This window comes from Homarus americanus, unplaced genomic scaffold (genome assembly GCF_018991925.1).
Source record: "Homarus americanus isolate GMGI-L3 unplaced genomic scaffold, GMGI_Hamer_2.0 scaffold54443, whole genome shotgun sequence".
NCBI lineage: Eukaryota > Metazoa > Arthropoda > Malacostraca > Decapoda > Nephropidae > Homarus > Homarus americanus.
Genome location: NW_024750852.1, coordinates 862,106 through 1,006,284, shown reverse-complemented (window position 1 = coordinate 1,006,284; position 144,179 = coordinate 862,106). Strand labels below are relative to the sequence as shown.

Genomic DNA, 144,179 nt, shown 5'->3' with positions numbered 1-144,179 from the left:
TTGGGGAGAAGGAAGAGGAGGCAGAAGAAGAGGAAGAAGGAAGGAAGGAAGAGGGCATGTCAGAGTTACACAACAAAGAGACACACACACACACACACACACACACACACACACACACACACACACACACACACACACACACACACACACACACACACACACACACACACACACACACACACACACACACACACACACACACACACACACACACACACACACTCACCACTCACCCACCCTAACACACACAGACACACACAGACACACACTCTTCTCTCTATGGAAACAATAACTTTACAACCACCTCACGTATGTCAAACTTACTGTCACGTCTCCCACAGTGCCCCACCCCCACCTCCCCAGTAGTGGTGGTGGTGGTAGTGAAGGTAGTAGTGGCGGTAGTGGTAGAATGGATAGTGATTGTGATGGTAAGTTGCAGTAAACGCCAAATCCACCATCGTCAAATCCACCATCGTCAACGCCAACCACCATCGTCACCGCCAAAATCCACCATCGGAAACAAATCACGCATCTTAAACGCCAAATCCACCATCGTTAACGCCAACCACCATCGTCACTCCAAATCCACCATCGGAAACAAATCACGCATCTTAAACGCCAAATCCACCATCGTAAACGCCAACCACCATCGTCAACGCCAAATCCACCATCGTCATCGCCAAATCCACCATCGTCACCTCCAAATCCACCATCGGAAACAAATCACGCATCTTAAACGCCAAATCCACCATCGTTAACGCCAAATCCACCATCGTCATCGCCAAATCCACCATCGTCACCACACATGTACCAGGAATTTAATCGTACTCGTAATGGGCGGAGGTTCAAGCAATCTCGGCCGACTGTAATCTCTCGGTCGAGCATCAAGTCGGCCAAACACTGGAGTAAATCGGATCTCTGTCGGCCACATCCAGCGCCTCTACTGTGTGTGTGTGTGTGTGTGTGTGTGTGTGTGTGTGTGGCGATTCCTCTGTTGGGGAAGTAAGGGTGCACGAATGGGGGAAGGGTGTGGGAGGAACGGGAGGGAAGAGGGTTAATGGGAGGAGTGAGGGGGAGGGCTTCAGGTAGGGCAAAGGTGAGGGAATGGAGGAGGAATGATGGGGTGATAGGGATGGGGAGGAGGACGGGATGACAGTGAAGGGGAAGAAGGAGGGAAGAGGTGAAGGGGAGGAGAGTGGGATGGGAGATGAAGGTGGAGGGGGAGGGGATGAGGTGGATGGGGAGGGGGGAAGATAGAAGGGGTGAAGGGAGAGGGGACCAATCAGCTCCGCGTACCATCAGTCAACAACAAAAACAAAAGAGAATCACACGCGCTTAAAACTTATAAATATTAAAACGTGAAAAAACAAACTGAGACACCAGGAAAAACACAGCAACAACACACCAAGGTTGGCAGCCCCAGATGACTGTTGGCAGCCCTGTGGTGATTGTTGGATGCCCCAGATGACTGTTGGCAGCCCTGTGATGACTGTTGGATGCCCTGTGATGACTGTTGCAGCCCCATGATTGTTGGCAGCCCTGTGGTGACTGTTGCAGCCCTGTAGTGACTGTTGGTAGCCCTGTAGTGACTTATGGTAGCCCTGTGGTGACTTTGGTAGCCTGTGGTGACTTGCAGCCCTGTGGTGACTTGGTAGCCCTGTGGTGACTGTTGGTAACTGTGGTGACTGTTGGAAGCCCTGTGCTGACTGATGGTAGCCCTGTGATGACTGTTGGCAGCCCCTGTAGACTGTTGGTAGCCCTGTAGTGACTGTTGGTAGCCCTGTGGTGACTTGGTAGCCCTGTGGTGACTTAGTAGCCCTGTGGTGACTTTGGTAGCCCTGTGGTGACTTGTAGCCCTGTGGTGACTGTTGGTAACTGTGGTGACTGTTGGTAGCCCTGTTGACTGTAGCCCTGTGGTGACTTTGGTAGCCCTGTGGTGACGGCAGCCCTGTGGTGACTTGGTAGCCCTGTGGTGACTGTTGTAACTGTGGTGACTGTTGGCAGCCCTGTGACTTGGTAGCCTGTGGTGACTGGTAACTGTGGTGACTGCAGCCCTGTGGTGACTGTTGGTAGCCTGTGGTGATTTGGTAGCCTGTGACTGAGCCCTGTGGTGACTTGGTGGCTCAGTCGGTGACTTGGAGTAGCCTGTGGTGACTGTTGGTGGCCCTCTAGTGACTATCATGCACAGCAGACCGACCAGCAGAGACAACGGATAAGGGGATGGGGTGGTAGAGGCAGTGGTAGAGGCTAAAGAGCAGCATCAGCAACAACAGCAGAAATAGCTGCTAAAGGCATCATCGAAGCCAATAACAGCCGCCTGAGACCGAAAACAGCCAATAGCAACAGCAATAACATCGACGCACTATAGCCAATAAGACCGTCATTATTTCATCGCCATCGTCATCAGAATATAAAACAAGACACCACCCCCACCCTCCTCCTCTCTCTCCTCCTCCCAGGTTCCAGTAGAGCTTCTGCCGAGCAACATGCTAATACTTTTAGTCCATTCTGTTGAGAGAGAGAGAGAGAGAGAGAGAGAGAGAGAGAGAGAGAAGAGAGAGAGAGAGATTAAATTTAGCTATGGATTAGATTAAATATAATTAAGATGAGATTAGGTTAAGCTTTGGCTAGTTGAGTTAAGCGTTGTTATTTCTAAATTAGGTTAGGTTAGGTTAGGTTAGGTTAGGTTTGATTAGGTTTAGTTTATGTTGCTATTAGGATTGGATTAGGTTAAATTGGTTTAGATTGAGGATTGATATCAGCTATGTAACTCTTATTAACAGGTGTGTAAGGAGGATATGTGATTAGTAGTGACAGGTGTGTGAGGAGGATATGTGATTAGTAGTGACAGGTGTGTGAGGAGGATATGTGATTAGTAGTGACAGGTGTGTGAGGAGGATATGTGATTAGTAGTGACAGGTGTGTGAGGAGGATATGTGATTAGTAGTGACAGGTGTGTGAGGAGGATATGTGATTAGTAGTGACAGGTGTGTGAGGAGGATATGTGATTAGTAGTGACAGGTGTGTGAGGAGGATATGTGATTAGTAGTGACAAGGGAGATGTGACAAGTGACAACAGTTGTGTAGGTCAAAGGTTAATCTGCTAGCAGGTGTAAGGGACGGAAGTTTTAGCCTCTCACCAGTAAGAGAGAGAGAGAGAGAGGGAGAGAGAGAGAGAGAGAGAGAGAGAGAGCCTGGCATTAACATTTAATTCAAACTCTTTTTGTGCTTGTGTGTGTGTGTGTGTGTGTGTGTTTATTTATGTAGGTTATGGGTGTTTGAGGAGGTCTTAGGTAACAGCTGATTTAATCCCCTTGGAGAAAGAGGTGAGACAGGAGGCAGTACGGAGGGAGGGAGAGAAAAACAAGACGTTAGAGACACCATCATTGACGACCCTCCCTCCCTCCCTCCCTCCCTCCCTCCCTTCCTTCCTTCCTTCCTCCACACACACCACCTCGAGGGCAACCTACATCCTCCTCCTCCTCCTCCTCCTCACATCTATACTTCAAAAGCCGCCAACACATTCTGAAAGGTGTCCTCATCAACACACTGCCTCAGGAGGGAGGGACACACACACACAGAGACCACTACTGAGGGAGGTGTTTGAGGGGACGTCTCTCCTGCACTGAAGCTCACCTATGAATAAGCTATCAGGCTCCACATTGCTTCTGATAGGACGCTTATGCCGACTTCCTACTCTCACTGCTGGAGCCATGTGTGTGTGAGGTGTGGGTGCGTGATGGGTAACTGGATGTACGTAACACGGGCCCGTAACGTGGTCATACAGCTCAAGGGTGACTGGTAACACCGGCCCGTGACTGGTAAGACGGACCCGAAACTTACATGTGAGGCGCCTCTCTCCTCCTCGACTGTATCATGGAGCGATGTTTCACAAAATCCTCGAGTGTTGTGCTTGTAGTCCAACAAAAGTGGTGTTGACAGAAGCGACGGAAAAAAGCTCTTTGGTGTAGCGGGGTAAGTGATGTTGACTATCTCCTGACAGCCGTGACAGGGGGGTGGAGACTCGTTCCTGACACCCATGACAGGGGGAAGACTAATTCCTGACAGCTATGACACGGGGACGACTCTCTCCCGACAGCTATGACATTGGGACGACTTAGCCACGGGAAAAATCATCACAAATCCTCCAAAGAATCACACAACACACATAAACCTCCCACGTATATTTAAACCATAATAATATACAATGACATTTTTCTTGGTCATGTCACCGCTTGAAAGACAGAGAGAGACAGAGGCGGTGTGTGGAGCAGGCAATTGTTCCCTCCTCACCTTGTATTTGCCGCCTTGTTAGACATTAGCCCAGGTGGCGCTTTTTGGGGGGAGACGCTGGAATGGGATAAACAATTGGTGAGTTTTGGCGATCATAAAAGGGAGGAGAGAGAGAGAGAGAGAGGAGAAGAAGGAGGGAGAATAGGATGAGGAGAAAGAAAAGGATAGGGAGAAAAGGGAACAGGACGAAGATGGAGGAGTAGAAGGAGAAAGAGGAGGACGAGCAGAAGGAGGTTGGGGATAGGATGAGGAGGAAGAATGGGATAGGGAGGCGTAGGAGGAGAAAGAAGATAGGGGAGAAGGAGGGGGAGGTGAGGGAAGGTATCCTAATTGAAAGTATATCATCACTGGGTCACCACCTTCGTCTTCATATCCAAAGTTCTACACTATAAAAGAAATAATCCCAAACACGTAGAGAGAGAGAGAGAGAGAGAGAGAGAGAGAGAGAGAGAGAGAGAGAGAGAGAGAGAGAGAGAGAGCTCACATCATCACGAACACACTTCACTTTCTACCTCCTTCTTGACATCTCCTACGACGTCTCCATAAACCTTTAACCTCCAAATGACTTCATCTATAATCCTCGTAGGTAAATAACAATCTACAGGACAGGTCAGGAGAGAATTACCTTTCATATAGTCTCACCTAACCTAACCTAACCTAACCTAACCTAACCTAACCTTTCACCTTGTAACCAGGGTAGGTGATAATGTTTGGTTAGGCTTCTGTAGCAGTTCTCACTTCCCGGGTCTATGGTGTAGGACCGTTCTCGCTCCCGTGTCCCGCATATGAGATGATCTTCATTTACATACTGGGTGTATCAGCAGCGCTTTGTTGTGTTGCTCTTGTGTTGTCTGGATAGTTTGTGTTGTTGTGTTGCATCACTAGAGGCTGTTGTGCTGTTTCGCCAGCTGTTGTGTTGATGGTGTGTTATAATCACTAGGTGTGTTATACTAGTGTTGCTATACCATCTGTGTTACTTTTGTGTTGTGTCACTGATGCTTTATACAGTGTTTCACCTCCCCTGGCACTGCTAGCCTCTAGTCTACAGTACCTAACCTCCCCTGATAATGTTGATCTCTACAGTGCCCGACCTCCCCTGGCCTCTCTACCTCCACACCAGCTTATATGAGGTAATTGAAAGCCACTTAAAACATTAACCTGGTATCTCGTATTGTCCATTAAAGTACCGTCACAGGTAATTATAGCTCCTGCAGGTGTGTTGAATACTTATACAATGTGTGAGTATAAATGTGTGTATGTATGATGGCGAGTAGTGTACACCGTGTATAGATATAACGTTAGTTGATGTAAGGACTGTTTGAGGTGAGGTGAGGTGAGGCAACCAGCAGGTGAGGTGAGGTGAGACAGGGCCCAGCAGGTGAGGTGAGGCAGGGGCCGGCAGGTGAGGTGAGGCAGGACCTAGCAGGTGTGGTGAGGTGAGACAGGCCCAGCAGGTGAGGTGAGGCAGGACCCAGCAGGTGAGGTGAGGTGAGACAGGCCCAGCAGGTGAGGTGGAGGCAGGACCCAGCAGGTGAGGGGTGAGGTGAGACAGGCCCAGCAGGTGAGGTGAGGTGAGACAGGCCCAGCAGGTGAGGTGAGGCAGGACCCAGCAGGTGAGGAGGGTGGAGACAGGCCCAGCAGGTGAGGTGAGGCAGGACCCAGCAGGTGAGGTGGGAGGTGAGGCAGGACCCAGCAGGTGAGGTGAGGTGAGGCAGGACCTAGCAGGTGGGTGGGTGAGGTGAGACAGGCCCAGCAGGTGAGGGGTGAGGCAGGACCCAGCAGGTGAGGTGAGGTGAGGCAGGACCTAGCAGGTGAGGTGAGGTGAGACAGGCCCAGCAGGTGAGGTGAGGGCAGGGGCTGGCAGGTGAGGTGAGGTGAGGCAGGACCTAGCAGGTGAGGTGAGGTGAGGCAGGGTCCAGCAGGTGAGGTGAGGTGAGGTGAGGCAAGTGAGGTGTTGGCTGAGAACACTGTTGACGGAACGTGAGCACCACAGCACACTATCAAATTGGGTATATCGTAAAACAACAGCGCTGTGTCCCCTATAACAGTAAATGGCCAGTGTTGTGTCCCCTATAACAGTAAATGCACAGCGCTGTGTCCCCTATAACAGTAAATGGCCAGCGCTGTGTCCCCTATAACAGTAAATGGCCAGCGCTGTGTCCCCTATAACAGTAAATGGCCAGCGCTGTGTCCCCTATAACAGTAAATGGCCAGCGCTGTGTCCCCTATAACAGTAAATGGCCAGTGTTATGTCCCCTATAACAGTAAATGGCCAGAGGTCCCCTATAACAGTAAATGGCCAGGTAGTATCCCGCCAGCCTCCGTTTATCCCCCAGCCACCATCTATCCTCCCACCCCATCTATCCCCTCAGCCCACATCTATCCTCCCAGCCCCCGTCCATTCTCCTCCGCCCCTGTCACTCCCAGCCCCCGTCTATCCTCCTCCTCCCAACCTTGCCCATCCCCAGCCCTGTCTATCCTCCACCCCTGTCTATCCTCCCAGCCCCTGTCTACCCCATCCCCATCCATCCTCCAGCCCCGTCTACCCCCAAACCCCCTCGTTCCTCCTCCAGCCCTGTCTACCCCTCATCCCCATCTATCCTCCTCCAGTCCCCGTCTACCCCCAAAACCCCCTGGTTTTCCTCCACCCCTGTCTATCCTCCCAGCCCCAGTCTACCCCCATCCCCGTCTATCCTCAGCCCCTTCTATCCCCCAGCCCCCGTGACTGACTAAGAGCAGTTCAGCAGAGACAGTGAAACAAGGACGTAAATACTCTATCCACTGTGTGTTTGTTTCTTCCTATCCCTTGCGAGTTGACAGTACTACAGTCTCATGGTCAGCACACACTCACTGTTAATATTTCAACACTAACACTCGCTTAATGTTTCCTCCGCTAACATTACGACACAGCAGTTGGCCACGTACAGCTTGAAGCAGTAATTGGTCAGATATAGCTTAAAGCAGCCCTTGGCCAGGTACAGCTTGAAACAGCAGTTGGCCAGGTACAGCTTGAAGCAGTAGTTGGCCAGGTACAGCTTGAAACGGCAGTTGGCCAGGTACAGCTTTAAGCAACAACATGGCCAGGTACAAGCGGCTGTTAATTACGTGTTATGTTGGTGGCGGATTTATTACAGTGGAAATTGTCTGTTGGCCAGAGTTTCATTTTCTCCGGCGAGAGTTTAGTCTGGTGCGTATGGTGCGTAGGGGCGTGTGGCAGCGGCTGTAGGCAGGAGGCGTGTGAGGGGTGTGGCAGCGGCTGTCGGCAGGAGGCATGTGAGGGCGTGTGGCAGCGGCTGTCGGCAGGAGGCGTGTGGGCGTGGAGCGGCTGTCGGCAGGAGGCATGTGGGGCGTGTGGCAGCGGCTGTCGGCAGGAGGCGTGGTGGGGCGTGTGGCAGCTGCTGTGGCAGGAGGCATGTGGGGCGTGTGGCAGCGGCTGTAGGCAGGAGGCATGTGGGGCGTGGCAGCTGCTGTAGGAGGAGGCATGTGGGGGCGTGTGGCAGCGGCTGTAGGCAGGAGGCGTGTGGGGGCGTGGCAGCGGCTGTAGCGTGTGGGGGGCGTGTGGCAGCGGCTGTGGAGGCGTGTGGGGGCGTGTGTGGCAGTGGTGGGGGAGGTGGCAGGTAGGAGTGTGTGTGTGTGTGGGGGTAGATGGACACTCAGGGTCTTTAGTGTTAAGGTGGTGCTGGAGGACCTACTTACAGCACTGCCATAAACACAGGTAAGGGCAGTAATGGAGGGCTGGTACCCTAGCCCCACACACCCACACACCCCTACACACCACCCCACACCCCACCTCTCCCACACCCCACCCACCCCCACACCCTCACACACACACCACCACCCTGCACCTGGTAACCCCACACCTCACACTACCACCCCACACTCCCACACCTCACTCCACCTCCACACGCCCACACTCACCCACACCACACACACACACACACACACACACACACACACACACACACACACACACACACACACACACACCCATTCTACCCTGCACCTGGTAACCCCTACACCCCTCACTCCAGCCTCCACCTCACCATACCCCTACACCCCCCCTACACCCCCTCTACACCACCATACACTTGACAGGCCTACATACACGTTCACCAAACATCAACAGTATAAATCACTTTAAAAAAATTCAGTCTCATTATCAATCCCAGTATGACTAAGGCCTCAGACGGTATTAATAGCGCCTTTATCTACACTGGGAAAAACAACCAGCTGGGAGCATTTTTTTTCCCAGGATAACCAGCGTCTCAGGCAGTATCAGAGAGATATGGTTTGTGGCGAATTGTTTATAACCCGTTCTTATACATCCTGGGAAAAACAACCAGCTGGGTCCTGTATTGTTCCTCCAGGATTAACTATAACAAAATAAAACACAAAAGGCCTTAAGAAACCCTCCCCCTCCTGCTGGTGAGATATGGGTTTATTTTATCTTTTTCTGAGGTTTTGTGTTGGTGGTGACGTGGTTTTTTTGGGGTTTTGTTTATGTCGGGTTTAACTTTAGGATATTTGGTTTATATGTTGTTCCTTTTTTGTTACTTCATGTGTGTGTGTGTGTGTGTGTGTGTGTGTGTGTGTGTGTGTGTGTGTGTTACTCATACACACTCTCTCTCTCTCTCTCTCTCACACACACACACACACACACACACACAGCCACCCTTTGCGCCACCATATATACTGTAAGGGAAAGTTATCGTCCATTACTTCCTCTGGTGGTGGCTGAGTACATGGGCCCACCAGTCGGCGTCTTGTGTTGGGTGTAAGTCGGGTCCCCTTACGTTGTCGGGATGTCGGTGGTGTTTGGAATTTGGTCGGGATATTGATATTTATTTTAGGTTTAAGTTGGTTTAGGTTTGATAGAGAGAGAAGTTTTATTTGTATATTTTTTTTCTTACGTAATCTGATCGTGTTTCTTTTTTTTTTCATGCCAAAGTGAATCAATTGTATCTTGAATCTAATCCTGCAGCTCTTTGGACGACTCAATTTCATTCGGTTGTTGATGATTGGAGAGTTTGCCTAACCCCCGTTCCGCCCCGTTCTGCCCCGTTCCGCCCCGTTCTGCCCCGTCAGCCATACCCCGTCCTCACGTCCCAGCCATGCCCCGGGTTAGGGAGACAAGAAATGCCTCAGTCACCCGCTTCCTCGCCCGGCAAACATACACTAGTGAGGGACGGAAACACACTCACTAGATACCCAACTGTCATGTTACGGATGAGGTGCGTTTTTCCAGGGTGATACTCTCTCTCTCTCTCTCTCCCTACTCATCCAAGACCCTCACCGTTGCTTTGAACCTTTACCATAGCTCCAAGACCCTCCTACATTGCTCCCAAGACCCTCGTTCATTAGACCCTCGCCATTCCTGCTCCCGGCCTTAGAAGCCTTCAAGGGGTAGCTGTTGCAGACGGGAGACTGTACATTCGACCAGTAATAGACGGCTTGGGTCTTTGGCGCCCACACCACGACAACAGTGCCACCATGCCGCTTCTGTCACACCGCACACACACACACACACACACACACACACACACACACACACACACACACACACACACACACACAGCCACAGTAGTGTATGGTTATTGTTCAGTGTGGCTCCAGCATGAATATTATTGTATACGATTAGTGTTTCTTGTTGCACGGTGTTGCAGGCCGGGGTTGCATGCAAAGTGCCGATATCTGGTGAGTTAAGGAGGGTGATAACGTCTCAGTGAGTTTACGCTTCAGATATATACTTTTTCTTGATGTCTTCCCTTTGTTGTCTTTAAGGGTAAGAGTTACATCTTGGTGATATTTCAGTCAGGAAACATTTTTGGTTCTTGCGTGAACCACCCGGGGGTCCCATGTGTGGAGGTTCACGTCTCTAACTGCTCCTGTCTTAGAGCTATGGTTGGAACAGACAGACAGACACACTCAAAGATAGACAAGTCCTTTTATCATCATAGATAAAAGATATAATAAATAGAATTAGGATATTAATTTCCGTAAGTGTAAATGGAAATTGTAACTTATTAATAAGATTTTTTTTTTTCAAATGATTTTATTAAACAGGCGTCACTGTTCTTAACAATGCCCAATGTAAAACTCGGCCACACACCACACCTATAATCTTGGTCGTCTGTATTAGGCTAATCCTAGAGCCCTGGGTCGCCTCACTAGTTACTCCGGTGAACATCCCTCGTGTGTGAAGGTCTATTAGTTACACCTGGCTGGCGGACTATAACTAAAACACCAAAATAACTTCAGAATAATACCGTCATTTGGCACTGTACTTGATCCCTATCACTTCCTCATCTGTAAACTAAGTGAGGTGTGGGTGATGTAGGCTCAAACCAACGACCTTAAAGACTGGAAGGGAGCGCTGTATCCACACGACCACCGCACCCCTTGGCTACAGTAAATGTACAGTTTAAGTGTAGGTGTGGTGGCCGCCATCCTACTTCACTTTAGTATTTTTTCCACAAAGATTGGCGACTTTGTCCTTTTATTTTACAAAGTTTCAGGAAGAAAGCTTGAGTCATTCATATTGCTTGTTTGTATCATCAGGTAGAGCAGAAATTATAAGAGTACTAATGACCACCTGGCTCTACCCGTAAAGTATATAACAAAGTATAAAATAAAAAAACAAAATAAAAGAATTAAAAGCCTAAAAAGATATAATCATTAACTTTAAAAAAAAAAGATATCCCTCACGCACAAAACACCTTACCAGTTAAGTGAAGACAGACGGTAAAAAAACCCCAGACGAGTTGGACTTATTACCTGGGCACACCTGTCTACTCCCTCCACACGTCATGGCAGAGGCACTCCTTATAGTCCCCCTCTGTCTGTCTGTATCTGTCTTCTGTCTATTTTTCTCTATCTGTGTCTGGTTGTCTGTCTGTCGCTGTCTGTCTGTCTGTCTGTGTGTATGTCATGGTGTGATCATGGTAATGGGTGAGGTGAGTTAGGGTGACAGACTGACCCTCTGTCCCTCACTGTGTCGGGATGGTCCAGTTTATGATGCTGTAGGTCTGGAGGCTGCCGGCAGTGACTTCCTGGTGCAGCCGAGTGTAGGTCACAGGTTACAGGTCGCAGGTTCCAGGTCACAGGTTACAGGCTGCAGATCACAGGTCGCAGGTCACCAATTTATATTAAAGAGCAATCATTCATTAAGTATTCCTGTAGTCGACTATCCATCACATATGACGTCACACCTGGCGGACCAATAGGGAGAATTGTTTATTGTTTTGTTGTTGTCTTTAAGGATGAGTTTAACTCCAATACTTTCCTGAGACATAAATGACTCGAGTTTCTGTACATATTGTTAGAGTATTACTGAACAGAAAACTGGTTCACCTACACCTGAACACCTGACAGCCACGCCCTACCTCCTCACCCTCCCTGTCATACTATGCTCCCTGTGACACTGTACTCCCTGTGACACTGTACTCTCTGTGACACTGTACTCTCTGTGACACTGTACTCTCTGTGATACTATGCTCCCTGTGACACTGTACTTCCTGTGACACTGTACTCCCTGTGACACTACGCTCCCTGTGTACTATGTTCCTTGTGACACTGTACTCCCTGTGATAATATGCTCCCTGTAACACTACCTCTCTCTCTCTCTCTCTCTCTCTCTCTCTCTCTCTCTTTTCCGTAATTTTTCTTTGGTTTACCCCATATTTAGTTATTAATTTGATCTATTTCCCTCTTTCTCTTACTCTTCTCCTTCTCTCTCTTCCTATTTTCTCCCTCTTCTCCTCTTCCTCTTCTCTTCATTTTCCATTTGTTTCTTCGTCGTTTCCTCACTTGCTATTTTCGTGTCCTCCTCTCTCTTATTTTTTCTTTCCTTTCTTCTAATTGTATTTTTCCCCGTTCCTTGTCCTTCATCTCTCTAATTAATTCATCCCGTCTCTTTCCACCCTGTGCTTCACCCCTCCCTGTGCTCCACCCCTCCCTGTGCTCCACCCCTCCCTGTGCTCCACCCCTCCCTGTGCTCCACCCCTCCCTGTGCTCCACCCCTCCCTGTGCTCCACCCCTCCCCTTCCCTCCCTGTGCTCCACCCTCCCTGTGCTCCACCTCCCTGTGCTCCTCATCAATAATACGTCCTGTGGTTCTTGAATTTTCCGTCTGTGGGAGACATTGTGAGGCGACCACAGTAGTCCTGAAGGTTACCCTTGAGGCACCACTTAGGGCTACCACTGAGCAGGGCTACCACTGAGTAAGGCTGCCACTCAGCAGGGCTACCGCTGAGCAGGCTACCACTGACAGGGCTACCACTCAGGGGTTACCACTGAGCAAGGCTACCACTCAGCAGGGTTACCACTGAGCATGGCTACCACTAACGAGGATACCACTCAGCAAGGTTTCCACTGAGCAGGGGCTACCACTGAGCTGGGCTACCACTGAGCAGGACTACCACTCAGCAGGGTTACCACGACCAGGGCTACCACTGAGCAAGGCTATCACTCAGCAGGGCTACCACTCAGCAGGGTTACCAATCAGCAGGGCTACCACTCAGCAGGGCTACCACTGAACAGGGATACCACTCCCCTTCAGGGCTTACCACTCAACAGGGGTTACCACTCATTAGGGTTGCCACTCAGCAGGGGCTACCATTTAGCAGGGCTACCACTCCAAGGCTACCACTGTCAGGGCTACCACTGAGCAGGGCTACCACTCAGCAGGGCTAATTGAGCAGGGCTACCACTGAGCAGGGCTCCCACTGAGCAGGACTATCACTCGGCAGGGCTACCACTCAGCAGGGCTACCACTCAGCAGGGCTACCACTCAGCAGGGCTACCACTCAGCAGGGCTACCACTCAGCAGGGCTACCACTCAGCAGGGCTAGTACTCTAAACGTTTCGGTCTACAGTGGCACAACCTAGAAGTACCGTTTTACAGGTATAGGGTACCCCCCTCTCCTCCACCCTCCTTCCATCTCCATATTCCTCCTCCTTCACTAACCCTCCTTCCTCTCCCTCATCCTTTCTCCCTCCTCTCTTCTCTTTTCTTGCTCTTTCCTCCTCTCTCGCCCTTGTAACGTCCTCCTTCCTCCCTTCCTCACCCATCCTTCTCCCTCACATTCTACTCTCCCTTCTCCTTCCCTCCCTTCACGTGTCCCTTCCCACATCTCTACCTTCTTCTTATTCCCTCCTACTCACCTTCCCTACTCCCTCACTCCCCCCCCAAAAAAATCTCTATCATCCAACCTAACCCTACCTCACCTCCCTCCTTCCTTTCCATCCCCTTCCCCTCCCTTCCCCTCCCTTCCCCTCCCCATACGGCCCCTCACCATCAACACACCCAGAACATGATCGGACCCCAAAAAACAGTTCTTCCTTCTCCACTATTCGGTCACAAATGAATATAATCTTTGGGGGTATTTTCGGGGGATCTCAGGGGTGGGGGTATTTTTCAAGGGTCTCTGGGGAGGTATTTGTGGGGTCTCGGGTGGGGGGAGGGGGAGGTTCTGACTTGATTCATTATGCATGTAAAGTGCAGTCGTCATGAAATCTAGGATGAGGGATTTCCAAAATGTGAGAATTTCTGGGAGAGAGAGAGAGAGAGAGAGAGAGAGAGAGAGAGAGAGAGAGTCGGTTGATTTTTGTTATCGTAAATTAACCATTACTATTATATTATCACCACCGCCATTACTACCATCACTACCACTGTATTATTACCACAGTCACCACCATCACAGTTACCACCACTATTACCACCACCACCTTTCACCACCACCACCACTATTACCACCACCACCTTTCACCACCATTATCACCACCACGATCACCACTAAGACGGTCTTCCGGAGTATTTCGTCGTCTGTTCAACAATTCCTTCCCTGTCGGTAACGATATAATGCTCCCGTAAAAGTCTCAGGGAGTACGTGGGCTTCCAGGTGTGGGGTGAAGCCTTAGGGAGTAGTTGGGCCTTCCAGGTGTGGGGTGAAGCCTCAGGAAGTAGGTGGGCTTCGAGGTGTGGGGTGAAGCCTCGGGGAGTAGGTGGGCTTCCAGGTGTAGGGTGAAGCCTCAGGGAGTAGGTGGGCCTTCCAGGTGTGGGGTGAAGCCTTAGGAGTAGTTGGGCCTTCCAGGTGTGGGGTGAAGCCTCAGGAAGTAGGTGGGCTTCAGTGTGGGGTGAAGCCTCGGGGAGTAGGTGGGCTTCAGGTGTGGAGCCTCCAGGAGTAGGTGGGCCTTCAGGTGTGAAGTCTCACGGGTGGCTTCCAGGTCAGTAGGTGGGCTTCCAGGTGTGGGATGAAGCCTCAAGGAGTAGGTGGGCTTCCAGGTGTGGGGTGAAGCCTCAAGGAGTAGGTGGGCTTCCAGGTGTGGGGTGAAGCCTCAGGGAGTAGGTGAGCTTTCAGGTGTGGGATGAAGCCTCAAGGAGTAGGTGGGCTTCCAGGTGTGGGGTGAAGCCTCGGGGAGTTTTGAATCCTCGGGATATTAAAGTCTTTGGTGTTGAAGTCGTGTTTGATGAAGTATTGGGGTGTTTGAAGCCTTGAGTGTTGTAAGCTTTGGCGTGGTGAAGCTTCAGGGTGTTGAAGCCTCGGGTTGGGTAGTGGATCTTTCAGTTTGATGAAGCCTCAGGGTGTTGACGTCTCATATTAAGTGATAAAAGCTATGGCTACTGAAGCTTAAGAGAAATGATAAAGTCTTCTTGATGAAACCTCCTGAAGATGGGATATAAAAAAACCCTCCTGAAGACGATAAATCCCCACGGTGACGATGAAGCCCTCAGGTGGCGGAGAAGAGAGAGGGTGTGTGTGGATTATAACCGTCTGGTAGCGCAGTTTGTTTACAGTTTGAGACAAGCGAGCCATACGGTACGACAGTGTGGGTAGTGAACCGTGCTTGTAGGAGAGAGACAGAGAGAGAGAGAGAGAGAGAGAGAGAGAGAGAGAGAGAGAGAGCTTACCTCCAGAAATTTGGCCATAAAAGGTGTTGACGCTTATAATATTTATTTTTATTCTCTCCTACTGTGTTAAGGCGTCCCCAAGGGCAATTTACCCCGGGAGATTATAATCCTGGGGCTCGTGGATAAACTAGGATACGAAGGATTCCTATTCGTCAGTGTTTAATCAACTGTGAGGCCCCTAATTGGTCGTTTACCCAGACTGTGTTCACGAATATTTCTCTTTACTAAACACTTGTTGGAAATCACAGGTGAATTAATAGGAGTATAGAAACTGTATTTGTAAAACATGAAACAAAAACATAAGTAAAAACAAAATTAAATAAATAAAAGTTTGTTAATAAAGATATATAAATTTAACTAAAAATAAAAAAAATATCAATGTAAAAACATGATGAAGTTTAACAAAAATTCATCAGTAAAATAATAATAAATTCTTCCTTAGCAAAACAATAGATTGAAAAGAAAAATAATAAGAATAAAAAAAAGTGTTTAGATAAAATACTTAACAGAAAGACGTAATTTTTCACCTTTTTTTTTCATTTCCTGTTTAAGAGCAAAAAAAAAAGTGGAGTGTTGAAAAAAAATTTTTAGTTGTAATGTTACTAAAAATGTTATGTGTAAATGTCTTAAGTGGGCTAAGAAAGGTTAGATACTTTCTCTTGTTCTTTCTTTATATTTCTTTCTTTATTTTACTTCTCTTTCTTCTTTTTTTGCTATTATTTCTTTCTTGCTTTCTTTTATTTCCTGTTTCTTTCTTTCATTTCCATTTTCTTTCTTTCATTTCCTTTTTTCTTTCTTTCTTTCATTTCCTTTTTTCTTTCATTCATTTTCTTTCTCCTTTCATTTCCTTGTTTTTCTTCTTTCTTTCTCTTCTTGTTGTCTCTTCCTTTTCTTCATCATTCTTAATTTTTCATTCTTTATATTTCTTGTTTAACTTTCTTCTTTCCTTGTCTCTCTATTCTTTCCCTCTCTCTCTCTTCTTTCCCTCTCTCTCTCTTCTTTCCCTCTCTCTCTCTTCTTTCCCTCTCTCTTCTTTCCTGTTGCTATGACCAGTTGAGCGTTGCTAGGGAGTAACGTCATCACCTGAGATTGAAAGACCACACCTGGGATTATTTTAAAGGAGATTGTCTTGTTATTGTTGGGCAGGTGATTGTGGAGGTGATTGATGGTGCAGGTGATTGTGGAGGTGATTGATGGTGCAGGTGATGGTGTTCAGCTAAAACCCTTCGTGGAGTAGTGGTGATGGTGGTAGTTGTAGTAGTTATTGATAGTTGTAGTGGTGGTGATAGTATTATTAATAGTAGTAGTAGTAGTAGTTGTTGTTATATTTGCTAATGATAACGTCTTGTGTCTGTTGCAGAGTGTCTTAAGAGGTGAGTATACTGATGCCTCCTAATACAAGGTTAGGTTAGGTTAATTTAAGTTAGGTTAGGTTAGATTAGATTAATTTGGGTAAGGTAAGGTTAGGTCAGGTTAGGTTAGATTAGATTAATTTGGGTAAAGTAAGGTTAGGTTAGGTCAGGTTAGGTCAGGTTAGATTAGATTAATTTGGGTAAAGTAAGGTTAGGTTAGGTCAGGTTAGATAAGGTTAGATTAGATTAATTTGGGTAAGGTAAGGTTAGGTTAGGTCAGGTTAGATAAGGTTAGATTAGATTAATTTAGGTTAGGTTAGGTTAAATTCTCAAAACTCCTTGACGATAAACTTTTCTCTTAGCTGTAGATAAAATAAGAATATTATTGATAGTCTCAGTGCAATATTGACGCCATCTTTGTTTACTTAGTATTAAATTTATTCTCTTGCATTATTAGTTAAGTGGCAGTATTGTACCTGTTGGTAACGAGTACTTGACGACCTCAAGGTACCTCCCTCCTCCTGCTCCTCCCTCCTCCTCCTCCTCCTCCTCCTTCTGTTCCTCTTCTTCCTTTTTTGTTTCCTTATCGGAGTGCCCTTTTGGCTGCTTCCCTATTCTGAGTGTGTGTACTTAGTGGGTTAATTAAGTGTGTGTCTGTGTGTATGTATTGTTTACATTCTGACGCTCTCTCCCATGACACTCGTGTTTGTTGTCTTTTGTGTGTTGCACATTTTTTTCTATTTTTACTCAGTTCGTTTTCTGTGGAGCTTGACATGCATATACCCAAAATAAAAACACACACACACACTGAGAGACGACATAACTCGCCCCAAAAGGTATCCTTACAGACGGATCCGATGAGTTTCAGAGTGAACACTGCGACTCCTGTTGTCTCGGTAGGGCTGTCAAAAGTCTTCGTCCGTTGTGTCATATTGTGTCACACGAAATCGTAAAGATAATTTTTGGAGTGGGTGCCTGTGTTTAGTTGTGTGTGTGTGTGTGTGTGTGTGTGTGTGTGTGTGTCTGTGTGTGTGTGTGTTGACATACAGTATATTATAAATTTTATATATGTTTTTTCAAGCACTTCAAATTTTTGCTTCATAACGAGTCTTCCTCTGAAGTACCCTCCATTATAACTCTCCCTCCTCCCCCTCCACTCCTCCTTCCTCTCTCTCCACTCTCCCTCCTCTCCCTCCTCTCCCTCCCTCCAAACACTCGTTTCCACATCCCTCCCCTCTCATCTCCCTCCTCTTGTAGCTCTTGACCCCATCATTCTTTCTCCCCCACCCCCAAAATTCGCCTCCCCTTCTCCCTCTGCCTTCCCTTTTCCCTCCCCGTCCCTTTCTCCCCCTCCTTTCTCTGCCTACCCCTTAGCAACTTTGTAGTAAGTGCTGGAACGCTGGAAAGTTTCAAAAGGAGGCTGGATAGATCCATGGACGATAGAGCGTGGTTGTAACTCTCGACAGGAGCTGCCATGCACAGGCCAACCGGCCTATTGCAGACTCCTTATTTTCTTATGTTCTTTTGTTCTTATTTTATTCCTCTAGTACCTACACCACCTACACTACCAGATCATTTCATCCCTCTCGTGGTGGTGGTGGTGGCGGTGGTGGTGGTGGTGGTGGTGACCCCTAGACTGTAGTGCACTTACACGTCCTCGCCATACCACACTCCTCGTCACCACTTCTCTCTCTCTCATGCACCCTCCTCCCCCATCCTCCTCCTCCTCCTCTTATTCCTCTTCCTCCTCCAACCCGACCTGACCTGATTTTACGTAACCTAACCTAATTTAACCTAACCTAAATGTCTATTAGATGTCTCTCCTAAAATGTCCATCTGTATATATATATATATATATATATATATATATATATATATATATATATATATATATATATATATATATATATATATAGAGAGAGAGAGAGAGAGAGAGAGAGAGAGAGAGAGAGAGAGAGAGAGTATATATATATATAAATGACGCAGAGTTGAGTGTATGAGGAGGTGGGTTATACCTTTACACAGGAAAGTTAATTAAAGGTGTGGCCTGGAGCAGAGGGGGTCACCTGGGAGCTATTACAGCAGTCTGAAGTGTCTTATATATATATATATATATATATATATATATATATATATATATATATATATATATATATATATATATATATATATATATAAATTAACAGGATGCAACTGGTTAGTGACATCTCAAAAAAGAAAACAGATTAACGAATTGCTTTTTTATAATCCCGACGGACACATTTACATATCGCCTGAACACTTATGAGCTTCTCACATCATCGACATGTTCACCTTTAAAGTGTTTATACAGCTTCCAGGTACAGCATAATCCTTACCTCATTATTATATTCTTATTTCTGGGCGTGTGTGTGGGGGGCTGTACTGTATATTGTCGTGTTATTATTTGTAAGTAGTTTTCTCTAGGCTTTTAATTATGTTGGCCGACAGTATTATTAACCTTAATTTTGAAAGCTTAATTAACCATACTATAGTTATTATTTTTTGAAGCGAGTCCGTTCATTGTCATGGTATTTCTAATTTACTTTTAAATTTCTCGCCGCCATCTTGAAATACTCATTCTTACTTCACATCTACGGAGAAATACAACAGTTCCTGCTATACCTAGAGTGTCATAGTCTCCACCATTGTCTTATCATTAAAAACAAAAAGAAACCGAATATTTTTACCCTCAAAAACAAATCCCTACTCGAACATATTTTAGTTACCCCTCCTAACTATATCATTTTCTATATTGGAAGGTAAACTATGGTAGTGTGGGAGGAGAGCTTCCAGTGCTCCACTTCACAACACGAGTTTAATATTCTACAGTCATTTTTAATCTTCCATATTCACCTCTTCACCATTTATCTCCATTTCCACTTTTATTAAACATTTTCCTTACTCCGCCTTACAAGTTTCTGGACATGATATTGAGTTAGAAGCATTTTAACGCAGAGATTATTCCTACAGTCTCCAGGCAGCCATTCGCTAAACACATTCTTCTGTACTTAAGTGAGTTTTTTTTTCATTGGACTTTCCACAGTAATATGGACTTTCTGTTGGAATTTTCCTTATAATGCGTATATTCTTTTTTTTTTTTTTCTTTTTTACGGGGAATAGCCCACTCGGGCACAGGTCATCGACCCACAACGGGGCCTAGGGGGCGAAAAAATAAGAATAAAAAGAAATTAAAAATAGGAAAGGGAAAGACTATATTAATCTACACAAGGAAGATGCCGGAAAACCCGCTTTTTAAAGTGAGACATTGTAAGAGTATGGAAACACAGAAGAAGGCAGAGCATTCCACAGTTTGGCTGTGTTGAGGAAAGAAGGATGTACTAACGGGTTATTCTAGTGTGACCGACTGTTCTACTTAGACATGCCGTTTATCATCTCTCTCTCTCTCTCTCCACAGTTCTTGATCATATTTTTTCCCTGTCTTTTTCTGTGTCTATGTCTGTCTGTCTTCTGTTGATGGAAGTTATGGCACAGAAGAATTTTGAATTGAGTGTGTGTGTGTGTGTGTGTGCGTCTGCGTAGCGGCGGGTTCACAATATTCATAGACACTCCGGGTTGTTAATACTCTGTTGTATATTGTAGTGAACATATGACTCTCCATGGACCCTCACCAACCAATTTTGTTTTTGTCGACAAATTCCCACGCTCACCTGATTTTTCCCACGCTCAGCTGATTTTCCCCACGCTCACTGGAGGCCGATGATCCCAACCATTATCAGGTAACATCACAGGTATTTTGGAGAAACATATATGTATTAGAAGGGGGGGGGGAGGATCACATATGATCAGAGAATTAACGTGTAGGTTGGAAAAAATATGTGATTAAAAAGGAATATGTATTTTGGGATTGGAGCTGTGTGATGGGTGACTTAGGTGCTCATTTGATCTAATTGACATATGTTTATGTTCGTAGATGTGTACTGGACCTTAATTGGTCATTACACACTACGTTACGGTGGCAGTAGAGGGGGAAGGGGGAGGGGAATGGGATTGAGGAGTGGGGATAGGTGAGGGGTATTGGGAAAGACAGAGAAAGGGGAGGGCGAGATATAGGGGAAGAAATGGGGAGGTTAAAACAAGTAGAGGGAATGGGTTGGGGGTGGGGGATAGGGAGGGGGGAAGTGGAGTGGGGAGGGGGGAGGGTTGAAACGGGAGTAGATAAGCGTGACCCAATCATCGATCAGGGTAAATGATTATTTCCCAATCAGGAAACATGATGATAGCTGACGAGGCACATGTCAGGCAAACAGGGCGGCAGGCAGTCAGTCAGATTGGCAGGTAGGGTGGCAGGCAAACAAGCAGGATAATCCTACTGACGTGGCAGTGTGCAGACACTGAAGCACACACACACACACACACACACACACACACACACACAACACACACACACACACACACACACACACACACACACACACACACACACACACACACACACCTTATCACCATTATGACACACTGTACGTAAACTTGTGCCAGGTTTTCCGGGCAGCAACACACTGAGGGGAAAGTTTGACGCAAAAACTGAGGGAAACTGTGAAGGTGAGGCTCGTTTTCCCCTCTTTTACTGTCTCTTAATTAATTATGTGCCAGGTGACTTTTTACCTCCTCTCCAGGTAATTGATATTTAATTAATTATTCACGCACCGGAGACCAGAACTTTTTCATAATATCATAAACACTGAGGTTAGGTTAGGTTAGGTTAGGTTAGGCTAGGTTAGGTTAGGTTAGGTTAGGTTAGGTTAGGTTAGGTTAGGTTAGGTTAGGTTATGTTATGTTAGGTTAGGTTAGTGAGGAGCTGGTTGTACGTCCGGCACCGAAGTTAGAGAGATAAAAAAATAAAAATAGAAAAAAATAAATAAATAAAACTCGTATGGAAAACAACAAACATCCTCAGTAAAGTCAGTCAGGAAAGGCAAATTAACTTAACCCAAATAAAGTATAATTTTTCTCACTAGAATTTGGTGGTTACTTTATGGGCTGTATAGTAAGTTGTAAGTAGACACTAAGTAATAAAAAAGTACCGACCTTACAAACCAACTAATGAGCTTCCCGTTTTCTCTCTCAAATACTTTCCCAGAATAATAATAAAAAAATGTATTACGTAATTAAATATAAACACACAGAAACTCGTCGTTATGTACACGGTGTATGTTAAAGCACCTGCAGCCATCTTTGTTTTATTCTGGTAACTCAAACATTTGTTACACCCTGAGGCGCCTCGACTAAGAACCCGAGGCCCTGTAGTAATGATGACTCTTACTACCTGTGTGGGGTTTTTTTGTATTGTATCTACTTTACCTGTACTAAACTAACTTAATCTAGCTGTAACTACCTAACCTAACCTAACCTAACGTAACCTAACCTAACCTAACCTAAATTATCCTGTACTAACCTGACCTTTCTGTAACTAACCTAACCTAAATTATCCTAAGTTAACCTAACCTAACCTAACCTAGCTGTAACTACCGAACCCAACCTAACCTAACCTACCACGTCAGCAAGTGTCTCAGACAAGCATGAGCCTTACAACAGGTGCCTTCGTCCTGAGACCTTCTACAGGTGTGATAGACAGCTGTGATGGTTCCTATGACGACCAGGGCAGCTAGGCAGGTGTACAGGGACAGCTAGCCAGGTGTACAGGGCAGCTAGGCAGGTGTACATAGGCAGCTAGGCAGGTGTACATATGCAGCTAGGCAGGTGTACAGGTGTAGGGAAACGTTCAACAGGTGTATCGAACGTTTTTTTGGTGGTGTAAGGAATGTGTATATGTGAGAAACGTTTAGAAACCATTTTTGTTTCCAGTATAATTATAGAAAACGTTTTAAGTCCTTATGAGATGTTTTCCCGGGCTTAACACTGTGTAAACAAGGGTACGGTGTATCCCGCTTGTTCACCCCTGTCACTTGGGATGTATGTATGTATGTATGTGTGTATGTATTTATGTATGTATGTATGTAGTACGTACGTATGTATGTATGTATGTATGTATGTATGTATGTATGTATGTATGTATGTATGTATGTATGTCTCCCACTCTCTTTGTGAACATTTCCTAAGTGTTGTCGACTGTTTATCTACACTTGACGACCACTCACGTAAACACACCCACAGCTGACAGTCAAAGGCACACACAGGTATGCTAGCCTGGGGACCTGTGTTGACAGGTAATGAGTGTTTTTACCTGAGGAGATATGGATTAAATGATTTTATTACGACAGTAGTTAAGTTTATGCGTACATTAAGTAAGTGTATCACCGTAAAATTAGGCATCTCAGTTTATTTTTTCCTGTTGATTAAATTCCTGCACGCTAACCTAACCTGACCTAACCTAACCTAACCTAACCTAACCTAACCCCCGCCCCCTAGGTAGCGTTAGGGTGCCTATTCTTAAGGTAAAATAAACTGGGGGGCTAAAATTCAGGTGATCCTTCTCTCTGGTTTCATAAAAATGTCCTAAGTTTTAGTCTTCCTCTTTGAGACCGAGAGAGAGAGAGAGAGAGAGAGAGGTCATTGTTTGCACTAAGACTATTACCTGATGAAACTAACAAGGTAAGTCAGGTATTATAACGACCTGGCTCGTTAACATGTAGACTGTAACAATCCCACCACCACTACCACCACCACAACCACTACCACCACTACTACTACCACCACCACAACCACTACCACTACTACAACCACCACCAAGACGACCACCACCACCACTACCATCACCACAACCACTACACCACTACTACCACCACCACCACCACCACCATCACCATCACCACCACCACCACCACCATACCACCATCACCACCATCACCACCACCACCACTACCACTACCACCACCACCACCACCACCACCACCACCACATCATACACACACAAAATCATTAATACTTTTCTCACAATACAAGGAGTTAAACTTTTAGCCATCACTATACATTGTGCTCCAGTTCTCGTCCTCTAGTGAAGTTTTCCGATAAAAATGACGTTTCTCTGGAACTTTTTGTTTTCTTAATACACAAAGTCTATGAAGCTTTCCTTTTCACAACACCAATTATTTTGAACTTTTCTTTTAATTTAATTCTGTTGATCTTTTCTCCTGTGTATTAAACATAACTCATGATAATTGATTTTTTGGGGCATTATCTTTCTTAGCACAAGTAATGTATGTATGTATGTATGTATGTATGTATGTATGTATGTATGTATGTATGTATGTATGTGTGTATGTATGTAGATTACGAAGAATATGCTTTAAAAAATCCCAGTAAATGTATATAGACAGAACAGTAAAACAAAGAAACAGACAGACAGACAGACAGACAGACAGACAGACAGACAGACAGACAGACAGACATATATCCTGTAGGTCAAATCAGGTCACGTGGCGATGATTGTACTACCCGCGTGAGAATTTATATAAACTACAGCACATAAGATGGCAGCAATTAGCGGCAACCATTTGATAGTTTTAGTTGTTATATAGGTTAATTAGCAGCAGGTGTACGCAATAGCCTTTAATGGCAGGTGTGTCCCTCTCTCTCACCTGTGTGTTAAGGTGGAAAGATTTTTTTTAGCTCAGTGGATATGTGAAGGAGATAGGAGGAGGTGAGGAGGAGGAGGAGAGGGTGAGAGGAGGATGAGAGGGTGAGAGGAGGACAGGGTGAGAGGAGGAGGAGGGTGAGAGGGAGGAGGAAGAGAGAGAGAGGAGGAGGAGGGAGAGGGTGAGAGGAGGATGAGGAGGGTGAGAGGAGGACAGGGTGAGAGGAGGAGAACAGGGGAAGGTTGAGAGGAGGGAGGACAGAGAGGAGGAGGACAGGGTGAGAGGAGGGGGGCAGGGTGAGAGGAGGAGAACAGGGTGAGAGGAGGAAAACAGGGTGAGAGGAGGAGAACAGGGTGAGAGGAGGAGAACAGGGTGAGAGGAGGAGGACAGGGTAAGGAGAGGGGGAGAGGGGAAGGAAGGAAGAGGAGAGGAAATGAAGATGGAAGAAAATGAGAAAAGAGAGGAGAGGGAAGAAGACATAAAAGAGAGAGAGAGAGAGGCAATTAGCTCACTGGTGTGTTTCGCCTCGTTATGTGTTAGACAATTGTGCCACCAAGCCGTTAATACTTCACATAAACGCCATCTGGCAACTTCACCTGCCATGATGCCTACATATGGCAACTTCACCTACCATGATGCCTACATATGGCAACTTCACCTGCCATGATGCCTACATATGGCAACTTTACCTACCATGATGCCTACATATGGCAATTTCACCTGCCATGATGCCAACATATGGCAACTTCACCTGCCATGATGCCTACATATGGCAACTTTACCTACCATGATGCCTACATATGGCAATTTCACCTGCCATGATGCCTACATATGTCAACTTCACCTGCCATGATGCCTACATATGGCAACTTCACCTACCATGATGCCTACATATGGCAACTTCACCTGCCATGATGCCTACATATGACAACTTCACCTACCATGATGCCTACATATGGCAACTTCACCTGCCATGATGCCTACATATGGCAACTTCACCTACCATGATGCCTACATATGGCAACTTCACCTGCCATGATGCCTACATATGGCAACTTCACCTACCATGATGCCTACATATGGCAAGTTCACCTGCCATGATGCCTACATATGGCAACTTCACCTGTCATGATGCCTACATATGGCAACTTCACCTACCATGCTGCCTACATATGACAACTTCACCTGCCATGATGCCTACATATGGTAACTTCACCTGCCATGATGCCTACATATGGCAACTTCACCTGCCATGATGCCTACGTATGGCAATTTCACCTGCCATGATGCCTATGTATGACAACTTCACCTACCATGATGCCTACATATGGCAACTTCACCTGCCATGATGCCTACATATGGCAACTTCACCTACCATGATGCTTACATCTGGCAACTTCATCTGCCATGATGCCTACATATGGCAACTTCACCTGCCATGATGCCTACATATGGCAACTTCACCTACCATGATGCTTACATCTGGCAACTTCACTTACCATGATGTCTAGAGATGTGGCAACCTTACTTACCATGGCACTCTTACACAACATGATATGGTAAATCCACCTGCCACGTTGCCATAGAATATTGACTGGTTATCCGCTCGGCACCACTTCAAGGTACATAAGCCGAGCGTTGATTGGTGGACGCCGTGTTTACTGTGTGTCATTAAGGATCCTGTAATTAGCTCAAGTTCTCTGATTGGATGATGAAAGTCGATTAAGAACACCATTAAGCTACGCCAATCAGAATATTTTAGTGTCCATTGGTAGTTTAAGAATCAGAACACTTTAGTTTAATGTCAAGTGGTGACGTAAGTCAATCAGAACACCTTTTACTAGTTGGTAAGGCAAGACACTCAGAATGTACTCGAATATCTGTAGTTCCTGAAGAAGAGATCCCGTCTTTGAGCTCTTAATTGGCATCACTGCCTTGTGTATCCTGCCAGCCAATGATTGATGTGTTGTTGCTTAGACTGCGTCAGGTGCACTGTCTCTCTCTCTCTCTCTCTCTCTCTCTCTCTCTCTCTCTCTCTCTCTCTCTCTCTCTCTCTCTCTCTCTCTCTCTCTCTCTCTCTCTCTCTCTCTCTCTCTTTAACCACATCTTACATCAGAGTCTAACAAGGCCTCGGGTCCTGGACGAGCGTTAGGGCCGCCTTGCTCTACCGTGTTGTCAAAGGTTTGCAACAATAAACAAAACACAACCTTGTAAGCAACTCCTGACGATGATGTGAGTGGGGTCGTTTACAGCGAGTCCTCAGATCACGTCAAAAGAGTTTTCATGTAAGTGACACAACAATTTAAATGGCTAAGTGTCACCCCAGAAAGCTAAGTGTGTCTGATGCCTTAGACATGAATTACTGCAACTTATATGTCTGTTTTCATTACTAATTTACCCTGAATATTAATTAATTAAATATGAATACGTTTCTAAGCTCTATATTAGTGACTGAAATGAAGGCAATGTCTCCTTGTCTATGTGAACTGAGAGATATAGAGTTGAATGGCGCAGCGGCAGGAACAGACAGTGACTTAAAATCCATTTCACATTACAACATGAATAGCAGACCTGACAGTGGTGCATAGTCAATCAATTAGTCAATCAAGGTGTAAGTCTCTATGGTCTGAGGGTTGGCGACTACAGCCCACCCCACTCGAAATATTTTCATACTTTCTCTTCATTAATACTCCTAGATTTTTTTGCACCCAATTTTGTACTTCCCTCATATATAATAATAACAACCATTCCCATATCAAACAACGAAATGTAATCGCGAGAGTTATATATTATTTACATACGATCAGATCCCCCACCCCCAAAAAAAAAAACAAAATTTTAATCACAAAAGTTATTCACACCAAAGTCTGGCCAAGAAAACTGCATTAATGTGAGAGTCTGCAAAAAAAAATGAGGAAAAGTATGATGTTGTAATTGGATGACGCTGGAGAGCTTTTGAGCCTGATCGGCGCTCACACCTGGGCTGGAGAAGGTGTTGGGGGGTCCGGACACTAATTACTTCCTCAAAGGTAATATTGTTTAGGTTACCTGTGCAGTCGGCCTCACGCGGACGATATATGACCCGTGGAAGATGATGATGATGATGATGATATTAAAAGCTATCTTGATAAGCGGTTTCATTGGTTCAGCTAGGTGTCGGTAATGGGAGGTTAGGTTGGGTTAGGTTAGCTTAGCTTAGCTTAGCGTAGCTTAGCTTAGCTTAGGTTAGGTTAGGTTAGGTTAAGATACTGCACGATATACTTAAATTAACTATTTTATCCAATAACAAAATAAGATTGCTGTCGTGAGGGTAAGATAGGAATACATTCTTTCCGTCCGTCCGTCCGTCCGTCCGTCCGTCCGTCCGTCCAAGCATTGTCAACACGATAAGTGGACCCAATAATGATGCAATGGAACCAAACTTCGTGTAAATGTGTGTGTGTGTGTGTGTGTGTGTGTGTGTGTGTGTGTGTGTGTGTGTGTGTGTGTGTGTGTGTGTGTGTGTGTGTGTGTGTGTGTGTGTGTGTGCGCGCGTGCTTGTTTGTCACACACACACACACACACACACACGCACACACGAGTTCAATAATCACCATCTTTTGGGAGAGTTTTGTCGCCCGTCCCCCAGAAGTTACGGCTACGGGGACCTGGTGGCGGCTCAGCGGGGCGCACCACCTCCCGTAACTGCCAATCTTGGGGTTTTATTTCCTTATATTGTTTAGGTTCTGTTTCTCTTGTTAGAGTTTTGTCCAGACTATTCTTAGTTTTGTCCAGACTATTCTTAAGAGTTTTGTCCAGACTTTTCTTAGAAGCTCTCGGAAAACAACATTGCTTTTGTCTCTTCTAATAAGTTTATCTTGACCTCTTCTCTCTCTCTCTCTCTCTCTCTCTCTCTCTCTCTCTCTCTCTCTCTCTCTCTCTCTCTCTCAGGTTAGGTTAGGTTAGGTTGTTGCTTCACATTCTTGTTCAAAGATTTGGATATGACGTAACATAAGTATAATCCATACTTCCTTTATATGACAGTAACCACGAGTCAACCTAACCTAACCCAACCTAACCTAACCCCTTCTCTCTCTTTTTATCATAATTTCTGTCTTTCTGTTGTCAAGTCCAGGATAACACACACACACACACACACACACACACACACACACTGTGCTCAGCTGCCTCTCAATTCTGCCAAAACTCTCATCCTCCTTATTGGATTTCACGCAGGCCGGAAGTTTTATAAGCTGTCGAACTGTTCAAGACGTCGGTTCATAATAGTTTTATAGAATGGCTGGCTGAAGTATAAGGGAGAGATGCATTTTCGTCTGGAGGCTGGAATGAATTTGTGCTTGGACTTGTTCTTGGACTTACTGGGGTCTTGTTTGGCCTTGTTCTTGGACTGACTGGGGACTTGTTTGGTCTTGTTCTTGGACTTATTGGGGACTTGTTTGGCCTTATTCTTGGACTGACTGGGGTCTTGCTTGGCCTTGTTCTTGGACTGACTGGGGACTTGTTTGGCCTTGTTCTTGGACTGACTGGATCTTGCCTGATCTTCCCATGTCCATAGAACCTTTCCACCACCTCCACTCCCTTCCACCTTATCCATCCCCCTTTCACCCCTCCACATACCAACCCCTACCTCCTCCCCGTACCCTTCCACCCCTCCCCCCTTTCCACCCCCACCCCCTCCCCTCCTTCTACCCCTACCCCCTCCCCTCCACCCCCTCCACTACATACCGAGATAAAGGCAGGATACTAGCAGGAGCACCGAGGCGTCCCACACACACAGGTCCGGGACTGATGGGCAGCAAGGGCGGGGGACTCTGGTAAATTGTAATCTGGAAAACTTAGATTAAATTAGGTTCGTTTATGGATTTTTCCCCTCTTTTTTTTCTTCTTCCTGTTTTTTTTTGGATGTTCGAGGGGAGTGAGAGGGGGGAGGAGAGGGGAATGGAGTGGTGGTTGTATGGAGAGGAGAAGAGTGTGAGAGGGGAGGAGTGAAAGGGAGAGGAGAGTGGTGAGATTGAAAGGGGGAGTGGAGTGAGGGGAGAGAAGAGTAGTGTGAGGGAGAGGGGAAGAGGTGAAAGGGAGAGAGAGAGAGGGAATGGGTGTGGAACAGACTCGGGAGAGGGGAGTGGTGTGAGAGGCCACCACCACCACCACCACCCACCACCACCACCCACCACCATCACCACCACCCACTCCCTTACTCACTCTCTGACCAATTTTCTCCACCATCGCCCTCCCACTCCTCCTCTCCACCACAATAAAACTCTCCTTTGCCCCGAGTGAGAGAGAGAGGGGCCGCCAGGCAGACCAGGAAGAGGATGTGTAGGAGGATTTACAAGAGGAATAGGAGGAGATCAACTAGGAGACCAGGAGGAGGGGGAAGAGATCAACTAGGAGAGGAGGAATAGGAGATCGACTCGGAGACCAGGAATAGGAGATCAACTCGGAAACCAGAAGGAGGAAGAGGAGGATATCAACTAGGAGACCAGCAGGAGGAGGAGACCAACTAGGAGACCAGCAGGGGGAGGTCGAGATTGGATCGAACAGAGGTACCCAAAATATCTTGTTAGGCAGGAGACAGACAGCCACACATTACCTCCGCGTTGAGTCCAATTTACCGAGTTGTGTTGAGTTACTGTTCTTGTTAACCTACTCCTTGGCGGACACACACACACACGCACACACCACACACACACACACACACACACACAGATAGGTAGACTGGTAGACCTGAGAGAGAGAGAGAGAGAGAGAGAGAGAGAGAGAGAGAGAGTTTCGAACCCCAGTAGACCTGAACCCCAGTAGATCCGAACCCCAGTAGATCCGAACCCCAGTAGTCGAACCCCAGTAGACCCGAACCCCAGTAGATTCGGACCACAGTAGAATCGAACCCCAGTAGACTCGGACCCCAGTAGAATCGAACCCCAGTGAACCCCAGAATCGAACCCCAGTAGACTCGGACCCCAGTAGAATCGAACCCCAGTAGAATCGAACCCCAGTAGACCCTGAACCCCAGTAGACGGACCACAGTAGAATCGAACCCCAGTAGACTCGAACCCCAGAATAGAATCGAACCCCAGTAGAATCGAACCCCAGTAGACTCGGACCCCAGTAGAATCGAACCCCAGTAGAATCGAACCCCAGTAGACTCGGACCCCAGTAGAATCGAACCCCAGTAGAGACTACAGTAGAATCGAACCCCAGTAGACTCAGAATCTCAGAAGAAAGCAGAATGAAAGTACATAGTGCGGTGAGTAAGAGGAAAGCAGAGGGAAAGTTCTTACTAGAGAAAGCGTGTAGAGTCCCCAGAATGATGAGGCAGGGAGGAGGAGGAGGAGGAGGAGGAGATAATGATGGAACTCAATAGTCTAGACGGATGGAGAGTGAAAGTGGAGAAAATGACAGGAAGAAAGTATTTATGAGGGGAAAGAGAGGGAGAGGGTAGGAGGAGGACTAGTGAGAGAGAGAGAGAGAGAGGGGGGAGGAAGTTCAGAGAGAAAGGGTATAAGAGAGGAGGGTATAGTGAGAGAGAGAGAGAGAGAGAGAGAGAGAGAGAGAGAGAGAGAGAGAGAGAGCACCATCTCACTCAAGTAATAGAATCTAGACTCTCTTTCCAGGGAGTTTGATCACCGCCTATATAGCAGAGGCCCCAAGACCCCCTCCTCCTCCTCCTCCTCCTCCTCCTCCTCCTCCTCCTCCGGGGTCTTTATCGAGGTAAGCGCCGCGGATTCTATTACAAACTTTCGTCTGATTTTCGGAATCAAAGTTTGGCGCAGGTGTGTTCATAATAAGACCGATCACCTGGAAGTAACCCACACCTCACCCACCTGAAGCTCTCCCTCCCTGGACCTGACCTCCCTAACCCACCCTCCCTCACCCTTCCATACACATATACATTAATATCTAACTCACAGTACCACCTGGCTCTCTCACAGCACCACCTGGCACACCACCTGGCTCTCACAGCACCACCTGGCTCCCCACAGCACCACCTGGCTCCACCACAGCACCACACCTGGCTCATCTGGCCTCACAGCACCACCTGGCTCCCCCACAGCACCATCTGGCTCTCACAGCACCACCTGGCTCCCCACAGCATCACCTGGCTCCCCACAGCACCACCTGGCTCCCCACAGCACCACCTGGCTCTTCACAGCACCATCTGGCTCCCCACAGCACCATCTGGCTCACAGCACCATCTGGCTCCCCACAGCATCACCTGGCTCCCCACAGCACCATCTGGCTCTCTCACAGCACCATCTGGCTCCCCACAGCACCACCTGGCTCCCCACCACCACCTGGCTCCCCATAGTGCCATATGTTTACACTTTCATACCTTAATCACTCCGTCCATCACCTTCCAACAACACTCTTGATTGAGAGAGAGAGAGAGAGAGAGAGAGAGAGAGAGGTGGTGTGTGGGTGTTACGTTAGGCTCTTATATCTCTGGGGCGTGGTGACGGGGCAGCCCTAGGGTCCAGAATTTCAATTATCGAGACTTGGCGGGGTCATGAAGCAGAGTTTATCGAGGGGTATAAGAAGCCATCAGGAGGTCGAGGGAGGTCATCAGAGGCGATTGTCATAATATTGGAGGCCTAGTGGACCATTCTTTACCGTAACGCGTGTTGAGGGGCGTTGATGGGGGCCATTTTGAAGGGAGGGTTATGGGGTCTCCCTCCCTCCCTCCCTCCCTCCCTCCGAGCGAGCTGGTGGCGTACAAAAGACGTATAAGGTTTTAAAGACAAGTTGACCTGATTATTCTTGGCCCAGATGTGCTATAACTGGGCCTAAAAATTCTCTCAGTGACAATGCCCAGCAGACATTACCTTGCACGTCGTTAAGTCTGCAACAAGAGGTAACAAGAGGAGAGTTAAGTCCTTCTTGATCTTGCTGTTGCCAGGACTCCGCTTTGGGACGGCTATATACTGGGTCGTGGTAAATAAGACAACATTAACACTACATCCTGGGTCGTGGTAAATAAAACAACATTAACGCTACATCCTGGGTCGTGGTAAATAAGTCAACATTAACGCTACATCCTGGGTCGTGGTGAATAAAAACAACATTAACGCTACATCTGGGTCGTGGTAAATAAATAACATTAACGCTACATGGTATTATTTCATTGAACTAATCGTAACCTAATTATATGAACTAATATCTTCTGATTTACAGATTGTAACTTGATGAAGAATTAATTTAACCGATTTGTGTGACCTCTGGCTACCTCCCCCCCTCTGCCCCCCCTCCACCACCCCCCCTCCACCCCCGCCCCCCCCCCCTCCTGCCCCCCTCACCGCCCCCCCCTCACCGCCCCCCCTCACCGCCACTCCCACCACACCACCCCCCCCTCACCGCCTCCCCTCACCGCCCCCCCTCCACCCCCGCCCCCCTCACACCGCCCCCCTCTGCCCCCCTCACACACCACCCCCCCCTCCACACCGCCCCCCCTCACACCGCCCCTCTCCCCTCACCGCCCCTCTCCCCTCACCCCAGAATAAGAGTGTTAGTATCGCCTCCCCGACAATACAGGTGTCCGGTATAGAGAGGGGACACGTAGTTTATTGAGTCCATCGTCCACTCCTCATACACACTAGGGTCCGTTCCCTCTCCTCTCCTCATTAACCTGCGTCCCATAACCTAACCTAACCCAGCCTAACCTGCGTCCCATAACCAAACCTAACCCAGCCTAACCTGCGTCCCAAAACCTAACCTAACCCAGCCTAACCTGCGTCCCATAACCTAACCTAACTAACCCCAGCCCTAACCTGCGTCCCATAACCTAATCTAGCCCTTCCTTCTGCGTCCCATAACTAACTAACGCCCAGCTAACCTGCGTCCCTGCGCCTAGCTTAGCCCCTAACTTACCCGTCCCATAACCTAACCCAGCCTAACCTGCGTCCCATAACCTAACCTAACCTGCGTCCCATAACCTAACCTAACCTGCGTCCCATAACCTAACCTGTATCATACACGCTGGGGGTTGCTGGCTCTGTTCTAGATTATGTAGATGATAATTAACATATCTTGTCGTTGGGATCGTACCTGTAGACTGTATGGTGTTAGTTACAGGTTGTATTCAGGTGTGTATAGTAGGTGTTGATGTTTGTTTTTACAGTTTGTGTTATAGATTAGTTGTGTTATGGATGTTTTTTGTAGTTTTTTTTTAATATCTTCTTGTAGGTATTTTGTAGTTTGGTTTTATTTTTCAGGTCAGTTTTATTTTTTTTTTATCAGTGTTTTTTTTATCATTATGAGTTATTTTTAAATCTTAGAATTTGTGTCTCACCCTCACACCTCCCTCTCATTCTTCCCTCCCACCCCTCCCTCACCCCTTTCCCTCACCCTCACCCTTCCACCTCAACCCTCACACTCACCTCACCCTCCCTCTCATTCTTCCTCCACCCCTCCCTCACCCTCATCCTCTCCTTCACCCTTCCATCTCGCCTCCTCTCACCCCTCAGTTCCCTCCCTCTCATTCTTCCCTCTCACCCCTCCCTCACCCCTCCCCTCTCATTGCTTCACCTCAACCCCTCACCCCTCCCTCTCATTCTTCCCTCTCACCCCACCTCTCTAATCCCCTCACCCCTCCCTCACCATTCCCCTCACCCCTCTCCCTCACCCTTCCACCTCAACCCTCATCCTTCACCTCTCACCCTCACCCTTCTCTCTCATCCTTCCCTCTTATCTCACCCCTCACCTCTCACTTCGGTACATTAACTCTCCCTCTCTCTCTCACAGGACTGCAGCCCGAGGCATCCAGGTAAGGTAAGCTTATATTTCCGATATATTTTTCCTATATAAAAATGTACAGGTAGGAAGAGAGGGGAGATGGGCAGGTAGGGAAGGCAGGTAATGGCTGGGAAAGAGCTCATATGTGTTTGGTTGTCTGTATGTATGTATGTATGTATGTATGTACTTACTGTATGTATGTATGCATGTATGTACTTACTGTATGTATGTATGTATGTATGTATGTATGTATGTATGTATGTATGTATGTCTGTATGTATGTATGTATGTACTGTATGTATGTATGTATGTGTGTATGTATATTTCCTCTATTTCGAGTATAAACAACAGATACATATACAGTATACTTAACTGTGATTGGTTTGTGTGTGTGTGTGTGTGTGTAGTGGTATAAATCAGGTGTTTTATATACAGGTGTTGCAGGTGCCGACAGGTGTTTTAATTTACAGGTGAGAAGGGTATTAGGGGAAACTGAGTCATGTATAGGAGTAATCACACACACACACACACACACACACACACACACACACACACACACACGGTTGATTGTTGCAGGGTTGCAGATGATGTTGTTTAATACTGCAGACACACGGTAGAGGCGGCCTCCCTAATGTTACATATATATTGCACACCGCTGGAAAAACTTTGTATTGGGACGTATACTACAGTCATTGATAGATAGATAGATAGATAGATAGATAGACGGACGGACGGACGGCCTGACAGACAGACAGACAGACAGACAGACAGACAGCCAGCCAGCCAGCCAGACAGCACTATATGTCCTTTTTTATGATGATGAAGTGGTGAAAATGTGTCCTTTCTCATCAGCGACTACCTCCTCCTCCCATCAGCTCTGGCCCGGATCACTGGTTACGTTTCTTATTGTCAAGCAGGAAATTACGCGTTGCTCTCTCTCTCTCTCTCTCTCTCTCTCTCTCTCTCTCTCTCTCTCTCTCTCTCTCTCTCTCTTCTGATAATATAATCAATATTTAAACTACATACTTCACGTGATTGGTCAATTACTTGTGTTACAGGATTGTGTCGGAAGGTAGGAGGTGGGGTGGGGGGAGGAGGGAGAATGTGAGGGAGAGAGGAGGTGTGGGGAGGGGGAGATGTGAGGGGGAGGAGATGTGTGGTGGGGGAGGGAGATGTGAGGGGAGGGAGATGTGAGGGAGGAGATGTGAGGGAGATGTGAGGGGAGGGATGTGAGGGGGATATGTGAGGGAGAGATGTGGAGGGAGATGTGAGGGGAGGGGGAGATGTGAGGGGGGATTAACAGGACTTCTCTTATCGGATGGAAAATATTGCTTGTTATACTGACCTGTGGGAGAGGGGGGTGAGGTGTGGGAGGGATGTGGGTGAGGGGTGTGGGGGGATGTGGGTGTGGGAGTGGGGGGATGTGGGTGAGGAGTGTGGGATGTGGGTGAGGGAGTGTGGGAGGATGTGGGTGAGGGAGGCGTGTGGGGGGATGTGGGAGAGGGGGTGTGGGAGGATGTGGGTGAGGGTGTGGGGGGGATGTAGGTGAGGGAGTGTGGGAGGATGTGTTTGAGAGTGTGGGGAGGATGTGGGTGAGGGTGTGGGGATGTGGGTGAGGGAGTGTGAGAGTGAGGAGGGACGGGGAATATGAAAACACAAATGGCAGGTGAGTGTCAGGTATCGTTTGTGATTTACCATTGTATAGAAGCCCTGAGAGAACCATTACATATAGGAATCATACACAAAATATTCCATACAAGATTCACCAGTGTCTCCAACGAAAGGACGAAACGATGTAAACAGCCGAAGACGAAAGATTTCATTGTGGCGAGAATGGACGAAACGTTTACTGCAAGATGACCAATGTTGGAGAGAAGGTACAACGTTTTTCTACAAGATTACTTCCTCACGGTGCCTCCCATCAAGGCTTGGTGAGGGCCCACTCGAGGGTCTTACCGTGGCTATCACACAGAGACAGTCAAACAGTAACCCAATTGATGGTGAATAAATGTAACACTGATGGTTGTTTTCTGGGTCACCTGTACACTTGCTGCCCAGGTAATACGTCACCAGCTTCACCAGGTAATACGTCACCAGCTTCACCAGGTAACACGTCACCAGCTTCACCAGGTAATACGTCACCAGCTTCGCCAGGTAATACGTCAACAGCTTCGCCAGGTAATACGTCACCAACTTCACCAGGTAACACGTCATCAACTTCACCATGTAACACGTCATCACCGCTGGGCCAGAACATCACCAAATTTCTTTTAGGTGAGAGACGCGATTCCATCATAGACTCACTGGAGACGATCGTAGCCTCATGATGGGTTGGTGAAGCAGCGAGAGTCTCAAAGGCTCGTGTGTGAAATGGTTTCTTCTTCTTCTTCTTCTTCCCACCTCCACACTCTCCTTCCCTCTCTTCGTCCCCCCTCCCCCCCCCTTCAACCTCCTACTTCTCCCAGCAGGCCCAAGAGGCAGCAGGCAAGTCGGCGCTCATCACGGAACACCATAAATATACCGTCGGACCATAAAGAAGAAAACGTCGAAAATTATCAGGGGGTAACTTAGGAATATCGCATCATCCGCTCCAGTTATCTCTTTATGGATCTAAAAACCCCAGAACTGGAAGTGATGGAGTATCTTTTATTACTTTTGTTAGGCTGTCAATGGCTTCTTTTTTTTTGTTTAGCTTTTTTTTTCAATAGGTGAGAGAGAATCCTTCTTTTTGATAAGCTGAGATAATAGATAAGTGATTTGTAAATACTCGGAGACAAAAACAAAAACTGTATCATGATAAAAAAAAATGTCTCCACTTTGTTTTTCATAATATAATCATCCTTCCTTCATCATCCTGGCTCTTACCCCCTACCCTACCCCCCTTCCCTACCCCTCTTCCCTACCCCCACCTCCCTACTCCCTTCTCTACCCCCTTTCCTTCCCCTCTTCCCTACCCCCCCTGCTTACCCCACCCTTAGTGTCCTTCAAGGTCAGAGGAGGAGGAGGAGTGGCACTGATGATGGCACAACTCTTGACCCTCCTCCCTGGTTCACTCGTCAGCAGGGCAGGTCAAGTTATCACCACACCTCTCTTAAAAACAGTGTGTGAGGTAGTGTATCATCATTATATTATTATTATTATCATCATCATTATCATCATTATAATCAACGTTACTATCATCATCATCATCATTCTTATCATCACTATCATTATCAGGTGAAATAAGTGGAGGTGTTTAATCTTTAGGTGACCCGAATACACACACACACACACACACACACACACACACACACACACACATTCAGATGCACCACTGAACACAAACGAGAATTCTACCTTTCTTGTTTGTTTATTTATATATTGCAAACAGGTGTGTGAGGTGGACAAATGGTGGTGCATGGTCCATTTGTGTGAGTATTTGGGTGGCCACTGTTTCTGCCGTGTATTGAATATTGGGCAGCACAGAGGGGAGGAGGAGGAGCAGGAAGAAGAGAGGGAGATGAGGAGGAGGAGGAGCAGGAAGAAGAGAGGGAGATGAGGAGGAGGAGGAGCAGGAAGAAGAGGATAGGAGGAGGAGGAGCAGGAAGAGAGAAAGAGAGGAATGAGGAGGGAGGAGGAGGAGCAGGAAGAGGGAGATGAGGAAGGTAGAGGGGGAGATCAAGAGGAGGAGGAAGGGGGAGAGGGAGATGAGGAAGGGAGAGGGGGAGATGAAGGAATACCAGGATGAGTGATGTGTGTCAAGGTGCTGGTAGTTTAACTCTGCTTTAAGACACCAACCCCGCCTCTAGTCACTCGGGGTCTAGTTGTCAACATGTCCAAGCGGTTGAGAGAGGTTGTTAGACGTGAGGTAACAGTTATGACCTCACATGACATCTGTTACCGCTACTGACACCAGGTAATAAGGGTGGGGGGGCGGGGAGGGGGGGGAACTGGTAATTAACACGTCTGGGGTGATTAATTGGTGTTAGGAATATATTAATAGGTAAAAATAATAATTGTGTCAGGATATTATTTTCACGTAATCAAATTAATTGGTAATTCGCGTAAGCATTTTGGTGATCAGTTTTATAGAGTTTTATAATATTGTTGTGAATGAACGACCTGCGGCTGTGTTGTCGTCTGTCTGTCTGTCTGTCTGTCTGTCTGTCTGTCTGTCTGTCTGTCAGCTTCTTATACTTTTAAAAATCACCAAAGTTACTGATTTCATTTTGCGGAAACTTTTTAGAAATGTTCACTGGAATTTTTTTTTTCTTCTCTTCTTTCTAAAGTGAATGTGACGTCAGCATTTATTCTCCATTCCAGGTGTGTCTTAAGCCCTTGTGGTTCTCGTTAAGTTACTAATGACCTCTACACCTTATGTCCAATTAAAGACTCCCCCCATGTTCTTCTAAAAAAAATGGTTTTATACGAATATAATCCCTCATTTTTTTTTCTTTTTCTTTTTTAATTTTATTCCCAAAAGTTTCACCAAAAAATAAAATTGGATTAGGAATTTTCTTGAATTATAGATCACAGACAGACTTCGAAATTCCCACACTACCTCCCAAATTCCCACGCCTCATACTTCCCACATTGGCCGCTTGGTTCCCACACGTAGTACCCCATAGTTCCCACACCTAGTACCCCATAGTTCCCACACCTAGTCCCTCATAATTCCTACACCTAGTACCCCATAGTTCCCACACCTAGTACCCCATAGTTCCCACACCTAGTACTTTAATTGTGGTGATGATGTAGTTATGTGGCTGACCCAGGGCGTGAGTGAGGCCTCGTACACTATTTATGTTTTTGGTGTGTGTGTGTGTGTGTGTGTGTGTGTGTGTGTGTGTGTGTGTGTGTGTGTGTGTGTGTGTGTGTGTGTGTGTGTGTGTGTGTGTGTGTGTGTTTTCCTCCTCCCTCCAGGGCGAGAATTGGTTCAGGTAACTCTCTGATAATGTTCATACGCCTTGGGTACTGGATGCCTCGCGTGTACAGAACAGCAGAGACAGATTAAGTAGATAGGTTAGGTGATAGGTAAGGAGACAGACACGCAAAATGGCAGACAGACAGGGAGAGAGACAGATTAAGTAGATAGGTTAGGTGATAGGTAAGGAGACAGACAGAGAAGCAAGTTGGTAGACAGGTATTGAAGCAGTTTTACAGGCAGACATTGAAACAGGTTCACAGAGTGGCAGGTTAGCACAGTATCAGGCTGGCAGAGTATCAGGCTGGCAGAGTATCAGGCTAGGACAGTATCAGGTTGGCAGAGTGGCAGGTTAGTAGAGTGGCAGGTTAACAGAGTGGCGGAGTTAACAGAGTGGCAGGTTAGAGTGGCAGGTTAACAGGGAGTGGCAGGTTAACAGAGTGGCAGGTTAGCAGAGTGGCAGGTTAACAGGTGGCGGAGTTAGCAGAGTGGCAGGTTAACAGAGTGGCAGGTTAGCAGAGTGGCGGTTGGCAGGTGGCAGGTTAGCAGAGTGGCAGGTTAGCAGAGTGCTTGAGTTAGCAGAGTGGCAGGTTAGCAGAGTGGCAGGTTAACAGAGTGGCAGGTTAGCAGGTGGCAGTTGGCAGAGTGGCAGGTTAGCAGGTGGCAGGTTAGGTGGCAGGTTAACAAGTGTGGCAGGTTAGCAGAGTGTGGGTTTGTGAGTGGCAGGTTAGCAGGTGGCAGGTTAGCAGGTGGCAAAGTTAACAGAGTGGCAGGTTATGAGAGTAGCAGGTTAGCAGAGGCACTTGGAGTTAGCAGAGTAGTTGAGTTAGCAGAGTGGCAGGTTAACAAGTGGCAGGTTAGCAGGTGGCAGGTTAGCAGGTGGCAGGTTAACAGAGGTGCTTGGAGGTTAGCAGAGTGGCAGGTTAACAGAGTGGCAGGTTAGCAGGTGGCAGGTTAGCAGAGTGGCAGGTTGCAGAGGTGGCAGGTTAGCAGGTGGCAGGTTAACAGGTGGCAGGTTAGCAGGTGGCAGGATTACAGCAGGTGGCAGGTTAACAGGTGGCAGGTTAGCAGAGTGCTTGGAGTTAGCAGGTGGCAGGTTAACAGAGGTGGCAGGCTAGCAGAGGTGTGGAGTTAGCAGGTGTGAGTTAACAGGTGTGAGTTAGCAGGTGGCAGGTTAACAGAGTGGCAGGTCAGCAGAGTGGCAGGTTAACAGAGTAGCAGGTTAGCAGAGTGGCAGGTTAACAGAGGTGGCAGGTTAACAGAGTGGCAGGTTAACAGAGTGGCAGGTTAACAGAGTGGCAGGTTAACAGAGTGGCAGGTTGGCAGAGTGGCAATTTGGCAGGCACGGCAGGAGGCAGATGTCTTCACTTGGAGTTATTGAGGAAGAAGATGCAATACCACAGTGCCGACAGGTGACATAGTCCTGTGAGTTATTTAGATGCTAATTCAGTAGAGAGACGGGTGTATATCTTCCTCCTGACGGTGCTCCGCCTCCGTCTTTATGCTGAAAGTGCTGTGGGCGGGGAGGCAGAAGGAGGTGGTCTAGCTGTAGGAGGAGGTGGGGAGGTAGAAAGAGGTGGTGTAGCTGTAGGGGTGACGCAGAAAGAGGTGATTTAGCTGTAGGTGGGGAGGTAGAAAGAGGTGATTTAGCTGTAGAAGGAGAGGTAGAAAGAGGTGGTCTGGCTGTAGGGGTGATGACGCAGAAGGAGGTGGTCTAGCTGTAGGAGGAGGTGGGGAGGTAGAAAGAGGTGGTGTAGCTGTAGGGGTGACGCAGAAAGAGGTGATTTAGCTGTAGGTGGGGAGGTAGAAAGAGGTGATTTAGCTGTAGAAGGAGAGGTAGAAAGAGGTGGGAGAGAGATAGAGAGAGTGGGGTTGACGTAGCAGCACCAGCAGAAGGAGCAGGAGGAATACCCCCCCCCTCCCTCCCCCCATCCAATATAATTTACCTCACCTTCAATAATTTCATCCTCTAATATTTCTATGGCATTATCTCCCTCTGGCCCGAGACAAACCAAGACTCGTAAATCCATCGCCGAGGATTTATTATCGTCTCTTCTGCTCATAAATTACGCGAAAACTTATTTAAAAGAGAAGGTTTGTTGGGGAGCCTTGAGGGGGGGCAGGGGGGAGGCCGGGGGGAGGGGGGGAGGCACACCTTGACATGAGGGAGTTGACGTCCAGGTGTGTGTGTGTGTGTGTGTGTGTGTGTGTGTGTGTGTGTGTGTGTGTGTTTGTGTGTGTTTGTTTTCTTGTCTTTGTTGTGTTCTTGTTGTTGATATTGTTTTTTGTTTGTTCTTGTTTGTTTTGTTGTTCTCTTTGTTTTTGTCCTCGTCTGTTGTTGTTTTTTTTCTCTTGTTGTCTTTGTTTGTTTTCTTTGTTCCTTGTTCTTGTTTGTTTTATATATAGTTAATTTTGGGGGGGTTTGTTTTTGTTACTTATTCTTGTTTTCCTTTTATGTTTTTGCTTGTTTTATTTTTCTTAGTCTATTCTTGTTTACATTTGTTTGATGTCCTTTGCACGCCCTCTTGTGTTGACCCAGGAAGTCAAATCTAAATTTATGAGCTGTTGACTGAAAAGAGGAACTTAATAACTCAGACGAACGGACGCATACACACACAGACGACTGAACGGACGCACGAACAGACAAACTAAGGACGATACAGACATAGAGATGATTACAGATGTACAATACGGGACTCATTCATACCTGGTTCCCTTCTTCAATTTCACACGAGAGAGAGAGAGAGAGAGAGAGAGAGAGAGAGAGAGAGAGAGAGAGAGAGAGTACGTACACGTTCGGGTATACCACACACACACGAACCCTGGGGGCCACCGCAAACTTTGTCTTCTAACCCCGTCACTACGACTAAGTGTTTGCAATTCACACACACACACACACGTGCCATCCGTCCAGTTTAAATTAATTTACTCTTAAGGGAACAGTTGCTTCACCTGTTGTCACCTGTCTTACCTGCCCACACCTGTCTATCTTGTCACCTGTCTTACCTGCCAACATCTGTCTCTCTTTTCACCTGTCATACCTGCCTACACCCTGTCTCTCTTGTCACCCTGTCTTACCTGCCCACACACCTGTCTCTCTTGTCACCTGTCTCCTCCTGCCTACATCTGTCTCTTGTCACCTGTCTTACCTGCCCACATCTGTCTCTCTTGTCACCTGTCTTACCTGCCCACACCTGTCTCTCTTTGTCACCTGTCTTACCTGCCCACCTGTCTATCTTGTCACCTGTCTTACCTGCCCACACCTGTCTCTCTTGTCACCTGTCTTACCTGCCCACACCTGTCTCTCTTGTCACCTGTCTTACCTGCCCATACCTGTCTCTCTTGTCACCTGTCTTACCTGCCTACACCTGTCTCTCTTGTCACCTGTCTTACCTGCCCATACCTGTCTCTCTTGTCACCTGTCTTACCTGCCTACATCTGTCTCTCTTGTCACCTGTCTTACCTGCCCATACCTGTCTCTCTTGTCACCTGTCTTACCTGCCCATACCTGTCTCTCTTGTCACCTGTCTTACCTGCCCACACCTGTCTCTCTTTTCACCTGTCTTACCTGCCCATACCTGTCTCTCTTGTCACCTGTCTTACCTGCCCATACCTGTCTCTCTTGTCACCTGTCTTTCCTGCCCACACCTGTCTCACAAGTTTCCATCTGTCTCACCTGCAACTGAAGTGTGAATTAAAAAAGTCATCAGAGTTATAACTACTGACTGCAACTTCATTTAGAAAGATAATTAGCCTCTACTTGTATAACAGTCTTCTGTATTGTTCTATGTTTAATAACCTTTGTGGGTGTTTGGTTAGGTTACGTTAGATTACGTTAGGTTACGTTAGGTTTACGACAGCCATATTGACGTAAATAAAAGATAAAGAAAAAATTGGTACTGTTGAAGGAGAAAAAGTGCTAAGATGTTATGGCGAGAGGGCGGCGGGCTGTGGGTGGAGGGCGGTGGGTGGAGGGCGGTGGGTGGAGGGCGGTGGGTGGCTGGTGAAAGGAAAAAAAATATTCTTTAGGGGGAAACTTTGCTAGACATCCTCATTTAAAAGTGAAGAGCCTTGGCCGACCCACGAATTCTTGGGAAGACTCGACCTTGAAATCTAAAGAAGTCCATCTCTTATTCTAGCCCTTTTTCTTCTATTTTCCTTTAACATTTCACTTTCTTCTTCTCTCCTCCTCCTCCTCCTTATTCTTCCTTCCCTTTACGAGGTGTTGGATAAGACCAGAATGTCTCTTTTGAAGAAGTACAGATATTCGAGGAAAAGTTTTGTGCTGGTGATGGGAGAGGGAGGGAGAGGGGAGCCCCGACACTTGTCACTGTGAGAGAGAGAGAGAGAGAGAGAAAGGGGCGGTGACCAGACACACGTACTTTCCCCAACACCTCCACACCACTACACTGCTGGTGGCTTCTTCACGACCTCCTCCTCCCTGGGGAAAAAGGGGGAAGCTCATTTCCAGGTAAGGGCGGAAGACGGAGTAGCGACGATCTACCTGCCCAAGAGGGAGGAACCTCTCTCCTTTTCCTCAATCCCTTTTGCTCCGACCCCCCCTCCCCCCCCTTTCAATCCTCCCCCATCCACTCTACCCATCCATTCAATCTTCCCCCATCCACTCTACCCATCCATCCACTCCTCCCTAATTCATCCTCCTTTTCCTCAGTTCTCACTTCACCTAACCGAGTTGCCCCATCTCCAATCCTCCCTCACTAACGCTTCCTCAATCTCATCTCGAATCCTTCTTTGCCTCAATTAATTCCCTCCAATGGCTTCCCTTCTAGCATTCCATCTCCTTCAAATCCCCCTTCCCTTTTTATCCCTCTTCAACCAATCCCCTACCCCCCCCCTCCCTCTACAATCTCCTCGGCTCATGGAGAGGGGTGTTGAGGAGCCTCCCGGTGTGTATCCACTTCTTAGTATTAGTAAATTTAATAAAAGTTTTAACCTCTATTCTTTTGTTTTGGGGTTTTCTGTGTCCTCCACTATTTACTCTACCATTTTCTGGCCTGAGAAATATTGCTGGAACAATTCTGAGTTTCGAAAATATTACTGGGAGAAAAAAAAACCTCAGGTCTTAAGAATAGTGCGAGTACAAACCTGGGTCTTAAAATAGTGCTGGAACCATTCTAGGTCTTTTAAAATAGTGCTAGAACCGTTCTAGGTCTTTTAAAATAGTACTAGAAGCGTTCTGGGTCTTTTAAAATAGAGCTGGAACCATTCTGGGTAGAGAAGGAGGCGCTGACGGTACATTTTGTTATTCAGACTCCAACAGGAAATAGTTTAGTATAATGAAGCTTCTTCTCTCACAGCTGGTTATAATAGGTCAGTTGGCTTGTTTGAAGAGTACTGGCCACTTCGGCTTTCGGCTATTTCGGCCGGAGCTGATGTCTTCTGTCTTCATTCTTCTTCTGGATCGTTCTTGGGGTTCTTCTATTCCTGATCTTCTTTCCTGCACACATTACTTTGATGGTAGAACTACTCTGATGGTCTTATTTCTTCTTGTTCTTGGTACTCTGGTGGTCTTCTTGTTCTTGGTACTCTGGTGGTCTTCTTGTTCTTGGTACTCTGGTGGTATTCTTTTTGGTATCTCTTGGCATTCTTATGGTCTTCTTGTTCTTGGTACTCTGGTGGTCTTCTTGTTCTTGGTACTCTGGTTTTTCATCATCGTAAACTAATATATTTCCTAGGATGGACGACAGCTATTAATAAACACTCATTTTACAGCACTTTTCTCTCGTAGTATTAAAAAAGAATATTAGAAATAGTTCCTTTATGGCTGTGGTCTTGCATTTAACACGTCTGCGAGTTTTGTAAATATTTTCAAGCGACCGTGAGGAGATCTGAGCGAGCGTTGGTGCGTAGAACAGGTGTGTGTGGGGGGCGTGGAGAACAGGTGCTCTGTATATGTGGGCGTGATGGACTAGCATGAAACATATTATTAAAAAGTATAAAAAATGAATTGTAGTAACGTCACGAGTGGGGTACACCAATGCTCAGTACTCGGACCGGACACACACACACACACACACACACGGACAAGTCCCTCCCCCTCTTCCCTAAGGTCCAAAATGGTGGGGGGGGAGAATCACATGACACACAGCAGGAGGCAGTGCAGTTGGTGTGGTGGCCAATAGGATCCACACACGTCACCGATATTCTTGAAGAGCTGTGACAGGTCCTGAAGCCTTTAAGATCGTGACTTCAATGTCTTTAGTATGACACCTTTGACATCAGCTTGACTTCAGTGCCTCTATTTTCAGACCTGTTAACATCAGCGTGATATCAATGAAATTTCAGATCATGTGTAACATTTTACAGCAAGGGCGTGACGCGAGATCAAAAAATATGCAAATGGCTGAGCGGAAAAAGACCGGAAAAAAAAGCGGAAGCCAGAAGAAAAAGAGATGAAAAATATTATTACATTAGCTGGTCCGGCCAGAATTTTAGAATACCTCATAAATATTGCATGACCGGCTGGCCTGAGTTCAAAGGCGGATTCGTGAGGTCAAAATTTGGTTTGTAATAGTTATAAACTTTGAACGGATGGAAGTCTATATTCTGACTCATCTTATATACAGATTTTTTTTACCCATTAAAAGTTCAAGAATATATATACAGTATCATGAGTTCAAAATATTGGCTTTTTCATAAGTTCAAATTCTAGTGTGCCTTAAGTTCAGTTGTTGGTGTGTCAAAACTTATCAATTTGGCAAAACATCAGCTCAAAATACGTTAAAACTTTGGGGCGTCAGAAATTTTATAATTTGACGTATCATCGGCACGAAAATTGACATATCACAAGTTTAAACTTCGGCGTGTCAGCAGTCAAAACTTGAGGACATCATACAGTAAATACAAACTTTGACACTTCATAAGATTAAACTTTGGCATCTCAAACTTTAGTGAGTCAAAAGTTGCCCGTTTAGAATTGAAACTTTGGTTCAGTAGAGGATATGGGAGAGTGTCTCTGTTGTGGAGAAGAGGACGGAGGGATCAGAAGAGGAGGGGAAGGAAAAGATGATGAAGGCAGACGGAAGAGAAAGTAGGAAGGGAAGGAGGGGTAGAGAGGAGGGCAACAACCTTCCGTCTCTCCCTTACTCCCTTTTATCCTCCTTCCTTCCTCCCTTCCTTCATTCCTTCCCTCCCTTCCTTCCTTCCTTTCTCCCTCCCTCCCTCCCTTACACAACATGTTCAATCGAGTTATGTGATCTAGCTTCTGATTGGAGGAGATGCGGGTTGTCTCCCTCACCAGGCTGTCAACTCTCTCTCTCTCTCTCTCTCTCTCTCTCTCTCTCTCTCTCTCTCTCTGTGTGTGTGTGTGTGTGTGTGTGTGTGTGTGTGTGTGTGTGTTGCGTATTTTTGACACCATTGTAGATTTTAGATTTAATGGTTGAGCTTAATTTAGTCAGTTAAGACGAAAATTTAACGTAGGAACCTTTATAAATCGACACACACACACACACACACACACACACACACACACAAGAAGCTGTCAGCCTATCGATACTCTGTTAGAAAAGTTGACAACGAAATTATTGGTTGTTGGGGTTTTTTCCCGTTTTCTGTGACGTGATTCAGTTTGTTGTGTGTATCTCTCTCTCTCTCTCTCTCTCTCTCTCATATATTTTTTACCCAACTTTTAAGATACTAATGGCCTGTTTATCAAGATTTTTTTTTTTCATTAATATCTGACTTGGAAACTGCAGATGTCACTTGGTAATATAATTTTCCCCTGGAGGTGGTGAAGGAGGTTGTAACTCTGTATTTTAATTAAACCTTTTTTTTTTCATATTTGCATCTTTACCACTAATACCTCACATGACGTCATCAGTCTCTCTGGGAAAAATGTCGTACACTGAGATCGGATTTTTTTTTTTACTAGTTTTATTTTACCATATAATTAGTTGGGTTACCCGCCATTGTTATGTATGGTGTATAGTGGTTAGAATTTTACGATCGTTTTAAAGTGTTTTAATTATTTCTCGACCACACTGTATGGTCTATTGTTGCCACACCCTGTACAGTACGTTTCTGTTAAGGCGGTCACTCGTCTCACCCCACTAAAGACGATTCATATTTACATAACTGTTTTAATGTCGCTTGTTGTTGTTGTTGTTGTTCCATGTAATAATCAGCATTTTCGAAATTTTTTAGTATTGTTTTCACATAAATTAATTTCAACATGAGCTTCGTAATAAAATTTTTTCATTGTAACTGATTGACTGTGTTTCCTTGGGGCGATTTACACACACACACACACACACACACACACACACACACACACACACACACACACACACACACACACACACACACACACACACACACACACACGCGCGCGCGCGCGCGCGCGCTCGCACTACTACTACTACTTTGCTGTAACTCGGAATCGAGTAATGACGATCATCCAGCTATGATACAATGGTATGAGTTATTAAGGATGTCACCTTGGTTGGTGAGTTTTGAGGTGACTAAAGAGGCCGATACGGGACTAGCAGGGTAGTTCACAGAAGTTGCATATGTGGAGGGCTACAACTAGGGCGGGAGGGGCGGTGACAGCGTCTTTCCGGCCTTGTCTGCCTCGTTATGCAGTCGGGCTAAATTAAAAGCATTGACACCTTGTATGGTGCTCCTCTAAGCGTTACGGTTTGGAGTAATCGTCTCCCAGGTGAGGGGGTCGATTTGGCACTTTTTCAGGTTTGTCTTAAGACTATCCTTATACTTCTTCGGTTGCCCTCCAGCATTACGTTTACAATTCGTCAGGTGACTGTAAAGTAGCTGCTTTGGCAGTCTACTGTCGTTCATGCGGGTAACATGGTCAGTCCAGCGTAGTTGTTCATGGATAATGGTAGCCTCGATGCGTCTACAGTTGGTGTTAGCAAGAATACTGGCATTTGTTCTCTTGTCTTCCCAGCGAACACGGAGAATGGAACGTAGACTACGTTGGTGAAAGTTTTCAAGTGCCTTGATGTGCTTCCTGTTTGTGACCCATGTCTCGCTGCCTTATAGCAGGGTGGGGAGGACCACTGTTCGATATACGTGTAGCTTTGTAGATAATTTCAGCTCCCTTTCAGTTGAAGACACGGTTTCGGAGTCTACCAAAGGCGTGAGATGCACATCTGATCCGATGCTGAATCTCTTCATCAATGTCCACGGTGGTGTACAGGTGGGAGCCGAGATACCGAAAGTGGGTAACATTAGAGCGGATAGTACCGTTAAGATGAATGGATGGTGGAGGTGTGGCTGAGCCAGGGGCAGGCAGAAAGAGAATCTGAGTCTTACGTACATTCACCTCAAGGCCGAAGTGTGCATTCGCATCTGCGTAGATGTTCAGGGTCTCCTGTAGGTCGCGTTCTGTATGAGTGACAAGAGTGAGGTCGTCTGCATATTGAAGTTCAGTAATGAAAGCTGCCGACACCTTTGTTATTGCCTGGAGTCGTCTTATGTTGAAAAGACCCTTCATCCGGTACCGGATGTCCACCCCACCGGCTAAATTTGTGCTTGCATGAGTAAGGAAGGCAGTCAAGAAAATGGAAAAGAGAGTTGGTCCCAGTACACACCCTTGTTTAACCCCCGTTTGGATGGGGAAGAACTCAGATTGGGTGCCATTGTGCAGGACACTGCCGTTCATGCCATCGTGGAGTTGCCTCATTATGGCGATAAATTTTGGTGGGTAGCCAAAACGGCTGAAGGTCCACCAGAGGGCTTCCCTGTTGGCCGAGTCGAAGGCCTTGGTTAGGTCGATGAAAGCCATGTACTGGTCACGACGCTGTTCTCTGTACTTTTCCTGTATCAGACGGGCAACAAAGATCATGTCAGTGGTGCCATGTGATGGTCTAAAGCCACATTGAGATTCTGGGAGGAAGTTTTCCACCTCAGGAAGAAGTCTGTTTTGGAGGACTCGGACGATAATCTTGCCAGCTAAGGACAGCAGCGAGATCCCGCTGTAGTTGCCACAGTCTGACCGGTCTCCCTTGTTCTTAAGAGCTTGGAGGATTTCTTTCTTTTCCCATATATTCTCCAGGAGAGAGTGGAGATGGCTGGTAAGCAGAGGTCCTCCTGCTTTATACACCTCGGCTTGGATTCCATCAGGCCCTGAGGCTTTGTTATTTTTCATCTGTTTGATGGCAGTAGCTACCTCATCCAGGGATGGAGGATAGCTGAGGTGGGTCAGATTGGATGCTGAGGCACCTGCTGGGTAGTCAGGACATCCACATCAGTGTTTCAGTAGAGCAGTAAATGGTAGTGGTCATCGTCTTTAATTATGGAATTACCATCGGATGAGCGGAGGGGGCTGCGTCACAAGTGATTGGCCCATAAAATGTTTTGGTGGAGTTGAATTCGCGCATCTTGTGCTGATTTGCAAATTTTTGTGTTTCACATGCTTTATTTTTAAGCCAGTCATTCTTTAGATTGCGATGTTTGCGCTGGGCCGCCGCTTTCTTCTTGCGAAAGGTATCAGCTTTGGTCCTAGACTGAGGGTTGTTCTACCACTCAGTTAAGGCAGAACGTTTATCCTTGATGAGTACATTGATTGCCGGGTCATTTCCATCAAACCAGTCCTGGTGTATTCTTTCGACCTGGCCGAGGGGGGTCTCTGCACACACACACACACACACACACACACACACACACACACACAGAGTTATCAAAAACGTGTAAATGATTTTTGTGGTTAAGAAATGTATGCAAATTATATGCCTTTAAAATGTTAGGAAATTTTTAGGTTTTTAGTTACAGGTTAATGATGATGTTAAGGTGAAAAAAATAAAGTTTTAGGAATTTTAAGATACGCCATAATGTTAATACAGTATTACCCAAAAAATAATAATATAATCTTCCTTCATTGGTTTTTGGTAGGTTAATATTATCTTCAAATAATGTAATATTTCCTAGAGTGTTTCAGAGGTTGGAGCGAAAAATATGAATAGAAATGTTTGGGTTATTTCCCGCGCGTGAGCTAACAATTCTGAATGCAAATCACTGGACAGAAAAAAAAATATTTATATACTGTGCTTTTAGTGGTTGTTTAAATTAATGTGTTTAAACCTGAACGAAAAAAATGGATTCTTCAAAAAAAAATATAAAATAAAATTCCTTCAAAAATTTAGAAGTGGAAGAGTTCTTGTTTATTTTATTGTTATGTATTATTATTATTATTATTATTATTATTATTAAAAGTAGTAGTAGTTATAGTAGCATAACACAAGCATACAAACACTACCACACCACCACTACCACAACTAATAGTGCCACGCCACCACCATACCACAACACGTGGAATTTACTGCCTCGTATTCATGCCGAGAATTATTTAGAATCTCGTTTTTTTCATAATTACTTTGGTTTTGTGTTAAATAATTTTTGTACGTTTTATAAATGGTTAGAAAATCTCTCTCTCTCTCTCTCTCTCTCTCTCTCTCTCTCTCTCTCTCTCTCCAAATCCTGTCTCACTGTTTCATCCAAGAGATTATCTAATTACCCTCACCATGTCTTGTCTCACTATCTCACACATAGACACGAGACAGCAGAGAGAGATACTCCTACTATATCATTTATCCATCTCTTAGACATACGTCATTATCTCTCTATATGAAACTAGAGACAATTACGAGAGACATCATCAGTTAGAATTACGAAATATTTTATACTTTGATATATCCACTATCTCTGTCTCTCACTATCTCTATCTCTCAGTATCTCTTAAAAAAGACTAACGAGAGATCCATCCTTCAGTGAATGTTTCTAAATAAGTCCATATCTCTCAGTAGTCTCTTAAAGAAACACGAGCCAGGTCCCTTCTCCCCCCTCCCCCAAGAGACGCTGGTCACTGTATCGGAATTCGAGTCAAATATTTCATGAATAAATCTGTAAACATATGGACGAGGCTAAGGTGGGGTGGCTACTGGCCCCTCTCCACTCCCCGTTCTCATCTCCTCCCCAGATCTCCACTCCCCTCTCTCCTCCTCCCCATGTCTCCTCCCCTGAAGCAGTAGAACAGTGATTTAGATGAGACACTGAGATTAGGTGACATTGAGATTAGGAGACATTGAGATTAGGAGACACTGAGATTAGGAGACATTGAGATTAGGAGACATTGAGATTAGGAGACATTGAGATTATGAGACACTGCGATTAGGAGACACTGATATTAGGAGACACTGATATTAGGAGACTCTGAGATTAGGAGATGCTGAGATTAGGAGATGCTGATATTAGGAGACATTGAGATTAAGAGACACTGAGATCAAGTGAGACATTAAAGTTTTCTAGGTCACGTCAGAGCCACATGGACCTCCCGGGGTTTCTACCCATTGTGTTCACGACCACTACCTCCACCTCCTCCTCCACTTCCTCCACCACCTCCACCTCCACCTCCTCCACTACCTCCACCTCCTCCACCACCTCCACCACTACCTCCTCCTCCACCCCTACCTCCTCCTCCACCCCTACCTCAACCTCCACATCCTCCTCTACATCCACCATTACCTCCTCCTCCACCACCACTACATCCCTCCCTCCACCATTACCTCCTCCTCCACCACCACTACATCCTCCTCCCACCTCCCTCCTCCACCTCCTCCTCCTCCTCCATCACTACATCTCCCCATCCACCACCACCTGCACCACCACCTCCTCCACCACCACTCACCCCTCCCTCCACCGCTACATCCTCCTCCTCCACCCCTCCTCCACCACACACCTCCTCCTCCACCCTCCCACCACTACCTCCCTCCACCACTACCTCCTCCTCCATCACTACATTACCTTCTCCACCACTACCTCCACCACTACCTCCTCCACCACTACCTCCTCCACCACTACCTCCCCCACTACCTCCTCCTCCACCACACCTCCTCGTCCTCGCCATGGCCATTTCCTCCAACCTTCCCTCCTTCGCTCCACTCAATCCTCCACTGCACCTCCTCCTTTCTCTCCACCTTACCTTTCCCTTCTATCCACTCCACCTCGCCTTTCCCTCCACTCCTCCCTTCCACCCCATCCCACTTCACCCTCCCCTTCTCTCCACTCTACAGAAGAAACTCAGAAACATATTAAATTTGGACATTCAATTTTGTGCAATTATGAATTCAAATGAACGTGGCAATTACCCAGACAGGCATGAGTCTTGGGCGTGTGGAGCGGCTCTGAGTGACGGCCAGCCACCAATTTTGTCAAATCCTTCAGTTTCCCGGTGCTGGGGGCGTGCGTGTGCTCATTAAACCATAATTGTCTTTCGTTTTAAATCTTTGTGGATTACCAGAGTGAAGGGTTGTAGTTCTTAGTTGTGAACCGAGTTGTTGTTGTAGTTATTGTTGCTGTTAATTGTTGTTTGGTCGTCTTGTTGGTTGTTGTTGTTAGTTGTTGTTGTTGGTTGTTGTTGTTAGTTGTTGTTGTTGGTTGTTGTTGTTGGTTGTTGTTGTTGTTGGTTTGTCGTCTTTATACTTGGTCTCCCTCTTGAGTCCGTCCATTCGTGAGTGTCATGCGTCTTCTCAAGTGTTGGAAAAGTTGAGTGTTTAAACAATGGATTAAAGAAAGTGATAAATCTTGCCCCGTTGAGCAGTTTTAAGTATCAGAGGACGTGTGTGTGTGTGTGTGTCGTATCAGTAACACATGAAATAATATGTTTAATGATGTCGTTTTCCTACACACTCTTTTGAAGAATAAAAAAAAAAATCTTCATATAACAGAATAATACAGAATAGAGCCGATCATCACACGGTTGCCTCCCTATATAATGTAAAACGAACTACACAAGTTCTTAATTGCTGTAAGTTTCCTTGTTAACTGTTATGTGATGAAACAGACTCAAAAACCTGTACAATAAACTTCCTGAAATTCTGAAGGAAATTTCTTTACTGTCTCCAACATCCGTGAACTTAATTAAGTGGGAAAATCTTATTTTAGTTAATTATATTAGAGTGACTGGAAAAACTGCATCGTACCAGCCTGTCTTATAGCCAGTCACCTCACAGCCTGACTGCTACCAGGACACCCACTTCACCTACACCCTCCCTGCTGGTCGTCCTGTCCTCGAAACACTCGGCTTAATATTACCAAAAACATAGAACTTTGTCCTATTAATAAAGTTACTGTTTAGCTACACTTGAATTGTTGTTGTTGATGCTCGTGGTCCATGTGTTATTGTTTATTAATTACACATTATGGGTTTATCCTCTGTATATTCATCTGTTTATATATATGTTTTTATCAATCATTTCGTTATTTACAGATTTATTTATTAATATAGATTTTTATTTTGTATTTGTTTATTTGAATTCAGTGATTCATTTACTTATTTGTGTTTGCTTGTTCTTCTAACTACTATCCGCTGCCACTAAATCTTTGACCCCCCTAAATACCAAAAGCCTGGGCACAGTTAGACGTGGCACAGATAACGTAACTTTTCTAGTGTTTGGATGGACGTGTAGCAGGGTTGTGAGTGCTGCTTATCCTCCAATCACAAGCGAGATTAGTCCCCGCTAGATTTACGTTGATTGGTTGGATTTATTTGTGTCTGCCTTTTCCTCCAATCATGAGAAGTAACAAAGAAATATAATACAGTATTTATTATGAAGTTTTGAAATTTCGTGTGTGTGAAGGAGTTTGAAGGCCGCGCAGCCCCAACCTTTTCAACACTGGGTCACAGTTCACAGCACCTTTAAATCCTTTGGTCACATATAAAGTTGTCATCATTAAAAGGATACATTTAATAGGAAAATCATACTTCTGTTATGAGTGTACACTACAAGTATTTTACAATAAGTTGCATTTATCCAGAAAATTTGATCATTACATTTACACTTACAGTACAGTACAAAATAATAAACATTTGCACATACAATTCATTTGTGCAGCCACGCCTCATCACAAACTACATGACATTGGATACTTTCAGTGTGATTTTTGTTGCTGGATGGTTGCAGCAACAAGTTGAATCGTGGGGCGATATTTCTTGTTGCTGTCACTCTCATGCACGCAGACAACATCGTCTCTCCGAGTCTTTGCCATTTTTTTACTCTTGTTGGTGAGCAGATCTGAGAACCCTCTCTCAGAGGAGTAAGTGTTGTGGAATGGCACCAGCAATCATCTCCTATGCTTCTTTCTGGCTCACTGCTGCCCAAAAGTCGGTGCGGTTGCGGCTGTTGAAAAAGTCCTTCATTTCTGAGTCACAGTGGAGATCGATCAGTGTGTGTTTTTCTTGAGTGGGCAGATTGCTGTCGTTCAAGTTTGAAATAAGGAACGGGTGTTCTTATCCAACTATTCTTCTTTTCCTCATTTTCAGGAGGACAATATTTATTAAAATTCTGCTGGAGAACTGTGAGATGTTTGGACACAACTATCATCATTTTGTCGTCAATGACTTCATCCTTGGACTCTGCAATCACTTGCCCAAGCTCATCGAAGTCTGAAAAGTCCCTTCTCTCAACTCTTTTCTTCCACCCTGAAATTTTCAATTTGAATGCCTCAATTTTGTCATTGGAAGTGAACACATCTTGACCTGGCCCTTGAAGGGAGAGGTTCAACACATTGAGCTTGGTGAATATATCACACAAGTAAGAAAGCTTAGCAACCCATTCTCTTGCATGAAACAGAATGCATGCGGTGAGCCACATTCTTGCAAGAAGCCATGAACTGCCTTCCTTAGTTGAAAGAGTCTCTTCCACGCAACTCCTCTTGATAGCCATTCCATCGCAGAAGTCATGGAACATGCGAGATTTCTTAGCTTTGCTCTTGATATCATTGATGATAATGATGCACTTTTTCATTACTGCATCCAAATCGTACTCACTTGGTAGATGCTTCAATGCCAAATTCTGGCGATGCAGGGCGCAGTGAGAACTTTTACAGTTCGGTGCATAATCTTTCAATCTTACCACCTCACCATTTCTTATCCCAACCATACTCGCTGTGCCATCGGTTGTGATGTGTGAACACTTTTCAATTGCAATCCCATTGTGGGTGAGACAGTCCAGAACATCTCCACAGAAAAGAAACTCTTCTGTCATTCGCAGGCGGTCATAATCAACATAGCGAATGAAGCATATCTGCTGAGCCCTGTTTGTGAGATCTGTCGACTCGTCAAATTGCATTCCATAGCAGGGACTTTTCCTAACCTTTTCGCCTAGCTGTACAAGCAGGTCCTCAGCAATCATCAACGTCCGGTGTTCCGTTGTTGTGGCTGAAATGGGAACCTCATTCAGCTTCATAGCAGCACTTTTACCAAACACTTTTGCAAGGATGTTCATTGCTGGGACGATGATTTCTTCACTCTGGCCAAATATGAATTAAAAAAACGGCAAGGCGTTAAGGGTAAACATAAATATATTTTAGAAATGTCCTTCCTCTGTTTTTTAACCTAATTTCTGCTCTTATTTGACTCTTATATACGATACCACATTATGTGTGTGGTCGGGGGCCCCGAGGCACGTGCCTCTTGTGCCTATTGGGAAATCCGCCACATTCTACAGTGCTGGTTAGAAGGAAGATTCATCTACAGCCGTTGGAAATATCTGTACTTTGTTTTGTTTTAGTAATTGTTTAACTCCAGTGCTGTTTATTTAAAATTTGTGTGAGTGGTGTCAGAGTTAAATTTGTGATTATTTTCTTAGTAAAGAGATGTCCTCTCTAACGGTTGTTTATTACCCCTTGGAGACCCATGGTTCTTGACTTTCCTCTGATAAGATCCTGATAAGGCTGGCAAGGGATTTATATCCTACAGGCCAGGTCTTTACAACAGCATATAACAAGATTGACTTGTTCACTGTTTTTTGTGGGTCACGATGTCGGTCACAGCTGCTCCTGGGTCACAGCACCCAGTCACAGTAGTCTCTCGGGTCACACTAGTAGATGGTTTGGGTCACAGGGTTGGGGAACACTGGTCTAGACAGCTTGACAGTATTTGAAATGGAATTATATATTGTTTAAATTAAGCTGCCCCTTCATTATGATAAAATTCCGTAACGAACTAATTATATTTGACAATACAGACCCGCTTTTGATATACTGTTTTTACTTACCAAACAATGGGGCGGTTATCATTACTTATTAAAATTTCTTGTCTGTGTTCAACCATATTTATCTCGGCTCTGTGTGTGTTAGTCACATCTTTGTCTCTTTTCTCAAGTATTATTCTATTAACTGCGGGAAATATGAAGTCTTGTTCTTCCTTATTTCCTTCTCAAAACTTGAATTTATTGTTGTGTTAGTTGGCTTCAGTGTGAGTGTGTGTTCTCCCACTGTTACCGACCGAGCGCTGGGGTGTGTTAGGGGTGTGTTAGGGTGTGTTAGTGTGTATTGGCTGACCCCCCCCCCGCGCCAAATGAATATCTATTTACTGTAAACATTATGCAGATTATATCAATTTACACATTAATGAATAAATAAAGGTGTCGTCCATAACCGGAACTCCACACGTTATTACTGGTCCTCATTAACAGGTAACAACAGGTAGAGGGTAAACAAAGGCCTTTTTACCTGAGGGTCATGAAAGCCGTAATCATTGTTTCTATGTATGTATGCCTAACTACTGAAATATGACTCCTATTGCCACCTACCATAGGGAATAATATATGGTGTCCGGTCTATCATGTTGCTAATGGACTTTGACCTCTTGTGCACCGGGTCATAAGGGCTGTTTTATGACCTGGTGAGTGTGAGCCTTCAGTGATGATCCAACAGTGCTGATATAGTTCTGATTACTCTTTAATGAAATAGAATTTAAATTGAAAATTAATTTACCCTTGCTGGGCTGATGGCCGACTGGTGACCTGTATGTATCATGATGACCTGTATGTATCATGATGACCTGTATGTATCATGATGACCTGTATGTATCATGATGACCTGTATGTATCATGATGACCTGTATGTATCATGATGACCTGTATGTATCATGATGATCTGTATGTATCATTGATTTATAAACTATTGAGGGGACCATGAAGGATAAATATTTCGGATCACCTGAAGATTAACCACCAAAACGCTACCTGGGGGTTAAGTTAGGTTAGGTTAGGATGGTTATTCTTTAAGTGATCCAATATTTTTATGTAAGAAGATTCAATCCTGTTTCACTCACCTGTCTTGTGTGTGTGTGTGTGTGTGAGTGCGTGTGTGTGTGTGTGTGTGTGTTCGAGACAGTGACTGTAACACAAACTCACTCCTGTATCTTTCCTCCAGACAGGTCCTGTACGGCGGGGCTTCCTCACCTCCTACACCCTGCTGCGGGTCCTCAGTTCTCAAGGATCAGCCCTCCTCAGGACCCCGTAGGACTCGCCCACTTCTACAGGAGGACGCCGATGCTGTAGGAGGCTTGTAGGGTTATCCAAATCCTCCTTCTGACTGGTGCTAAGGATTCTTGCCTTGGGTCATGGACGATTGGTTTTAATATAGAGTGAAAGTCTTGCCGCTGTAGTGCTTGGCGTCGGTTCAGGCAACAATGTCTCAAGAAACTCCGTCTGGCATAAACCAGGATACAGTCTGGTCTGGGTGTGGGTTGAGCAGTGTGTGTTGTGGGGAGTGAGGGTGAGGGGGAGGCTATGGGCACATCACTGCGTCCTCTAGTGAGTAGAACATTCACACACGTAGAGAGAAAAAGATGTTTATTCTGGCACTGTCACTCAAATATGGACTTTGTATGGGTGATAGTAGTACAGCAGTGAGAGTGAGGGAAGAACTCGACCACCCTGGTAACTCTAGCTCAGGACAGCAGAAGGCACAGCAGCAGAAGGCGAGGTAGCAGAAGCATAATGTGGTGGGATACCACAAGACGAAGTCTGGCAAGGGTACTGCTGGTGGTGGTGACGGTAGTGGCCCTCAACCATGAAGAAATGATAGGGAGGAGACGCAAGACCGCCCTGCTGGAAGGAGACATCCTCATCGGCGCCCTATTCAGCGTCCACCACCAACCCAAGCAGAAGAGTGCCTTCACCCTCACCTGTGGCGAGGTAAGTCCCTCCTTCCCTCACCCTCACCCTTAAGGGAAGCAAGTCCGTCCTTCCCTCACCCTCACCCTTAGAGAGGTAAGTTCCCTCCTTCCCTCACCCTTCATCTGTGGAGAGATAAATCCCTCCTCTCCCCAAGTCCCTGTCAGTCCTCAGCTACTGTTCTCCCCGCATCTACTCCTCCCCATTGCTCTCCTCACCTATTCCCGTCCCTGTAACCCACCCACTCCATCCCTCTACCCTCCACCCCCATCCCCTTCACCCCTCACCCTTCGCCTTCATTGTACAGTAATAAAAATTCAGTAGTTAGTTATTGATCACGTGTAAACACCGTGAACACAGAACACCACTGCTGCCTTTACGAAATAACTTCACCTTCTCAACGTAATTTATGTATATTATTTATTTCCTTTTCTATGACCTTATAGGGGGTTTATCTGCTATGAAAAAAAAACAAGTTAAAAAACACGGAAAACCCGACTTCAACAAATATTTTAAACAATGTAGAAAAATCAGGAACATTCAGGGAAGCCGACCCACCCAAAGCTTAGTATGTCCATTCCTTCACTAAACTCTAATGACTATTCTCTACCTGTGTTTACCTGTCTGTATCTCCAGCACGGGGAAAAAAACATTACATGATTCTAATTAACCTTGGGGTGAGGTGAGTGTCTGATGGGAGGGAGGTGGGCGTCTGATGGGAGGGAGGTGGGCGTCTGGTGGGAGGGAGGTGGGCGTCTGATGGGAGGAGGTGGCGTCTAATGGGAGGAGGTGGGCGACTGGTGGGAGGGAGGTGGGCGACTGGTGGGAGGGAGGTGGGCGACTGATGGGAGGAGGTGGGCGACTGGTGGGAGGAGGTGGGCGTCTGATGGGAGGGAGGTGGGCAGCTGGGTGGGAGGAGGTGGGCGACTGGTGGGAGGAGGTGGGCGACTGATGGGAGGAGGTGGACGTCTAATGGGAGGAGGGAGTGGGCGTTTGTGGTGGGGAGGGGGAGTGGGCGGCTGGTGGGGGGAGGTGGGCGTCTGGTGGGAGGGTGGGCGACTGGTGGGAGGAGGTGGGCGTCTGGTGGGAGGTGGGCGACTGATGGGAGGAGGTGGGCTCTAATGGGAGGGAGGTGGGCGACTGGTGGGAGGGAGGTGGGCGACTGGTGGGAGGAGGGTGGGCGACGCTGGTGGGAGGAAGGTGGAGCGTCTGAGGGTGGGAGGGAGTGGGCACGACTGATGGGAGGGAGGTGGGGGAGAGGTGGGCGTCTGATGGGGGAGGGAGGTGGGCGGCTCGTTAATGAGTACAGTGGCTTATCTTTTCTCACTTTATAACCTTGGGATAAAACCTAAATGGGGAGGTTATGTTGTGGTGGAGGGGTTACCTTGGGGGGGTGGGGGGGGGCTAAAGGGGTTTTCTAGCTACTGCCAAGGGTCCTGCCCCCTCCAACCCCTCTTTGCCTAGTTACATGTAGTGTTGGCAGGGGAAGTTGTAAGCTTATAAATACTATTGTTACTGGGCTGAATTAATGAACTACTACTACTACTGCTACTACTACTACTACTTTTTTTTTTTTTTTTTTTTTTGCACGTGGCCCAGCCTCCCCCAATAGCCACACCTTCGCCACCATTTATTTACCTTAATATTAACTATCCTAATACATAAGCAACTATCCTATCTGTGTTAAATTAGTTGAGCCGCAGATCGATGCGGCATTCGGTGACTGTAGCCTCATAGTCGATATCTGCAGCAGTTGACGGAGTAGGGGCAGAAGCTCTCGTTCCCCTGAGGCAGAGCAAAGCCGACCGAAGGAGAGAGAAGGACAGTCGACATCTCATCCAGGCTGTGACATAACTTCTGGGCTGCTGCTTCTGTTCGGAGATCAGCTCCGCGAGTCTGGCGTAGAAACATCTTGCGCCTGGGCCCATCCCACCAGAGGTTGTGAACACTAGCGGAGTGAAGCTGCCTTGATCGACACTTTGAATTCTCTCCCCATATGCCCTTCTCTTGTCGTTCTCGTTCCTCCTATGTGCAGCATCGAGAGCTAGGTTACGGTGACAAACGGCCATGGGATCAAAAATCCTGATGTCGAAGAAGGCTCGCTGTCCCCGCGTCCAGAATCCTCGAGCACTGACGTCCACACGGGCTTCGTTAGATGTGTTTGAAGTCCTGTGTTGGAGGATCTCGCCATCCAGTGGAAGGAGGGTCTGTTCTACCATGACGTCCCGGCAGGTTTCCTTCAACATATTTGCTGTGAGATCCCTTACCTCGTCATGCCTCATGCATATGAAGCCCCCCTTCTTGCAAACCATGGCGTGATCGCCATCATAGGAATAGCCACACACGCATTGGGAGGGCAAACCATCTACTGGCCAACCGTACCTTAGAGCAATGGCATCTGTAAATTCTTGTTTGTTAAGGCTGAAACCATTTGCTCTTATCGGTAACGTAGTTAACCAGTTCGAGGCGCCCACCTCCTGCGCTATAGCTACTACTACTACTACTACTACTACTACTACTACTACTACTAATTCCCATCACATCAACCACACGCTATTGCTACTACAGTACTATCCACTACCACCACCACCACCTTGCTCCACTATCACCATATTACACCCACTGTTACTGTACAATACCTATTACCCCCTATTTGCAGTACACCTCTAGCGTTGACCTACACTTACTCTAGCGTTGACCTACACTTACTCTAGCGTTGACCTACACTTACTCTAGCGTTGACCTACACTTACTCAAGCGTTGACCTACACTTACTCTAGCGTTGACCTACACTTACTCTAGCGTTGACCTACACTTACTCTAGCGTTGACCTACACTTACTCTAGCGTTGACCTACACTTACTCTAGCGTTGACCTACACTTACTCTAGCGTTGACCTACACTTACTCTAGCGTTGACCTACACTTACTCTAGCGTTGACCTACACTTACTCTAGCGTTGACCTACACTTACTCTAGCGTTGACCTACACTTACTCTAGCATTGACCTACACTTACTCTAGCGTTGACCTACACTTACTCTAGCATTGACCTACACTTACTCTAGCATTGACCTACACTTACTCTAGCGTTGACCATTCAGATTCGAGAGCAGTACGGGATTCAGCGGGTGGAGGCGGCGTTCATGGCTATTGACGAGATCAACGCCAATCAGACCCTGCTGCCCAACATTACCCTCGGCGTGGAGATCCGAGACTCCTGCTGGTATTCCTCGATAGCGTTGGAGCAGAGCATAGGTGAGCCTTAGTCGAGGATGAGTGAAGGTGAGTCTTAGTCGAGGATGAGTGTAGGTGAGTCTTAGTCGAGGATGAGTGAAGGTGAGTCTTAGTCGAGGATGAGTATAGGTGAGTCTTAGTCGAGGATGAGTGTAGGTGAGTCTTAGTCGAGGATGAGTGTAGGTGAGTCTTAGTCGAGGATGAGTATAGGTGAGTCTTAGTCGAGGATGAGTGAAGGTGAGTCATAAGTGGATGGTTAGGATAGAAAGAGTCTTGATGAGTCTTTTGCTCTATATATACTCTATCTGTGTGTGTGTGTGTGTGTGTGTGTGTGTGTGTGTGTGTGTGTGTAGGAGGGTTAGGATAATGGGATAATTGTAGATAGTCACCTGGAACACCTGTGCATTAATGTGTTGTTTGGGTAGACTCTGTAAACCCCGAATACACCTTGTAAACCTATGTATACCTCCCAGTTAAGTCTAGGTATACTCTAGTTAAGTCCAGGTATACTCTAGTTAAGTCCAGGTATACTCTAGTTAAGTCCAGGTATACTCTAGTTAAGTCCAGGTATACTCTAGTTAAGTCCAGGTATACTCTAGTTAAGTCCAGGTATACTCTAGTTAAGTCCAGGTATACTCTAGTTAAGTCCAGGTATACTCTAGTTAAGTCCAGGTATACTCTAGTTAAGTCCAGGTATACTCTAGTTAAGTCCAGGTATATATACTTCAGGAGTTCCAGGTATACCATTCCAGTATATCTTAGTGTACGCTGGCGAAGTAAAGGTGTTCCTCTTCTCCCTCCTTCAGAGTTCATCCGGGACGCCTTGGCTTCTCCCGGAGACAACGCCAACAGGACCCTGACATCTGACGCCTGTAAGTCCGCCTCCACCACCAGCAAGAGACTCGTGGGAGTGGTGGGTCCTGGCTCCTCTGACGTCACCATACAGGTAAGTCGTCCACCTGGTCTTGTCACATTCACTTACATGGTTCTTCTGATCTGGTAACGGCAATGCCAAGTTGACTAGTTTATGTGCTTGCAGGTGTGTCTCTCCTACAGGTGTCTATTTCTATCTCTTTTCCTTACAGGTGTTTCTTTCCATCTCCCCTACAGGTACAGAACTTACTACAGCTGTTCAGGATCCCGCAGGTGGGTTACTCAGCCACTTCGCGAGACCTGAGTGACAAGTCTCGCTTCTCGTACTTCATGCGGGTGGTGCCCTCTGACTACTACCAGGCCCAGGTCATGGTGGACATCGTCAGGCACTACAACTGGACCTACGTCTCCGCCGTCCACACTGATGGTGAGACAGTCCTCCTGGGTCAGTGAGAGAGAGAGGGGGGGGCAGAGGACGAGAAGGAAGAGTAGGATAGAGATGCAAAGGGAAAGAATGGGGTATGGAGAGAGAGAGAGAGAGAGAGAGAGAGAGAGAGAGAGAGAGAGAGAGAGAGAGAGAGAGAGATCTTAAGGTGTGTTTACAAACTAATTTGGACAAGGTATATTTCAAGATGTTTTTACAAGCTAATGTTTATAAGCTAATGTTTACAGGCAACTACGGACAGAGCGGCATAACAGCCTTCAGGGAGTTGGCAGAGAAGAACAACATCTGTATAGCCAAGGAAGACTCGGTCCTGAGTAACGCCGAGGACGAGGCCTTTGATATGGTGAGTCGAGGAGAGGGAGAGGGAGAGGGGAAAGAGAGAGGGAGAAAGGAAAGAGAGAGGAAGAAGGGAAAGAGATAGGGAAAAGGCTTACAGAGTTGAAGATGGGAAGAGAGAGAGGAGAGGAAACGAAAAAAAAACAAAAACATTGGGTTCTACCGTTTGTTATGTGAATAGAAAGAGAGAGAGAGAGAGGGGGGGCACGGGGGAGAAAAGGAGAGAAACTGCAGGGATTTTATTAAACACGATGAATGAGTCCTTCATTTGGGTGAGTGGAGGGAGAAGGAGGAAGAATAAAATAAAAAGGGAAGGAGGAAGGATGGAGGTGGATAGGAAGGGGGAGAGAGAGAGAGAGAGAGAGAAGGAGGAGGATGGAAACAAAAGAGAGAGAGAGAGAGAGACGGAGGGAGGATAGGAAAAAGGAGAAGGAGGGATAGAGTAAATTGAACAAGAACCATAAATGAGAGGGGTGGGGGGGCAGTGTGTGTGGCTGAGTGTTTGTTTGTGTGTGCTTAACGTAGCGAAAGACTCTTAACAAAACATTATGAACTCCTCAAGTAGAAGGAAGGCGCCGTGCAGGAGTGAAAAGGAAGGAAGGAAGGAAGGAAGGAAGAGTGGGGAGTAAGGGAGGTGTAGGAGGGAAGGGAGTGGAAGAGGCAAGGAGTAGAGAGGAGATGAAGGAATGGGAGGACGATGATGACTAGAGGAAAAGGAGTGGAAGAAGGAGGGTAAGGTAGAAGAGAAGAAGAGGACAAGAGGAGAGGAAAAGGAATGAAACGAGGAAGAGAAAGAGAAGACTAAGACGACGATGAGAGATGAAAGAAAGAGGAAGAGGAGGAAGTGATAATTTAGTAAATATTAAAGTAGGTTGATGGAAACAGACGGATGGACAAATAGACAGACAGACAGACAAACAGACACCAAGGGGCAGGGGACTGGGGATAGATAAACAGACCTAGACAATCATAAGAAAATCCTGACACACTGATTCAGAGAGAGAGAGAGAGAGAGAGAGAGAGAGAGAGAGAGAGAGAGAGAGAGAGAGAGAGAGAGAGAGAGAGAGAGAGAGAGAGAGAGAGAGAGAGAGAGAGAGAGAGAGAGAGAGAGAGAGAGAGAGAGAGAGAGATTACTACTATGAGAATAAATTCCCTACTAATGAGGAGCTTGAGTGAGAGAGTAGAGGGAGGGTGAATAGGAACATTAGGAGGTGGTACTTGCGGTAAATGGTAAAGATGTTTAATTCAAGTAGCGACTCGAGTTTACAAGCTGGAGAACCTTTAGTTTATGGACTCCAGGACCTTGAGTTTACATGGTTAAGGACCTCTAGTTTACAGGATGTAGAAATTTTAGTTTACAAGCTGTAGTTTACATGTTGCCTCATGTATACAGGTAAGCCACTGTCGCGGTATTACTCCCCTTAGGAATTTATTTGATAATATATTATATATTCACAAGTTTACCCAACGTGATTACATTTGCATAACAATATGGAAAACTAAATTAATTTTACCACAAAAGAAAATTTGTGTTTTGTTAAAAGAGTTATAATGTATAAACCTGTGTGTGTGCGTGCGTGCGTGCGTGTGTGTGTGTGTGTGTGTGTGTGTGTGTGTGTGTGTGTGTGTGTGTGTGTGTGTGTGTGTGTGTGTGTGTGTGTGTGTGTGTGTGCGTGTGTGTGTGTGCGTGTGTTTTAACGTGACAAAGGGCCCTATTTGGCCTTCTTCTACTGGTGATCTTACGTGTCTAATATAAGTCTAAAAAGGTTCCTCCCCCCTGCAGGTGATCCACCAGCTGCGTGAGGACCAGCGAGCCAATGTGGTGGTGTGTTTCTGTGAGGGGATGACGGTGAGGAACCTCCTTCTGGCCGCCCAGAGGAACAACGTCACCTCTAGGTTCCTCTTTATCGGCAGGTGGGTCTTAATGCTACCACCTAGAGCTTGTGAGAGAGAGAGAGAGAGAGAGAGAGAGAGAGAGAGATTACACTGACTTAGACACAAAAACAAACGTGACCTCCTCCTCCTCCAAGTCTTCGTCAGGTAGGTCTTGCTGTACCATTGAAGGCATAAGTGACGTCTTCCATAACATAGCACTTAAGAAGATGCGGGGAAAAAGTAAGTTTTAAGTGAGTGTTTGGATACTCTTATTGCGGATCGGAACTTATGTAAGTGAATCTTAAGAAGTTATATTGAGGAGTGGGAGAGGGTGAAGTGATGGACGGCTCTTAATGGATAGTTCCGACGTCCTCACACACACACACACACACACACACACACACACACACACACACATAAATATATATATATATATATATATATATATATATATATATATATATATATATATATATATATATATATATATATATATATATATATATATATATATATATATATATATATATACTCTCGACGCAGGACACATTGCTACATCTTGTTCTCTCTCTTTTTTACACTCTTTCATCTTCTTTCCTTCCTTCCTTCCTTTCGTATCATCATCCTCTGGTTCTTTCTGCTTTTCTCCTCTCTCTGCCAGCTCACCCTCCACCCACCCATTCTCATGTCTGAACCCTCACCTTCTACCATCATCCCCCCACCCACCCATCTGCCACATACCAGCTAGAAAAAAGGGCCTTCCTTCTCAGCCTACCTGCCGTATTTTGGGTGCGTTATTTAGCTAGATATTTGTTTGTCTTGGCTGACTGATTGACTAACCTAACCTAACCTTACCGCTGTCACCCACCATCACCACCACTACTTACCATCTGCACCATCGCACCCGCCCATCCACTACCACCCATCATTATCACCACCATTATCAACATCACCTTCGTCAATTATTATCATCATCATCATCCGTCATCTTTCACTATCATCACCATCACCACAGTACAGTAAAGCCAGTCAGAGGAAGAGCTATAAAGACATTGGAGGTGATCCACTCTTCCTGTACACAGTCTAACTCGACCATTCTCAACCCAACCTGGAGAGGAAGTTCATTAAGGACAGGTAAATTTATATTCCTTTAAGATACAGTAGTTGTAAGTAGTACACAGGTGCTAAGGGTCAAGCTCTGATGTTTGAAGGGGTGTATATGTTGCTGGCTGGCTTAAGTGGAGGTACACCCACTAAAAATTATTCGGCACCCGTGTCATATTGTATCACGCCATAAGGGTGCCTAATAATTTTTAGTGGGGTGTACTTAGAGGTGTGACAGTGAAGTACAGATTTGAAAGTCTAATTTGAGAGAGAGACAGAGAGATCCTATAGTAGAGGTGAGCTTGTAGTGGATTTCTCCCCTACAAACGCTGTTTGTCGCTGAGTAGCCGACCCCGCGAATTCCCCAGTGTATGCCTCGTGGTCTGGGTCAACCAGCGCCGCCATACACCACGGAGGTCAACTACTAAGCCACGCCTACCCCCGCTATTTAAGACCTGACCTCGTGGTGCCCTCCCTCTTCTTCTAGCTAAAGCCGCAGCTAAAGCCTGGCGGCCCTCGCTCCCGCCGGCGAGCATGGCGACCCACAAGCTGGTCCTCTGAGCACCCTCACCAACCAGCTCCCTCTACATCACGCTTGTAACCACGCTGCCACTTCCCAGCACCACGCTGCATTGTACATCCAATACAATATGTATACAGAGAGCACATTGTGAGTTTCCTTTCTCCATCCCATCCTGAGTGTGAACCCAAACATCACATACCCCACAAGCTGTTTAGATATGTGTGTGTGTGTGTAGAAGGAGATAAAGTGAGATATAGGATCGCCTGAGGAAAATGTGAAACAGAAAGTAATGGTCAAAAGAAATGAGGGAAGGGATTATTAGGCTGTTGGGGCATGTGGAGGGGACAAAATAAAGTAGTGTCATTATGTCCCCATTAACTTATGGTCTCTCTGTTCCCTGGTGTGTGCACAGCGACGGGTGGGCCGACCGTTCGGATGTGGTGGCGGGGCTGGAGGAGGCGGCGGTGGGTGGACTCTCCGTCAAGATCACCAGCTCCTCTGTGGGAGAGTTCGACGACCACTACTTCCAGCTGGATCCCGATAACAACAAACGCAACCCGTGGTTCAAGGAGTTTTGGCAGATGAGATTCAACTGTTCTCTGCCAGGCCACGAGGAGATTGTCTCCCTCCCTCCATGCTCTGGTGAGTACCTCCTCCACCTCCCCGTCACTAGTTCTCCTCAACAATCTTCAACCGTCCATATAGTTTTGGTTTTAGTCGCCTCTAATATTACTTCGGTGTAGAGTATCACTTCTTTCCTATCTGCAACACACCTCACCATCTGTCTTTAACCACAAACCCTACCACATCCCTCTACCACACACGACTATCATGCCACAAACCACATATAATACCACACCCCTCTACCACACACTACACTTCGACCCCTCTACCACACACTACACTACCACGCCTCTACCACACACTACACTACCACGTCTCTACCACACACTACACTACCACGTCTCTACCACACACTACACTTCCACGTCTCTACCACACACTACACTTCCTCTACCACACACTACACTTCCACCCCTCTACCACACTACCACGCCTCTACACACACACCACACTACCACCACCACACTACACTACCACGTCTCTACCACCACACACTCACACTCCACGTCTCTACCACACACTACACTTCCCCACCACACACCACACTCTCCATGCATCTACCACACACCACACCTCCACGTCTCTACCCACACACCACACCACACTTCCCTCTACCACACACTTCTACACTCCACGTCCACCACACACCTACACCTCCACGTCTCTACCACACACTACACTCAATGTCCTACCACACACTACACCCACGTCCTTACCACACCACACCCACGTACCACACACCCACCTTACACTTCCTCTACACACACTACACCCGTCCCCACCACACACCACACTTCACTCCACACACACTACACTTCCTCTACCACACACTACACTTCCTCTACCACACACTACACTTCCACGTCTCTACCACACACTACACTTCCACCCCTCTCCCACACACCACACTCCTACCGCTCTTCCAAAAACCTCTTTAAATTTCCAGTTTTTTGTCCAAAAGAATTTCGGACCTTCTTTCAAATTTTCACACCACCTCGAGGAAGCTACCCCCCCCCCCTCTGTACTTGCTTGATCATCTGTAATACCGCCTGCCCCACTACCACCTGCCCAACTACCACCTACATCATTACCACCTGCTTCATCATCACCTACATCACTACCACCTGCCCCACTACCACCTACTTCACTACCACCTGCCCCACTGCCACCTGCTTCACTACCACCTCCATCACTACCACCTGCCCTACTACCACCTACATCACTACCACCTGCATCACCACCACCTGCCTTATGCCACCTACTTCACCACTTGCCTCACCACCACCTGGCCAGTTATCTATATGTGATAATACCGATTACTGTGCTTAGATAACCTATGTATGGAACCTGTGTGCTGCATGACCTGACCACCACCTTGGGACACCTCACTGCAGGTATGGAGTCACTCCGCGACAGATATAAGCAGGACACCAAGATGGCCTTTGTGATGAAGGCCATCTACACTATGGCGTGGGGCCTCCACAACATGCAGCGGGACCTGTGCCCCTTCTCCCAGGGGCTCTGTGAGTCTATGCTCCCTATCAACGGCTCACTATACAGGGTCAGTCCATATTTACCCAGTCATGTATTCTTTCTTCTCTCTTCTTGTGGTTAATCTGTTTCATCTCCATTGTTGTATTTTTTTTATGTATTTCTATATCATTTTATACGGTTTTTGGTTGTTTTATGAATTTTACAAGTGTCCTGTGGTGGGACAATGCCAGCTGTAGGACACTGAAGCCTTTTTAGCCACTCTCAATACCATAAACTTCTATCTATTGATATCAGTGTGCTTTAGTTTCATTCTTTATTATGTACAGTATATGCTATAATGAATTTCCCAGTTTGTTTACTTAATTCTTCTATAACAAATGAGTTAAGGTACAAACCCCAAAAACATGTCACCAGCTGGTTGACAGGTGTTTCTTGTTAGGTGGGGAAGGTAATTATCATAATATTATTTATATACAGTATTTGTTTCTAAGGAGTGACAAGAAACTTGCCGCATATACCCGCAGTATGTAATAATAATAATAATAATAATTAACGGTTTATTGAAAGAGCTTGGCAGCCAGAAGGCTGAAAATATACAGTTACACATTTGGGGAATGGGTTTCGAATTACAAATAATATACAAGTAACATAAGTGATACAAATAAGATATATAATAACTAGATGGGGAAAAGCTCAAACTACAGTGCATTTCAAATAGTGACAGTGCAAGAAGTAGTGTTTACTGGGAGTGAATACACTGGTTTATTACAAGTTATTGATAATTTTACAATGGTTGGGACTGGGCTGTTCTAAAAGCGATCAGTTCGTGCACGTATGGGCTGGATGCGGTTGTGGTGTCGAACAGCAATTCTCGGGCTAGGAATCTCAGGTGGTAGTAGGAGCCGGTGTCGAGGATGGTGTAGAAGCTTCTTACCAAATTTGCAGATGAGGTCGTGGTGATGGTCAGTGAGAGTCGAAAGGGTCAGTGTGTTGAGCGCTTCTTGATATGTGGAGTAGGAAGGGGAGAGAATAATCTTGCATGCCCTCTTTTGCACTTTTTCTAGGTGTTTATGTTGTGTGGCATTTAGGGAGGAAGACCAGGTGGGGGAGGCATAGGTGAGCTTGGGAAGTATGAATGTTGTGTAAACACTGAGGAGCTCGTGTGCAGGAACTCCGAGGGACTTGAGTCGGCGGAGGAGGTGGAGACGGAAACTGGAGGATTTGACAACTTCACTGACGTGTGGTTTCCAATTTAGTTTGTTGTCTATGGTGACGCCGAGGAGCTTCGTGGAATCTACAACCTGGAGTGTGTTCGGACCTAGAGTAATGGAAGGAGGTGGGACAATGTCGGAGGAGAGGTTGATGTGCATAACCATGGTCTTGGTATGGTTGATGGTGACATGGTTGTTGGTGGCCCAGTTTTGGAGACTGTTCAATAAATCCTGAAGGGCGGTATAGTTGGGAGCAGAATTGTTGACGCTGATCCCAATGGTGGAGTCGTCGACATATTTCCAGCAAGCAGGGGTTTCTCTTAGGGCATCATTGATGAGCATAAGGAAGCAGAGTGGTCCCATCTTGGTGCCTTGGGGACGCCACAGGTGAGTGACTGAAAGGTGGAGACAGCCCCTCGGAAGCGTACAGCTTGGCGTCGGTCACTGAGGAAGTCTGTAAGCCATGGTATAAGACTTCTCCGAAGCCCGAGGTCAATAGCTTTGTTGACGATTATATTGTGGTCGACTAGGTCGAATGCTTTAGTGAAATCAATGAAGGCGACAGCTACAGACGTTTTTCGTTTCTCGAGATGGCGGTATATGTAATCGAGAAAGCTGACAAGACAGTGAGTGGTGGAGGAAGTTTTCATATTGCCAAATTGCTGAGGGTCTACGACTCCTGCAATATCAGCATAAGCCCAGTCGAACACAAAACTTTGTGTGTGTATGTGTGTGTGTAATTCTGAGTCTTGAGCAGATTTTCATTCTTACATCTAAGTCATTATGTTGCATCTTGCAGGATTACCTGGTGAACGTAACCTTCTCCTACATGGGGGAGTTAGTGACGTTTGACTCCAGAGGTGACCCACCAGGAAGGTACTGTACAGTAGACAGTAATCCACACCCATCTCTTGCCTGTTTGGTTGTATTCATTTCCATTAAAGACACATCCAGTGATCTATTTTCTCTTTATATTGTATAGTGTACCAGTATTTTACTCTCATGTATATTAATTTAACTAGAATTTACCAATTGTTATGAGTGAGTAGCTTGGTCTGTGTGGTACCAGGCTCTTATAATGTACAGTACTCTCTCTATACAAACCTTCTATGAACACCTACCCTGCTACCTGTATCACAGACTGGCTTTTCAGGTATGACATTATGAATTATCAGCGGCTGAAGAATGGTAGCTTTGACTATGTTCGCGTGGGGACGTGGGATAATGGTACTCTGGTAGTGCACGAAGAACGGGTTGTCTTCAACAGCTCTGATGGCCTTCCTCCCACCTCTGTCTGCTCTGAGCCCTGCAGCTATAATGAGTACAAGGCTAGTCCACATTAGTTTGACTACTGCTGAATTATACAGTTCTGTTTTTTTTTTGTATCTTGCATTTTGTATGAGACCAGTTTCATATCCAGGATTACTCATAGTCTTCAACTGCTTTGTTATGACAAGGGGTAAACTTCAAGATAAGTTAGACCGGGCCGGCATTTATAAAACCTTTAAGAGCTAAAAGTTCCTCTCAGAGTTGAAAATTTACTCCTACTGTTAGGATTTGTTCTGAGAGAGCATAGTCTGAGGTCAACTTTCAGTGTTAGTTTTAAATTCAATCCTGACAGTGAGGTCAGCTAGGATCAACCTTCTAGTGTGTCACGAACACTTGTCAACTAAGATCATTATCAAAGGGACCGACAAAGTCTTGCTGGGCCCAATATCCCCGCCCCTGACTGAGACCTGACAGTGAGGTCAAAATCAACACTTGTCAGCTCAGGTTATCATCATTCCCTTCTCTAAGATGTGACAGCTAGTGACATCGGGGTCAAACTGCTTCTGGTCACAAGGGTTGACACGGTAGTGTTCTTTATGCTGGTGTCATGGCAGTCCCAGCAACTCACTTCAGTTTTGGGAGACACATCATAGTTAGGGTGTGACCGTTGCCCTCCAAAAATAAAAAAATGGTCCTACAATGCTGTTCAAAGTTTTAGTGTTGTGTATGTATCTAGGAAACACCCCTGTAAATTTTCTTGGAGATCGGTGCATGTTTGAGCTAGCACCGTCGGCTTTACAAAATAACAAGGAATATTATTATCTAATGAACAAATTTAGTGGAATTTCTTTTATTAGACTTATAAGATATACTAACACCAAGCAAATGATCGATCATATCAATATTAATACCTCTAAAGCAATATTATAGATTAGTACGAAATACAATAATTCCAATACAGTCAGTTCTGCTACAACGCGATAGTTGTGTTCTTGTAAAACATCGTGTTATAGAAATTCGCGTAATAGAAATAACAGGGCTTATGGAGAAAATAGGGTTAGGTGCAGATTACTACTCGAAATTGAAAAAAATTTAGTAGTTAGCCTAACACAAAGGATAGCACAGTCTAGATAAATGTTACATTCATATCTAATAATGAAATCATACAGTAAATGTAACACTACCTTGAAAAAATATGAATATAACTTGATGGGGGAGAAGGGTGATTTTGAGGTAGATAACATCGAGCTTCTCTTCAAGGGTTATAGCCTTTCTTTTACGATCATCACCGGGAATGCGATCACCAGAATGCTTCTTGGAGATATTCTTCTTTACCATATTCACAGTTAATACCACAAAATTGGAGAAATAGTAAGTAAAAATCGCGTTACAGCAAACAAGCGTTCGCGTTATACAAATATTGTTTTTCTATTCATAAATCACATTAGAGCCAATTCGCGTTGTCAAAACACGCGTTATAGCAGAACTCACTGTAATTACATTTCTAGGTTCGAGACCCATTTCTCTCAACTGGCGTACAATGAAAAAAAGAAATACTACTACCCCGCAATGCCTGGAGTGTTTGAGGAGCGCCAGCAGGAGATGGCTGACTTCTTCCGTGAATCTCTTGCCCAACCATTTACACGTGGCGACTACAAGGAGCTGGTAGAGCTTTGTCTGCTGCTTGTAACTAAAGGATCCGAGCCAGTGAACTTCACGATGGTCTACCCCGGCTCACTTCACAAAGCAAGGTGGATGGCTAAACTGCTCTATACCCTCAAGATTGTTCTTTTGTCAGGCCAGATCAAAGAGCAGTTTCCTAAAGCCGAGGTTGTGACTAAAAGTCAAATCAGCAATTTAGAACGGTTTGCTGTGTTCACAGTCGCTGTTTGTGTCCCTTGGTGGATTGTTTGCTGCGTTCCAGCAAGTGCGCCGCTGAATGACTTGAATTTGGTCGAAACCTTGGCTGAATTTGCCCCATATGACGCCACAATAGATGACAAAGCACGTGTGGCACTCAGTAGACGCACTTGGTACCTAACTGAGGAGTTGGCCCCACTGGCTTTGTTCTCGTCTGAAGTACAAGAAAGGACAAGAGAGGAGATGAGGAAGGCCCTTCTTTGCCATGAAGGCACTGAAGTTACTAAGAGAGTGGGGCTCAATCATGGGGGCTATGGAAACCCAATCTTCCCCCTGTCCCAGAAAGTGGCACTGCCCTGGTGGACCTAATTGGGCCTGACTCAAGCCGGTTCTTCACCATTTTAGGCATGCCCTATCAGTTTTTCCACAGTCCAGCCAGTGAATGGGTGGATCATGACAACTACTTGAACATGAAACGGGTTGAGGACAAGCTTCAGGTCGTCAATGAGGCTGCAGAGCGTGGTGTAAAACTTTGTCATCACTTTCTTAATGTTGCCAGGGATGAGGAGCGCTTTCAAGAAGTCCTTCAAGTAGTTGAAAATGACAGACTCCGCGTTCCTAATCAGCGCAAACGATCATCTGTTTCCGAACAGAAATCATGGTTTCTTGCTCTAGAGAAATAATACCTTGTGAATATATGATAAAACCCCTTAATGTACCATGAGAGAATAAGATTGATTAACTTTTTTGTGTTAGTGATAACAGCTTTTAATTAAGACAGGCAAATGATTTGTGTTAATATCACTTATGATGGTTGTGTAATCTCATGTATAGGCGCATATGCCATATAAGCAAAATCGCTATTTTTCAAATTGCTGGTGCTCACTCAAATATGCATGAATCTTCAAAAAATTGCACTTGGGTATTTTTTATGTCAATATGCAACACCAAAATTTTGAACAGCATTGTAGGACAAAGTTGGGGGCAACTGTCACACCCTAATCATAGTGTGAACTTGTGGACTTAATTCCTTGGAAGAATTCACATTATAAGGTAAGAAGAAACATTCAAACTAATTCTGTGAAAAGCATTATGCTTTCTAAAATGATGTAAAAGAGGTACAGTATTTTGTTGTGAGGTGTATTTCTACAAGTCTTAGAAGTCATTCCCCCCTTCTTTCACAACAAATCTATGCACCGAATGTGAAGTGAACTCATATAAGAGCAGACTTAACCAATACTGGCTCAGGTTCAGGTACATTCTGGGCCAGTGCATGCCCAGCACCCAAAATGAAGGTTAAATTGTTATTCGAATCTCAAGTTGTAAATGAACAGAGGAGAGTGATGTGGCACTTTGAGTTTGTTTGTCTTCTACTTTAAATGACAATTTCTGTCTAAGAGAATCCTCTAAGAGCTCTGGTTGCAGAGAAAATTTAACTAATCTTTTGAGAAGACCCAACTGCTCTTTAAGGAGGTTTAATAGGTTTCGCCCCCATAAACTTAACTGGTTGTACTATATAATGGGAGTCACTCTGGTAGGTCAGGCTGTATATACTTTAATGTGTGAATTTTTAACCTTATACTATGCACTTTATTAATGTTCACTAGAATATTTCTTTTAATCACAACATTATTCTTTGATGAAAATTAAGAAATAAAGGAGCCCCAGAAATAGCATGAACTAATTATAATGTATCATTATACATAATCAAGAACTCATAATTGTATTGACTGTATATGCTCTCATACCTCCAGAGCTTTGTTGAGTCTGGAGATGAAAAATGCTGCTGGATATGTACTCTATGTGACAAGGATGAGTACCTCATGAATGAGACCACATGTCAGCGGTGCACTCCTGGCTATTGGCCCAACACTAACAAGACTGGTGAGCTTCAAGAGAGATTCATTTATATAAGTGTCATAAATACTGTACTATACTGGCAAAGTTTCATGAATAAATAAGGTCCATTAAAACTGTACCAGAAACCTTTAGGTAAAGTTTATGCTTTATATCAGTGTAGCAATAATGTAAGAGTTTGTTTATTATTATGTATGTATGCTTTAGGGTACAGATGTGGAAATGTATTCCTATCGCCCTGTGGTAACCCGTGTCTCCAAACGGCCAACCTACAGTATATGCTCTATAGCAAACCTATCCACCAATCACATCCGTCGTTACACGGCCAATACCCATTCATTCACAAACAGTGATACTACTAATGCATTGTTACCGTTTGGAGACACAGGTAACCACAGGAGGCGTAGAAACATTTCCACAACTATACCATCGGTAAAGAGGATACACAGGTACTCTATCTTACCTGTTTAAATGTTTAAATAAATAACATATTTATCCATACCTTTTCCATTCAAATCCATGTACATATCCACACTGAGAATATAATCATCTTAATCTGTTTTTTTTTACACTTTCAAAACTTCCTGATTATTACAGGTGATTTAAATGTCTCGTGTATATATATATATATATATATATATATATATATATATATATATATATATATATATATATATATATATATATATATATATATATATATATATATATATATATATATATATATATATATACACACATACAGTATATATATATATAATATATATATATATATATATATATACATACAGTCAGTTCTGCTATAACGCGATAGTTGTGTTCTTGTAAAACATCGTGTTATAGAAATTCGCGTAATAGAAATAACAGGGCTTATGGAGAAAATAGGGTTAGGTGCAGAATACCACTCGAAATCGAAAAAAATTTAGTAGTTAGCCTAACACAAAGGTTAGCACAGTCTAAATAAATGTTACATTCATATCTAATAATGAAATCATACAGTAAATGTAACACTTTACCTTGAAAAAATATGAATATAACTTGATGGGGGAGAAGGGTGATTTTGAGGTTGATAACATCGAGCTTCTCTTCAAGGGTTATAGCCTTTCTTTTACGATCATCACCGGGAATGCAATCACCAGAACGCTTCTTGGAGATATTCTTCTTTACCATATTCACAGTTAATACCACAAAATTGGAGAAAGAGTAAGCAAACATCGCGTTACAGCAAACAAGCGTTCGCGTTATACAAATATCGTTCCTCTATTCATAAATCGTGTTAGAGCCAATTCGCATTGTCAAAACACGCGTTATAGCAGAACTCACTGGTATATATATATATATATATATATATATATATATATATATATATATATATATATATATATATATATATATATATATATATATATATATATATATATATATATATATATATATATATATATATATATATATATATATATATATATATATATATATATATATATATATATATATATATATATATATATATCTATAAATGTTGTTTTTCAGGCTGTGATGCAATCCCAGTAAAGTACATCATGTGGGACGACGCAGAGTCCATTGTAGCCCTTAGTTTGGCCTCGCTGGGCTTCCTGGCCACTAGCTTCACAATGCTTGTGTTCATCAGATACAACCATACACCTGTAGTTAAGGTTGGCTACCCTTCCTTACATTATATATTGCAGTACCATCTTGCAGGGTGTGCCACTCCCATGTTTTTATTCTCAATAACCATTGAAATTCTCCTTCTCAAGTTGATACCTTCTGTTTGTAATGAAAAGTTTTAGTCATATATTTCACTTCCCTTTATACCATTTTTCATTGGATGCTTAATGACTTATTCATCAGAACATATTATAAAATTGAGTTTTTAAATCACTCATCTCAAACACTTGTGTTGTGCTACCTTGCATCTGTTGGGAGGCTGCAGTTTTGAGTTGAAAATTTGACAAATAATTAAAACAAAAAATAATAAGGGAAGTTAAACCTAATAGTAATTTTAAAAAATGGTTTCGGTACTCAAAACATAAAACAAGGCCCATCAGTATACAGTATCAATCAATCAGCATACCATCCTCATATCTGACGGTTGGCAACCACAGTGATATAATGAAAAGTACTGTACAGTGTACACTATATACTATTGAGGAAATACAGATGTTCACAAATACAAATGAATGATACACATGCAGTATACTGCGTACTGTCTAAAGATTTGAAAATGTTACATACTATATTTTTTGATACTGGAAATAGTTTTGTAATTAGTTGAACTAGTAGAGATAATGCTATAATACATACACAGTCCCCACAAAAACGTATCTTTACTTTTCCATCTTTACTTCTACTTTTATCCTCTTCGCCACTGATCGGCTTGTTAGCCGCTTGGGCGATCGGTCACGTCTCTGATTACTTTTCCTTATTCATTTATCTTCTTCACCAAAAGATCGGCTCGCTAGCCGCCCGGGCAATCGGTCACGTCTCTGTCATGCACTGTTGGCAAATACTGGGCATGCACCGGCTCCTGAATGTACCTGAACCCGCTCCAGTGTTGGTCAAGTCTTGTCTTGCAAGAGCTCACACTCGGTACCGTCACAACACTCTCTGGTAGATTGTTCCAAGAGTTTACAACCCTCACTCCGAAAAAGTTTGCCCTCACGGTTTTCTGGACTTGCGGCTTCTTCAATCTTGAGCCGTGACCCCTTGTGGGGCGAGCGTCCGCCAGCTCCAAGTAAGGACACTCAACTAAGTAGTGCCCCCTGAGATGCTTATACACCTCAACTAGGTCCCCCCTTGCCCGTCTGTAGTATAAGCTAGGTAAGTTCAGGCGCACTTCAATCTCTCAGGGTAGCTGAGGTGCCGAAGTGCAGGCACCAGTTTGGTGGCCCTCCTGGTGGCCCTCCTTTGAACATTTTCAACCAACTGACAGTCCCTAGCATATCTCGGGGACCAGATGGGGTGACAGTACTCCAGATGGGGAAGCACTTCACTCCTGAAGATCGCTACAAGGGACGGACCCTCTAGATATCTGAACGACCTTCTTATAAGACCCAATAATTTATTTGCCTGATTTACCTTCTTCTCGCAATGGCCCGAGAACTTCAGCTCATTGTCAACATACACACCTACAGGTCCTTCTCACACACAGTCTCAACTAGTACAGTTTCTTCATCCCGTTGGGACATACGATACGCCTCCTTACCGTTGGTATGCCCCAGGTGCATCCTCTTACACTTTCTGACATTGAATCTCACCAGCCATTTCTTTGACCATTCCTGGTGCCCACAGAGGTCCTTTTGCAGTTCTTCACAGTCCGCTTGGTTCTTAATTTCCTGAAATAACTTGGCGTCATCGGCAAACATTTGTATGGAGGAGTGTACAACATCAGGCATGTCATTTATGAAACAAACAAGCAACAGTGGGCCCAATACACTACCCTGTGGTACCCCACTTGTGACAGGTACAGATGACGATTTCGTGCCATTAATCACCACACACTGCTTGTGGTCATGTAGAAAGTCTTCTATCCACGCTAGGACATTTCCCCGAATTCCATACCCTTCCAGTTTGATTTTCAGCCTTTCGTGGGGTACACTGTCGAAAGCCGTGGCAAAATCTAGGTAAATATTGTCGATATTACCACTCCGTTCCAGAATATGGGTCCAAATATCCAATACCTTGAGCAATTGTGTTAAGCAGGAGCGCCCCGGCATAAAACCGTGTTGGCAATCTTTTACAAGGTTGTTTCGTATTAGATGTTCCATTGCGGCATCTCTGATAATACTCTCAAGTACTTTACATATTATGCTGGTCAGGCTCACCGGTCTATGGTTGTTCGTGGAGTGACGATCGCCCTTCTTGAAGATAGGACTCACATAAGCCTCTTTCCATTCACTGGGGACCATTTGTTCATCCAGGCATTTACAAAACAGGACCTTCAGGGGCTCTGCAAACTCGTTGCACACCTCTCTTAGCACTCTAGGATGCACCATGTCAGGTCCGGGACTCGTATGGACCTTTAGCCTGGACAGTTTATTTCTAATACCCTCTTCTGTGAACACAATGTGGGTCAGTGCTGTGTCGAACTGTCTGTCCTCAAATGCAGGAAGGTTAGTTGCATCCTCTCTTGTGAACACCGAGGAAAAGAAGCTGTTCAATGCCTCAGTTTTATCCTGGTCAGAATCTGCGTAACTACCATCCACCAGCCTCAGGTCTGATACTCCTACTCGCGTTTTCAATTTCGACTTTGCATAGCGATAAAACGCCTTTGGGTTTGACTAGACCTCGCTTGCAACCAGCCTCTGGAACGCCTTTTCAGCCCTCCTACACTCTATCTTTGCTTGGTTTCTGGCTCTTGCATACATCCTCCTGTCTTGCTCATCATTTGACCCAACCCACGTCTTGAATTTCTGGGTTTTCTTCTAAATTTTGTCGACTGCCGCATGGTTCATGTGTAGGGATCCCCTCATATTCCTAGAAGCACTGGGTTTGGTCTTGGGTATATATTTATCAATCAAATGGGTCATTTTACTAGTTATGATATTCAGCGTAGTGTCTGCGTTCTTGTACCTTAATAAGTCAGGCCAGTTAATACCCCTCATCTCTTCCCTCATTCCATTGTAATTTCCCTTGTAATATTTGCACCTTGGCCTGGCCTTATCCTGAACTGGGTAACAGTTAAGTCTGAATGACAACACTATATGGTGACTGGTGCCAACTGGGGCAAGGTGTTCCAGTTTGGCCACCATACCCTCTTCGTTTGTTATGATGAGGTCAAGTGGCTTGGGTGTTTGCTCCCCTCTGTAATGTGTCGGGTCTCTAACATGTTGGAACAGAAAATTATCTCTCAGAGTTTCTACAAAAAGAGTAGCAGGATTATTCAAGTCATTCGGGGTGGACTCGTTTCTCCAGTCGATGTCGCTATAGTTAAAGTCCCCCATGATAAGGAGGTGGCTAGGGTTGAACATCGCTGCATCGTTTATTAAGGTTTTTAAGTTCCTTTGATTTAGTGGGCCACAGTTTGGGGATCTGTAGACACACCCGACGATAAGTAAGCCCCCTCCCTTTAATTTAATTTTACACCACTTGGACTCTTCAAAAACATTCTCTCCCTGTACCCTCGCCTGGCTGGCTCTAAGGTCTTGCCTAGCGTAGATAACCACAGCCCTCTTGCAAGTTTCTTGAGAAAAGTTCGTAAATGAGTCATATCCAGCAATACTGAACTCACATTCCTCTGGGTCGATTCTCCTGTTCTTGTACAACAGTTCTACAACACTTACAATATCTGGTTGGTGTACTCTTAGTAGTGTTTCAAACTCCTCTCTCTTATCAAGGAACGTGTCAGTATTAGTGTACATGACATTCAAGCCAGAATTTGTTCTCGGTAACGTCTCTGCTCTTAGTAGTAAACCCGCTCCCCCCCCATTCTCAAAAGCTGCAGCATTTGCTAAGTACACTGTATTTTGCAGGGTGTGGTTAGAAATGTCATTGTTTACACGGCGCTCGCCTCCTCCTGTCCGGTAGGCTGAGCTGGTGCCACCTCCCGGGTTGGGGTTGAGTAGGTGGTGGGTGCACTGCTGCCCCCTGGCCCTGTATCGGCACACTTGTTTCCATTACCCTCCCCCTGAGTATAACCCATGTACACCTGTCCCCGTTCCTCCTCGACCCCTCCCTCTTCTGCTTCAAGTCCTGCAGGAACTTCTTGTGCTGTTCCCTCTGCATTATCGTGCGATCTGGGTGAATGAATACATCCCGAAATGCCTCGCTCCTTGCTAAGTTTTTTGCCTGCCGAATAACCTGCCATTTCTCCTCACTCACTAGTGTGATCCTGAGGGGGCGAGGCTTAGCCCCCTGCTTTTGTCCCAGCCTCCTCACATCCTGAGGGGTTGATGGAATCTTCAGAACCTCTGTACAAATATTTTGAAACAGCACCTTATCTTGTGTTTCCTTACTCACAGTTCCCTCCGCCTGGCTCTCTGGGACTCCAAAAACTATTACAGTAGTACCCCGCTTAACGCGGTCAATTGAACCCACAGGGTACCGCGTTAAGTGAAAACCGCGTTAAGTGAACAACAGAACACATGGGATTAATTCCAATAGAGACTGGCCCGACCCCCAAACTCCACTTTTTGACGACACACAACTATGTTGTAGTAAAAATATTATCTTAACTTTATGATGGTATGCACACACAATTAATAATTAAGAGAAATATCAATAATATTAGGTTTTTTAACACTTACATTAGTAGAAAAGATGGCTGGGCACATGGGGATGGGGGGTTGGTTCCGAGGCAGAGGGTAGATTATTGGCCCTCACCTGTATCACTTGTATCAATTGTATCACTATCCACCACAGAGGCTTGCAGGGCCTCTTTGTCAAACCCCTCAAAGTCCTATAAGTCCATATCCTCACTATAATTATCACTATCACTGACTTGAGCCGGCTGTGGTGGGTGGCGGGTGAAGAACTCGGTAATGTTTTGATGACTGGGCGACCTTGTGCGCATCGTGCCCGCGCCGCTTCCCGCGTATATGAGTAGATGAACCGCGTTAAGTGAAAGTTCGGTTCATGAAATCAGACTATAAAATCGCTATGAACCAAGGGCAACCTGTACACACCGCGCCTTTGAGACGTTCCTGGTGTTCCTCCTCTCCCCTAACAGTAGGTCCGTGAATTTTCATTTCTTCGACACACTTCTTCAAAGTCCCAAGCTGTTGTAGACCCTGTTCTGATCCTGCATTACACTCCGCCCCCTCCCGTGGCCCTCCTAATACGTCAGCATAACTCGTCTTAGCAATCACCTCCATTCTATTGGCTACTTCCTCAGTCTTAGCAAGGATCTCCTTCCCAACTTGCTCCAGTTTGGCAACCGGCAGGGCTCCAGATTCATCTATTTTCGTCCCTAGAGGACTCGTTCCCTTATGGCTTGCAATCGCTTCATTCACCTTGACTATGCAGCCAGGGCAATACCAGCATCAGCCCTCATGGTTTACGGCAGTTAGTAACTTCCTAAACGTTGCATTAATCAGGCCTGTGTCCTCCATATGCGATGTCTCCTTGCAGTAATCACATATCAAACTCTGGCGGTCAAGTTGTTGTGTATCTCCCTGTGAGTGGTGTATTGTAGGCACAGTTTCAGTCCTTGAGAAAGCACACAAACAAAATAAAATTTAAAGTCTCTGTGGCACCTATGGCACGAATAGGCTGGCAGTTGTCCTTACCAGCTTGATTGCCAATATGTGTTCACTTTAAGTTATTTACAGTCTCTTCTGCGGACACTGATGACACTATGAACTGGTTTACCTAAAATCACAGTACTACACTCCCTGGTTGGCCTTTATCACAGCCGTGACCACAACTCCTTAAAAAAAATAAAATAAAAGCTTTGTCATGTGGCAGTGATTTTGTGGTTATAGGCCTTGTGACCTTGGCTGTACCTCCAACTCGGTGGAAATTGAGTTTTCAAAAATACAATCGCGTCTATCATTAAAAGTCCTACATCGATTTACACTTTCACATCACTAAGATGATCTTAACGATCTTATGTAGTCACTGTCCAATTTCTGCCGCTCTACATCGAAGGCCCGAATGCCGAACACACTTTGTTACAGAGACGCAACACGACCCGCCCGCCCAGAAAAGTAACGTTACAATTTTAAATGATGGACAAAATGCATGGATATATAGTTTTCTCTAGTGCATTGTCACATATTGGTTTGCCAGCTCCATGTATCAGTAACAGGATTCAAATACAGTGTATACAACATGTGTATTTATAAAAATATCTGCAAGACCAAAACTTAAATTACTCATCATTTGAAATTTTGGCAATTCTCTGCACAAAAGTATTACCAGATAATTTGATCCACATAGTACAGTACAGTATACCAGTACCTGTAGTGGACTGTACAAACTGTTCTAAAACTAGCGGTCTAACAATGCTCATTAAACCACAAACCACATCGGCCCATGGGTAATGATACTTTTTGGGGGTTACTATACTGTATAGTACAGTATACACATAAGCATTTTCACATTTCCTAAGATCAATTACCGTATATTCATGATGCAAAGCCTCATAAGGAGAATTTGTACTTGATGAAACTCCTGTAAATTTGGATGCTTCTTACAACTAACTTGTTTAAAAAAAATTTCAGGCATCTACAAGGGAATTGTCATACATTATCTTTGTGGGGATGATGGTGTCATATTGTGCCACACTGCCCCTCTTAGCTCGGCCAACAACCCTAAGTTGTGCTGTATCACGAATCATGCCTGGACTCTCCTTTGCCATGATATATGCTGCTCTTGTTACCAAAACCAACCGCATTGCCAGAATACTTGCAGGAAACAAGAAGATTATGATGCGCAAACCTCGTTTTATGTCTGCCACTGCCCAGGTAAGGACCCAAGAACATAGTATTATTGTTATAGGATACCTGGTACACATTTTCTTATCATACAACTTGGTGGCACTTGCCTGAGCTTTCTTCTATACTAACACCTCTCTCACATATACCAATACAGTATCTCCTAGTGTACTGGTAATATCTTTATCATTTGATTTACTTTGTAGCATATTGTATGTGGCCAGTTGTCAAATTTATCTTTGTGTTTGTCTATTTTCTTTTTGTTAGGCTTTTAATTTTTTTTTTCTTTTTCATAAGCCATACATTTCTTATTTCTTATTTGTTTTAATGTTAATAATTCCACATATTGGAAATTCTCTTAAGAATTACACTTCTTGCCTGTAATATACCGGTATGTGCTATTCTGATTAGCAGTGTGCATCTCCCATCACTTCTCTGGTCATAAAACAGGATCATTACATATAACCTGTGACCACAACAGCAAACCACTTCAGTCTCGCCTGTATTCTAACACTAAATAGTTGTCTGTCTTTGCATTTAATATTGTTTTTTTTATTTCTCCATAACAGAAAATAAGGAATCCTTGAGGAGCGTATCATCAATGAAATTGTTTCGATTACAAAAGAAGAATATTTTGAGTGTTTGGACATGTTTTTCATAAATGAGACCCAGTACTGAGGGCAAACTTAGGTTATTTGAACCCAGTTGAATTCGGGGGGGGAAAAGGGATTCATATGTATTCCTCCACTTTAATTATCAAGATAGATCAGGTTAATCTTATCTGGTAAGCCATCATTTTCCAGAGCATACATTTTGCGAGTGCATCAGCCACATCTAGTATATTACATTAGAGATGGTGGAATTCTCACCAAAACTTGATCATTTAGAATACAGGAACTTCATTAGACTGGCTCTTCCCAGGTGATCATCACATGTATACTTATCAGTATTGAAGTTGGCATCATCACCACCACCCTCATCCTGGACCCACCTGATGTTGACCACATCTACCCTCGCCAAAAGGAGGTAAATCAAAATTTGTGTATTGTGTTATTTATATCTGTAGTACTTATTACCATTGCTGTCTTAAATGAAAGAAACACCATATTATTAAAGGCACTGACTTCTTGTAGTCAACCTTAAGATGACCTCATCTTACTCTCCTTGCATTCCAGGTTAAGTTAGTATGTAACACCCCTCCTCGAGGTATTATAGCACCCATGGGTTGGGACTTCTTCCTCATTGCCATGTGCACTGTGTATGCTGTCAAGACAAGGAACTTGCCTGAGAATTTTAATGAAGCCAAGTTCATTGGATTTTCAATGTATACAACTTGTGTTATTTGGGTAAGCATTGAAACTAATTACTGTACAGAACTTTACTACCAAATGAATTTCTGTTTAGAATTCTGAAATAAAAGGTTGTTCTTCAACTTTTTTATACTCAGAACTATAATTGTCATTAATATTTCACTGTTTTATATAAAAAAGATGAGAATCATTCTTTTAGTCTTGCTAATTATTTGCTATAATGAGAAAAATACAGTTGTTTTAAAATACACAATTTTTTTACACAGATGCTTGGGTATTGTTCCAAGAAACAAGATTGAATTACATTTTTCACCAACAGATGGCTTGGTTACCCATCTATTTTGGCAGTGACCACAAGATCATCTGTATGAGCATGTGCACCTCCCTCAGTGCCATGGTCACCCTGGTACTGCTCTTCTTTCCCAAGATCTACATCATGCTCTTCAGGTGGGTTGTGGTTGTCTAGCTCAGGTTTTCATCTAATTTATTCCAGGAAATAAGGTGAAAAATATTGTTATGTAAGTTTTATTGTTGATTCTTTTCTAATGAAAATGTGAATTGGTATTATTACAGATGAAATCATAATTTTTGTATGGGTGAGTTTTTTCGTAGGATAAACAGTGAATAGAAATAGAAACATTTTTCCACATAGGCATGAGCTACTGTAGGCACCATACTATGCAGTCCGTACTGTTGCACAGTTAAGGATTATTTGGCTACAATGAAACCTGTGTAATCAGACCCTTCAAGCAGCTGAGGGCCTTTGATCAGAATGGTGGTGTGATCTGTATACATAAACACAACCACTGTACAGTACAGTACAACCAATTACACCTTCAAGAGTGAGGTGCTTCCCAGCCTGGAGTATGGTCACCTCATCGGGTCCCAGAAATATGCTGGTGACTGTCAGTTGATTGAAAATGTCCAAAGGAGGGCCACCAGACTGGTGCCTACACTTCGGCACCTTAGCTATCCAGAGAGATTAGAGCGCCTGCAACTGCCTAGCTTATACTACAAACGGGCAAGAGGAGACCTAATCGAGGTGTATAAGCATCTCAAGGGGCACTACTCATTCGAGTGTCCATACCTGGAGCTGGGGGACGCCCGCCCCACAAGGGGTCACAGCTCAAGGTTGAAGAAGCTGCAAGTCCAGAAAACTGTGAGGGGTAACTTTTGGAGTGAGAGTTGTGAACTCTTGGAACAATCTGCCAGACAGTGTTCTGACTGTGCCGAGTGTGAGCTCTTTCAAGACCAGACCTGACAAGCACTGGAGCAGGTTCAGATACATTCAGGAGCCAGTGCATGCCCAGTACTTGCCAACAGTGCGTAACAGAGACATGACCTATCGCCCAAGCAGCTAACGCGCCAATCAGTGGTGAAGAGGATAAAAGTAAAGTAAGTAAAAGTTGGGGTAGATGAGGTTACGCTTGTAACCCTCCGCCGCGCATCGGGACCCACTCATTGCACGGGAACTTTAAAAGAAGCCTTGTGGAATTATTTTAATTTTCCAGTACAGGCGTTCCAAAAAACGTACAGATTTTGGTTTTTAGGATTTCGGATAGGGGATTTTCAACCTATTGGCATATGCTATACAGGACCTGTACAATACACTAGGGTAGTAGTGCATTCAGACCAGTGTGGTGGTGCATAGAGACTAAGGTGGTGGTGCATTCGGATTGGTGTATTCAGGCAATGTAATTGTAGTGTTTGGTTGAATTTACTGTACTGTATCTTCCTTTGTAAGTGGAGATCATCATGATTTTTTGGTAAGTACAGAACTTATTATTTTTGCATGAAATCTGACTTTAATCTCCCCCTTAAATGCTATGTCTGAGTGTAACACGACCAGCACTGTTGGGTTAAAAATAAAATTTTGTGCTTAGACTTGGGCACAGTCCCCTCTGAGTGAGGTACCTGTACCCTATTATACAGTGTACAGGTATTCCAAAATCCAACAAAAAATCCGGAATCTGTGACACATTCGGCCCCAAGGATTTTGGATAAGGGTTGTGTTAGCACCACTGAAATATTGAGAGGGATCAGATTGCATAGTGTTGTATGTGGCTGTAGAACAGCTTTTGGTTAATATTGACGACTGACCCGCGAAAGAGTTATTTGTTTTACTGTTTATTTTCTTACTTTATTTTCATCAGTGATTTCTGATATGATAATCATTTCTTGTGCAAATGTTTCGTTTGGTTGATAATTAGATCCTAGGCGTGCACTAATTTTTTCTTCTCGGTGGTAATGCGGAAGTGACGTCTCATCCCAGGATGTAAACAGCCAATCATATTGACATATTTCAAAACACTCTGCTGCCCAGGTTTGATCAACGTCAATGCTCCATGTATGCGTAAGAACCATTCGCTATGGACAGGTGCTCTCATGTCCACATAAACATAAAATTACACCATATCATAGATAGTTCTTTCTGTTTAATACTCTGCCCCCTGGCTAGGAAGTTAGGTAAGGTTAGGTAGGTTTGTTTGGTTAGGTTGTTGAGGTCTTCTAACAACACATTTGCTTGTTTTTCATATCAACTAAGGTTAGGTTAGGTTTAGTTTAGAAATAACCACTTTTTAACACATTTGCACAAACTACGGCAGTGTCCACTATAAAACACAGTGAAATTGCGGCATTTTTATACTAAATTTCTATGAAAAATCGGCCGTGGGTCAGTCATCAATAATTACCCAACTTTTTACAATCCTAAATAAATGACATAGAGTTTACCAGAATATCCTTTCATCCAAGACCCCCAGAATTATACACCTTCCTGCTCACATATTGTACAGTACAGCCCATTCAAAAAATGGGCCCTTTCAAAAATATTTTGTTTTATGGATCTTTTAGGGTTTCAGAATTTTGAATACAGAATCTTCAACATGTATCACTCTTTAGGTAGTTAAGTTATTTAGGATCTTAGTAAATAATTTTTAATTAATTATTATTTAATTTTCTCCTTATCCTAAATAATGATTACCGGTATTCCATATGAACATTTCTATTGTTCCAGACCAGAGAAAAATGACCGTTCAGCCTTTAAGACAGCCACAACAGTCCGGTGTCACATTGGGTCATCCAGCAAAGCCAGTATGTCAAGGCCCTCTGACCCCTCACCCAGTGCTGCTATTGAAAGGTGAAGAATTAGGAAACTAGTTTAGCCAAAAAAAGCTGACAAGAAAAAAATAATATTCTCAGATATTTTTATTTATAATAATAGCTGGTTTGTAGCATTATTATTTATTGATGATATTAACCAATTTATAATAAATGAAAAGTTTCATCCACTGATAAAAACATTTAATTAGGACAATATATTGCTTTATCTTCTGTAAAAGTGACTTTGTGATGATCAGTACTGTATGCAGTCATGTGTTAAGTGTACTTATTATTTGTTGAATGTATTCTATTGATATATTGCCTAGTAGGAAATATTATCTCAAATTTCAACTAAAATGCAAGTAACTTCCCGGGTTACGGATGTGTACTGTTCCTGGAGGCTATCCATGAGCCAAAAGTAACCCTTTCATAGGGAACCATTGAATACACATAGTACACATAAGGTACAGGTATCCCCAAATTTACGATCATCCATTTTACCATATTCCGCGTTAACAGTAATTAGGTTTTAACACACTTGAACAATTTACGTTCAGCAAAATTCGCATTAACGATAGTTTTCATGAGGTCAAACTTGCTCATGCAAAATGTAAACATTAGGGAAGTACATATTTTCTTTCACTTGTCAAACCAAAATGGTCAATATGCACAGAAACTTCTTTTCCATCCACCAAACAGTGTCACCTACCCACGAGCTGCCTCACAGCCACCCTGTGTATTACAGTCCTCATGCTTTATTCAAATTTGATCGTTCCTGCCCTGGATCATGTAATTAAAGTTATGGTTATTTATATTTGTGTAGCCTTGTGATCGCTGTGATACACTCACCACACAGCTTCACGGTGGAAACCTATAGACGTAAATTTTTATGCCTTATGATTATTTATTTTTTCATTTTCTGTAAATAGGATTGTGTGTGTATGTAACTAAGTAAAAATACAATGAAGAAAATTACGTACATCATGCCCTTCAAATTCGCGGGGGCTAGGTTCTCAAAATGGCTGCGAATCGCCAAATCCGCAAATAACATTTGCTGACTGGGGGTGGGTGGGGGGGTACATTTTTACATGTGTACAAAGAAATGTATATTCCCATTAGGTGTTTACCCTTAGGACAATTATTTCTTTTACCTATATTGTACATACAATACAGGTAAAGGAAATTACTGTCTCTAGAATGAATGGCTCCCTGTCCCGGCCACAAAAATGTCAGCAGACATTCTTGGGTACATCCAGAGTGTCATCCGCGAATAATAGAGGACCGCAAATTATCCGGGAGTACTGTATATCTACCCAAAATTACGAGTTAAAAATACTTTAAACCTTATGGCTGCTTCAAATTTCTCGAATAAAATATCTACATACAGATACTTTACATCAAAAGTCACTGACCATGGGAATGAATCTTATCACAACGTCTTGAACTGTTTCATGATAATAATTCACAATATTCTCTACTCCCTCTCCCTCCCTGCTTACTGTTAGCCTGTATGTTGGACCAGCCATGTTGGGTATTGGGCAGCCACAACTGTCTCTTATGCAGAGGATTCGGTCCACTCTGGGTATGCCCTTCATCCCACCCATCGGTATCCTGCCCAGAGACCCAAATCCACGCTCCATGCTCAGAAGGGAGATCAGGTATGTTTGAACATCCCCTCTAACAATATAAAAAACTCTAAGGGTGCATACCAGTGCACAGATCTCTTCCTCTGCATGGAAATTTGACCTTTACATATGACCTTGATTTTTGACACATGCTTCTCCAAAATTCAACTACTGTACTGTACTTCTTCTGTGACCAGTACCCAACCTATCTGTCATATTGCAGCATATTTAAAATGACACATTCCAGTGCCTAGTAATGAATGCTCAGGTCAGTCATTTTCCTTAAAAATAATCAGCTCATTCATTTCATGACTAACAAACAATCCAGCCTCTAAATTGATCTACCCATTCATGAGATGTTGTATACACACATGTATACTTTTTTCTGTTGAAACTCAGTTGGGTTCACTAAGATATGATATACAGTATATATGCAGTGTATCATAGTTTACAGTTTGTCTTCTACATGCTCAGGAGTACAGAGGGTCCCCTGGTTACGAACGGGTTCCGTTTCTGAGGACTTTCTTAAAGTCAAATTTGTACGTGAGTTGGAACACGTGCTATGTGAATACCGTACTTAAAGAACGATGTTTAAATTCCTACTACTGTATACCATAGCCTAAGTCCTTATTTACATCTAAAATCACTTAATTTAAGACAAAAGAAGAAATACGATGACAAAATATAGTAAATGAAAGTAAAAAATAAGTCATCAAGTAAATAAAATACTGTAAATTTCAAGTTTAAACCTGTTCGTATCAGCGGGCGTTCATAATTCGGACGTTCGTAAGTTAGGGACCCCCTGTACCTATACTGAGATTTTCAACAAAATCCCATTTTGGACCAAAACTGCTGAAAATGCAAGCCTTACGCCTTAGTAATTTTTCGACCTTAGCATGCTGATCCCGAATCTATGGTCCGTGATTCGATTGCAGGATAATTAGTGGTCGTAATGATGCAGTTTTGGTGTGATAATGATGTTTTTATGTTATTTGGGGAGTACTTAATTAGTTAAATCCCTTACATTCCAATTCTGAGAAAAGTATAATTTAGTCGAAAAATTACTAAGGTGTAAGGCTTACAGTTTTGGCCCAAAATTTTATTTTGTTCAAAATCTCAGTATGGGTACTCCTGGGCATGCTGATTCTGAATCTATGATCGACGATTCGATAGCGAGGTAATTAGTGGTTGTAATGATGCTGTACTGTAATTAGATATACAATATTACCTACAATCAGTTGACATACAGAGTAACAAAATAATTAATTGCTTCGTAATTTATTTTGTGTGCAGCGTGTGGAGTGATGCAAGTGGCAGCGCTGGCACGGGAGGAGCAAGTAGCAATAATCGGGACATGATGCTGAGAAGAGCCTATGGTTCACAACTTGACTTGACAGGTCAGATGAAATTGCAGAATTTTCTTAATTTTTCTCCTTTTACTGTGTGCAGTATTTGGATTGTAAAACTGGAGTAGAATATCAGCACTTCTTTATACTGTTGTTATAATCTTCATATCACAGCATTCCAAATAAATGCTAAAATTTTGGAGTAGAGGTTAAATCTTCAGTTTGAAGTGTTCTGCTTTTTTCATAATAGGTGCAGATAGATTAAATCCTGGCCACTGAATATGTGTGTGTGTTTATCAGTGTTTGTAGTGGCCAGCCACGAATTTTTACATGAGTCCCTGTTTCCATTTTTCCCATAAAGTTAAAGTATTAACTTCGAATGTTTTGATAAAGCACTTTACAAGAATGTAACCCCGCATATGTTGACGTCCATTTGCTTAGATATATAAGATAAGTTTATAAGTATAGATTACAAAGTGACTAAATAAGATAGTGTAAGAGTGAGCTATGTCTTTCTTCAGGTGGAGATATGCTGTGGAGCCGTGAGGATAGAAGCAGCCAAACAACAGATGACCTCCTGGACCCACTCATCCCTCGGCTGAGGCGACGCGTTGCTCGAGCAGTGAGGGAAAATGATATTGATGTTTCTGAAGGAAGAGAATTCTTCTCCATCACACATAACTGGATGATCTCACAGGTGTGCCCAGGGGAAACACACGACAAAAAGATGGAATGATGAATTTCCTTCCAACTTCCTACTGTAAATATATGTATTTACTTTCTTTTATCTTAATTTTGTAATTTTATTTTATTAAATTTTTTTTGCTCCTTTTTTTAAGTTGTTAACCGTACAATACACTAATCACTTTTACCGCACGCTTAATTTACAACAAGGCATTTTCCTCGCATTGTGTTTAAACCATTTATTTTTTATTGTTCAGCAAGAAGTGTTCCTTGGTTGTTTGGCTGTTGCAGTGTTGGTATTTTGTCTGTTGTAGTTACAAAGGAATTTGGATTATAGTGAAGTATATTAATGGTAGGTGAAAGATGAGTCACCCAGGGCATCACAACTATGTGAAAAACAAAGGAACCGTCATCTCTCTCTATATCAAACCCAGTAAAGATATTAGAACATATTCTTACTGTACTGTATTGTACTGTACTTATATTTCAACTAATTTACCTTTGCCAAAACTTCTTTATTCACATAGTTAATATTTTCATTGTGTTTGTCAGTGCCTTATTATTTGCTAAATCTTCAGTTTTTGCTCTGTATTGTATTACCTGTCTGCCTGTGACTGAAACTTTACTGTTGTATTAGACTCCACTCACAAGCTAGAGTACTGCTGATTTAGAACACTTCTTTATTATTCTGCTGGTTCGCTGATGGTGTACATAGACTGGAACCCTCAATAACCCTTTCAAATTTCTGGCCATGTCCAGTATAGTAAAAGTTTATTCAAGAAATTAAAGCAGTGAGAGATTGATTACAGAGCATTATCAAATCTTTTCACCAGTGTCCCCTTGCTAAAGACTGAACTTTTACTGTTTTTACTTTTATCCTCTTCACCACTGATCGGCTCATTAGCCGTTTGGGCGATCGGTCACATCTCTGTTACGCACTGTTGGCAAGTACTGGGCATCCACCGGTTCTTGAATGTACTTGAACCTGCTCCAGTGTTGGTCAAGTCTTGTCTTGAAAGAGCTCACACTCGGTGCCGTCACAACATTTTCTGGCAGATTGTTCCAAGAGTTCACAACTCTCATTCCGAAAAGGTATGTCTTCACAGTTTTCTGGACCTGTGGGGTCTTCAGCCTTGAGCTGTGACCTCTTGAGGGGCGAGCGTACGCCAGCTCCAGGTAAGGACACCTGACTGAGTAGTGCCCCTTAAGATGCTTATACATCTCAATTAGGTCGCCCCTTGCCCATCAGTAGCATAAGCTAGGCATGTTCAGGCGCTCCAATCTCTCAGGGTAGCAAAGATGAAGATGTTTGAAATAGGATGGTTGAGGTTATATGGCAAGTAAAGCACTGTGGCAGGGAATTCTACACAGGGCTCATCCAGGATATACATATAAATAAGTTTTGGTAGCAGAGGTACAGGTGTATAGTAAAATGGAACTTAAAACAGAAAATTTATGCCACCATCCCCCTTTAGATATCACAGGGATGATTCTGACCATTCGTGTATTGTATATTTTACTCCAGGAAATTCTTCTAAGTTCTCCTCACAGAGAGAAGGATGCTGGTACAGAGCCCATGTAGAGAGCAGCGAACAATGAACAGTGGCATAGATTTCTCACATACCTCTTCCAGGGGAAGATCCAGGAATATCAAGGGGGGGGGGGGTCCAAGAAGTTGTTGGTTAAGTAATCTGCAGAGACGTGGGTAGAGGTGTTTTTCCCTAAAAGCATATCATTAAGTAAAAAGGTGGTACAGTACTAATACAGAATCCTGAGAGATTGAGAAAAAACATCCGGAACTACATCTCTCTGTGACTAGATAGAAAAAAATAAATTAAAGGGACTCAAGAGGTAGGAGAGATATTTTACATGTAAAGATAAGTAACAAACTCTCTCATACACTTTTGGAATGTCAAGAGTTACTGCCTGGGTGTCACCATTACAGTCTATCGAGTCATTTGTGGAGTGAATGTGTAAGGAAAGACAAAAGATTAGGAGTGGAGTGACCTATACAGAAGTCTTAATATAGATCACTGAGTAAATTGTTAATTATAAGGTAAGTGGTCCCCAACCTTTTGTAGGCTCTGGGACACATTTGTCATTGTAAATACAGTAAGTTCTCACTTATCTTCGGGGTTATGTTCCTGAAAACGCGACGTTATGCGAAACAACATTAATCGGATCAATTTTCCCCATAAGAAATAGATAACATACGGGAGTTACTTTCCTCAGCCTCCCTTTGCCCCATGAAAAACATTGCATATACAGAAAATCATTGCCATTTCTATAGAAAATAGTATACAAGTGTATAGATATATAACTATTAAGTTTGTATTGGTACTCACCGATGGGCGGTGGTGGTGGAGCGAGTGCGTGGTGGGTAGTGAAGAGGAGGAGGCGGATGGCGGGAGCGGAGGAGGAGGAGAGCGGGAGCAGAGGAGGAGGGTGAGAGCGGAGGCGGGCGGGAGAGGAGGAGGGTGCCTCCTCCTCCTCCTGCGCTGACTGGGGATCCTCCTCCGCTGTTTGCTCCTCCTCTGTTGTTGTTTGCTCCTCCTCGGCTGCTTTGTGCTCCTCCTTGGCTGCCAGCTGTTGTGAAGCTGCTGCTTCTGCCGTCCTGCGACTGACAAATGAATCCAGTGTTGACTGCTTGGTGCTACTCTTCTTCGCCTTATAGATCTCGGTGTAACAACCAAGACTGTCATCAATGCTGCGTTGAACCTTTGAGCTACGTTTTCTGTTTGGGTCGTCATCTATAAGGATTTGCATTGCTTGCTGCAACATGTTGAACGATTTTGCCAGCCTCTTGGAAGTTAGCATTCGTTGAGGTTCTTCTTCATCTTCGTCGTCTTCAACGGGACTGTGTTCTGTTAGTTGTTGCAGATCTTCGTTGGTGAGCTCTTCTGTACGGTATGCCAGGACATGCTCAATATCCTGATTCCAGCTCATCAAAGCCTGCCTATCTAGTCAAGCTGAGGATATCCCTATTCACATCTGGGACTAAGTCCGTGAATTCCATAAAACTGTCGACGCACTCGGGCCGCAATTTACCCTACACACCATTCAGGCAACTTTCTGAAACCTCTTCCCATGCCTTGTCAATGCTGTCAATTGCATGAAGAATGTTGAAGTCACGCCAATATTCTCAGATCGTGGGTTTGTTTTCTCCGTCTGTAGCCATGAGCAACTGGGCCATGGTACAGCGTAAATAATACACATTGAATGCGGTGATGATGCCTTGGTCCATAGGCTGCATCAGTGCTTTTGTGTTGGGAGGCAGAAATACAACTTTTACACTGTCATGCAAATCATCGAGATTGGGAGGATGAGCTGGAGCATTGTCAAAGGTCAGAAGAATTTTGAAGTCAAGGTTCTCCTTGGCACAATATTCCTTCATTGCAGGGATGGCGTACATGTTTAACCACTGGCTAAATATGGCGCCGGTTATCCATGCCTTTTTGTTTGCCTTGTAAATGACAGGAAGGTGATCCTTAGAATAACTTTTCAGGGCCAGTGGGTTATCAGCGCGAGAAATCAGCATAGGCTTCAGCTTGAAGTCGCCGGCAGCGTTCACACCAAGCAGCAGCGTCAAGCTGTCTTGCCGCTTTAAAACCTGGCGCTCTTCCTCCTTGGATATATATACCGGGTATATATATATATATATATATATATATATATATATATATATACATACATACATGCATACATACATACATACATACATACATACATACATACATACATACATATATATATATATATATATATATATATATATATATATATATATATATATATATACACACACACAGTTAACCCTCACTTTACGCGGTCCCACATTCCGCATTTCCACGTTTATGCGGTGCCCTGCCGGAACCCAGGATGCTCACATTCCGCGGTGCGTGTACCCCTTTACGCGGAGAGCGGCTGGCGAGCCGCGCCATTTTTGGATCCAAACCTCCCTCCATCCGCCATGTTGTGTAAGCTGCGCGAACATGGTGCGCACAAGGTCGCCCAGTCATTAAAACATTACCAGTTCTTCACCCGCCACCCACCACAGCCGGCCCAAGTCAGTGTTAGTGATAATTATGGTGAGGATATGGACTTATATGGACTTTGGGGAGTTTGACAAAGAGGCCCTGCAAGCCTCTGTGGTGGATAGTGATACAATTGATACAAGTGATACAGGTGAGGGCCAATAATCTGCCCTCTGCCTCGGAACCAACCGCCCATCCCCGTGTGCCCAGCCATCTTTTCTACTAATGTAAGTGTTAGAAAACCTAATATTATTGATATTTCTCTTAATTATTAATTGTTTGTGCATACCATCATCAAGTTAAGATAATATTTTTACTACAATATAGTTGTGTGTCGTCAAAAAGTGGATTTTGGGGGTCGGCCCGAACTCTATTTCAATTAATCCCATATGTTATGTTATTCACTTTACGCGTTCCTCACTTTCCGTGGCACCCTGTGGGTTACATTAACCGCGTAAAGTGAGGGTTGACTGTATATATATATATATATATATATGTATATTTTTCCCATTTTCTATGGCTTTTTCTCTGGACTGGTCTGTGATAAATACATACATCCTGTACACGACAGACTCTGGACAAATGGCAGTTTCTCTCTCTCTCTCTCTCTCTAACTACTGTATAATGTCCTCTAAAGTTTTAACATATTTTCATTATTTTCACTCAGATAAAGAATCCGTAATAATTCACAGTTTTCTAATAAACCCTTGCGGGCTCCATAATATGGTTTCGCATGAACTACAGGCTGGGGACCACTGTTCTAGGCATTTGAATACAGTTACAAGTCTTTGCTATTGTTGAGGTGAAGGAAATTTGTTGAAAATTTTAATTGTTGGATTTGTCATCTATTTTGTCGTTGGACTAATGTTGGCATCTTTCTCTGAAGAGGAGAAGTGTGAAGAGTTGGACAGAACAGGAAAAAGATCAGTAGAGCATTTCTTGAGAACAAAGAGGGCAATCTCTACTGGACCTGGAGTGTTGTCAGTTTTTAAAACATCTTTGATTTTTTCTTATCTTTTATTTTGATTTTGAAGACCAAAATTTCAGGAAGCTCCATGTCCAGACGAGAAATCATCTGCTCGCCTCCTGCAGGTTTGAGTTACAGGCAAACATTTGAGAAAGTAGATAGTCCTTCTCAACCATCAGGTGAGTTGAGAGGAGGAATGAATAAATGGCTACTGAAGTTGGAGCTGAATTCGTTAAAAAAGGACCCGAAGTGTTGCTGTTGTTTAAGTTGTTCAGTGGTCTTTTTTTTTAACAGGATTAGCCCACCAGGGCACAGGTCAATGACCCATATCAGGACATGAGGGTAAAAATATGATGACGGTAATAATAATAATTAATACAAAAAATTAAAAATTATGAAAAAATATTAGATAAAAATACAGGTGCTCCTCTACTTAAGAACGTTCAACTTACAAACTTTCAGAGATACAAACATCATCACTGAGGGGGGTTACCTGCCAGAACAGGTGTTTAATGTGGATGAGACTGCATTATTTTGAAGAAAATTCCAGACAGAACAAACATTACCTAAAAGGAGAAGAGTGAACCAGGTTTTAAGGCTGTATTAAAAGGTATAGCTGTCCTAAATATCCATAATCTTTTCATTTTTATAATATGTTTGGTATCTACAAGAGTAAAGTTGGACTTACAAACAATTGGACTCATAAACAAGCCTCATTCGTAAGTATAGGAGCACCTGTATAATATAATGATAATAATAATAATAATAAATAAATAAAATCATTAGTGAGAAACGATATACTGTATGTATGTTGTGTTGTCAAAGTAAGAGAAACAATTGAAACCCTGCAATTGTGTACAAATGAAGCAGAAAGTCAGATCAGCAACCTGGGACTTGGTCACAATTTTCGTGATGCCATATGGCATATGTTTATATGTAGTTACTGAGTGTAACTAAAGTACAAGGAAAGGTCAATTGTATATAGATCCATTGTATAACAGTCAACACCTGTATTACAGTTTTTTTTTTTTTGGCCTTTATGCAGCGACAAACTATTGGACAATGCCTTAGGACATCTGTCTGTTATCTTGAGGGTTTGTCTGATAGGTTTAGGGTGTTCATTATAACTGTAATCCATTATATACAGTGTCCATTATACTGAGGGTTTACTGTAGATATTTTTCTTAGGTCGCTGGTTAACCCAGACCCATAAAAAAGTGCTACCTGTACAGTACATTACATTACTGATGTAGTGTGATAGACAACCCCACCCAGTTGTGTACCTTATATATAAACCCTTACCCAGTGATCAGTGCAGATGAGGGTGGTGTACAACCCTGCCAATTTAGAAGTCAGGAGTTGTGTCCCAAGCAGTTCAACATATACTTCTCACTTGGCCACTTTAGGTAAAGTAAGAAGTATAAAATAGAATTACAGTACTTTACTAATGCACCTAAGGTTAAATAGGTTTGTTCTTCTTATCCAATGTTGGTACAGGAGAAAACCAGAGTACCCACACTGAATAAAACCCCCCCCCCCTTCCCTCATATCTGTCTTGGGCCAAGGATTGAACCCAGGACATAGTTATGAGATGTATTCGCATTAGCATACCACCATAAAACAAATATTCAATGTTGTGCTATTTTATCATTATTGTATTTATTATTTACATTCCTCCACTTTTGCCTTTGTCCTGTCTGGTTTCTGTACTGAGGCAACTCTCTTGCTTTAAAAATTATAATGTAACATTGTGTAAATAAGACACAGTTACTAACTATAGTCAGCAGTTTTTGCATGATACTGTAGTAATTGCTTTGTATTATTATAAATGCTGCTTATGGGTTTATAGAACTTGAATGCAAGAAGTTTATTAACTGACATGTTTTGGGAAATTTTATATAAGGTTTCATGTGATAACTGTTTAAAGCACTAATAATAATAATAATAATAATAATAATAATGTAACATTATTATTATATTATTATTATTATTATTATTTCTTAAGTAAAATTGTCATACAGTTTTACAGTTGGATAGGCATGTATATAAACTATGCAGTTCAAAATGAATATGGACAGTGTAGGTACAGTATATACAGTTTCCTATGTGACAAGAGAGTGCAAGTACCAGGTAAACAATAATAGTAAACAGTAAGGCAACATGATCAAGGATAGCTGACAAAGCTCTCAGATGTTTATTTCCAGGAGGGTTCCAAGAAAATTTTATTTTTGGTCTCCTATGCTAACTGTTTAAAGCAATGGTGGTTCCCCACCTTTTTAGTCTCTAGGTTAAGTGTCCAAAAGGTTCATGACTGTTTGATTTACAATGAATTGAAGTTAACTTCTTATGGGAAAGAGCAACTAGGTAAGGTAGTAAGAGTAGCTAGGTTAAGTAGTAAGAGTTCATAGATTTCTGTCAATCTTCCTCCCCCCCCCCCCAAAAAAAAAATAGTTGTTCTACAAATTTGAGAGGTGTTACTGTAGTTACTGAGTAAACCACTGCACTGAAAACAGTTCATGCAGTATGTACACCAATGATTCAGATTATAAGTATGATGAAGGAATACCATATAGGATGTTGCTGTCAACAGTCTTGACCAAATGATACAATTTTACCTTTGTTTTGAATGATATAGTTGGTATTCCTCTTCTAACTTAAGCTTGCCAAAGAATCCCTTTTACATCTCTCACTAGAAAGAAGTACAGGGACCATCTTGAAAGACAAAATGGATGCTTTGCATTGAAATGCAGGGAAGTTGGGAGACCTCATCACTATACATTGTTTGGTTTATGAATTAATTTTTGATTTAGTATTTTCAATATGTGTCAGCTTTCTAGGCAGTTAGTCAGTTCTCCCGTTACAATCTTCCCTGTCCAGTGTTGGTTCACAAGAAAACTGGAGTACCTGGAGAAAATCTGGCCTATGATGTTTTGTAGGGTCACACTGGATAGCACTCTTTTCACATCTGACCAAGGGATTGAACCCAAGATGCACTGAGAAGCAAGTGTGCTACTGCTGTACCAGTATCACCAACACACATGAGATGGTACTGCCCTTAATCTTAGGAAATGTAAACTAACAATGGTTACAGAGGTGCATTTCACCATAAGATGCCCTAGCATCTTAGAGGGATACTGCAAATGTTCAGTGGTAGAGATTGATACCATGAACTTCAGACACTGGTTGCAAAATTAAAAGGATAATGGTTGGAAATCAAGTCTGTATTGATATTTAGAGATACAGGTACAGTACTGTAGTTCATTAAATGCAATCATTTAGGGGACTACTGTACTGTGTATACAAAAGAAATAAATTTATATATCAGTATTTCATTAAGAAATAAGTACAGTACCTAGCAGATTTTGTATAAACACCACTACACATACAGTACAGTATATAGCATGTGCATATTCACTACTGTGCTTATATCTGGTGTTCTTGACAATATTCACCAATTTACTTACAAATTATGATTTGAAAAGGATTTTTTTATCAACAGACAAAATTACTTTAATATTTATCAAAATATTTCAAATGTTTCCCCTAGTGTTTTGGTTGGATGATATGGAAGGTAAGAAGATAAAATTTGTATTTACTGTTGTTTTAATTATTAATAAAAATAAATTCTTCTTTGATAAAGGCTGAAGCTGCCAAAAGTGCTGTGAACAGGCAGAAGAACAGTGAAGCTGAGGTGTGGCCAACCACCACGATCATCATCAGAGAAGATTTAGAAGTAGAGGAGAAGGTGAAAGAAGAAAAAGAAAGTAAAGTAAAAGAGCCACTGGCAATTCCAAAGCAAAATGGAGTTGTGAGCGACTCTGAGCATTCAAATATCAAAAATAGTTATGATGCTTCCCAGGAAACATCACAATCAGTAACTAAGAAAAAACTGGACACAAAACAATCTCCAACTCCTGGATATGACAACACTGAGCATGACAAAGTTGAGCTTCCAGATCAAAATAGAAATGAAAAAAATTCAGTAGCTTGTGGTGGTAGTCCTACAACACAGGATGGTAGTAACTTGTGTAATAATAATAATTGCTCTCAGCTTACAAAAGTACAAGACAATAATATCCCTAGTGAAAATAATAGTTCATCACCCAAGCAACAGAAGTGTTCTGAAAATCAAAATAAGTGTTCAATTAATAGACAGACTAGCACAGATTCTCAAGTTGTAAATTTTATTGGTTATGGTTCAGTGATGCCATGTTCCAGAGATGAAAACTGGACAAAACAAAGATCAGTCAGTTGTGATAACAGCATAATATTGAAGAACAAAGTTGTACCCTTAAGCCAGTCAACACAAACAGAACAATCTCATGAAAAACAAGGATGGATTTCTAATAGTGACAGCAGAAACCTTGTGGCAGAAACTAATGATAATAATGGAAAATCAGATCTTCAAAACCGCAAGAGAAAAGTAGGAGTGTCAGCCCGGGTGTCAGATGTTCGCGGCATCCTCAAGTTCGTCAATTCTTCTCCCACAGAGAGAGAGACGAGAGTTTCATTTGATTCTCATTTTTCTCCAGTAAAAGTTACTACTGAAGATGAGTTACTATCACCAGTATTATCTGATGATGACCTTGAGAGTGATAGTCAAGCTGGAGACAAACAACTTGAGCATCACAAGTTATCAAACAACTCAGCGTGTGCAGACCAGCATTCCATATCAGAAGAAACTTCTTTTAGCATCCTTGAAGAAGCCCTCAGTGCTGAAAGTGATATTGAAGCTTCAGATAACTGTGAATTAAAGACTATAATCATCAGATTAGGAAGTGATGAAGCAAATGTTAATATTCCAACAAAGGTTAAATCAGAAGTGAATGGTAGTCTAATAAACTGGAGACCAAAGCCTGGTAAAAATCATAAAGTACTATCATACACTCCAGCAACCTATAGTTATGATAATCCCTCTGCTAATATTGATTCAGAGGTTTTATACAATGTACAAGACTTACAAGGTATAAAGACCTCTGATGTGTCTTCAGTCAGTCATCTTACACAGCATGAAGGAGATGAAGACCCAAGTAAGAGATATGCAAGTGAAAATGAACTAGTCATATTAGATTTATTACACAGTACCTTCCCACAGAAGTATTATAATCCTCAAGGGACACAAGTCCATTGCAATTCTAATTTACCACAAAGTCTTATCACAGAATCACCTACATTTCGTGATACAGTAACATCGGAGGATCCAGGATCTACTTCTCATAAACGCCTCACAATAACTCCACCAGAACTCTACAGAAATTCTCCGACAAAACAACTTAGTCCTTCACAAGACCCAGACACTCACTACCTCCAGTATTACAGCCATTCCATTCCATCTCACAAATCACATCCATCAGAATACATTTTTGACACACAAGAACATAGTCATCATCACAAACAACCACACAGATCTCCAGCACAAGTGAACCCAACAGTAATCCCAGCAGATTTACAACAAATTGAAGTTGACTCTGGTGGTTTTTCCTCTGATTCTAAACCAAACCAACATTGCACTTCTGTTGAAGCACCAAGACACATCACTTCAACACCTCAATCTCAAACCATTTTAAAATCACACTGTCAAGTGGTAGAAGAAGGGAGACACACAGAGAGGAGGCTGTGTAGAAATGATACTGATGATGATACTGATGAAAGTACAACACCTATTGAGGAATTCTTCAGGACTCATGGCATTAAATTTGATGTTACATCAACAAAATCAAAAAAGCTATAAATATTGCTAATTTTTAGATTTCTCTACAGAATCTATATGGGCATTCCCCGGGTTACGGAAACTCTGGTTGCGGAAATTCGCTCTTCCGGATTTTGTAAATTACAGAATGACCAATAAATTTGGGATACGGACAAAAACTCGCCCTTACAGAGATTGGGTAAATTTTTAAGTTAAAATTTTTGTTTCAATACTATTAGGAAAAAATGTACAGAAATTATACAATTTATTTCGTGTGGATTTCTTGGTGGTTGGTACAATACTGTACTGTACAGGGCGAGGCAGGAGTCAGTAGTGCCCCTCCGTCTCCCTCCCAGTAACTCCGATAACACCACCTTACCTCACCACCTCACCTAATGCAGCACTCAACATTGTTTGTGTAAGTTAAATTCAAGTGCTTTGTATATTTATTATCATGTTATATCATAAAATAATCAATGTATGTGTTAAAACAAATTATTTTCATTCATAAATGTGCTCGTATATACGTCTTTTTGCCGAAAATATTTCCTTGGGAACGCATCTCCAATTATATAACAAGTCAATGGGAATATTGGTTTTGCGTTATGGAATTTCACGTTACGGACAAATTTTCAAGGACACACACCTTCCGTAACCCAGGGGATGCCTGTACTTTAAAATAATGTAAAAATTACATAGCCCAAAATATGAACAACTGAACTGTAAACGAAAATAACTTACACAGGTTTGTAAGTACAGTCAGTTCTGCTATAACACGATAGTTGTGTTTTTGTAAAAGATCGTGTTATAGAAATTCATGTAATAGAAATAACAGGGCTTATGGAGAAAATAGGGTTAGGTGCAGATTACTTCTCTAAATCGAAAAAAAATTAGTAGTTAGCCTAACACAAAGGTTAGCACAGTCTAAATAAATGTTACATTCATATCTAATAATGAAATCATACAGTAAATGTAACACTTTACCTTGAAAAAATATGAATATAACTTGATGGGGGAGAAGGGTGATTTTGAGGTTGATAACATCGAGCTTCTCTTCAAGGGTTATAGCCTTTCTTTTACGATCATCACCGGGAATGCGATCACCAGAACGCTTCTTGGAGATATTCTTCTTTACCATATTCACAGTTAATACCACAAAATTGGAGAAATATTAAGCAAAAATCGCGTTACAGCAAACAAGCGTTCGCGTTATACAAATATCGTTCCTCTATTCATAAATCGCGTTAGAGCCAATTCGCATTGTCAAAGCGCGCGTTATAGCAGAACTCACTGTACATTACTGTAATGTATATCTACTATACACAGCACTGTGTATAGTACAGTAAGACCAGCTTTCTTATGTCATATAATTTGAATGGTTACACCTTCATGAGGCTTATTTGCTCAATATGAGACCGTGTACAGTAATTAAAATTTATTTACCCGGTATACATAAATAACACTTAAAAGATTATTTAAGGTGACATATCAGTAGTTAGCAAATTATTACTATTTTAATGTAAATCTTTCAGGGTGTTTAGACTAGTAGTGTTTCTGCTTCAGCTTCTCCATATTTTGTGAAGAAGTACAGTAAAGTGTTTTTCTGTGTCAACACAACATCAACAGTTTCACAGTATTTGTAGTTACATGTAACTTTTTTAACTGTCCACTGCCTGATTGTCCTACATGCTTTTAATTATAAACAACTGTAATAATCTAAGCAACAGTACATAAGTACACATAATGGGTAGATTCTGGAGAATTACCTAGAAGAGTGACATGCTGACAATCCTGATATTTAGGATTGTATATAAAGTTTATATATATACTATACATATATTTTGATCCTGCTTACTAGGAAATAGTTCTTGATAATCTTATAAAAGTTTAAACCATTTATACTTTTAATATTTATAAATAAGAGTGTCATGAAGTGATGGTACAGTATTGTGTATATTTTTGTTACCAGCTAATACTTCCTACATGTAAATGGGTGAGTGATCAGTACATTATTAAAAGGAATAGCTCTCACTAATTTGCTGTGTTTGACATTGTTACTCATATTAGGAGTCTGAGGACAAAATGTTAGTACTGTATTAAAAGGTATCTTCCGTGTCTAGAATTTCTGTTAAAACTTGTAGTGTTACACACAAGTGTATACAGTGATGTAAGATTCGTAGCTTCATAAATATATTGTTGTACAAACTTTTCACATTTCCTGAAAACAGATTCTCCTTTATCAATTGTTAGATGGTTTAATTTTAGCTTTAATGTGCCATGTATATTATAAATTTGTGGGGAACTTACACTTTATAAACCAGAATTTATGTATGCTATCTGTAGTAAATCATAATATTTATAATATTAAGAAGTAATCAGTCAAATGAACAAGTAGGTGCCATAAAATTAGCTGCAGACCAGATTCTCATCCTATAGTCATTCCATTTCATTAGAAGTAATTTTTACATTTGTCACTTGACAGAGGGAGGAGTGGGGGATTTCCAGCCCTCTGTGTATAGGATGAAGTTAAATATGATACATACTGCACTGTAGTTTTGTTTCCCCTCATAGAGAGGAGACTTTCTTTATATCTTGACTGTTGAACATTATTCCTTTTATTTCCATGTCAGTCATCCTGTTGAAGCTTGGGAGAAGTACTGTACCTTGGTCCAGATGTGCCCATACACCTTATTTTTTTTATTAATACTGTACATTGGTTTTTAATCACCACGGTAATGTTCCATCATGTGTGTGTTTGTTTGTGTATTGTCACGCTGCTTCTTTTTAAGTCAACTTTGTGGAAGGTTTGCACTAATTTCAATAAAAACTGGTGTACAGCATATTGGAAGGACACCATAGAATTTTGCACTTGCATCATATTATTTTTTCAAAGTAAGCCAAATGGAAACGACAAAGCTTGTGGTCACACACTTAATGTATTTAGGTTTCTAGTCCCTGATTGTATCTTAGTACCATACTGTACAGTAGTTTGTATGTTTTCACCACCATAATAGTATTGTGATGCTCAGCCAACAGCAGTAAGGGAGGGTAGGTAAGATAGTGCTTAGCTGTTCACTGTCACATCAAGGTCTCACACTACCTAACGATAAACAGTGAGACACACCATTAAGACATTGGCTACCTGATTTAAATTAGTTTTCATCTCTGCTGATACATGACATTAAGAATCATAAAATACTATACTATGATAACTTCGTTATTATTTTCTTCTGTGTGTTTAATCATAATGTGATGTAACATTTTGCTATTCAACTAAAGTTTAATTGACATTTCCTGTATTTTCTCTAGTATAAATTTCTGTGTAATATATAATTCTCAAGTGGAGTACAGTAGTCAGTTTAACCACTGTATTAGGTGTTCTAAATTTATTTCTGTACTGTACAGGGGTATTCTTATTTGCTACAGTACAATCATTGTGAATTTTTATTGTTTTTTTAGATCCATGAACAAGTGAAGATCACTGCAGAGTAATAGTGGTAAGAAAATTTTTACTGAAATATAGGTTATGAATGATGAACTTAATTTTCTTTCATATTGTTAGCTTTAGTGTTTTTGAATATCTATATCATACTGTTACCAAAGGAAAAACTGACTTTATTATCTCTTAAGAATACAAGTTTCTTCACACTGTGTCCAGTTCTACACCACATCATCATTAGGAAAGAAGAACAATGATGTGGTTATATAGGTTTCACACAAAAATCTTTTAACGTAAGATAATTATTAACATTAAGTTTTTGATACGAAAAGATGCTTTACAACCTATTGTGAAATACTGTACACAAAATTGTATTATTGTCACACACTGGTAGTTTTTTCTTAATATTTTATCTATAATGTATTTACATACATTAAAGTGATACAGGTATATTATGAATTGGAATTTAAAATTGTGCTAAATATTACATATAGATAAGACTACTTGTAATTAGTCTATACCAAAGTTATATTATCAGGGTACAACTCCAGCCAAGGAGAGTAGGTAGTGTTTCAGGAGGGTCTTAGGGGAGGACCATCATTGCAACAGCCACCTCTCTCACTTGGAGGAACATTTGGTCTTTCAGTTGACTTCCCAATTTTTCTTAGAAGTTATTTTTCTGGTGATCCAGCATATGGGTATTCACATAACTTAGATAAATTCAAACAACCATTTATTCTTTGACCTTTTACAATACCAAAATATGGATGGTTAGAGCACTCATTAACTTGTCTTATATTCTGTAAAATTTTTATCATGCTCTTATTTTGAAGATTAAGACAATAAATATCATACCCTTCACATATTTTCAAGATGACTTCGTCCTACTTAGCCTGTTAACCTTGATGCAATAATGAACACCTATCGAAAATGGTATGCAAGATGTCCTGAACTTGACAATTGATCAGTTAAGGATGGCTATTAGCTACTCTTATAAAGTTAGTCACAAATTATTATGTAGGAATATTGTGAATGTACTCATGTTAATTTGGTCTGAGTTCAGATTGACATTACAGTGTACTGTACAGTACTTGAAAAAATATTTTGCAACTAGCATATTTTGAACTTCAAAATACTTTTGAAAAAGAATACAGGTATTGTAAATAGTTTTTATTATTTGTAGAAAACTTATTAGCTACTTTTTTGTGTTATGTAGACTTAGTTTCTCATCAAAGGGAATTATACTTGGCTTATCAATTAGAGGACCTTGTCTGAAACTAAAGAACAAAATTATGAATACAGTACAGTACCCTGTACTCTACTGTACTGTAACCATTGGTACGAATAATTTTTTAGTAAAGTTTTCTACACTTATGCAGTTTCTCACAAATTCAGGGCACAGTGATTTCGTTTTAAAATTTTTATAGTTTTCAATGTCACTCTAAAAGTAAGTTATGGTATATTATATATTATGGTACAGTTTATTTATTTTAAATCAATTTACAACATGTCATCGTTTGAAATCATGTTGGCCTATCTCAATATCTGAATAATGTAAAACCTTTACAGATCAAGGATCCTTAATCTGAAATTCCAAAAACTAAATACAGGGGTAAAATATTTTATTGGACCCTACAGTACGTACCAAACCAGCAATGGCTGTATGTGGAAAGAAGCAGTGGTGCTTGTAAATGAAAGAATGTAATTACCAAAATGTACTCAATAACTTATTAATAGCACTATAACAGTAGACCAAACCAAACCCCTACCGAAACCTAAAGTATTGAAGAATACCTAAGTAAAGTATTGTTTACTAAAAATATATCTTCAATGCAAGAGGCAGGAAGTGGAGGTGTCAGTGGAAAAAAATTATCTGAGATTTGAGGTCTGGATCTAGGTCTGTATGGCTAGCCTTGGCTTAGGCCACTGTAATGTAAGAAAGCCTAGGCATCCAATAACTAAAACACACCCACCCCAAGGTTTTTGGATAAAGGAGCCTTGAACTGTACTTAAACATTATTTATAGTGAAATCAGAATAGGTCACACTTTTTCAATGTTGAAATAGACCTATGTTAACCCTTTGGTTGCAGGAGGCTACCCTAAGCTGAATAAAATCGTCTGGCAAGTGAGGGAATTGCAGCGAAAGGGTTAATAGCACCCCCAAATCGAATATGAATGATCAAAAGCTAGAAATTTATTCACATTGCATACCAGACTCCTAACATAACCCTTATCACAAATTTAAGCAGACAACCTCACCACAATTTAACAAATGTACACTGGTAGGCACTCATGATCCATGTACTGTACTGTAATCTACTGTACTCTATGTCCCTGGCAGAGGCATAAAAGAGCTTTGCAGAATATATATATATATTTTTTTTATACAACTACAGGTATCCGTGCAAATGAATTTATTGCATATTATTGTATTGTACAATATATATATTGAATAAATTTAGAAACAATTTGTAGGTATCAATGTATTACATTGATCTCTATGCCTTTCATATCACAAATTCGTACATACGGTATATTAAAAAAAAGGATACTGTACGTTTTTAGGCATTTTCAGTTTTCATGTCTAAAAAAGTATGAACTTTGTTACTTTTATTTATTTTTTTACTCTTGTTCCCTTCAGAGGTACTGTACTGTACTGTATTGTACTGTACTCAGTCAGTGTCTCTCTCTTATAAGTCTGCACAAATAAGACCTGGGTCATAAAAATGTTAAAAGAGACGGATCTGTAACTCAAGTCAGTCTTGGAAAATTGGATTAAAGGTCAAGATAGCAAGAGCCAACCTCCAGCGCCTGTTGTTTTAGCAGGCTTGTCACAATAATATTCCATACACTCATTCCAGTTTCTTCCAAGATTAAATATTGTGATGAGGATCAAAGTTTGTCATTACTGTATATTTCTAACTGACTTGAGGAGGCAATAATAGGAAGAATATATTTCCGTATATAGAATTAACTAAGATCCAAAGTATTTTTCTTGACTACAGAAGCTACTGTATTTCTAACAAGCACACACCTCACACTGCTTTGTGGTCAAACATAATGACTCTTCAAAAGAAAAATACTTTCTTAACCTCCACGTGCACTGTACAGTAACATACGGTACTCTCTTTAGTTAACTTCACAAATATATTAAATAGATATTGAGCAATGTAACAACTTTTATGTCTTCTACCATTATAAAATCTCTACAGGAAAAGTAACTGGTCCATTAAGTTCTTTCAAGAACTTACAAGACATGACCAACAACTATTACTGTATACAGTACAGTATATAGTATTCTGTTTCTGCACATCTTTTACATCTTGAGTGGCTCCTAAATTAAATAAAATTAAAAAAAATATGCGAGTTTTATGATATTCTTTGCATGTAAATGGTTTGATTTATTTTTGCATACTGTACTGTACTGTATAGCCAAGAACATTAATATGTACCTAATGCTCTCTATTTATAACATACAAATAAGAAGTTAGCTACCACTGGTAGTATTAAAACTAAAAAAAAAAAATAATTTCACAGCACAGCTCTGTTTTAATGTGTACATAAATGAGATTTTTTAAATGTTTTGTAAATAAATTCCTGAGTTTAAACAACTGAATGTGATAATATTCATATCAATGTATCTCTCATAACATTATGGGACCATTTCCTAATAAATGACTAAAACCTAAACTATCCTCACCTGTCCTGATAACTTGTAACAGTTGTAATGTATACAAAAGTTGCATTACAAATGATATAATGTACATCAATAACTACAAAACTATCTTCATGATGTGACACCGTGCACAAGCAACTAATGCTTATGCTAGCCAAAGACTATGGGGTTATGGACCTATGCAACCCTCAACTAAGGTGTCTGAGGCTAATCCAAAGATCAGCCAACCCTCCTAAAGTGACTCTAGCCAAAAAGGGTACTGCTAGAGACTGTCAGTTGATTAAGAACATCCAAACAGGTGCTTGCACTCTGGTACCTCAGGTACCCAGAGATATCAAAAGGCCTGCAGTTGACTAAAAGGGGGGACCGCCTGTCCAAAAAAGACGATTGTCCAAATCTTCTGGCGCATGTACCAAAGAAAAAAAAAAGATAAATATTGATATAAAAAACACCAAAAATATACAGGTAGTACATATTATCCTGACCACTGGAGTTGGTTATACAGACTTTTTCCTGTGAAAAGGCCATAATTATGAGCAACATATTGTAGTAGCTCCTCTCCCCTACAACTCCCAACTAAGCTCCGGCCGTGCGCCTACCAGCCAATCAGTGTACAGCCAGCTACGCCGAGAGACTAGGTCTATGCAGAGGACGCAGGGGTACGATCGCCGACCTAGTCTCTACCTTCAACCTCTGGTTCAGGATCAGAGCGTTTCACACCTTACGCTTAAGCCGCTGTGATTGGTCCTCGCTCCTGAACCAAGAAGACCTCTCAACAAGACCTCCTGCTGGACCCGGAACTGTGAAGACCGCCCTCTCCCTTGTGCCATTGTTGGCCATCTTCCTGGACCGGACCACCCACGACTGTCATCGCCCACAACAACTCACGAGCGTTCTCGGTTTATCGAGCATTAGCTTGCCCTCCCCACTGGTGGTGTGAGTGACCCACACTCCAGCTGGAGAGCAGTTATAGCGCGATATTCCCGGCGTGGTTTGAGCCCTTTTCCTTCTACTACTATTTTTCCTTTTTCGCTCTGGCCTAGGGACCTGCACCCTCAAAAGTGTATTCGTCCTGCGGTCCCCCCTGTAACTGTTCACCTCCCTCCCAGGAGATTGTGAACACGAAAGGGGTTCGGAGCAAAACCCTCCCCAGCCGAGTCTTTCCAGGAAAACCGTGATCGTGCGGGTCCACCTGGAAAGAGGGTAGCAATCCTTATCCTTCCCAAATAGGCACACTTAGCTCACGTCTATAAGTGAGCAGTCACATACACTAGGAAGTAGGCTTCCCCAATCGGGGCTCCGGGGGAGAAGCTCAGGAACCACTCTACGACCACCAGCCAGTGGGGAGTGCTGTAATTCCTCTGCTATTTACTCAACCGGAATAGGTAGGATCTAAAAAAAAAAAACCCGGTTATGGAGCGCGTACGCCCTCCTAACCGCGATCCCCGCCTGAACCGCCAACCTGACGACCCGAACTACGACAGGCTCCGCACAGAGAAAGCGGACCAGTTACGCGCCTTAAATGAAGCCCTGAAAAGTAGGAACAATACCACCACCTCCAACAACTCCACCACCACTGCTACCGCCACTGAGGACAACTGGACGAAGGTAGAAAACAAGAAACGCCGACGTGCCTTTTCGGGAAACGATTGCCGTCAAGCAGCCCCCAAGGCACCCATCACCACCACCAGCTCACCTCCAACGACACTGCCAAAATTCCGGATCACGAAAACGGACGCAAAAACAACATATGCCGCCGTCACAGAGATGGAAAAGCTAAATCCACTGGCCAAGTTCTCAGTGCGGCCCAACCTAAAGGGGGAGATGATTATTCACCCCAAAGACAAGAACTCCGCCACCACCCTCGACACTTACCTGCAAAACACCACCACCGTTACTTCAACCAAGCTAGACCCCGCCCAGAAACTGATGAAGTCGGTAGTCCTCCGGTACCCAAAGGAACTACCTCTCGAACCCCTGGAGAACCACCCGAAGATCTTAAAAGCCGAGAGATGCTCTCCCCTGTCCGACAAGACGGCCACCACGAAACAAGTACTCATAACGCACTACGGCTCACCCCCCAGCACCATAGACCTCAAAACCTGGGGGATCTACGAAGTGAGGCCCTTCGTCCCAGAGCCCCTGCGGTGCTTCAGATGCCAGAAATACGGGCACCATCAGACAAGGTGCACGTACAAGGAAATCTGCGCAGTCTGCGCACAGAAGCACGGCACACACTCCTGCCTCACCAAGCTGAAAAATGGGGAAAAAATTGCCCCCAAGTGTGCCAACTGCGGGGGCAAACACCACGCCTGGAATCCTGGATGCTCCGAGAGAACAAAGAGGGTCCAGGCAAACCGACCAGCAGCAAGACCGGCCCCCACCGCCTACACACCAGCCCCACCAAGTACCTTCGTGTGGGGAACCCAAAGGCCCAAACAACAAAGACAACCTCCTCAGCCAGTCAACACCCAAAGTGCAGCCCAGTTTCCTGGCCTCACTACAGCCACACCTCAGCCACCCAAACAGCAGACAACGACAACCACGAGAAAGACAAAAGAAGCACACACCAAGGCACCAGAAGGAATGATACACGTATCAGACCTAGCCAAGGTACTGACAACCTTCGCGGAGGGCCTAGCCGGACTACTGGGCCACAAGATCCAACCCACACAGCTCCAAATACTCATGGGGAGCGTCCTCGGGCAAGTCGCCACAGCTCCAGCCACCTCAGTGGAGGAAGCCACGCCGGTCCGCACACGAGTAACAGCCGAGGTACACTCTACACCGAAGAAGGCCACCAGAGAACCCAAGATACCGACAGCTCCCAGAAAGAAACTGGACGTTTCAACTCCCCTGAACCGAACCACGGCCCAGAAGGCAAAAACCACAGAACACGAAGACATGGACCTGATTCAGTTGGAATCGAACTTGGACATCTCCATCGAGGACCACCAGAAGTCCCCGATGAAACAGTGGTGGAAAACGTCAGCACCCTGAACATCCTAACATGGAATGCTCAGGGCATCAAAAACAAGAAACACCTCCTACAAGAAGCAGCAGCCAAGGACAAGCTTGACATCATACTGCTACAAGAAACACTTCTACAAGAACACCACTGTTTCAAATTCAGCGGTTACAAGACATACAGGAGGCATTTCACGCAGGCGTCAACAAGAGGATGTATGATCTTGGTCAAGTCAAGCATACCCTCCGCCGATGTCACGCAGCAATTTCCATGTGGGGAAAACATCGAGACACAGGCCGTCAAAGTAACCCTCCAAGAACGGGAATTAACTGTTCACAACATCTACAAGAACCCAAGGGGCTCACTGGAGGTTACTCAATTATTTGCTTCGGCCGCTGACCACGCCACACTCATAGGAGGGGATTTCAACGCACATCATCCCTTCCTAAGCTCGGCAAGCCCCACAAATGAAGACGGCCTACACCTATACACCACCTTTCAAGATACACCCGAGATCTGCCTCCTGAACACCGGAGAGCCCACCCACACTAGGGGAGGAAGGCTAGATCTAACCTTCGTCTCCAGTGCACTACAGCCTTCGGCCTCCTGGATGATACACCCCACGCTGACCAGTGACCACTTCGCCACCCTAACAACGCTGAAGGTGAACAAACTCCCCACTCCACCCCCCCCGAGATGGAGATACAATACCCAAAAGGCAGATTGGGGACTCTTTAAGGAACACCTGGCTAAGTGGCGCGAAAAATCACAGCCGGCCGGCGCAGCACCCGCGGATGAGACAACCCTCCACCACCAATTGGTCGAGGCGTTTCACCAAGCGGCAGAAGAGGCTATCCCAAAAACAAAACCCACATCAAGACAGTACAATGATTACTGGTACTACTGTCCCAGGGTGAAAGAACTCAACCACAGAGTGAACATGGCCCGAAGAAACTACAGGAGACATCCCACGGCAACAAACAGACATCTCCTGCAAGTCATAGTTAAGGATACCAGGGAAGAGAAGGAAGAAATTAAAAACGTAAGCTGGCTCAAGTGGTGCTCCGAACTGAACGAGCACACCTCCCTTGGCAAGATGTGGGCCCAGATCCGAAGGGCATCTGGGAAGGCAACACCACCACCACCAACTCATCCCAACCCAGAAGAGGAAGCCGAGAGACTTGCAAAACTGTTCTCTGACCGAGCAGCAACGAAAAACCTCCCGAGACAGGCGGAGGAGACACAACGGCGTCTGCGACAGGTCAGACTCCAGATGATCGAAGAGGCCTGCAACAGTGAAGATGACACTGACAGACCATTCAACCAGCAAGAACTCCAGAAGTCGCTAAAACGAAGCAAGGACACAGCTCCAGGGGCCGACAGGATAACCTACTCCATGCTTTCTCATGCCGGTACAGCCGGACACGAGGCTCTGCTGCAAGCCATCAATGCTTCGTGGACAGCACAAAGACTCCCACCGGAATGGAAGAAGGCAGATATACAGCCCATTCCGAAGCCCAGAGAACCAGACAAACCGAGGCCCATCTCCCTTCTCAGCTGCATAGCGAAGACGGGAGAAAGAATGGCTCTCAACCGACTCAAGTGGAAAGTAGGCAGCCCACACCCTCACATCTTTGCTTACACCGAGAACACCGGCACAGGCAACAACATCGCCGAGATACTCAGCACAGTGGACAACAAACCAGCTCTGGTGGTCTTCCTCGACCTGGAGAAAGCCTTCGAACTAGCAAATCCTTGGCCATTACAACTACGCTCGCTAAAAAAGGCGTCAAAGGAAGGTTGCTGGGGTGGATCCAGAACTACCTCACACAGAGAGAAGCACGAGTACGCTTTCAGGGAGCAACCTCAAGCTACAGGGTCCATGAAAACGGAACCCCACAAGGAGGCATCCTCAGTCCAATGCTGTTCAACGTCCTGATGGAAAATCTAGTCAAACTTCCCTTCAGACAAACAGCCAAGCTCCTATGCTATGCAGACGACTTACAGCTTATAGTAAGAGGATCGAACAGACTAGCCAACACGCAACACGCACTCCAACTTATAGAAGAGGAGTGCAACAGACTTGGACTCAAGATAAATCCAGCCAAGTCGAAAGCGATGGCCATCTGCACAGACACACCAGACAAGATGCTCTCCATACAAAACACGCCAGTAGTCTGGACCAACGCCCACCAGTGTCTTGGAATCTGGTTTGACCAGAAACTCACCTTCAAGCCGCAACTCGAGTATCTCAGGCACAGGACGAAGAGCAGGCACAATATAATGAGGTCGCTCACCAGCAAATCCGCAGGAGCAAACCTTCATGTGCTCAAAGCCTACTACACGGCCGCCATCAGATCGCTGGTAGATTACAGTGCTCCAGCACTCATTGGACTGAGAGAAGACCAAATAGCTAAGCTAGAAGTCATCCAAAACAATGCTCTCAGGACCATGCTCGGAGCACCCATGTGGACCAGAATTTGCAATCTGCAAATGGAAACCGAACTACCACCCCTGGCAGTACGAGTCAAGCAGGTGACAGCCGGTCTCCTCGCCAAAATCTGTAGAGCAGACAAGCCCACAGTTGCCAAGATTCGAATCAGCGCCTCCCTCCACCTCGACCACAGAGTGCGAGGGGCCACCTGGTCGCACGAGGCAAGCGAGGTCATCCGACACCTGCAAGCAGAAACACTCGTCAAGAACAACCAAGACACACGAGACAATGGTTACACTGTTCCTCCACCATGGAGCCCTCCACCAGCCACACTCAAATTCACCGACCTCGGCGATAGTAAAGCCAACCTCCAGAAGGAGGACCTCAAAAAAATAACTCTCCAAGCCATAGCCACCGAGACACCGGCTGATGCAGCATCATACTTCACAGACGGCTCGGTGGACCCAAAACATCATAGATCCGGAGCGGCCTTCTACACCCAAGGTCAGACCCTCCAATGGAGACTTTCCAATGACTGCTCCACCCTACAAACAGAACTGGTAGCAATCTCAAAGGCCCTACAACACGCTGCAACACAACACAACAAGTCGATCATAATTCACACGGACTCGAAATCGGCCATGCAGGCGCTGCAACACAGTCAACCAAGAGACAACGTCCACATCATCACCTCGATCCTCGCACAGCTACAGGAATTCCAAAGCCAAAACCGACCAGTCGTCTTACACTGGATTCCCAGTCATGTAGGGATCGGAGGAAACGACGTGGCAGACGAAGCAGCCAAGGCAGCTACACGTTCTAGTAGCGTACACATCCAAGTTCCAGCAAGTGTGCAACAGATTAAGAATCACCTCAGAAAGACTAGCAAGCTCCACATCAAAAAGAACTTCCTTCATGCACTCAACGCTGGTTCCCAATCAGCCAAATGGTACCTGGCGGCCACAAAAGGGGAACCACCTTTCGCTGACAAGAAAACTCCAAGACAAACCCAAGTCAGCCTTCATCGACTACGACTAGGGTACAAGTGCTCCTGGCAGATGATCGGAAATGACGTCATGGATTGCACCTACTGTCAGGAGCCAGCAGCCAACCCACTTGAACACTAGCCCCCCTGCAGAGCGTTTCACACCTTACGCTTGAGCCGCTGTGATTGGTCCTCTCGCTACGCGCACCCCAAATCCTGATCCTCGTAAATTGTCAACAGCCCAAACAGACCACATTCACCACCTACTCCGGGTCATCACACGATACCCACCACCCAGATAGCTTAGAAAGTATCCTCTCCCAGCAAGTGCGGACCCCAGTTCGGGGGGCGCGCCACTCCGAAACTGACCACGTCCAAGAGTGGGGGTTGGTGGTAAGCGTCCACTGATCGGCGGTCCGCTCACACTTGCAACCTGCAGTATCCTTCCAATCTGCAGGTGGGACCACCTCCAATCCCAATTCGGTCTGGTTGCTCCTGGAGCTCCAGCCGGAACCACCAAACGGGCCGCCTTTCGGCAAAGGCCCGTGTCGGACTACGGTCCGACAATCTCAACAACACAACAACAACCTAGGGAGGACATTCTACACTCAGCTACTGGACCAGCAACATCTCTCACAGCTCCTCACCTAGTCACTCCTAAGCACTGCGCTGTACAACAATATATATACAGAAAGCGCATTGTGAGTTTCTGTCCTACCTCATTCCTGAGTGGAGACATCTACATGTACGTACGTTTGTGTGCCCATACAAAGAGATAATAGACAACTAAAGAGAATTGACAACTGGCCACATACAGTACGCTACAATTGGTGACCCCTGGAGCCGTGAATACCACACTCCTTGCTGCTGCCTTACTACTAGAGCTGAGAAGATCGTCCTGCCTGCTGCCAGCCTAGGCCAACCGCCTACCTGCACCACCCACTACTCCACAACGACACCATCTCACGATCGTAAGGTTTATAACGCATTAGTCTGTTCTCCCTACTGGCGGCATTCGCCAGCCAGCCTTCGCCGTGAACGGACCTCTCTCCAGAACCTTCACTGCTAAAGCCTGCCAGCCTGTCTTTCAACCGTTGACGACCTGAACGAAATCGACCACCTCACCACCATCACTACACACAACCGGTAAGCTCGTTGCAGACAACGCCCTTTCTGTGCCTCCCTACTGATCAGGGGTGACTCCTGATCAGAGGCGGCCCTGATCGGGTGATCTGTAACGGCTTTCTGTAGCGGATTTGGGCCGCGATCCCATTGGTGTCACTTGCACCTCTGGCTGTTTTACCTTGATCTTCCTTCTTTTTTCGCTCTGGCCTGGGGACCTGCACCCTAGAGGTGTATTCGTCCTTGGGTCCCCCCTGTAACTGTTCACCTCCACTGTAGGGGTTTGTGAACACGAAAGGGGGTAGGAGCAGAACCCACCCCTCCGCCGAGCCTTCCTGGGAAACCGTGATCGTGCGTGTTCCACCTAGGAAGGGGGTCGCAAATCCTTAATCCTCCACCCCTCCCCCGAATAGGTACACATCAAGTTCACGCCTATAAGTGAGCAATTTCAACAATAGGGATATAGGTTCCCCTAACGGGGTTACTAGGTGAGTGACACAGGAACCACCCTACGACCATTCGACCAGCAAGTGGCGGTGGGGGGTGCTGTAATTCCTGTGTTTAGGTTGCTCGCCTGGAATAGGTAGGGTGACTGCAAAAACCATATTAATACTGACGACACGGAGAACGACCAAATGCAATGCCTAGGACAACCGGAAACAGGATACGGGTACGCTCCCTCTTGGGGGGCGTATCGGAAAAACGTAAGGAGGAACTGGGTATACTACTGTGTGCCCAGTTAAACATCAAATTCGCCGCATTAATAGAAACAAAGGACTCATACATAGTCCTGTGCCTTGAAGAAAAAGATGTAGACAACATGCTCTCAGATGAATCAACAAAGAAATTAAAAGAACACGGATTCGAAATAGTAATACCACCACAACTACGAGCCAAAAAATCCATAGTGATTAAAAGGGTAGATAAGAACATACTGAAACAAACACCAAGTGATATTGCCAATAACATAGAAGAGAAGAACACATGGGCCAGAGTCGAGGAGGTTGTGCTAATGCCTGGTGCTCCTACCATGATGAAGGTCAGGTTTGGAGAGATCTCCATGGCACAAAAAGCCATAGAGAATGGCCTCTGTATTTCCCACTACCATCTGACAAAACATCAAATTGAGCAGGAGGAATTTTTCCCAATAACACCCTGTTGGAACTGTTACAAATATAATCATCTAGCCGTAAATTGTCCATTAAAAGATAAGAAGTTCTGCTCCGAATGTGCAACAGAGGGCCACACATTCAGAGAATGTAGCAACAAAGATAACCCAAAATGCTTGAACTGTAATGGGGACCACCGAACACTAGCAGCGCGTTGTCCCATAAGAAAAGAAATAATTAGAAACCTGAGAGAAAAAGAAAGAACAAATAAGAAGATTGAAACAGACCCCAACAAAACATACGCAGCAATTGCAAAGCTACAAGATACCACTTCCAAAGTCCTGAAGAAAACTAAAGAAAATCCCCTCATGCAGCCGACATACCTCAATCTGAGTGAAGGATTACCTTTCACGATTCTAACTAGTATCATACATGCACACCTTAATAACATTGCAAAACCAGGAACATTCGGAAAAACGATTAAAGAAATGTTTGCGGCAAACAATCTGCCAGAGGTAAAATTTCCAGACGACGCCCCCTCAACAGAAATATTTAAAATCGTCACCGAGAGTAGCCTGGGAGTAACGAAACCACAGGAGCACAAAACCAAACTAGGCACAGAAGAAACCGTCATGGAAATAGACCCTATCACCCAAGAAGTCACACCACACCGCAAATCATCAGACTCCACAACTCAGCAAACAGAGAAATCACAATCTGCAAAAGTTGATCCAACCAAAGCAAAATTAAGAAAAGAATCCCACTCTGGCCATCGTGCCCCCCCATCTTCACCAAGCGATGTGCAGCCAGCAGACCTAGGCAATGAGATCGGCATCCGCTTTTACTCAGTCAACACACCACCTACAATATCAAATGACAGACTTCTGCAGGAAATTAAGGAAGGCACTGTAAAATTCACCTACGAAGACGATAGGGTAGAAGAAACCTATATAGACCAATTGATAACTGCAGGACTTTTAAATACCAAATATAATAGAATCGAAAGAGTGGATGTAACCAAGTTTAAGAAAATCAGAACGGGACTGAAGGAGGAAAGGAGTAGACACTCACCAGGAGATACACGAGCCAGCAAACACCCTACACCAAGTTCTAGGGATCCACGATTACACAAAATAAATTATTAAAGATAATCCAGCACAACGTCCTTGCCTGGAATCTGACGAGGAAATCAGAACTCACCAACATATACAGCACAATAGACCCAGACATCATTCTTATCAACGCACATGGTCGGAAAAAAGGTGACAAAATCAAGATTTTTAACTACCATGTACATCAAATGAACATACATGATGAACCACACGACGGCATAGCAATAGCTATAAAACGCAACATACAGTATAAAATCATAGACAACTTTCATAGCAACTTTCTTGCAGCCGAAGTAAACACAACCAGAGGCCCAATATTAATCGGAACGTCTTATTTAACATTCAGAAGGCCAATATTACCTACAGGTGATATTTTAAAACTAATGAGGCAAAACAATCCAGCATACTTTATAGGAGACCTCAATGCAAAACACACAACCTTAGGAAATAATATCAGAAACCCAGGAGGAAAAATTCTACATGCTCTCATCGAACACGGGACAATAACTCACCTTGGGCCCGACATCGCAACTTACGTATCAGCCGGTAACACTGGGAAACCTGACATTGTTTTAACCAATAGGCATACCATCTAAATGTACATCTAAAAGCTGGACCCACAACAACCAGTGATCATTTACCCATAATAGCAACTTTATCCACATCCCCGATACAAATTCCATCAATCCCAAGATTTTCACTTTATAGAGCAAATTGGGAAAAATTTAAATTGGATCTCAGCAAAAATGAACCAACACTCCTACACAATAAAGACACTACTGAGATCGACAAATCGCTGGACAAATGGTACAATGAAGTAACAACAGCAATGCAAAACAATATCCCAAAAACAACATACCGTACATTACCACATGCACAATTAACACATGAAAAGAAAATGATACAAACCAGATTCACCAATCTATATGAATACACCAAAACACACGGGTGGAACAATGACAACAGAATATTATACAGGAATATAAAAGAAGAACTGAAAGAAATAAGTAAGAACAAACACAATGAAACATGGAACAAGCTGATTCAGGACATACAAGCAGATCACAGAAACCCAAAAGCATTCTGGAAAAAAATTAAAAACCTAATGGGAACTAATTCGGTAGAAACGAGTTATATTAAGGACAAAAACGGTAGAAAAGCAACAGAACCACACGAAAAAGAACCAATATTTAGAGAATTCTGGAAAAACATATTCACAATCAACGACGAAGATAATAGAAGCTTCTGCCAAGAAACAGAACAGACAACTAGAACATATTTGAACCAGAACACAGAGAAATGGAAACCCACCGTAAAAATTAACCTCAACTCTCTAAACATCAACAACCCAACAATTGCTCCTCTAACTCAAAATGATATTGTAAAAACAATAGCAAGTTTCAAGAATAAAGCACCTGGCATAAGCCAAATTAATAAAATCGTATTACAAAACATTCCTCAGACTATGATCGAACAGCTCAAAAATATATACAATGCCTCACTTGCAACTGGCTTTTTCCCCACCAAATTTAAATTAGCCAAAATCAGACTCATCCCGAAAGCAGGAAAGAACCATACTCAAGCAGAAAACTACAGACCCATCTCATTACTGGAAACACCCGGTAAAATATTAGAAAAAATAATTAACCACAGACTCAGAAATTTTCTAGACCAAGAAAACAAATATAACCCGAGACAGCACGGCTTTCGAAAAAACCGAGGAACCAATACAGCAATAGCACTAATATACGAATCAATCGCAAATGCTGCAAGTAACAAAGAACAATGTAATATAATTCTAAGAGATGTTTCAAAAGCATTTGATAAAGTCTGGCATGAAGGAATGAAGTATAAAATAATCAAATTGGACATGCCTACCAACATCACAGCACTACTATGTAATTTCTTAGATAACAGAAAGGCCAAACTAATCATTGACAACCATGTAGGACAAACCTTCAACCTTTATAGCGGAGTTCCCCAAGGCAGCAATATATCACCAACGTTATACACTGTATATACGGCAGATATGCCGCAACCACGGCAATCAGAATATATAGCATACGCAGATGATGTTACACAGATAATCAGGTACCCGGGAAAATCCAAACAAATGATGGCCATTAGAACATGCAGAGAAATAGAGTTAATAAACAACTATGAACGAAAATGGAAGATAAAAACCAATGTCCAAAAACTCCAAATAATTCACATCGCAAAAACGAACCCATGCCCTATTATTATCAACAATCAACAAATACCATATGTTGCCAAGGGAAAAACATTAGGACTCAAGATATCCAGAAGCGGAATAATCCCTCACATTAATGAAAGAATAGCTATGGCAAGAACACAACTTACAAAACTCAGAAGATTCCTCCAACTGGACACCAACACGCAATTGCACCTATATAAAGCACTGATCAGACCACACTTAGAATACCCTCCGATACCTCTGAACACAATCGCAAGAACTAATCAACTTAAATATCAAGCAGTACAAAATATAGCCCTCAGAAGAGCGGCAAAACACCAACCACCATACACACAAACAGTACAAGACATACACACAGAACACAGTATAGACCCACTCAACACCAGAATACACACCCAAGCAAAAGCAATATGGGAAAAAATCCAGCAAGAACAGGATCCCATACTAAACAAATTAATCGAGGAAATCACCAATACAACACACAGATGGTGGCCTAGAAGCAGGAAAAATGATAATGAAGAACCAGAGCCTCTATATACACAATAACAACAAAATAACAACAAATAAGAACCAAAAAGATGGGCACAACTCTCCAGTCACACAAGGACCTGGAGGGACCCCACAAATAAACAAACACCTAAATAGTTAAAAAAAAAAAAAGATGGGGATCATCCCTACAGTGCCACAAGGACCTGGAGGGACCCCCCCCCACCCTAAGATAATATGCCCCAAGGACAACTCAGAATAACTTAGCTTAGCTTGGCTGAGACCGGCCTTCCCTAACCCCATGAACCTCTAATGCAGCACAGTTACGGAAGACAAAAAAACCCGTCTCCGCAAGGTGGATAGCCCACCTGCTGTTAACCTTCTCCTTACTTCCCACTTCTGAACTTTACCTTGTACTTTACCCTTCTCCCACTCTCAGAGCTACTGCTCTCTTTTCTCCGTACAACCAACCAACCTACTGGCGGTGTGAGTGACCCACATCACAGCTGGAGAGCAACTATTGTGCGATATTCCAAACGTGGTTTGAGCTCTTTTGCCTATTCTCCTATTTTTCTTTTGTTTTTTTAGTTCTGGCCTAAGGACCTGCACCCTAAAAAAGTGTATTCGTCCCGAAGCCCCCCCGCAAGTGTTCACCTCCCTCCCAGGAGATTGTGAACACGGAAGGGGGTCGGAACAAGCACCCATCCCTCATCCTTCCCTAACAGGTGTGATATACTCCCGCAAGAATGGACGGACGGATCTCTCTACCAACCTTCAACCACAACGTAGATGACTGGTTAGTTCATGTCGAAGCAGCTCTCATTGGCTCTACAGCTACAGACGGGCAAAAGTATAGCGCCCTGCTCTGCTCCTTGCCCACTGAAGTCGCCACGCAAGTCTCACAGACCATCTCCAACCCTCCAGAGAACAACAAATTCGCCACTCTGCGGGATGCCTTAAAAACGCATTACCAACGGACCCGCTCCAATCTCCTGCAGAACCTATCTTCCATCTCCCTTGGAAACTCAACTCCGGGATTTCTCTGGGAAGAGATGTGCAGGGTGAACTCCCGGTACACAGACAGACTTCCTGACTCTATCCTGCGCCAGCTTCACGCACAAAAACTACCCACAGAAGTACGCAACATCCTGTCCGCAGTAGATTACTCTACGACACCAGAACTATATGCAACCGAGGCAGACAGAATTTTCAACCAGTGCACTGCTGCACCCCTTGCTGCCACGGTCACACCAGTACCTACCACCGAACTTGTAAGCCGGGTCAACACCCCTCAGCCGAGCAATACCTCACAAGACATCAAGGACCTGTCGCAAACCCGCTGCTGTGCCAGTTCCTGACTCACGCACCACACCCTACAACTTCCGACGCACAGCAGCCAGCCCCCAGCACAACAAATATACCCTCTGCTGGTATCACCAGACTTTCGGCCGCAATGCTCGAAACTGTGAGCCCTATTGCACCTATTCGGGAAACGGCAACACCGGAGGCTGGTAGACGCCTCAGCCTCCGTCCCTTCAGGCGTCTCATTACTGCACGTCACCGACCGCACCTCTGGCAAGAAGTTCCTCATCGACACAGGTTCATCGGTCGGCCTTATCCCTCCCTCACTACAAGACAAGTCAAAGCAACCCTCTTATGACCTGTTCGCTGCCAACGGTACCCCCATCGCCTCCCACGGCGTACGCACCCTCGCCTTAGACCTCGGTCTGCCCAAGACTCTGCGTTGGTTATTCGTGATAGCAGACGTGTCTCAACCCATCTTTGGTTTTGACTTCCTCACCTTCCACAAGCTCGGCGTCAAACCAAGTCATCTATGCCTCATCCATGAGCCTACAGCACGCAAGATCCAGGGTTCTCGTGCCAGACACACCGACACTATCACCTGTCTTGCGCCTTCCAACGAGTTCTCCTCCCTGCTCGACGAATTCAAGGAGCTTTTCTCACCCCGAGTCTCCCTACCCCCACCACCTACATCGGGAATTTTCCACCACATCGAAACCAAAGGACCACCAGTCTTTTCACGCCCTCGCCGCCTGCGCCCTGAGCTCCTGAACACAGCCAAAGTAGAATTCAACAAACTACTGCAAGACGGCATCATTCGCCCTTCAAGGAGTCCCTGGGCATCGCCTCTTCACATGGTTCCTAAGCAAACACCCGGCGAGTGGAGGGTGTGTGGCGACTACAGAGCCCTGAATCTCGTCACCAAACCTGACAGGTACCCTATTCCGCATGTCCAGGACTTTCACCACAAACTTCATGGCAAGACTATCTTCTCGAAGATCGACTTGGAGCGTGCCTTCCACCAGATCCCAGTAGCACCTGCAGATACCCAGAAGACAGCCATCACCACTCCGTTTGGACTCTTCGAGTACACTTTCATGAGTTTTGGCTTACGCAATGCAGCACAGACTTTCCAGAGGTACATGGACCATATGCTTCGCGACCTTGATTTTGTCACCGTCTACATTGACGACATCCTCGTCGCATCTTCGACGCCTGCCGAGCACCGCCACCACCTACAACTCCTTCTCCAACGCCTGCAGAACAACAACATGAAAGTTCGTCCTGCTAAGTGCGTCTTTGGGACCTCGGCCATCGATTTCCTCGGTCACAGAGTCTCGCCCAGTGCCATACAACCCCTACCACAGAAGATAACTGCGATTAGGGAGTTCCCCAAACCTGAAACGGCGAAGAAACTCCGAGAATTCCTGGGTTTAGTCAACTACTACCACCGCTTCATTGACAAAGCTGCCACCGTCCTAGCCCCCCTACACGACCTTCTCAAGGGACGCCCAAAGAAGTCTCACAAGTCTCTCGTGTGGACTCAAGAGGCTGCCACGGCATTCACCACTATCAAACAGCACATTACACGCCTCACCCTCCTGGACCACCCCGCATCTAACGCCCGGACCACTCTCACAACAGACGCTTCTTCTACTGCAGTGGGCGCCGTCTTACAGCAGGAGATCAACGGAATTCTCATGCCCGTTGCTTTCTTCTCACAACGGCTTCAACCACCACACCTCAAGTACAGCGCCTTTGATCAAGAACTCCTGGCCATATACCTGGCTGTCAAACATTTCCAGCACTTCCTCGAGGCCCGTCAGTTCACCATCTTCACTGATCACAAGCCCCTCGTCCACGCCTTCGCTTCAGCTTCCCAGTCACATACACCTCGTGTCCTGCGCCACTTGGCTTACATCTCGGAGTTCTCCAGCGACGTCCAACACATTAAAGGCAGCCACAACGAGATCGCCGGCGCCCTCTCTCGTTGTATATCCAACATTCTTCCCTCATCTCCACTCATTGATTATAGGCAGCTAGCCGCAGCTCAAGAGAAGGACGAAGACCTGGCAGCATACAAGACATCCCCCTCAGGCCTCACACTCCAAGAACTCCCTGTTCCTGGCACAAAGATAAAATTGTGGTGCGACGTATCCTGTGGGCAGCCTAGACCGTTCGTGCCTCACGTCCACCGCCGCGCTGTTTTCGACCGCATCCATGGTCTCAGCCACCCGGGTGTGCGGGCCTCCAAGCGCCTCCTCACGCAACGTGTCGTCTGGCCCGGCATCAAGTCTGATACTAAGAAATGGGCTGCCCAGTGCCTGGCCTGCCAGTCCTCCAAAATACATCGTCACATACGGGCCCCCTTACAAACCTTCCCTATTCCCAAAGGACGTTTTCAAGTAGTACACCTCGACATCGTGGGACCTCTTCCATCATCCTACGGTAGCACCTACATCTTCACCTGCATCGACCGTTTCACCAGGTGGACAGAAGCAATTCCCATGCCCAATGCTACAGCAGAGACTACTGCCCGCGCCTTCATGTCCGGTTGGGTTTCCCTTTTTTGGCCCCCCCGCAACCGTAATCACTGACCGAGGAGTCCAGTTTGAGTCACAACTCTGGCAGCACCTCCTACAGTTCCTCGGCACGTCTAGACAACGCACTACAACATACCACCCTCAAGCCAACGGCATGGTAGAGCGTTTTCACCGGCAGCTGAAGGACGCACTCAAGGCACAGCACGACCCTTACAGCTGGACTGATGCGCTTCCCTTAGTGCTCCTCGGCATCCGTGCGTCACACAAGGAGGATATGGACTGTAGCCCAGCAGATCTTACACTAGGCGAGCCCCTTCGGCTACCCGGGGATTTCTCACTCCCTCCTGACCCCCACCAAACCACTCCAGCCGTTCGTCACGACTTACTCCAAAAGCTACGACAAGCAGTTTCTGCATTCAGAGCTACTGCTCCACGCCACCCTCCTCGGCGCCCTGAACACATCCCTCCTGCACTACTCACAGCCGAGTATGTTTTCGTCAGGCATGATGCTCATCGCAACCCATTACAACGCCCCTACGATGGACCCTTCCAGGTGGTTACCCGTTCAGCAAAATTCCTGACGATTATCCGGAATGGCAGACATGACACCGTCAGCATAGACCGAGTCAAACTGGCCACCTTACCCGTTGGGCCCCCAGCCCAGCAGCACCATCAACAAACTACGCCTGCACCAGTCTACCCGCAGTTACCACCGGCAGCAACACCACGCCCACGACATTTCTGGGCACCCTCTTTTCACCCTCATGTACACCCTGTTCCTGCTGTAGAACCTCTTCCTATCATAGAACCTGAACCTATAATAGACCTCCCTCATGTCATAGAACCTGCTCCTGCCATGGACCCTCCTCCTGACATAGAACCTGCACCTATCATAGAACCTGTACCTATCATAGACCCTCCTCCTGTCATAGAACCTGAACCTGTAATAGACCTCCCTCCTGTCATAGAACCTGCTCCTGACATAGAACCTGCACCTATCATAGAACCTGCTCCTGCCATGGACCATCCCCCTGACGCAGCCCCTGCAGCAGCAGGAGCACAACAACCATTGCTTGTACAACCTCCTCTAATCCCAAACCCTCTTTCTCCTCCTAATTCTCCCACAGGTTTTGTGTCACTGGAGGGAGTTGTTACACGTAGCGGCCGAGTCGTACGTACACCTGCCCGGTATGTGTTATGTGTGGGACACAACCCGGACAACATCCAGCCTCCCGCCGCGCCGGGAGGGGAGGGGAGTATTGTAGTGGCTCCTCTCCCCTACAACTTCCAACTGAGCTCCGGCCGCGCGCCGACCAGCCAATCAGCGTACAGCCAGCTACGGTACTCTTTTGAGTCTGGTGCCGGGAGAGTAACCCATCCTTCAACACCGACATTATCTAAACAGTCTACCACACACTGAGGGTTGAGTCTGTAGATTTATGGGCTGTACACCCTCGGAGGTGTGATAGAAAAAATGCTTATCTAGCTGTATGCTCAACAGTCTGGGTGATAGAATGTATATAATGAATATATGTCCTTAGCCCATACCAGCCTTATCAGGATCTTAAAAAGGCAAGTCAAGGACCATGGTTTTCTGAGGTAATAACAAACAACCGTTTGAGATTGACATCTGTTTACTATAAAAAATATAACACAAAACTCTGATGCCACTCAACAAACATCAAATAACAATTATGGGAGTCAAACAATTAATGCAGTCAACAGTAAATGGAAGTCCAACAATTAATGGAATCAAACAATTAATGGAAGTCAACAACTGATAGAATCAATAATAAAAGGGAGTCGGCAATTATTGGAATCAAACAACAATAGAATCAAACAATGAACAGATATTTCCTACGGCAGTTGCACTGGGGAAGTTTCTGGAACGCAGTGATCCACTCGAGCGACAGCGGCCGATGTCTTGCTACAGCGGGAGAAACACCGGGGCACAGACAGAGGGGATGAACTGACGGTCGTGGCAGCTGCGGTAGTGGTATGGGGTCTAGAGATTGACAGTCGATAGGTGAAGGTCTGGGGACACAGCCCATGAGTCCAGAGCCTTTGATGAGATCACAGCCAGAAATTGATGAACAGCGGGGAGGTAGTGACTGTACTGACGGCTGAGTAGAATCTAAGCCGGTCGTTCTCACCTCCGTCCAACCACCCCCCAAGTGGGGGTCGCGCCTGTAAACGAGCGAGTGATCAGCAGCAACTTGCAGGAAGATCGTTTCTGCCCTTACACAGCTCCCCCAACAAAAATCTACTTTAAGGTAGATTAAAACTTAAGATTAGTACACAAAGCATAATCATCTTACAAAAGATGCTTAAATACACATAGCAAAATAAAGAATGGTCACATAAAAAAAAAATGGGTGGTAACTTGATGTCCAAAACGTAAGGCCGAATCAAGGAACTGCACGTGGGATCCACTTCAGTCCAGGCTTAAGTTTGGGCCTATTTCCAGCCGTAGAGGATTCTTTTATCTCGTCAGTGTACTGGGCCGAGTTTCTTTACTGCATATTTTACCATCCAGATATTCATTTCTATTATTATTCTTCAATTCTTTATTTAGATACATGCCTTATATTCTTATATAAGTACTTCTGATATTTCTCTGCTATAGTTTCCAAGTCTTTCATTTCTTTTCATATATAATATTATTTTCTAAAACTCAATATTCTTACCTTTCTGAAGTATACTCTGTTTCTACTTATATTCTCATACATGGGTTAGTCTGGGCACCATGTTATTCTTAGTACACTTATTATACTAACATGGGTAGGCTGCCACCACCAGACATTTGGTTAGAATATAAGATATCTCATGGAAAGCTTTTGGGTAGTGTGGTAGATGTATAGGCACGTGAGTAAGTGTTATTTTCTGGGAACCAATGTTTAGAAGATGTGAAGAGGTGATACTCGTAGATTAGTAATTCAATAATTTATTAACACAGTGAGTGAGTAAGATGTTACTTAAATTCACTCAGACAAGACTGGACCCTTAGGTCTTACTGTATCATTGATCAAATAGATCCATAATTACTTATTAATTCATTAAACACTTCAAGTACTTATTATATAATTTAACAACTATTACTCATTACTTCATTAGACAACTGTTGTATTATTTCTTTGACAAGTAAGATTCGGAAATTATTACACACGGTCAGATAACACTGGACTCTCAGGTCTTACGTTTATAAGTAACAAATTACATCTTCAATTCTTGGTTACAACATTTAACAATCATTATATTATTCCATTGTCACTGTAAGTGGGTATTAGGACACACTTGACACTATCCCGAATTAAAATAGTCTTTATAACAACATGTTATTTCGGAATGACTAACGTGACACTTTAACGAATATTCAGTGGTTTGGTGGACTCAACTCCGAGAATAACAATAACCCTGGTACCACCAACATTCATAGATTCAATACTTAACCTGGGATGACTATATTTCTGCTAGTCATCCCCAAGCATGGATATTAATAAGGCTCCATACATATAGCCAAGAACAATAGATGGACCACGATCACAGATTGAGTCAGCTGGCCAAAGTTGTTTACAGGCTCGCCCGCAAGCTGGGAGCCTGGGGGCGCCTGGTCTGGGAAGGGTTGACTCGTGGCGGTAGGCCAGCCATGGTGTCTGACGAGGAATCTCGCCACCTTAAAGACATCCTTCGAGAGCCATCGAGCCCATAGGCGGCTCCCGAACCTCAGTCGTGTTGCCAACACACAAACAGTGTCTGGAGACGTGGAGGAGAAATCACAGAGGGCGTGAATATTTAACTTCACTATACGAAACATACATCTGGCAACGGTCCAGACGACATCTAGATCTCTATATTACTCGACTTAATTAGCACATAAGATACTATGTTAAAACATGAACACTGATATTTACAAAAATCGACTAAGTTAAACTGAATTAACACGGTGGCGAAAAAAAATCATCTCCATACCTGGAGACGTGGAGGAGAAATCACAGAGGGAGTGATTTCTCCCCAGAGTCGGCCTATATATGGGCCTGAGGGCATATCCCTACCAGAAAGACTAATTTTACTAACAATAGACCTTCTATTCAAAGTGGTTGCTGGACACCTAGCTGTGACCGTCAGTGTCACAGATCAGGCTAATTTTCTACGTCTATCTTTATGATCTAATCAGAGATTGAGTTTGTCAGGAAAGAGGTGAAATGGAGTTATATATGTATTAGCAACTTGACTCGCCTGACCGCAGACCGCATTCCAGGTCTAAACAGCCGTTAAGTCTTGGATATTTCGAGTTTGACAGGAACTGTTCAGGAGATTAATGACTTTCTAAAATAGACAACTGACACTAACTAAACTACAAACATTAGATTCCCTGAGGTTTGGGCGACAAAATAATATAACTTCAGTAGCGATAGGAAATTCAGGATACTCTCACGTACGACATAAACTAGGCCCCTCTAACTGACAAACTCGACACTCACTTACTTGACAAGTTTCACTAACACTAAGAACAGTTGAAATTTTCAACACCACTCACAATGGATCTTGAATGTTCCAACTGTAAACAGACATATCTAGGTTGCCTCACCAATTGCTACCACAGTTGCAATTTCAAATTCTGTCATTACTAAGGAATAATGAAGTCTCGGGTACATTCAAGATTGAGAGACAACGGCAGACTCAGGCGTCCTGAAGCGCTGAGAAAACGGACTCTCAGATGGGGAACTTCAATAAGAAAGCATAGCTACATGTTTTGTGGGCTATTGAGAGTAATATGAATCGTCTGACTTTACGTTAACTGACGTGTATGACCGTAGTCATTACATCAGGTGTTATCAGCAACTGGCAACCGAGATCATCAGAGTCTGGAGCCCGAACTTCACAGGAACTCTTGCAGGGTAGTGCCTCGACTAACTCCAGCTTGGGAACGTCGTCAAGGACACGAGCAATGCGAGTCCTGCAATTATATTTCCTTAACAAGTTAGCTTGATATAATTTAGGCTTCTTAGAGGAAGGGGGTGAGAACGGTCCAACAAAATCTATGGCTACCCGAGAAGATGGTTTTGCAATGACGGGTAAGGGTACAAGTGGAATAGGACGGACTCTACCCTTGGCGGACATACGTGGGCACTGATCACAACTCCTACAAGAAGCTCTAATATCGACTCCCATACCTGGCCAGTAAAACTGATCAGCAACCTTCATATAAGTTTCCCACGAGAACAGTGACTTGCTAGAGGGCTCTTGTGAGCTACAGAGAGAATGTTACTACGACAAACAGCAGGGACAACAAGTAAAAACCGACGTACTTTGACTTGTCGCTTGGATGACACACAAGACCTGTGTAACACCCCATTAATAGAAACAAACTTATAAACCTACCCATCTCTGACCTGATCCTCCTCCCCGGAAGTCACCTTCTCCCTTACCCGCTTCAGAGTGGCACACGAGTCTTGAAGCTTGGCGAACTCCTTGGGCTTCACAATCAGTGGCAACAAATTCGGAAGTATCAGGGGATGCGGTCGTTTCACCTTCGCCGTCCGTGTCTCTACAGCTTAGACCTTGGCTGGAGGCATGGCGGCGTGTGAGGGTGGCGAGGCGACATCGTCGGCAGGTGGCGAGGAGAGTTAAAGTTTCCGGGTCGTTAGGGTCACGAACACCGGGAACATTACCAATGAGAACACCAGCAAATTTAATGGGAGCTCTTACCACATTAGACCAACCAGTGAAATAGGGGCAACGCAGATAGCATCCAACAACAAGGAACTGGTCAACGCGACCTAAATAATCGGCGACACTAAGCTTCGGGTAGCTGGAGATGTCAGGGTCAGGTAGGGCTTCCTCAGAGACTATAATGCACGAGCAACCAGTGTCCCTGATGAAAGTTGATGCCCTAAGCCCATTTATTGTTCTGCTGTTACAATAACGGGGGCAGCTCCTGTTTTCCAAACAGAATCCGACCTTGTGGCTGGGCTGATGAGTGTCAGTAGACTTGAAGGCGAGGGGATTCCTGGGACAGCGAAAACGAATGTGCCCTTCTTTTCCGCAGCTGTGACACCGCACGGCTGGTGAACTACTCCTGTGTACTCCTAAGGATGGTTCCTCGGAGGACGGAGGCTTCGCAATCTTCACTACAGGAGGGGAAGACTTAGGGTAGGCGTTGCGAGCGGACGCCTGGTTGCCAGCAAGATGTACAGTTTCTCCAAGCGTCGCTGGCTGGTGTTCTTTGATGAAAATTCTCAAATCTGGAGGTAGAGAAGACAAAACCTGATCTAATATCATGAAGTTAGAGAGAGACTCAAAGGTTTCCTCAATCTCTGACGCCTCTAGCCATTGTTGAAGCAAACGACCCAGGTGAATCGAAAACTGCTGGTACGTTTCTCCTGCTCTAATCTTCGTTCTCCGGAAATCAACACGATAACCATCAGAAGTCTTGTTAAATCCTCGCAAGAGAGCTTGCTTTAACAAGAAGTAATCTCTGGTGATGTCGGCAGACAGGTACGTGTAAATCTCTACCGGCTTACCACTCAGTAGTCTACCCAACTTTACAACATAGCTATCTGGGTCCACACCAAGCAGCTCAGCTACCCGTTCAAACCTAACCAGGTAGGAGGCGATGTCTTCTCCTTCACGATACACAGGCATGCTGGGTTTTACCACATTATCTTGTATAGGGCCAGATGATTCTGGTCTACTTGAAGCATTAATCCTAGCTAGTTCTAGGTCCTTTTCTGCCTTCAACTTACTGTAGCTAATTCGAACTCTCTTTCTCTATTACGTTCCTCTCTCTCTCTGACGTTCCTCCATCTCTCTCTCTTTCTGACGTGCCTCTCTCTCGGCATTCTGTCGGGTGACCACATACTGACCAACCTCAGTATCTGTCAGACCCAGGGCCACCGCTTGACCTTTCAATTCCTCAAGGCTAGACATAATGATACGAAAGGCCAGGAGCAAAAATAAAAATAAACAACTTACCCCGCAAATAGCCAAAGGTAAGTTACCTAGTGGCTCAATCAAACCAATAAATGATTTGATCCGACTGGAGGAAACCTTGTTCCGCACCCAGCCCAGTTGAATCACCTCAGGGTAAAGAAACTGCAACTGGTGAAACAACAACAAAATGCTATGGCAGCATCCACAGTGCACCCCAACCAACACTAATTAACTTCCCCAAGTACAAGGGAGAGCAACAAAATTAGCACCACAGGAGGAAGGGATAAGCACTGAACAATACTTACTTCCGGGCCACAGACAGCAAGCGGCGCGCACACGGCGACTTACAATAAACACTGGAACGAATGTTAGCCCTCAGAAACCAGGGTCAGAGACAATCCTGGCAAGGTCGCCACTTGTAAAGGCCTGGGAGTTAGGGATAGAAATCCATTACCAGCCTATTCAGGATCTTAAAAAAGGAAAGTCAAGGACCATGGTTTTCTGAGGAATAAAAAAAAAACAGTTTGAGATTGACATCTCTTTACTATAAAAATATAACACAAAACAATGACACCACTCAACAAACATCAAATAATAATTACGGAAGTCAAACAATTAATGCAGTCAACAGTTAATGGAAGTCCAACAATTAATGGAATCAAACAATTCATGGATTCAAACAATTAATGGAATCAAACAATTGATGGAAGTCAACAACTGATAGAATCAACAATAAAAGGGAGTCAGCAATTAATGGAATCAAACAACAATAGAATCAAAAAATGAACAGATATTTCCTACGGCAGCGGCCCTGGGGAAGGTTGTGGAACACATTGATCCACTCGAGAGACAGCGGCCGATGTCTTGATACAGCGGGAGAAACACCTGGGCACAGACGGAGGGGATGAACTGACGGTCGTGGCAGCTGCAGTAGTGGTATGGGGTCCAGAGATTAACAGTCTATAGGTGAATGTCTGGGGACATAGCCCATGAGTCCAGAGCCTTTGATGAGATCACAGCCAGAAATTGACGAACAGCGGCGTGGTAGTGACTGTACTGACGGCTGAGTAGAATCTGAGCGGGTGACATTGGTAGCAGTGAAGTTCTCACCTCCGTCCAACCGCCCAAGTGTGGGTCGCGCCAGCAAACGAGTGAGTGAGCAGCGGTAACGAGCAGGAAGATCGTTTCTGCCCTTACAAGTAGCTAATGCACAGGTAGAAGCTAAGATACTGAAAGTGAGTAAAATTAGAGAGGGTAGTTCCATTTACCTGGATGGATGGTTGAAGTGTGGTTGAAGCAGGGGCAAGACGAAAGAGAATCTGAGTCTTACACACATTCACCTTAAGGCTGAAGATTGCATACACATCTCTATGGGTGTTCAGGATCTCCTCTAGGTCACATTCAGTGTGAGCAATGAGGGTGAGGTCGTCTGCATATTGATGTTCAGTAATGAAAGTGGCCGAATCATTTGTTCCTACCTGGAAGAATCTTATGTTGAAAAGTTCCATCATCCAGGACTGGATGTTCCCCCCACTTGCTAAATTGGCACCGGCGCAAGTAAGGAAGTTGGCTCACAATGGTGATGAATTTTGGTGGGCAGCAAAAACGACTGAGGATCCGCCAGATGGCTTCCTTGTTGACAGAGTCGAAGGCTTTAATAAGGCTGATGAAGGCCATGTACAAGTCACGGCACTGTTCGCTGCACTTTTCCTGTATCTGGCAGGCAAAAATGATCATGTCGGTGGTGCCACGTGAAGGTCTAAACTTTAGGCTTAAGACTCTAAAGCCACATTGAGATTCTTGGAGGAAGTTTTCTGCCTCAGGAAGAAGTCTCTTTAGGAGGAATTAGGGGATAATCTTGCCAGCTACGGACAGCAGCTCCCACGGTAGTTGCCACAATCTGACTGGTCTCCCTTGTTCTTGTGAATATTTATAATGGAGGCATCTTTAAGTGCTTGGGGAGTTTCGTCCTTCTCCCATATATTCTGGAGGAGAGAGTGGAGACAACTGGTAAGCAGAGGTCCTCCTGCTTTATTCACCTTGGCTGGAATTTCATCAAGCACTGTGGCTTTGTTATTTTTCATTTGCTTAATGGCAGTAGCTACCTCGTCCAGGGATGAAGGATAGCAGAGGTGGGTAAGACCTAGGTGCCGGGGGACTTACTGGGTAGTCAGGACATCCACATCGGTGTTTCAGTTGAGCAGCAAATGGTAGTAGTGCTCTTTCCAACGCTGACGGATGCCTTCTTCATCTTCAATTAGGGAATTACCATCGGATGAGGAAAGGGAGGCTACACCATGAGTAACTGGGCAATACAATAATTTATCTGAAGTGAAAAATTCGCGCCTCTTATTTTGATCAGCCAGTCCTTGCATTTTATCCACTTTATTTTTCCACCACTCGTTTTTTAGATTGCATTGTTTGCTTTGGGTCGTCGCTTTTTTCTAATGGAAAGTATCAGCTTTTGTCTGAGACCGAGAGTTGTTCTGCCAGTCAGTTAAAGCAACACGTTTACCATTAACGAGTATGTTGATTTGCTGGTCTTTTTCATTAAATCAGCTCTGGTGTATTTTTTAGATCTGGCTAAGGTTCTCTTTCTCTGCAGGTTTTTGTCATGGCACTGTCGAGGATACCCCATTCGGCACTCAGATTTAGGTTGTTTGCTATTGGGTTGTTTATCAGCCCATCCTATAACTGTTCTCTGAAAGCATGGGCTACCGCTGGATCCTCCAGTCGCTTGGTGTTAAAACCTATTCTGGAGGCTTGTTGCCTTCGCCGTGAAGGGAGAGTTTGGATCTGATGAGCCGATGATATGTGTCATAGTGGTCTGAACCATGCATGGCTTGGGTGACGAGGACATCTTGGCGATCTCTTTCTCTGACAATGATGTAGTCAATGATATGCTATTGTGGGTGTTGCCAAGTACCCTTGAACTTGTTTGCCTGCCTAAACACGATGTTGGTGATAGTGAGGTTGTATTTAGGACACTTGTTGAGGAGGAGTAGGCCGTTAGAATTATGCTTACTTTACCATTTCTCCCCATGGTTCCCTGCATATGTCAACATCTCTGCCTACTCTGGCATTGAAGTCACCTCAGAGCACAACCATATCTTCTCTGGGGATAGAATGTTAGCACTCTGTCAAGGTCAGCATAACAGGCCTCCTTGATATCATTCTCTGCATCCAGTGTTGGGGTGTATGCACTGATGAAGAATGCATGAAGTGAGTGATTCAGTGGGACTTGGAGCGTCATGAGGTGCTCGTTAAGCTTCTGGAGGATGGATTGGCGAATGACAAAGCCAACTTCGTAAATGCGGTTTCTCTCTGCAGCATCATTACCCTACCAGAAGAAGGTACAGTTGGACCCCCGTTCTGTGAGTCGAACCCCGTCTTGTAGCCCGGAATCACTAACGGCTGCTATGTCGATGTTATACCTAGACAGCTCTTTTGCCACAAGGGCGGTTCTTCTTCCAGGACGCTCATTTGTGCCAGTATCAGGAATGGTCCTGACATTCCATGCAGCGACCACAAGAGGTTGTTTAGTTTGTTTTTGCTTTGATCTGTTATTGTGATTATGTTTTACACCGCATTAGGATGACCTTACTGGGTGCTATTGCCCAATCAGGTTGGGCTTTTAGGCAGGCGAATCGAATCGAAATCGAAAAATGCTAGTGACAGGGGGGAAGGAGGTTCAGGGAAGGATAAAGGGAGGATAGAAGTGAATTTTAGAAGGAGAGAACAGATGCAGTGGCTAAACACCGCTTGCGTGAGGGGGTAGGCAATATGCCCTGAGGGTGCAACAATCATAATCAGGACGAGGCAGAGGGAGGGCGGGAGCAGGTCCGGGCAAGCAAAGGGCCAACGCGGGTGTTCTGGTTGTCGTCTAGCTTAGGCAGTGTTGGCAAAGCGGAGGAAGAACCGCCCCGCCACGGCGGCGGCGCAAGCCGAGAAGCGCAGGTGGACGGACGCACAGGCAACACACGATCAAAGTAACAGAGAAGGTGAAAACATGGAAATTTAGCTAGTCGTAGGGTTGTTTGGAGAAAGATGAAGGTAAAGTCTTTGAGCTATGTCAAAGAGGAACAGAGCGAGTTGGAGGAAGGGTTTTGAATCTTTGAGCTTGAAATGTCAAAGTATTCATAGTATGGAAGGATGAGCGTATCGTAGGAGAGTTTTTAGTAATAGCAGCAGACAGATTTGAGCTTTTTTGTCAAATTATGAACGGAGACGAGAATGAGATATAGGTTGAATGGTTTCAGTCTTGAGTTAGGTCGATTTTATTGAGAATTGGATGTCACAGACGTTGGGTATGTTTGATTTGGTTCCGAGAGTTGTGGGTCTTTGAGCTATGTCAGAGAGAAATGGAGAGAGTTGGAGGAAGAGTTTTGAATCTTAGGCAGGCTATGTTTAGAACACCTTTTATAGCCCCCTCCCCATGTGGGGTGAGCAGATTGGCTCCTGGAAAGGGCTGCTCAGTCTAACAGACAGGACTGGATTTCACTGCTGTCTAGATCCTAGTGCATAAACTCCTATCTTATCTATGCCGGCCATGTGCAGAGTAGTGACTAGAGACTCCCGGCAGGCATCTCTGCTTATCCCCGTCACCACCCATCTGTCGCCATATGACTTTTGCCGGTATAGGGGTTTTGATGATGGTGGGAAGTATGAAGAACTAGATGATGGCTGAGCATGAGTTGATTTATGTGATGAGGCTGGAGCACAGGATGCAACCACGCATCTTGACTCTCCCTTTTCCTGATCCAATGATGCAGGTAGCTGCAACTTTTGGGGAGAAGGAGATTTGCAATGGACTACCTATTGCTCAGTTTGTTTGGATTTCCCTTAATAGCCTGTCCATCTTGCATTGCCTTCATCCGCTGTTGTAGTCGTTGAGTTCCCATTTTGGTCACTTCTTTTGCCTATTCAGCCGTTGGGGTCTTAATGGAGCTCTGTAAGCATGTCTGCCTGATGCAGGGTTTACTCCTGTAGACTTTTACCTGCCACGGTTAATCCACAAGGCAGCGGGGCAGTAGTTGGTAGGCGCCAGGGCGTGTCCACATGCCTGTGTGCCTTACCCAATTGGGAGTTAAACTGCAATAATACCGATATTCTTAATTGCTTTGTTCATTTCTTCCTATTACCACACCCAGGAGCAGCGTGTTGAAACATCTGTCCTCTGAAAAATTCAGGTAGCTGCCATAGGCTTCGATGTTAATTCTGACTTCAGAGTCTAAGTGCTTGTTTTGAAGATTTCTGTGCAAACCTAACCTGAAATTTGCTTCATCATGAAAACACATAATCAAACAGAACATCTCCAAAATTTTGTTTAAAACTGTATATTTTGGAACCTTGACTTCAGCAATTTCGCCCATTTCTCTTCCTATAGAAGACTGCTTCCTGCCATTAAGGGTGAATAAAATAACCTAAATTTGATTGGACTTCTCATGTTAAATACATTCCCAATAAGACAGCGATATGCACCATTCATTATCATCATACACAGTTCAGGTTTACATCTTATATGGTATGTCAGTCAGAATAATAAAACGTACTAAAAGAAGGTCAACATTCTTTATATAAAATCACTGATTAATTTGATTAACACTAAATCTATTTATCCCTTGCCAGACCATAATGCCTTGACCATGCCCTGGCTGTGTCGGGTCTTATCAAGATCAGAGGATGTCTTACTTGTTTGTCTGTAACACTTATTTGCCTCCAACTGCAATACCATTGACATTGTCATTATGTAACTGCGCTAGGTTTTATGAAAGTAAATTGATGTTATTAATTAATTAATTTTCTTGTAATATCTTGCTTTTTTATTATTATTTTTTGTGTCCTGCACATTTACCTCCTATTGAAAGGTGAAATCTAATGCTATGTTCACAATTGGCAGAAACATAAATTATAATTATTATAATATTTGTTGCTATTCATGTTCACAAACTTGCCTCAACAAACAAACATACATAGCTGCACAAGTACACCCCCCCCCCCACAAACAGGCTATACAAGAGGCGTGAGCTAGTGACAGGTGTGGAACCCTGGTTTATTATCTGCCACAAGGTGCATGTTCTATGAGGACATTGTTGCCAACACCATTGTTACTGGTGTTAGAGTTGTTACTCCCACATAAGTCTTATCAGTGACAAGTGCCATCATTATCACTAGGAGGCTGAGTAATTCCGGGATCCGCCTCTTACTTGCCTGGCCACACACACTCTTGTACAACACGCTCATTGTCATTTGTGTAAAAATACTCATCAAAGTCATAAATTATTACGTATCAAAATTTACCAAAAAAGTTACTAGATGCTATTCTTATTTTTTTCACTACTTGTTAAGGTCCATAAAAATTTTTGGCTTAAATATTTGTCCTGATACACCCATTTATAGTTTCCTTCATCACAATTCGTTATTGATTTTCCAGTCGGTCGAGATGTTGGGATTCCATATTTTGGGGTCGCTATAATTTTCAGTCCAATATCTTCTGATGTCTCAGGTTGTTTTCAATGTTCCCCTGTTTGCATTTCCGCTTTTTTCCTTGACTTCTGCTTAGAAATAGATTCCATGGATGCAATTTCGGATTTCTTTTCTATTTTTTTTTTAAATTTGTCTTGGGTCCCTTGGTCCTGCAGTTGTTGTTTTGTTGCTTTTTATTTTCTTTTTCTCGTGATTCGGATACAGTCGTCTCTTCTTCTTGATCCTTTGCTTGAATTCGGTCCTTTGATGCGTATATTACCTGTAGTAATTTCGTCGGTTCCGGATTGTGTGGAAACCACATGTCGTGCAGGTTATTCAGTTGGAATATTTTCCTTAGTTTGGCATTGTGCAGATCCAGATGCTACTGTATAATGTTATGTAGATGTGCCTCGCTCAGTTTGAGTAATTTCTGGTTTGTTTGCTTGCTGCTCTGCCCTTTTTGCAATTTCCACATAGGTTGTGTCTCGCTTCTGTTCCTTTTCATTTCCTCCTCCTTGTATTTAATCACGTGCTTTTTTTTATTGCGTATGACATTGCTAGTGTCCTGTGATTTGGGTAGATATCGTCATTCATCTCACAGTTCAAGCAGACTGTTGAAATTGTGCTTCTGCAAACGTTAAAAGTATGATCTTCTTCAGCACAGTATGAACAGTATTACTTGTCCTTTTTTGTTGACATTCCCTTGTTGGATGCTCTTCATATTTGTAGTAGCAGAAAAATGACTGCAAGCATATATTGATAATCTTTGTTATAGTGTTTGTTCTGCCATGGCGGTCTCTTCGAAGGTGATCTTGAAGACGCCGGTGTAGTCCTTAATTTTTATTACTTCCACTTTCATTCAGTTGTTCTGCCAACCGAGTTCCTTTAAGTTTTCCGCTGTGCGTTTACCGACTTCTGGATCAATTTGTCTTACAAAGACAGACCTCTTGCTCTTTGCTGAGGTGGCATTATTACTATTAGTTCATCTTTATAGAATTTGTCCCGTGCATCATTTGAGAAGATTTTATCCGCGTCCAGATCATATTTTTTGCAGACTGTCTTATAGCCTTCGTCGGTTGTGAAATTCCTGGTGAATGGGACTTGAAAGGTTCCATAGGCCAGCTCCTTAACCTTGGCCGCCATTGCAAGTTTCCTTTTGTCTTTGTGTTTAAGGCGTATGTTTGATGCATCTGGAAGTGTCATGGGTAGTTGCTAGGTTTTTAAATGTTGTTGTTCTGTCAATACCACAGGGTTGCCTGCCAGAGAGGTGAAAAACCGCCCTACCCATATTGGATAGGTGTCAGCCCACTAGAGCACAGATCAATGGACCACATCAGAGCCTGGGGGCGAAAATATGCTACTACTACTGTTACTATTTTTTTTATTTTTTTTTTATTTTTTTAACGTGTCCTCCATCCTCCCCCTATAGCCACACCTTCGCCGCCATTTTATTACCTTAGAATTAAATATCCTGATACATAAGTAGCTATCCTCGCTGTGTTGAGTTAGTTGGGCCGCAAATCTATGCGGCATTCACTGACTGTTGCCTCATGGTCAATATCTGCAACTGTTGTCGGCTTTGGGGCCGATGCTCTAGTTCCCCTGAGGCAGTGCAAAGCCGACCTAAGGAGAAAAAAGTACAATCGACATCTCATCCAGGCTGTAACATAACTTCTGGGCTCCTGCTTCTGTTCGGATAGCGCCTCCTCGAGTCTGGCGTAGAAGCATCTTGCACTTGGTCCCATCCCAACAGAGGTTGTGAACACCAGAGGAGTGAAGCTGCCTTAATCAAGATTGTGAATTCTCTCCCCGTATGCCCTTATCTTATCTTTCTCGTTCCTCCTGTGTGCAGCATTGAAAGCTAAGTTACGGTGACATGCGGCCATGGGATAAAAAATCCTGTTATCAAAGAAGGCTCGCTGTCCCTGCGTCCAGAATCCTCAAGCACTGACGTCAACACGGGCTTTGCTGGATGTGTTTGAAGACCTATATTGGAAATTCTCACCGTCCAATGGAAGGAGGGTCGGTTCTACTCTGACATCATGGCAGATGTCCTTCAATAAATTTGCTGTGAGGTCCCTTACTTCGTCATGCCTCATGCATATGAAGCCCCCTTTCTTGCACACCATGGCGTGATCGACGTCATAGGAAGAGCCCCACACGCATTGGGAGGGCAAACCTTCTACTGGCCTACTGTACCTTAGATCATTGGCTTCTGTAAATTCTTGTTTATTGAGACTGATACCATTTGCCCTTATCGGTAACGTAGTTAACCAGTTAGAGGCGCCCACTTCCTGCGCTAAAGCTACATTTTTTCAAATTTTCTGGTACTTGCAGCAACAGTTGCTGCAACTTATCACTTTGGCCGTGCTGTCGTTCTGTTGTAATGGACCTTGGAATCTTGTTTACTTCACTGGTATCCACGTCCCCAGTTGCGTTCTGAGCTATTGTGTGGTCCGTGAGGGCTGCCGTGAGCATAACTGAGTTTTGATGTCCCGTGGCAGCGATCTCCTCTGGATTGGTCAATCCCATTCCTCCCAGTCTCGGTGGTAGTGCAAGGAGTGATCCTTCTGCTGGGGTAAAGTGAGGGTGTTTCACTAAGTTGGGAATGAAATTGACGCTGATAGCTTCTTCCAGAAGGTGGAGGAGGGGTCCGATATCAGGGATAGTGCGCATCAGGTAGTTCAAGCCATGCTTGACTCCATGGGGGAATGCCGCAAAAACTGCATGTGGCTCTGTGTTAGCAATCTCAGACAGAGCTTGGATTTCCCTAATCCACTCATTCACCTTTCCCGTTTCGTACTCGGTCTTGAAGTCCGTCGTGCCGATTTCTGCGCCTAGGTGTCTTTGGCCATCCTTTTTTATTTGTACCTCACTTCCACCGAACACCTCCAATGCCCGTTCATAATGTTCTGGCTTCACAATGAGGAAGGAATTGCTGGCGTTTGGGTGATACCCTATTTGTGGGCCTCGTGATGTTTCCAGGTCCCACCACTTTTTGATATCCTCCACTTTTCCTGCTCCTGTAAGGTCATCAGCGTATGCCACTTACTTGACCCCAGTTGTTTCAAATTTTATTGTGTTGGAGCACGGATAGGCCTATTGCATACATTGCCATTGCATCAGGGTCCCCCTACTACTACTACTACTAATCTATATGTATAAAACAAAGAAGTATGTCTGTGTGTTTGTTTGTGTGTCCATACGAGAATCTCGGAAACTAATTTACCGATCTGTAGTGATGCTGGATGGTGTTATATGTAGTGTTGATGGATGGTGTTATATGTAGTGATGACGGATGATGTTATATGTAGTGATGATGGATGTTGTTATATGTAGTGATGATGGGTGGTGTTAAATGTAGTGATGAAGAATGATGTTATATATAGTGATGATGGATGGTGTCATATGTAGTGATGATGGATGGTGTTATATGTAGTGATGATGGGTGGTGTTATATGTAGTGATGATCTATCTATCTATCTATGTATCTCTCTCTCTCTCTCTCTCTCTCTCTCTCTCTCTCTCTCTCTCTCTCTCTCTCTCTATATATATATATATATATATATATATATATATATATATATATATATTTATTTATATGTCTGTGTGTTTGTGTGTGTGTCCGCACGAGAATCTCGGAAACTACTTTACCGATCTATAGTGATGATGGATGGTGTTATATGTAGTGATGATGGATGGTGTTATATGTAGTGATGATGGATGGTGTAATATGGAGTGATGATGGATGGTGTTATATGTAGTGATGATGGGTGGTGTTATATGTAGTGATGATGGATGGTGTTATATGTAGTGATGATGGGTGGTGTTATATGTAGTGATGATGGGTGGTGTTATATGTAGTGATGATCTATCTATATATATAAAACAAAGAAGTATGTCTCTTTGTTTGTGTGTTTGTGTGTGTGTCCGCACGAGAATCTCGGAAATTACTTTACCGATCTGTAGTGATGATGGATGGTGTCATAAGTAGTGATGATGGATGGTGTTATATGTAATGATGATGGATGATGTTATATGTAGTGATGATGGATGTTGTTATTTGTATTGGTGATGGGTGGTGTTATATGTAGTGATGATGGATGGTGTTATATGTAGTGATGATGGATGGTGTTATATGTAGTGCTGATGGATGATGTTATATGTAGTGATGATGGGTGGTGTTGTATGTAGTGATGATTAGACAATAAAATAATAACAGTTTAATGCTAAAAAAATATATTTTGCTGTACCGTTGTAGTGAAAAACATAGTGGAACTTACATACACCGTTAATGAACTATTGATGGAAGAAGTTTTGGGGACTGAACAGTAAGACAATGTGGAGCCTCCCGGAGGACGGCGTCCTACCGTGGCATAGCGAATGAACCCCCTTTTAGGGTCGGCGGAATATGAAATATGCGGAATCTATATATATATATATATATATATATATATATATATATATATATATATATATATATATATATATATATATATATATATATATATATATATATATATATATATATATATATATATATATATATATATATATATATATATATATATATATATATATATATATATATATATATATATATATATATAAAACAATGAAGTCTGTCTGTTTGTGTGTCCGCACGAGAATCTCGGAAACTACTTTACCGATTTGGACCAAACTTGGCATGGTTAGGAAGTGTCATGTGGGGATTTAAATTAAAAACCCAAACCAACCTGATCCGACACACCCAAACCAACCCGACCCGACACGCCTGAGAGAAAGAGAGAAAAAGAGAGAGACTAACGTAGAAAAGTCGTATTCCCTCCTATGATTTACAGCTATTTTCATCCTAAGTTCTCTTTCATTATGGCTTACTTTTCTCTGCATCTAACCTCCATCCACACAGAGGTTGAAAAGACGTATCCCATCCCACGAATTATAGCTAATTTTATCCTTATATATATACTACACGTTTACTACAACACCCGTACTACACGTTCACTACAACACCAGTACTACATTGAGCAAGGCATTCAATCCGCACATCAATGTGGAGTTCTGCAATTCAGTCAAGTCCATCAAGTATGTCTGTAAATACGTCAACAAAGGCTCTGACCAAGCGATCTTTGCATTGAAAAAGGATGAAAATCATGATGAGGTGACACAGGTTCAACAGGGCCGTTATATATGCAGCAATGAAGCCCTATGGAGAATCTTTAGTTTTCTCATACACGAACGATGTCCAACGGTAGTTCATCTGGCTGTTCACCTGGAAAATGGACGAAGAATACAGTTCACAGAAGAGTCCCTCCAAAATCAAATGGCAAATCCTGCTGATACGACCCTCACTGCATTCTTCAAGCTTTCACAGGAAGATGTGTATGCTCAAATACTCTTGTATGTTGACGTACCCAAGTTCTACATATGACAGGCTTCAATGAAAAAGTTCCAGAGAAGAGCTCAATGATCCGATGTTGAAGGATATCCAGGGATAAAGTCAGGCAGTGCTTTGGGACGTGTCTACACGGTTCACCCCAACAACTCTGAATGTTATTGTTTGAGACTACTTTTGCACCACATCCGTGGCCCAACATCATATGCAGCACTCAAGACAGTGAATGGACAAGTCTGCAGAACCTATCAGGAAGCGTGCAATCTCCTTGGCCTACTGAAAGATGATGGTCACTGGAATGACACATTAGAAGAGGCAGCAGCTACTCAATCGCCAATGAGAATGAGGAACCTGTTTGCCATCATGATTGCTACATGTGGACTTTCCAACCCAAGCCCGTTCTGGAAAACCACCAAGAAAGTCTTTCAGAGGATCTGC

The 144,179-nt window shown here is 44.0% G+C and overlaps 2 protein-coding genes across 4 annotated transcripts; one reads left to right on the top strand and one right to left on the bottom strand.

Annotated features, from left to right (window-relative positions):
* Window positions 1–33,859: 33,859 nt before the first annotated feature.
* On the top strand, window positions 33,860–102,476 carry LOC121854265 (metabotropic glutamate receptor 1-like). Of its 3 annotated transcripts, none has more exons than XM_042348808.1 (22): window positions 33,860–33,887; window positions 56,952–57,718; window positions 60,800–60,953; window positions 61,739–61,878; window positions 62,043–62,232; window positions 62,478–62,593; window positions 64,370–64,500; window positions 66,501–66,730; window positions 68,107–68,273; window positions 70,217–70,293; window positions 70,571–70,745; window positions 74,301–74,430; window positions 75,937–76,079; window positions 82,587–82,829; window positions 83,721–83,825; window positions 83,975–84,145; window positions 84,429–84,556; window positions 87,126–87,248; window positions 88,717–88,869; window positions 90,130–90,233; window positions 90,704–90,879; window positions 99,508–102,476. In XM_042348808.1, the coding sequence occupies exons 2-22, from the start codon at window positions 57,521–57,523 to the stop codon at window positions 101,596–101,598; spliced, it is 5,145 nt and encodes a 1,714-aa protein (XP_042204742.1). In that variant the 5' UTR covers window positions 33,860–33,887; window positions 56,952–57,520; the 3' UTR covers window positions 101,599–102,476. The 3 variants fall into 3 exon arrangements, with proteins under 3 accessions (XP_042204742.1, XP_042204741.1, XP_042204743.1); XM_042348807.1 differs by having other exon boundaries at window positions 33,861–33,892; XM_042348809.1 differs by having other exon boundaries at window positions 33,861–33,892; window positions 90,704–90,942; window positions 99,508–99,647.
* On the bottom strand, window positions 53,939–55,018 carry LOC121854409 (SCAN domain-containing protein 3-like). Its single transcript, XM_042349080.1, has one exon. It carries the CDS (start codon window positions 55,016–55,018, stop codon window positions 53,939–53,941), a length of 1,080 nt encoding a protein of 359 aa, XP_042205014.1.
* Window positions 102,477–144,179: the final 41,703 nt, after the last annotated feature.

What these genes read in the sequence shown, in the direction of transcription:
- LOC121854409 (XM_042349080.1), bottom strand. Translation starts at nt 55,018, where the DNA reads ATGAACATCCTTGCAAAAGTGTTTGGTAAAAGTGCTGCTATGAAGCTG.
- LOC121854265 (XM_042348808.1), top strand. Translation starts at nt 57,521, where the DNA reads ATGTGGTGGGATACCACAAGACGAAGTCTGGCAAGGGTACTGCTGGTG. An exon ending in GCAGCTATAATGAGTACAAG is followed by an intron (nt 70,746 to 74,300) that starts GCTAGTCCACAT and finishes TCATACCTCCAG; the next exon opens with AGCTTTGTTGAGTCTGGAGA. An exon ending in ATACAACTTGTGTTATTTGG is followed by an intron (nt 84,146 to 84,428) that starts GTAAGCATTGAA and finishes TTTCACCAACAG; the next exon opens with ATGGCTTGGTTACCCATCTA.